General features: G+C 40.2%; 1 protein-coding gene and 1 long non-coding RNA gene across 3 annotated transcripts; both read left to right on the top strand.

The window, feature by feature from the left end:
• Positions 1–38,596: 38,596 nt before the first annotated feature.
• Positions 38,597–39,293, top strand: LOC124878571. The gene is made up of 2 exons (XR_007040824.1): positions 38,597–39,012; positions 39,089–39,293. It is a non-coding gene; the product is annotated as an uncharacterized LOC124878571 (long non-coding RNA).
• A 6,110-nt stretch (positions 39,294–45,403) lies between these two features.
• kremen1 (kringle containing transmembrane protein 1) lies at positions 45,404–137,491 on the top strand. Of its 2 annotated transcripts, none has more exons than XM_047382676.1 (9): positions 45,404–45,765; positions 76,365–76,527; positions 92,835–92,926; positions 123,767–123,891; positions 126,157–126,310; positions 127,838–128,170; positions 131,858–132,055; positions 132,618–132,702; positions 134,980–137,491. In XM_047382676.1, exons 1-9 carry the CDS (start codon positions 45,687–45,689, stop codon positions 135,137–135,139), a joined length of 1,389 nt encoding a protein of 462 aa, XP_047238632.1. In that variant the 5' UTR covers positions 45,404–45,686; the 3' UTR covers positions 135,140–137,491. The 2 variants fall into 2 exon arrangements, with proteins under 2 accessions (XP_047238632.1, XP_047238631.1); XM_047382675.1 differs by having other exon boundaries at positions 131,858–132,097.
• Positions 137,492–144,126: the final 6,635 nt, after the last annotated feature.

Genomic DNA, 144,126 nt, shown 5'->3' with positions numbered 1-144,126 from the left:
TCAAATGGTTTTGATCTTGCGTTGGACGTTTTGTATTTGCTATGCTTCCCCCATTTTGACTGCATCTTTGAGTGTTTCTGTATCACTTCTTTCATTCTGTGAGGGGTCCAGGCCTTATCATGCTGCTGAGCCTGTATATGCCTTCTCCTCTCACAAATCAAACTGTTGATTTGGCCCCTCCCGATGTAGCTTCCAACTACTAATGCAACACCTGGAATCACCTTCAGAGCTTGAACTTGCTCACCTGATGAAGTAATGGGGAAGAAACAGTCTAAATCTGTCCAATAAAAAAAAACATTTTTGTAAAATGTTTAACTAGATTTTTGCTCACATTTTAATCTACAATTAAACAATCTTGATTGTTTCTTTTTAACATGATTCTTACTTATCTTGATTAGGCTGGAACAACTTGGCTTCAAAGCAGACAGAATCCATTCTCAAATTCTCTTTATTACATCCCAAAGCAGATCTTCAGCAGCTGAAAGGGCTTGGATTGACTCCTCAAACTCTTAACTATTCTTGACATAAACACTCAGTATAACTTTATCACTCACGGGCCAGCTGCTTTTGTTCCCCGTTTTTAGGCATCGACATCAGAGGCTCGGCTACAGCCCTTGAGGCGCTGTAATCCGCCGAGCGACCAACGCCCGTTAGGGCCCGAGGTTCATTTTTCATTGGAGTCAGTTCTTTTTATAATAGAGCACGTCATTCTCCTAGGCCACAGAAAAGGCAGATACCTCACTTTACTACACCACAGAAGAGCACAGCAGAGGAAAACAGACCCAGCATGGCCAGTGCACCCTTACAGATGTGCTTTGTAGGCCTTGCCCAACACAGGAAGCCTTTAAAAAGCAAATCAATTACTGTGGAAACTGTGGGGGGGGGGACGAAACCCCATGGAAATCTTGTGAGAGGGCACGTTACCAAGGATTAAGATGCACAACGGAGCTCATACCAAATATAAATTCACTGCGGGCTCTTAGAAACTCATGTTTTCATAAACACAAGAACTCTGTGGAACGATTTCCTGATTTGGAGGGATTCAAATGCAAAATAGTAGAAGTCCCTGACAAAGATAAAGTGAGAGGAGAACATAAACAAAGAATAGTTGGTGTTTGCCTTTTGTTTGCCTCGAGGAGGAAATGTTTTCAACGTTCTGTTTCATCCAGAGAGAAGTTGTTTTAACGGTGATAATCCGTACACTTTCCACTCTGATTTCTCAACTGAAATGCTCAGATGAATGCCGACCATTTTCTGTATAAACTTTTTTTTCTCAAAGATAAACAGCTCCCATGAATAAAGATGCAGCCCTCCACTCTCCCCCATGCAAAGGAGAAGCTGTAATTTGTTGTGTTTCAGTTTCCCTTTTACATAAACTATGGCCATTTTCATATATAAAAGCTCATTCCTGCTGCAGCTACTTTGATTTCTTTTTGTCTTTCTGACTGAGATTGAAAAAGAACCCTGCAACAATTTTTATATCTAAGGTATGCAATTTTCTGACTTAGGGTCCTCGCCATCCACAATATTGTGCAGGCAAAGGCTACAGTCCTTCGAAGGTCAACATCTGCTGCATTTTGTTTTTACCTCAGATTTAAAATGAATAGACTGTATGCTTCAGAATGTATGCAGCAGAAATGTACATTTCCTTACAGTTGTATATTTTTATAACAGAAACATTTAAATAAACATTCTTCTGTTCATGTACCTTTGCTCATACGTTTTATCTGAGTTGAGTAATAAATTTATAGTCGGGGCCAAATGCTTTGGCAGTGACACAAATCTAGGAATATGCCCAATTTTGCAGCTTCCATTGCTTCGGCAACACCTCTGGATCAGATGGATATTAATACACTGCTCAAAAAATAAAGGGAACACTTAAACAACACAATATAACTCCAAGTAAATCAAACGACTGTGAAATCAAACTGTCCACTTAGGAAGCAACACTGATTGACAATCAATTTCACATGCTGTTGTGCAAATGGAATAGAGAACATGGGGAAATCTTTGGTGATTAGCAAAACACACTCAATAAAGGAGTGGTTCTGCAGGTGGGGACCACAGACCACTTCTCAGTACCTATGCTTTCTGGCTTATGTTTTGGTCACTTTTGAATGTTTGTGGTGCTTTCACACTCGTGGCAGCATGAGACGGACTCTACAACCCACACAAGTGGCTCAGGTAGTGCAGCTCATCCAGGATGGCACATCAATGTGAGCTGTGGCAAGAAGGTTTGCTGTGTCTGTCAGCGTAGTGTCCAGAGCCTGGGGGCGCTACCAGGAGACAGGCCAGTACAACAGGAGACGTGGAGGAGGTCATAGGAGGGAAACAACCCAGCAGCAGGACCGCTACCTCCGCCTTTGTGCAAGGAGGAACAGGAGGAGCACTGCCAGAGCCCTGCAAAATGACCTCCAGCAGGCCACAAATGTGCATGTGTCTGCACAAATGGTTAGAAACCGACTCCATGAAGATGGTATGAGGGCCCAACGTCCACAAATGGGGGTTGTGCTCACAGCCCAACAACGTGCAGGACGCTTGGCATTTGCCAGAGAACACCAGGATTGGCAAATTCACCACTGGCGCCCTGTGCTCTTCACAGATGAAAGCAGGTTCACACTGAGCACATGTGACAGACGTGACAGAGTCTGGAGACACCGTGGAGAGCGATCTGCTGCCTGCAAAGTCCTTCAGCATGACTGGTTTGGCAGTAGGTCAGTAATGGTGTGGGGTGGCATTTCTTTGGAGGGCGGCACGGCCAAAGAAATGTGCTCGCCAGAGGTAGCCTGACTGCCATTAGGTACCGAGATGAGATCCTCAGACCCCTTTTGAGACCATATTCTGGTCCTCCTAATACAGGACAATGCTAGACCTCATGTGGCTGGAGTGTGTCAGCAGTTCCTGCAAGATGGAGACATTGAAGCTATGGACTGGCCCGCCCGTTCCCCAGACCTGAATCCGATTGAGCACATCTGGGACATCATATCTCGCTCCATCCACCAACATCACGTTGCACCACAGACTGTCCAGGAGTTGGGAGTCCAGGTCTGGGAGGAGATCTCTCAGGAGACCATCCACCGTCTCATCAGGAGCACACCCAGGCGTTGTAGGGAGGTCATACAGACACGTGGAGGCCACACACAATACTGAGCCTCATTTTGACTTGTTTTAAGGACATTACATCAAAGTTGGATCAGCCTGTAGTGTATTTTTAACTTTAATTTTGTGTGTGACTCCAAATCCAGGCCTCCATTGGTTAATACATTTGATTTACATTGATGATTTTTGTGTGATTTTGTTGTCAGCACATTCAACTTTGTACAGAACAAAGTATTCAATGAGAATATTTCATTCATTCAGATCTAGGATGTGTTATTTGAGTGTTCCCTTTATTTTTTGAGCAGTGTATATTGCACTGGGCTACCATTAGCTTAAAAAGTCTACTTCTATCCATCCATCCATTGTCTACACATGCCTGGTCGCCAGGGGGTGGATGCACACAGGTTGACAGTCCTTCACAGTAAGATATCCTACATATAAAAACCCTTTTCTGTCCTGCTATAATATATGTAAACATGTGGAGTTTGTTACATTTTACTTGGAGTAAACATGTTTGTTTAAGTCTGGTTAGACTAAGTCTAGCAACAAACTCTCCAGGTTGGTCAGGCTTAAAACAGCATGAGTTTGTTGTACAGGAAGTAACGTCAGTGGCGGATCTGTGATGTTGTGGGCTAAAGGCCTTAGGAAACATTTAGGGCTGCACTGCATCTTGAACTCTTTCAATACAAGAACATTTTAAATGGATATCTCCTGCCAACTCATTGAAAATAGGTTAACGATCCTTAAGCAGGAATGTGATCCAAAACAATAGCCCTAATCAGCACAGAAATGGTTCACTAGACAGAAAATCATATCAGTCTCCAGACCTAAATTCAACAGAAAACCTGGGTGTTTTAGTGAATATAACATTCATTCATAAGAAACACACTGTTACGATTAAAAGACTGCTTTAAATTTAAATCTTCCAGGGATTTAAATTATTTTGGGCTTAACTGTAAGTGTTAAGGTAAATAAGAAAAGATACTATAAGAAAAGATCCAGGACTCAGGAAGTTCTAAAGAGGTTGTTCAAAAACGAATGTTCCCTCTCTCTGTATATTCAATGCATTATATAAAAGACGAAGAAGTAGTGACACCAGGAGTGCTAATAATCATGGTGCACATGAAAAAAGAAATGTATTGAAAACAGTCTCAACTAAATTTCTTCAATGCGAGATTAAACTACATTAATAAAATATTTATTTAAAGGCCTTTTCTTTACCAGTAGTGCCATGAACTGGGAATGCCACACTACCGATTAATGTCCGCATATTGATGTTAGCTTTGATTTCTGCCTTAGATTTAAAGTACATTTCTGACTCTGGAATAAAGTCTATACATGTGTATAATACAGTCTTCACTCTGTTCCTAAGTAAAGTATTTAATGGGACAAGCCGGTGCCAGACAATAAAACTCCCGCATCTGTTTGAGGGAGAACTTTTAGTCTCTGTCAAGATATCAAATATGTAAAGCTGAGCCAGTAATTCCCTGACTTTAAATTTATGATAGCACCTGTCTGTTATCACAGATCAAAATGTTTCAACATAAACTGTTCTAGCAAGCATGGGAATTCCCATCAAATCCAGCTCCAGAATCCCCCCAGATCATCAGCAACTTTGTTCTCGCCATTAAAGATAAAGCTCCACAATCCTCAGCAACCATTACTCTTAATGATCTGCTTAACCAGCAGCGTTACGCCACAGCAAAAAAGCAAGACGACAGACATCTTCAAAAGGTGCATACTCCTCCCCGCTTGGTTTGTGTTTTCAGCCATTTTTCTCCTTATCATCCTCTGTGCAACTTGTACGATGCACAGAGATGATAAAGGAAAATGGCCTCTGTGTACGTGCCGTTTTGTTCTTTGAACTATCCAGTCATGTTTGACTGTGTGTTGACATGCATACAGTCTGGTAGCAAGTGAGGAGCAGGACGTAGACACTGAATGTATACAGAGCACATGTTTTTTAAAATTAAAGCTTATCAGTTCAAACATGCCTGGACTCGCCTGTCTTATTTTGTTCTTTTGCAAATATTTGTGTCTTTATTGGGGCTATCTTCATCTATATTAACTAGATTATAGAATGATTTTTTTCCTTATTACTCCAGCTGATGTGGTGTTTTGATTTTATTGTGTTCAAGCGGATTATTCATGTTTGTTTATCCAGACGTTCTCCTTCTTTCGAGTCTCCTGTGCTCAGGTTTGTATCTAGTTTGCCCACATTCTCAGGCCCCAGCACAGATCTTGTTTACTCTGTAGACAAGTTTGCTTATGGTGTCTCTGATTTTTTCTTTTCCCACTGTTTCTGTGTGCGTGTTTCCCTCCTCGTGAACATGCGATTAATATCACAGCAGCGTTGTAGGTCTTTTTTATATTTTCCCCACCTCATTATGAATTCTTACTGCTGCGCTTCATTGTTTGCTCTCTGTTCCTCAGTGGATCAGAACGAGGTCAAATATCTCATATGTGTTCACACCTCTGCCCTTACTAAGCTTAATGAGAAAATCCAAACCTTGGAGCTTTATAAACTCTTTTAAAAACATTTTTGTAGTGACGTGCTCTTGATAACAAAGATGCTTCAAAAATCCCTTGTTGATCTCAACGGTCAGAGGAGAAAGGACAAACTGCTTCAAGATAATAGAGAGGCAAATGTAGCTCAAATAACCAAATAACCACTCGTTTCAGCCAAGGTATGTTTAATATCATTTCTGAGCACTCTATATGTCACACTTTGAAGCAGAGTGTCTACATCAGCAGAAGACCACACCATGTGCCACCCTTGTCAACTAAGATCAGAAAACTTAGGATAAACTTGTACAGGAGCAGAATACCAACTGAGTGTCAGAGAATGCGGGTTTGTGGTAGGACCAACATGCAGTGAAGGAGGCAGGAGCCAGAGGAGCAAAGGTAAGACGAGTGTTTAATTATTCTCTTAAGCAGACCAGGCAGGTAAACCGGAATCAGGTCGAACCAGATCCAGACCAGGACACGGGGTAATTAGACATGACTTTGGTAACAATGGCATAAACAACAGACAAGGATCCAGCAAGGAACAAAGGCACTTAAGGAACTTAAATACAGGCATAGCGTACAGGGAGGACCAATGAACAGAGGGACAGAGTAATCAAGGGAACTAAGAACAGTGTGGGTCAGACTGCAGGGAGAGATAGGGAGTGAAACCAATTAACAAGGCAGGACACAGAACTAAAAGTAAACTAAGGACCAGACCAGAAGAAATAAACAAAAACACAAACTCACTACACAGACACTGGCTGGATATGATACTGAACATTGTTTAAACACAGGGAGTTCCTGGGTTTTGTTGCTCACCATGTTCAGGCCTCTATAACCACATGGTACCTATCTTCTGACTTCCAGCAGGACCAATGGTCTCCACGGTCATCAGCTTAATCCAAGAGAGCACCATTGTGATGAGGTACAACATGAGATTCTCTACATGGATGGATCTGCAGGAAGTTTGAAATGCTATCATGTCAAGATGGATCAAAATGTCTGAAGACTGTTTATGACAGCTTGTTGAATCTGTGCCACAAGGAATTAAGACGAAAGGGGTTCCAGCAGTTGTACGTAATAATGTGGCTGATGACCATAAAATGACTTAAATTCAAAGTCAAAATTTTTCTTGCCCATGACAGATTCAGATGTAAAATTGTTTTCATTTAACTAAAAAGTTTGTGTTTGATAGGAAATAAGACAGGAATGTCTCAAAAGATGAAGTAGTATCTATTTAAGAAAATAATCTTATTTTATTTATATTTTATGAAACATTGCATGTCAAAAATGATTTATACTCTTCTCAATAATCAATTTAAAAAGCTTTATTGGCATTCACTCATTTGTTGACAAATTTATATTTAATGATAAGCTCCAAGTCTTTGAGGTTACGAGGCCTCCTTGCATCACCCTAATCTTTAGGTCTCCCAACAGATTCTAAGTTAAATTAAACTCAGGAGTCTGGCTGGACCACTCCAAAATGTTAATATTATATCCAGTCAGAAAAAAACATGTCAGTAAATTAAAAAGATTGCTGTAAACCTAAATCTGCCAGGGATATAAATAATTTTTGGCTAAACTTTATTAGACTAGTCTGCAACATTTGTGTAATCAAGTACCAAAGCCTTTTGATTCTCCATTTAATTTAAGTTACTTTATGTAACATGCAGGCCTTTCTTTGTGAATTTTGCTTGTCCTTTCTCTCTATGAGTATTAGATTTGGGTTGTCCTCTTACAAATGCATCTAAGGTAAGTTCAGGACTCTAAATTCCTTGTGCAAATGGATAGTTTACCAGATCACACATTATTAACGTAAAACACCTTCAACCCATATGCTTATTTGTTTGATGTTAGACACATTTGTGCCAAAGAGGCTTATTAAGTCAGTGCAAAACTAAGTTATTCAAAAGATGGACTGGAAATGATCAAACAGCAAACAAACTGCACGGCAAGAAAGTCTGTGTTGATAGAAACCAGGTGGATGGAACAGAAGTTTTCTGTTATATTAAACCAGAAATACATATACATTCTAAATTTGTCACACCACAGACAGATGTGCTCTTACCCACCCAGCCAAACCTAGATGACAATATAATTGAAAATAAATAAAACTACGTTCTAATATCATAATGAAATTATCATCAATCTCTGCTCCTAAAGCCTTGTGAAGACAGTGCTGACTGAGAGATCTAAGCCTGGTCTTAAAAAACTGCATAAATTCTTCTTACATGTGACAAGTTGCATAGGAACATTTTAATTTTTGGGTCCTTTTCCAGCAGCAATGTCTTGCAAAAGTATTCATAGTCCTTAAACTTTTCCACATTTTGTGATGTCATAATCACAAACTTTAATGTATTTTACCCACGGAAGGAGAAGTAAATATTGTTTTCAAATCCTTACACAGTAATAAATGAAAAGTGTGTTATAGTGTAAGCATTTCATCCCTAACCAGAATACAGTGCAGCTAATTGCCTTCAGATGATACATAGTAAGTATAATCAAAAGCAGCTTTGAGAAGTCCATTAGCAGTTTACTGAATGGACATATAGAAAACATATTGAACAAGATGCTATGGTTAGATGAGGCCAAAAGTTAACATTAAGTACTAAATTCTATGTCTGGTGGAAAACTAATATTCGTCATTACCGTTAAACCACCATCACCACAATAAAACATGATAATGGCAGCATCATGCTGTGGGGACACTTTTCTTTAGCAGTGGCAGGGAGGCTGGACAGAGTTAATGGGAAGATAGATGGTGCCAAGCACAGGGCAATCCTGGAAGAGAACCTGTAAAAGACAGCTAAAGACTTCGAGAATATTGCCATTCAGTAGGACAACAACATACAGCCAGAGAAACAACAGTTGCATTTAGACCAAAGTGCATTTATGTGTTTGAATAGTCCAGTAAAAGTCCAGGTCTAAGTCCATTCGAGGATATGTGAAAAGACTTTTGTTGTTTACAGATGCAAAATCTGAAAACGTTTGAGGGTATTTTGCAAGATACTCAACAGACAATTCTCTGAAAATTATTCTTAGAAATATAATAAAAATAAAAAATACAGAAAGCCAGAGTAACTATTGATCAAAACCACTTTAAAAGACTAGACATTCTGGTTCCTTAGAAGCTGAATATTAAAACTGGATCACTCGTACTCTGGATGATGCCAGCTGGTTACCATTTGAAAGATCTGTGACACAACACTTTGTTTCCCTAAACTCATGTCATGTCTTTTCTTATGGTCATGTTGGTAATGAAATCTTCCACTTCCCGTGTTTAATTTTGCTTTGATTTGCAAAGAATCCATCTTGCTTTTCTCATTATGTGTGAGAAGATTACACAGACCTCACAGTTTGTCCCATTCATTTTGTTTCCAATCACAGCTGAGACCTTTTAGGACGAGCCAAACATTAATACATTTTAGCGGTAACTGTTAGAATGATGGCTCTATGCATAATTTGGAACTCGTACCCATTTGTTCTTGTTTACTGTGGTTTTAAACTGGGTTCATGGATTATGGTTGCCGTAGATTTGTGACACCATAAAACTGTGTTCTTGTTTGCACTCTGCCACAGAGTGATTATTTGCTGACATTAAATGTGACGTCAAGGCTCTTGTAATCTTCTTTGTGTTGAAGTCTTGTAAACAATGTTGCCCTTCCAAGCCATGAGTTCTCAAAAGTGTTTTTCAAATCAGCAGTTTACATTACACGCATGGTGCATTGTGGTTCTCTCACTGCTTCCCTTCAATGGATGAAATGAAAGGAAATGCTGATCTCAGGATGTTTTCCTGGTTCTTCGGGTTTGACATAGAAGAAAAGAGGCACAGTGTAAAAACAAGCCTAGCATCACTGTAATGCAAAAACACTAAACCCTTGGAGTTGTTTGTGTTAAAAATCAGCGTTTGAATTGAGGTTGACTAAGCATAGCAACAACTTTCTGTTCCACTTTAAAGGTTCCATGATAACCCTGAACAGAGTACGCATCAGTTCCAAATGTAAAGAAACACTTGAAACTTTGATTTTTTTCTTCTCTTTAGTGTCAATCGGGTCAATGTTGTTGCCCAAGCAGATGTTTTAAATGCTTATTTATCGTCCTGTGACTCAGATGTGCTGTCGCCTTTAGACCACAACAAAGATCCATCACAGGATGATTCCCATAAGCTGCTGTAGTGGCTGTGGACGTCATGGCAGTAATCACTGGCACCCTTCTGGCTTTCATCTCCATCGTTGATGGATTCACCCAATCAAGATACATCCTGTGTTTTTTTATTATGTGTAGTAAACCGGTAACGACAGGTCAGTCATTCCTTCATGTTAACCAATCACAAATTTTAAATGTAAAGGCTGCTTTCCAAAATGATCTGATTCAGAGCCACAAAGTCACCAACATCATTCATTTTGTGTTTAAAGTCCAGGCACTGGCTTTGCAGCTGTTAGCAAAATGCCTAAAACCACAAATTACTGCTCTATATTTACTCTCACTCACTTAAAACTGTGCACATATATTTATATTATATTGTAGATATGTTTATACTGTTTAATTTGTATTGTATTGCACCGACTACGCCAAAACAAATTCCTTGTATGTCCAAAAACGTACTTGGCAATAAAGCTTTTCTGATTCTGATTCTGATTCTGATGAGAAACAAAATTCTAAGAAGTCATTAAAAATGATTACAAGTTAAAAATATTTTGTTCAAAAATAAACAACTCCTGATTTTTTCATAGTTATGTTCTAGGTAACCAAACTTCCTCTTAATATTACTTTTGACCAGGCAGTTATCCAGGTCACCTGAAGGTCTTTTAGGGTCAGGGGTAGATCAACAGTATCAGAAAGTAATGTGTTTATCAAAAAGAAGAAAATTCAGTAAAGACCTGACACAGGTCCTGAGATATATATATCCCTCAGGTATTCTACTCCTAACTAGTCCCTAAACAATTAACCTGTTAAGCCCTAAGGGGTTTTAGAGCAATTTTCGCCTGAAATTACATATCTTAAATAAATCAAGTATAGCTCCACAGTTATAATGCCTACATGCAAACCTTTGGTACTTGTGTAAAGGTAAGACATAAAATAATATTTTTCCAGTGGAACCACTATTGTAACTATTACTATGTCTGATTTAATTGTGATTAAACAAAGAAAAAAAAAAAAATTTCGAACCTCGCCAAAAGTTTTTTTCTAAATGAACATTGCAAAACAGTATGAAAATCCTTTGGAATCCTTAGGAGAACCCCCAGGTTGCATTCATCAACATCTTCACTATAAATGCAGCCAATTTGGACTGAATAAGCTGAATCATATGTAACAGGTATAAGAAATACTTAAATTATTGTAGTGAAATTCCTGATAAAATAGGTGTTATGGTTGTCCTGTGATGGGTGTTTTTTAGCACCCCGTACTGGTAGGCTATAAATGTGACAGGAAACCGGAAATTCTCCCACAGTCTGTTTAACTTCCTGCTGTGGTAAGTTATGCAGTCCAGTTCTCTTCAAGAAAAGTATTATAAAGTATACTAAAAAGTTAACCCGGGATTTATTGTAATATGTACAGTCATGTAGCAACATTGGACAAGTTTCACCATAGTATTTTTATTTTGTATGTGTTGCTTACGGTATACTAAATTCAGTGTTGCTTTTTATATAGATGTCCATGCCACTAGAGAAGCTAACCACATCATGTTTATGCTCTGAAGCACTCCTTTTCAGGTAATTATGTTTTACTAAATGTTCTGAGTTAAGTCAAGGATGTTCCCAAGTTCCCATATGGTATCAAACAATGATTGTTGGCCGCCATTTCATGACGAGACGTGACCTGCTGTATTTTCTGTGTACCACCAGAGGGCGCTGAAGAGCAGTTTAATAATTAATTTTGACTGCTGTCTGTATTTTATTATTTTCTAATTCCTTGTTTCATATATATAAAAACTATAAAAAGGATGTAATGGGTTAAAAACAGAGTTAAAAACAGATTGTATTAAATTCATTGTAAAACCATAATGTAAAAACCACTATACGATCACATGTTAAAAAAAAAAAGAATACTGTTAAAACCATTGTAAGAACGATCAGGAAATTCTACACAGTCTGTTTAACGTCCTGCTGTGATGTCCATGCCAGTAGAGGAGCTAACCACATCATGTTTGTGCTCTGAACCACTCATTTTCAGTAAAGTACCTCATCATCCAACCCATTGGTCTTTGAGAGTGTTTATGACGGGACGGGTACACAACTGTTACATTGGTGCCGTGACCCTGGACTTCAATCAAGCTCATCGAACCTGTGACCGTCTTGCCTGCCACATCGCTTCTTGAGGATGTTTGTTTGCAGTGTTTATGGGTTCAAGCTCAGAGCTGACATGGTATCATTACAGTGCAGTGTAGAAATATTTTTAGATAGTGTGTCTCAGTGACGCGGAGAACTTTTGTGTGCCATACCAGTGATATACCAGACGAGCTATTGATTTTTATTTTCCTTGGAGTTATGGATTTGGATATCTATACTTTTGTCAAAATGTTTGAAAAATGTCTACTCAAAGTAATCCCTCTTGGTTTAGCACACACATTGCTATTGGTAGAGGCAGGGGCATACTCACTCCCATTCCTTTTTCTGATAGTCCCATTCCGAGTGGTGTTATACCCTCACTGGATGAAATTCCTGGCACCAGGGTCCATAGTCCTGTTAACCATCATGCCAGCACACCTATGCCTTATGTCACGCCTACATCAAATCCTACTAATGACAGTTCTGTGTGTGTAGCTGCTCAGATGAGATCTGTTATCCAGGAAATAGGACATCAGTTGGCTGACAGCATCATGTCACGCATGCAGCCACACAACACGGTTGCTCCCAGTTCTACAGCCACACAAACTGTAGCGAGCACTGTGAGTCAGTCCGGTTGTGTGTCTGATGTTTCCCAGGTCCTGTTGTCATGCAGAGAAAGGTCAAAGAACCTCCATGTTTTGCAGGTAATAGTTCAGACCCAATTACAGTGCCTGACTGGGAAGATCAGACGAGAATGTTTATTAAGAAAAATAAAGTGAGGATTGAAGAACAGGCTGAGGAAATCCTTATGCATTTGAGGGAAAAGGCTAAGGATGTTGTTAGGTTTAGTATTAGAAATAGCAACACTGACATCGGTGCTCGCCTTGATATGATTTATGGTCTCCTTAGGAAACACCTCAGCTCTACTAAGTACTCTGCTGTCCCCTTAGCCTACTTTTACTCAACTTTGCCCAAAGACCAGGAAAACCCTTATGACTACTGGCTGAGACTGAACAGAGCAGCTGACCTCGCCTCTGACTGCCTGAGAGAGCAGGGCAAATCATTTGAAAACCCTGAGATGGAGGTGACTTGTATGTTTATTAGGAATTGTCCCTGTAAAGACCTGGCTCTCACTTTCAGATCCAAAACTATCGACAGGTGGTCAGTGTGTTAAATCCTGGAGGTGCTGAATGAGTACTATGCTGGGGCTGTAAAGAAACTTCCCCAGTGCAACCTGAGAAGACGGACATTACTGTGCACAAAGCAGAGGTGAGCTATACCCGGTCCCTACTCATAGCGGTCGGGAGCCCCCCCAGGCACATAGTCCACAGTATGTCTCCCTGGCAGAGGTTATGTCTATGACAGAGAAGGTTCTGCTAAGTGGAGCATCTGGCCAGTCGCAAGCGGGAAGGCAAGCTCCACCCAGGCGACCGGTAGACGGTACAGACAAAATCAACAATTTCAATCATACATTATTTGCAAAGGCAACGACCAGTGCTTTGTCGCATTGCCGAGAAAATAGGCTTTGTTTCAAGTGCCATGCTCCAAGTCATTCACGCCACAACTGTCCAACTAAAAGGGCTGCTCCAGGGCATCAGGAAAACTGACTGGAGTGCACACAGGGGAGGACAGTGCAGACGAACCCAATAAACCTCCCACTAGTGATGGGACACCAGCCATCCAAGATAATGCGTCCCTCTATGAGTTGTACAGTAATACATTAACCCCATCCAAGAGACTGATATTTCAGGGATACCAAAGAATAGCAGAAACTAACACCCTGTTCTATACGCCTGTGTCTATACAGAATGGCCCCACCTTCAAAGCACTGTTAGACAGTGGGTCGATGGCTTGTACAATGAGTGACTCCTCTGCTGAGTCCCTTTTACAACAGTGCTGTGATATGACAAGATATATGGCTGATGATTATGTCATTATAGGCTGTGGTGGACAATGTGTTTTCCCCAAAGACATGTATGACCTTGATGTCACGGTTTATGAATGCAGGATGATCATTCCAACAATGGTTGTTCCAGGCCAGACAGAACACATTATCCTTGGCAGCAATGCCATCAAACACATTCTGACCCAATTAAAGAGCACCAACAGCTACTGGAGATTAGTTTCCACACCCAATAGAGGCCAAACAGCTGACCACTGCCAATTCCTGTCACTGCTTTCGAACACAGAGCCATGGATGGGTGATTGTATTCCAGAAAAGGTGGGGACAGTGAAGGACAAGAGTTGTGTGACCCTGAAAACACAGAGTGAGCACCTTGTCTGGGGCATGTTACCCGAGTCAGCGGTGATGACAGCGGGCAGTACAGTGGTTGTTGAGCCAACATGGTCTACAGCAAAGCCGAAACAGATCCTTGTTGGACGAGTTATCACTCCTCTTTGGGGAGATCGATGGGTACCTGTTAGGATCATCAATCCTACAGACCAAGTTGTGGTTCTGAGAAGGAATGCCAAGATAGCGGATCTGTCTCCTTGTATTGCAGTTGAGGACCTGCCAAAAGCTGACAAGGTCGAGTGTAACATGCAGTGTGTACAGAGCGAAGTTATGCAGTCGAGGTCGGAGCAGGACATGATTTGTACGCTGGAAGCTCTGGGTCTGCAGGGCATTGACCTGAAGTCATGTGAAGTGTCGCAGCAGTAGACAAGCTCCTTCACATCATTGTGCAGTACGAGTCAATCTTCTTCGACAACAAGCCGTTCCATTTGTCCTACAGACACATACCACTGAGCCACTATGAGAAACTAATAACAACTCTGAACGAGATGGAAGAGAGAGGGATTATCCAGAAGTCAAACATTGAATATGCATCTGCGCTCGTCCTGGTATGGAAACCGAATGGAGACCTCAGAGTCTGCACTGACTTCAGATGGCTTAACACGAGAACTGTGAAGGATGCTTACCCACTGCCGCATCAGGCTGATGCTCTGGCTGCGCTCGGTGGTAACGCGTTCTTCTCCACAACCTGGACCTGACATCGGGTTTTTATAATGTCCCCTTGTACCCTGATGACAAGAAATATACGGCGTTCTCGTCACCCTTTGGACTTCATGAATATAATCGGCTCCCTCAAAGTCTGTGCAACAGCCCGGCTATGTTCATGAGGATGATGTCCATATTAGGTGACGAGAATTTCACAAGCTTGTTGTGCTACCTCGATGATCTGATGGTTTTTGCACCTACGGAGGAAATTGCACTCCGTCGCCTACAGATGGTTTTCTCTCGCCTTGAGGAACACAAACTTAAACTCGCACCCAAGAAATGCTTTCTCCTCAGATGGACTATGAAATTTCTTGGCCATGTCATCAGTGCTGATGGTATTTGGACAAACCCTGAGAAAGTGAGAGCCGTGAATGATGTCCAAGTCAATGACCTTATGGAGTCTGATGGGAAAACGCCTTGACCTAGTAAAATTAGATCACATCTGGGCATGGTAATGTACTACCAAAGTTTAATCGAGGCATGTTCTGCAAAGGCAAAACCGCTGTTTAGGCTCACAGCTGGTCTGGGGTCGCAAATCTGTCAAGAAGGGAGGCCAAGTGAGGCACCTGCCGATTGGACAGACGCTTGCCAGACTGCTTTTGAGACACTGAAACATGACCTCATGACAAGTGTTACTCTAGCCCACACGGACTTCAAGGCCCTGTTCATTCTGGCCGTTGACGCATCCTTTGATGGGATTGGAGCTGTCCTGTCACAGCTGCCGCCTGGTGAAAAAATAGCCAGAAAAGTAGCCATCGCCTTTGCGAGTAGAACCCTTTCACGCTCCCAGCTGAACTACCCTGCACATCGGCTTTCATTTCTCGCCTTGAAATGGGCAGTGTGTGACAAATTCAGCCATTGGTTAAGAGGGAGACACTTCACCATATGGGCTGACAATAATCCCTTGATGTACATTCTGACCAAACTCAGACTTCATGCATGTGGATAGTGGTGGGTGGCAAAGCTCGCTGCATACGACTTTGACTTAAAATACATCCCTGGCCAAAAGAACATTGTTGCCGATGCTTTGAGCCGTGAGCCATTCGTCCAGTCGTGTGTGAGTCATCGCCCTGTGAATGAGTGGTATACACTCATTCACAGTGGCATGAACAACAGACTTGTGCAGGATGTCTTCAGAGTGTCCAACAACTGTCAGTCGTGGATGATGGTGGTGAGACACCAAATGAGCCTGTTCGAGACACAGTTCCACCATGCACAAGGGGCTCAGTCGCAGCGGAGGAAATTGCTGCCACCCTCAATGCTCAATCCAGCTGCGGTGTGAGCCAAGAGATGGTAAGCGGTGTTGGGCCCAATCTTCCGGTAGACGCACACTAGTCCTCTGCACTCCCACAGAGCCAGCTTGTCAGTTGGCAGGAGGCTGACGAACCAGTAAGCAGAGCCATGTACATTGTACGGAGACGCAGGAGACCTACCAAGCGTGAAAGGGCTGTTGAGTCACAGAGCGTGATTGAGCTGCTGAAGCATTGGACCAGACTCACCATACAGAATGGCATGCTGTACAGGACAAGGAAAGATCCTTACAGGAACAAGAAGATCCTCCAGTTCATAGTGCCTGAGTCAATGAAGCATAAGGTCCTCCATGGTCTCCATGATGCGGTCATCAAGGCCAGCACCGTACCTTGTCTCTGGTGAGGCAAAGGTTCTTCAGGAGTGGCATGGGACGTGATGTTATAAACTATGTTAGGTCCTGTCAGGGCTGCATAGTAGGGAACACACCTGAGACCCACAGCTGTGCACCACTCAAGAACATAACCACTTCTGAGTCTATGGTTAGTCTGCATCGACTTTTGGATTGCTGAGCAGGGGAACAAGTCTGTGGATGTTCTAGTTGTGACCGATCATTTCTCCAAGATGGCACATACCTTCCCTTACAAAAATCAGACTGCCAAGGAGGTTGCTTGTTGTTCCTGGAATAGCTTCTTTCTCATTTATGGGTTTCCTCGCCTTATCCATTCAGACCAGAGGGGCAACTTTCGAGCAAGCTAATCAAGGAGCTTCTAGAGATGGCTGGGGTGCAGAATCCCATACAACCACTTATCACCCTATGGGAAATGGTGTCAAAGAGAAATTCAACAGGACTCTGGGAGATATGATCAGGTCCCTTTCCCCTCAGCCCAAAGCAAAATGGCCACAACTGCTGCAGCTGCTCACCTTCTGCAATAATTGCACGGAGCATGAGACGACAGGGTTTGCGCCATTCTATCTCGTCTTTGGAAGGATCCCTCGTCTACCCATCAACATCATGTTCCGGCATTCTCTCACCAATGATGTTGTTGTCAACTATTCAGACTTTGTTTCCCACCTGAAAAAAGATCTACATGAGGCTGGTCGGATTGTGCTGAAGAACAGTCTCAGGGAACAGACTCGCCATGCCAAGCTGTGCAACCGCAAGGTCAGGGGCTCACCTCTTGTTGTTGGAGTACTGATTGCCAACAGAGGTCTGCCAGGGAAACTCAAGGTTGCGGACAAGTGGGAGTCTATACTTTATGTGGTCATGTCAGTAAAGCCTGACATCAATGTCTACAGAGTAAAAGATACACTAACAGGTAGAGAGAAAGTCATCCACAGGAACCTGTGACTGTTAGCTTCTTGCCCTGTGAGAGAGGAGAGGACCTTGAATCTGTACGCTCCGACAGTGATGCTGCTGTGCATGGGAGAGTTATGATTTGATGATCATATATGATCATTTATGCCCTGATGTACCTGACGTGGTGGAGGACAGTGATGATACAGTGATACGGTCAATTGGCTGATGCAGACCGGCGATGACGGACTGCATTCAGAAGATGATGACTCACTTGATCGGGGATCTGGTGTTGCCCAGTCTGACCCTCTCACGGTCGTTACATCCAGTCATTACACCCAGTCAAACCAGTACGCTGATTCCTGTCCACAATATTGCCTGCTCAACAGTGGACACTGTGGAAGACGCACAGCACCACCAGGACATTTTGCCTCCAGGAATGGATGTGGCCCCTTCCAGCTTTGTCCGTCCAGACATGCCCCCTCCTGACGATGCCCTCACGGACTTAGCCCTCCAGCTAGCAGTCCGGTTCTCTTCAAGAAAAGTATTATAAAGTATACTAAAAAGTTAACCCGAGATTTATTGTAATATGCACAGTCATGTAGCAACATTGGACAAGTTTCACCATAGTATCTTTGTTTTGTATGTGTTGCTCACAGTATACTAAATTCAGTGTTGCTTTTTATATAGATGTCCACTAAATACTAAATGTTCTGAGTTAAGTCAAGGATGTTCCCAAGTTCCCATATGGTTTCACACAATGATTGTTGGCTGCCATTTCATGACGAGACGTGACCTGCTGTATTTTCTGTGTACCACCAGAGGGTGCTGAAGAGGAGTTTAATAATTCATTTTGACTGCTGTCTGTATTTTATTATTTTCTAATTCCTTGTTTCATATATATAAAAACTATAAAAAGGATGTAATGGGTTAAAAACAGAGTTAAAAACAGATTGTATTAAATTCATTGTAAAACCATAATGTAAAAACCACTATACAACCACATGTTAAAAAAAAAGAATACTGTTAAAACCATTGTAAGAACAATATGGAAATTCTACACAGTCTGTTTAACTTCCTGCTGTGATGTCCATGCAAGTAGAGGAGCTAACCACATCATGTTTGTGCTCTGAACCACTCATTTTTAGTAAAATACCTCATCATCCAACCCAATGGTCTTTGAGAGTGTTTATGATGGGACGGGTACACAACCGTTCCACATATATGTTCCACAAACGTTTTAGAGGACGAGGCGGAAATGGCAGTTAGGCAAAGGGTGCCAAACTATCACAAATGCATTTTTCACCTCATAAAAAGGAAATAAAAGAGAATCTGGTCAAATAAAAGGCTGATTTCCATAGTAGGAGTCATTCTGCATTTGTCATAGCCTTTGGTTAAGACATTTACCCTGTGTATAATCAAAAAGTACAGTTTCAAACATAACTGGAAGCTAATGGAGTAGCTCGCAAGCTAGCAGCTGGCGGACAGCAACGAACAGACAGTAATGTGCAAGCAAATTACATCACCAAAGAAGGTGCTAGATAGACAGGTTATGCCTTGTTAGAACGGTGAGTGTCTCTAGTTTGTTATGATATGAGACATGTGGGGGTGCTGCAAAGAGAAAGGTGCTTTTTGTACCGTTTTGTTTAGAGTCAGCAATGTCTGAGGGACCTTAAAATGTCATTGCCTGTGTTTAAGTTGCTGTAAAACTAAAAGGTATTTGTGCAAAACTCATTTGGCGAATTCTTTTGTGAAGATCAAAGCCTCCTCTTGCAATATATTTAAGAAAAAAAATTGGTGGAGTTTTACCTAGTTTTATAGACCACCAAAAAGGCGCATGGCCTAGCGGGCCCGCCGGCTGATTAAAAATTGGATCTTTGCAAACTTGTTGGAGAAACACTTGTTCATCGTTTCAGTTGTGGCAGGTTTTTATGTCTAGACACACTGAAATGGCATAAGAAAAGCAAACAAAAACTGTCAGGCACTGAACAGAAAATAAGTTTTAAAAAAGTGTCCAAAGTCCTAAACAAGCGTTGAAAGACCATCAGAAGGCCTTTAGACCTAATTTTCAATACCTTTGAACCGCATGTTTGCAGTGGCTTCTTTTGTTCCAGGAAAGATTTTCTTTGGCTCCATGCACTATGATAGAGGGGTTTTATGGATGGGTTTTGATAGAGTTAAGGATGAGCTTAGTGTTTATATCAATCACAAGCTCATTGTTCAGTACTCAACACTCCAGCTTAAATATCTCTCAGTTAGTCAGCTCTTCATCATATCCTCCTGATATTGTCACCAGCTTGTTTCATGTTGGTCCCCTCATGATTTACTGTTTTGGATTTCCCCTGGAATGTAGTTTTTGTAAGTTTTTGAATTTTCTTTTTTAAGAATGTTTATTTTCACCTGCCTGCCTCCTGCCTCCTCTCTGGATTTGCTCTTCACCTTTTCATGATATAATCGGTAATTTTCTCGTGAAAGTGCTTGGAGCCCCCTGGGGAAGACCTGCCTCACACTCTAAAAAGTGCTATGGTACAGCATTTTATAAGCAGAGACAGATTTTTAATTAGTGTAAGCTTAGCCAATGGGGGACTAAATCATCTGCATAAAATGGATTCATATGTTTTTTATGTTCTGCAACAATTATGAAGTTTTTGTAAAATAAGAAAATGCTGAATGTACATAATGTTCCTTATTGTTCAGAACAGGATTGTTGCTCCTGTAAATTAGATTTCCTATGTATAATTCAGTATTTCAATTGTGGAACATGAATTGTGTTAAAACAATTAAATACATTTAATAACAGTCCTGTTTTTGAAAAGGGGATTTTTCTGTATTTCTTCTTTAAATAAATGTTTAACAAACTAAATCAGTCACGTTGACAGGATTTTCTTAAATGGGGTTGATCACTTATGCAGGAACCAAGCTGTGGTTTATGAGAAATGGTTTAGCCTTTACATTTGGTTTTGGGTTTCTTATAAACTTTTGAGGCTTTGCTGTGTTTGCAATTTGTGGCTGATGGACAAGCTGAGAGTAACATGAACTGCTAGAGCTTAAAAGGAAGGCCACTCTGCTGTCTAAGGAGGAGACTGTACAAACAATTCAAATCTCAAATAACATCCAACTATCCTGGATGTCATTTTGAAGGAGTATCTTATTGTTAAATGTTGCCCCATCTCAACAGAGAGGTGAACCAGTAAATTACAGATAAAGTTTTAACCCTTAATCAACTTGGATTTGTTCACATGTGGTTCCTGTAGACCTTACAGAGACAGTTTGTTTTATCTCATAATTTTTCTGTATGTATTTAATCTGCACTGGTATGCAGAGGTACGAGGAATAGTTTTTGACTTGTTCTTACCCTTTATTTTCTCAACTGAAAGAATTTTACTGAAAAGTAGTCCACCAATAAAAACTAAATATCTTCTGTGAAAACATAACACAGACAAAATGGCATCGCTATGTTCCTGGACCTTACAAGGGTACTTTACTAGAATTTGCAAGGTACCTTCATGGAACGTAAACGCTATAGTCATAGGGATTTTAGAGTTTCAACATGTGGACTATAGAAGTACTTTCCTTGATCTTAGAGGAATTACACATATGTATCTTACACATACCTAGCAAGGGACTATACTGTAATTTAAAGGGCACTTTCATAGATCTTACCGTGTTGATTCCTGGAACTTGGAGATTGCTTTCCTAGAACCGACAAGATACTTTCCTGAAACTTAGTGTACTTTCTACAGTCTTAACAGCTTATTTTGCCTAAAGGTTACTTTAATCTCCAGAATTGTTCCCATAAACTTTCCGGTTGCTTTACTGGAACTTAAGGAATAATGTCCTCATACTTCCAATGTACGTTCCTGGAACCTACAGGTAGTTTTTCTGTAGCTTATATCGCAATTTCCTTGGACTTAAAAGTTGCTTTTCTCTGACATACAGGTTACTTTCACTTAACTTACAGGGTACTTTCCTTCAATTCAGTTTTCAATTCAGTTTATTTATATAGCGCCAATTCACAACACATGTCGTCTCAAGGCACTTCACAAAAGTCAGGTACATACATTCCAATTAATCCTAACAATTGAACAGTGCAGTCAGATTCAGTTATTTATTCAAATTGGATAAAATGTTTTTCTGTCTAAGGAAACCCAGCAGATTGCATCCAGTCAGTGACTTGCAGCATTCCCTCCTCCTGGATGAGCATGTAGAGACAGTGGACAGTCACTGGCGTTGACTTCGCAGCAATCCCTCATACTGAGCATGCATGTAGCGACAGCGGAGTGGAAAAACTTCCTTTTAACAGGAAGAAACCTCCAGCAGAACCAGGCTCAGTGTGAGCAGCCATCTGCCACGACCGACTGGAGAACAGAGCAGAGACACAAAAGAACAAAGAAGCACTGATCCAGTAGTACTTTCTATGGGAAGGAAAAGTAAATGTTAATGGATGTAGCTCCTTTAGTCGTTTCATCTAGAAAGAAAGAACAGATAAACTTTGAGCCAGTTTTCAAGGATAGAGTCTGAAAGAGAGCACATATAATTAGTTACAGTAAAAGCTCAGTCAATTGCCATGTCTAGGAGAGAGAAAGGGTTAATAAAAGACAGGACCATGTGGATCATCGGTAGAGGGTGAGCATTAAGTTGTTGCCAGCAGAAGCTTGGACGATGCCCCTCTCCAGAAAGGTGTCACAGGTAGACACAGAGTCAGGCCAGGTGTAGCTTCTAGGAAGAGAAAAGAGAGAACAAAGTTAAAAACTGAAATAACAGCAAATAATGCAAAATTGGAGAGTAGTTTGAGAATGTAGTGAAGAGGGTGAATGTGGTCATTATGTCCTCCAGGAGCCTAAACCTGTAGCAGCATAACTACAGAGACAGTTTCAGTTTCAGTTTATTTATTTATATGGTGCTTATTTACAACGTCATCTGAAGGCACCCCACAAAGGGTCCGGAACAGCGCGGGGCCGCCTGGGAGGCCAGGCCAAACCACCGAGTGCCAGAGCCCTGTCACCCCAGAACGGGCCACGTGTAGGGGCACTAAATAAAATAATAAACTGATAACATTTGTCCATCTAGAGCCCACTGATGGCCATTGTTATACTAAAAACCACAAGGATCGAGATACCTCTCTCTGTTAGACTGATTATAACCATTGGAAAAGAGAAGGGATCATACAGGTAGCAGAAATGGAGGGTGTGTTTGCACCTCAACCATAACTGAGCTGGTTTAAGCTAAACCTGACTCCCCCTTACTCCATCCAACAGGGAGGGAGGAAGGCGGAGGTAAAAAATAAGGAAGATAGCTCAGGATAACCTAAGCCACTCTAACTATAAGCTTTATCAAAAAGGAAAGTTTTAAGCCTAGCCTTAAAAGTAGACAGGGTGTCAGCCTCACAGACCAAGTTTCCTTGAACTTCCTAAGGTGCTATATTGAAATATACAGCTTGCTTTCAGGAACCAGTGCCATATTATGAGATAACCTATAACCTGGCATTTTCTCTGCACTTTTCAAGTTGCTTTGGGGACAAAGTGGACTTTGAAACAGGTACTTAGAGGTAAGTAACCTGTAGATTCCAGGAAAGTATTTTCTAAGTTCTATAAGATGTGTTGCACCTAAAAAACACATAAAACAAAAACATGTTTACAAATTCTGTTTACAACTAATTTTTTGTTGTAAACAGAATTTGTGTGTCATCTTTCCAATGTTTTTCTGGAGGACTGTCTTTTCGTTCCCAGATTTCCAGTTACCTTTCAGCATTTATTGCTCATAGACAGATTGTAAGAGTCTCTTCCTGAGGATCATAATAAACGTGTTCCAACCACCTCTCCTTCCTCTCTCCTTCTGCATCTGTTAAATGTTCCCCTTCTTTTTTTCATCCTTTCAAAATGATAAAGAGAAACAATGTTACAATAAACATTCCAGAGGGCGTCACCCACCCGGCAAATAATTAGAGACCCGGGAGGCTGAGTAAGAGAGATGACTGCAGTGTGTGTCAGTGCAAAGTGGTGGAGGAGGAGGGGGTCGTGCTGCTCCAGAAGCTGCTGCTTAAATGCAGGTGGCTGGGTGTATGTGTCAGCTATTATCTTGGCTTTGAACACAGGTAAGCTCAGGGGCCTGCACAGGTGTGTGTGTAGGGGCTGGGAGTTCAGAGATGATGGTGGTGGTTACGGTACGAAAAGGGCCACAGGCAGTGATTTGTCAAGGTGAGGAGCATTTGATGGAGCTTTGCTAGGGTCACAGAGTGACACAGTGGAGGTTATTGTGTTGGTTATGAAACCACTAATGATCTGCATCGTATAGACAATGATGTGGCCATTCAGGGAGTGCTGGGCCTTGCAACACATACTTCAAACAGCAAGCAGATGCTTTGGCTGAGTAATCACTTTGACTCACTGGGTTCCCCCAAAGGAGAGGACACAAGAACATCTGAGTCATTGTGTCTGCCAAGGTGTTTTGATTTTAATCAATGTAATGAGAAAAGTGATTGTTTTGGCAAGGAAGAAAGAAGATTCCAACAGCACAGAGGGACTCCGAATTGATATCAAAGACTGAGAGAAAATCTCAATCCTTCCTCTCTCACACATCTGCCAAAAAAGTGAGAAAAAACTTAAATGCTTTTGTCATAAGGGTGGAAAATCAGGTCCACTTTTTCACTAAGGTAGTCTCAAAAACATCATGTGTCACCACCTGAATACTGAGATTTGTACGCCAAGTTAAAAGGATAAAATACAGTGGTGCCACCAATGGGGGGCAGGGGACAGTGTCCACCACTGTATATTTACTGCCTTTAAACTGTCTGACTTGGCTCAAATGTTTCTGGTATCCACAACAAAGTTCTCACTAGTGTGTAGTCACAGGAGTGTGTAGTCACACACTCCTGTTCAACTCTGCCCACAATTTTTAATGGGACTGAGATCAGAGCTTTGTGATGGGCACTTATCAACTTGACTTTGTTGTTCTTAAGCCTCTTTGTAACTAATTTGGTGGTATGCATGGGGTCACTGTCCATTTGCAAAACCCAGTTGTGTCCTAGCTCTACCTTCCTGGATGATGTCTTGAGAGGTTGCTTAAATACTTCCATCTACTTTCCACATGATACCACCTAGTTTTTTGAAGTGCACCAATCCACAACATGAGGCTGCCATCCGTACTTCACACTTTGGATATTGGGTTTATGTTTACTAGATATCCCTTTTCTCTTCAAAATTTAAAAATGACCATTTTGGCCAAAGATGCCCACTTTAGTTGCACTAGACCACAGGACATGCCTCCAAGAATTATGGTCCTTAATCTTGAGTGCATTTTAAAATGATTACTGTTTTTTTATGCAGTTTTTCGCTAAATTGCTAAAAAAGAAAAAAAGCACATCAAACTAACCACTGCTCTTTATACATTTCCAAAAAGAAGTCCTTGTTGGACTTTTTTCTTTGGAAGCAAAGAAGTCCTAAGGTTATCTTTAACCTTAATGGAATTCTTTGGATAAAAGTGATCAGCTTGACCTCTGAGGACTGGCAGTCAGTGTAAGGTTGGTGTAAAACAGCTTCACTTTTATTGTGTGCCTTCCTTGGATTCTGTAGATTTTGCTGTCTAACAGTAGTGTTGCCAGCCTGCTAAAGTGAAAATCTTTGTCAAAAGTGATAGAAATTGGGGCATTCAATCTGGTTAGCTGATTCAGGGTCATTTTGTTTCTTGGTTAAAATAATATAAAGCTAGCTTTAAAACAGTTTGACACAGTTTAAGGAAAGATTATACATTTATTGGCATGTGAAAACTTATAACAAAAAGAACGAGTACACTTTTCTTCATTATAAGACCTATTTTTCTCTACCTCCTGTCCTAAATGACTTTCCCAAAATACATATGTCTCTATGTCCAAAATGGTTATATGTATAATCTTGCAGTCTAAAGAACGTACGAAAGAAATGGGATATGTTGGCTTTCTATTTAAATTCCAAGGTTTTGAGACTTAAAAAAGCATTGTTAATCTTTTTTGAATTTTTCCATCTTCAGTGTGATATTTATTCTGCACAATTCATCTAGAGGTAGATTTGTAGAAACTCAATGATTCAATTTCACAATTTACATCTTGCTGAATTCACACCTACCATCAGTCAAAGAGAATCCAATGAACATGAAATCCTAAAACATGCTAGGTTAAAGGCAGTCATCGATAACTGGAGAAATTATGAGACCACAATGACTAAAAACTACATGTTTTTCCAAAACTGATGATAGAAACATAAGACTGAAATGGGTCTGTCAGGAGGTCAATGTCAACACAGAAAGAGCCAGTGCAATATCCAACAAGTACTGGTTATTCTCTATTGAGACAACAGTCTCCTGTATTCTGTATATTTCCAGTCTAAAGTGAGGGTTACTTTCTTTTGGATGGAACTAGGTTTTTTTGTTGAGTTGGATTAAGTTAAAGATAGTCTAGTTCCAAATATGACTCAGATTGGACTCAAAACCTTTAGCTGTCTGTTAGAAAGCTGATAGACAGCTGAGTCCAAGTAGACAAGAGAATCGCTTTTTTTTTTTCTTTAATAAATCAAAGTTTTGTAATGGCCTAACCAAAGTTCAGACTTAAAGCCAACTGAAAATCTGTGGAAGGAGCTGAAAGAGATAGACTGGAGAGCTATAGACAAAAGATATGCTCACAGTCTGATAGATTTGAAATATTTTGGAAAGTCAAAGTGGGTAAATGTTGCCATGTCAAGATGTAGGGTGCTGATAGACTCCTACCAAAACTAAAGGCTGAAATTGAATTTAAGTTATTAGTTTAATAGTGTGCACAGTTATAAAACCAGACTGTTTTTAACTTCCGGCACAGAGATTATGTTTTCAGTTGAATTTGTTTGTCTTTCTTTGCATGTTTGTGTGTGTGTTTGTGTGCGTGCGTGTGTGTGTGTGTGTAAGTAAGTAAGTAAGTAAAATTTTATTTATATAGCACCTCTCAAGACACAGATCACAAAGTGCTTCAAAACACTAAAACAGATTACAATTGGAATAATATATTTATATATGTAAAATAAAAGAAGATCAGATAAAATCAAAAATAAACTAACCAAACGGAAGCCTAAAAAGATGAGTTTTTAGTTGTTTTTTCAAAAGACACCGCCGAATCCGCAGTCCTTATACAAAAGGGGATAGAGTTCCAGAGTCGGGGAGCTACTGTTGCAAAAGCTCTATCACCCTTAGTTTTCAGCCTTGTGTGATGTACAGCCAGTAGGACTTTATCGCATGACCACAGAGACCTGGGGGGAATGTACGGATACAAGAGTTCACTGATATAAATTGGGGCTTGACCGTGAAGACCTCTATAAGTCAGGACCAGAATCTTAAACTGAGCTCTGAAATTAATGGGGAGCCAGTGCAGCTGGATGAGTAACGGTGTGGAGTGGGAATACTTAGAATATTTTGTCAGAAGTCTAGCAGCAGCATTCTGAACAACCTGGAGACGTTCCAGGTAGTTTTTGCTAAGACGGGTAAATAAAGCATTAGAGTAATCCAAACGTGAGGAAATGAATGCATGGATAGCAATCTCAAGTTCAGAACGTGACACAATGGGACTTAACTTAGCAAGGTTCTGTAAATGATAAAAACAACAGTGAACCAAAGACGTGGGTATCTAAGGAGAAAGCAGAGTCAAAGGTTACACTAAGGTTCCTGATGGAAGATTTAGCAAATTTGCCAAGAGAACCAAGAGCTTCCATTATCCTGGGTATAAATCTGTCAGGGGCACAAACAAGGACTTCAGTTTTTTCATCATTAAGTTGGAGAAAGTTATCAGCCATCCAACTTTTGATAGATTCAAAACATACAATCAGCAACTAGCTGAATGTCGGCGGCATAACAGTGATAAGAAATGCCCTCAAAAGTGCTCAGGATATGCTGTAAAGGAAGCAAATACAATAAAAATAACAAGGGCCCTAGGACGGAACCTTGGGGGACACCACAAGAAAGGGAGGCTGGAGAGGACCTGTACCTAGAGGCAGCCACACAGAAGCATCGTTCAGATAGATATGAAGTGAACCACTCTAAAGCAGAACCAGATACACCACCCAATGTCTCAGCCTATCAAGCAAGATTTGATGCTCAACAGTATCGAAGGCAGAAGTAAGATCCAACATCAGCACAACAGAACACTCTCCTGCATCACTACGCAACAAGATATTGCTAGAAACTCTAACAAGAACTGTTTCTGTGGAATGAAACCTACGAAAACCAGACTGATATTTGCCAAGGATATTGTGTTTGTCCATGAAGGCTATCAGCTGCATAAATACAACCTTTTCCAGAATCTTAGATAAAAAGGGTAATTTTGAAATTGGTCTATAACTGTTGAAAATAGAAGGGTCAAGCTTGGGTTTCTTTAAAAGTGGGTGAATGACAGCATTCTTAAAATAAGTGGGTACTTGACCAGAGGCCAGTGAAGTGTTAATTATCGAAAGCACACAGGGACTGATATGGCGGAAAACATTTTTGAACAGAGAGGCAGGTAGAATATCAAGAGAGCAAGAAGATGCTTTTGTTGAGTCCACTAATTTTTCCAGCTCGATTAAAGAAATAGGAAAAAAACTTTCTATAACAACAGGCCGAGCTGGAGCAGGTACGGTCAGTGAAGAACCAGATGGGGAGATGTTAGATCTTATATTACTGATTTTATCTACCAGAAAATAAAGAAAATTATTACAATCCTCATATGAAGAAATTGGAACAACAGGTAGAGCAGGAGTAAGGATATCAGTAATTGTGTCAAATAACACCTTTGGATTCCCTCTACTCTTTATGACCAGGTTTGAGAAGTAAGCCGCCCTTGCATTTTTGACTGCATTATTAAAAGAAACTAAAATATCCTTTAAGTGAAGCAAATGAACGTGTAAATGAGTTTTCTTCCACAGACGCTGAACTTTACGACAGTCGCGCTTTAAACAGCGAATGCTGTCATTTACCCAGGGTGAAGGTTTTGAAGCAGGAGCTAATCTGGTTTTAACAGGACAAACTTCATCTAGAATGGAAAAACAATGATCATTAAAATGATTTGTTAAGTGAACAACATCATCACAGGGAGATAAGAATAAATTAAACCTGTCAGAGAATTTCTCTGCAGTAGAGGAGTTTAACATGCGAGAAATAACTACACGGCGGGCAGGGGACTGAGTGACATGATAAGACAAGTTAAACAGAATACAATGGTGATCAGAAATAAGAATGTCTTTCGAATAAATAGAATCAATATTTAAACCCAAAGTAAAAACAAGGTCAAGAGTGTATCCTTTAGCATGTGTAGGGCAGGACACATGCTGAGTAAAATTAAAAGAATCCATGACGCTGATAAAACTTCTGGCGAACCGGTCAGAGTCATCATCAATGTGAATATTAAAATCCCCAACTAAGACCAGCCTGGACAACTTTATGGTGGATGATAAGAAGTCACTAAGTTCCTTTAAAAACGTGTTACTCCGGGCAGGAGGACGGTACACCACAGCACAGTACAGAGGATCCTTGTGTGTGTGTGTGTGTGTGTGTTGGCAACTTTACAAGAAAAGTTACAGACAAATTCTTATGATTTTTTTTTTTTTTACCAGAAGCGTTTCTTAGGCCAAGGAAGTATCTATTAAGTTTTGGTGGTGACCCGGATCATGATCCAAAGTCTGCTAAGGCTCTGGTTCAAATGTGTCACAAACCACAACCGCTGCTAGTGCTTTTTGATTAGCCCATCAATGTGGAAGTTGTATTTAAATGCAAAGTTGATGGGACATATGGCTATAAAACTGCTACAGGATAAAGCAAGAATTTTGTAGCCACTGGTGGCCTTTAATGTTTTCAGTTTAAATTAAAAAATAAGCTGACAGGATATAGGGTGGAGAGAGGAGAAAAACATGGGGCAAAGGTCAGTGGGCTGGGACTCAGACTGTGACAACCACGTTGAGGAATAAGGCCTCTGTACATGGATTCACACTTACCTCCTGCACCACCAAAATAGAAAAAATTAACTAAAGATTATAGGAAATATTCATGATGAAGAAGGCCTGGAATAAAAAGCATAAGCTTTTTGTTATGCAGCTTGCATCATTTACTTTTAGTCATTAAGTTGTTAGTTTTTTTTGTTCTCTCTAATATCAAGAACAAATATCTGCAAGGACATGTAATTTTGCCTAAAAATTTAAGAAATGTAGCATTAAAATTCCAGGCTACACTCTTGCGTTTACCTGAGAGAGAACAATGACATGACATTTTCTTGGCTTCTGAATTTGTGAAGTCAAAGCTTCTGGGCTAACCTATAAGTCACATATGCAGAACCTCTCATTGGAAGGAGAATGTGAATGCTCGGGTACTTTATGAGACATCTATGTGGCGAGTTCTCCGCATGACCTCCAGCCTCAACCTTGTCAATCACAACAGGGGGACTCACGTATAGGATTTTACTGCACATACCCTGCAAAGGAATATCTGCATGTGAAAGAAATGTTGTATCTTATTCATTCACCTAAAGTAAAGCTGCCAAACTGTCAAAGTTGGAATGTTACATGTTGAAGTGCCAAGGTTTATATGGACAAAGAAAACAGAAAAGAAGAAAATTACGTTAACTTCGGCAGTCCTTAAGGAATGTGGCCAAGCAGCATGTACAGACAAGCACAAAGAGTGATTACACACACCCACACTCCCCCCCAACACACACACACACACACACACACACACACACACACACACACACACACACACACAAAAGAAAGAAACAGTCAAAGAAGATAAAGGAAGTCTATCATGCTGCACAGCATTTTTAAATGAACATGCTGTAGTTCATATTCAGTTTAGCACACAGATAGACCCATTTACACACACTCCATCACTCCCACAAATAGACAATACAGCAGCTCCATATTTAAGTACATTATTAAACTAAGAAAATAAGAGAGGTTAAAGAAGCATGCTTGTGATTATTTTCAAGGTTGTCTTTTGTCTAAGAAGTGTAAATTTTTGTCAACATGGATTACATTAATTTATTTAGGAAATCCCTTCGAATATAGGCACCAACGTCAGCTTCATCCAGTGTAAGAAAAATTACTTTCACGGATTTTTTCTTTCGTCTATATTATGGTTATGTTAAAGGACTATTCCTTTCAGTTTTCTGAGAGATGCAACCATATTTTTAGTTAAGATCTCCTGGTATTTTAAAGACTTTATGAGGTAATACACACAAACAAGGTTGTCATTCCTTGTGGATAAAAAGCAGGCCTACAGCATTATAGAGCCTTCTCTATACTTAACAGTGAACATGAGGTGCTTTTATACACATTCATCTTTTTTACATCGGACCCATCTCGACTATTTGTCACTAAAAAGCTCATTCTAAGACTAACCTAAGTCCAGGTTCCAGTAGCATTCTTCCCACTCCACACCTTTACATTTGTGATAGTAGGAAAAAGCATTTCTGCTAACTGACCTCCCAAACGACTCACTGCTGGCCTGTAGATCTAATCAACATCTAATAGAGACTCTGTGACCCCACGACGGTACTCTCCGCTCTATGTATGTATTAGACAATAAAAGACAAAAAACAGCAGGTAGGACATGTAGGACAATGACAAGGAGTGAAGGTGTCAAATGGGAATATCCACTGTAGGTTCTGAAAGGGCAGAATGCTAAACAGGAGTTTATGTACAAAGAACGGTGATTCCTTGGATAAGGATCAGGTGAGTTGGATTACAGTGATGTAGCACAGCTGTGACAGAAACAGTAAGCTGAGGTACTAAAAGAGAATAGGCCAATTCCTCCTAGATGGCAAGCAAAGCTTTTGCTGGCAGAACAAGGTCAGAGATGAACTCTCAGTGTCATGTCAACAACAGTGTCTTCAGTCGGAGGCTTCTTCAGATCTGCTGTAAGACGGAGCGCTACAGGAGATCCTTCCTGCCTACAGCCATCAGCATCTACAACGGCTCTTTGAAGAAACCTTCATAATGAGCTACAACATTTAATTTCCCTTTGGGATTAATAAAGTATTTTTGAATTGAACGCCTCATGAAAACTACAAAATTGAGACACGTGATGTCGCCCGGTACGGCGAAGCCGGGGTCCCACCCTGGAGCCAGGCCGGGGCTCGGGACTCGTCGGAGAGCGCCTGGTAGCTGGGTTGTTCTTCGCGGGACCCGGCCGGGCCAAGCCCGAACGAGAGACGCGAGACCATCCCCCAGTGGGCCCACCACCTGCAGGGGGAACCGTGAGGAACCGGTGCAAAGAGGATTGGGTGGTGGACGAAGGTGGAGATCCACAGATGCTTAGGCTGGCTCTAGGGACGTGGAATGTCACCTCGCTGGGGGGGAAGGAGCCTGAGCTTGTGCGGGAGGTCGAGAGATATCGACTAGAAATAGTCGGGCTCGCCTCCACGCACAGCGTGGGCTCTGAAACCGATCTCCTCGAGAGGGGCTGGACTCTCTTCTACTCTGGAGTGGCCCGCGGGGAGAGGCGGCGGGCTGGGGTGGGTTTGCTTGTCGCCCCCCAGCTCAGCCATCTAGTGTTGGGGTTTACCCCAGTGGATGAGAGGGTCGCTTCCCTGCGCCTTTGGGTTGGGGAGAGGTCTCTGACTATCATTTCAGCCTACGGGCCGAGTGGTAGTGCGGAGTACCCGGCCTTCTTGGCATCCCTGTCGGGGGTGCTGGATAGTGCCCCTCCTGGGGACTCCATTATACTGCTGGGGGACTTCAATGCCCACGTGGGACATGACAGTGACACCTGGAGAGGCGTGATCGGGAGGAATGGCCTCGCCTATCTGAATTCAAGCGGTGTTTTGTTATTGGAATTCTGTGCTAGTCACGGATTGTCCATAATGAACACCATGTACAAGCATAAGGGTGTCCATCAGTGCACTTGGCACCACGATACCCTAGGCAGGAGGTCAATGATCGACTTTGTTGTCGTATCATCAGACCTTCGGCCGCATGTTTTGGACACTCGGGTGAAGAGAGGGGCTGAGCTGTCCACTGATCACCACCTGGTGGTGAGTTGGATCCGCTGGAGGAGGAGAAAGCCGGACAGACTTGGCAGGCCCAAGCGCATAGTGAGGGTCTGCTGGGAACGTCTGGCAGAACCCTTGGCCAGGGATGTATTCAACTCTCACCTCTGGGAGAGCTTTGACCAGATTCCGAGGGATGTTGGAGACATAGAGTCCGAGTGTACCATGTTCTCCGCATCTATTGTCGATGCTGCTGCCCGTAGCTGCGGCCGTAAGGTCTGCAGTGCCTGTCGCGGCGGCAATCCCCGAACCCGGTGGTGGACACCGGCAGTAAGGGACGCTGTCAAGCTGAAGAAGGAGTCCTATCGGCTGTGGTTGGCTTGTGGGACTCCTGAGGCAGCTGACGGGTACCATGGGACCGAGCGTGCCGCGGCCCGGGCGGTGGCAGAGGCAAAAACCCGGACCTGGGAGGAGGAGTTTGGTGAGGCCATGGAGAAAGACTACCGGTTGGCCCCGAAGCGATTCTGGCAAATCGTCCGGCGCCTCAGGAGGGGGAAGCAGTGCTTCGCCAACACTGTTTACAGTGGGGGTGGGGAGCTGCTGACCTCGACTGGGGACATTATCGGCCGGTGGAAGGAATACTTCGAGAATCTCCTCAATCCTGCCATCACGCATTCCCTGGTGGAAACAGAGGCTGGGGACTCTGGGTTGGACTCTTTCATCACCCAGGCTGAAGTCACCGAGGTGGTTAAAAAGCTCCGCGATGGCAGGGCTTCGGGGTTGGATGAGATCCGCCCTGAGAACCTCAAGTCTTTGGATGTTGTGGGCTGTCATGGTTGACACGCCTCTTCAACATTGCGTGGCGGACGGGGACAGTGCCTTTGGATTGGCAGACTGGGGTGGTGGTCCCCCTACATAAGAAGGGTGACCGGAGGGTGTGTTCCAACTACAGGGGATCACACTCCTCAGCCTCCCTGGTAAGGCCTACGCCATGGTATTGGAGAGGAGAGTCCCCCCGATAGTTGAACCCCGGCTTCAGGAGGAGCAGTATGGTTTTCGTTCCGGCCGTGGAACACTGGACCAGCTCTATACCCTCTACAGGGTACTCGAGGGTTCATGGGAGTTTGCCCAACCAGTCCACATGTGTTTTGTGGACTTGGAGAAAGCATTCGACTGTGTCCCTCGTGATACCCTGTGGAGGGTGCTCCAGGAGTATGGAATCGGGGGCCCTTTACTAGGGGCCATCCGATCTATGTACAAGCAGAGCAGGAGTTTGGTTCGCATTGCCGGTACTAAGTCGGACCTGTTCCCGGTGCATGTTGGACTCCGGCAGGGCTGCCCTTTGTCACCGGTCCTGTTCATAACTTTTATGGACAGGATTTCTAGGTGCAGCCAAGGGCCAGAGGGGGTCTGGTTTGGGGACCAGAGGATTTCGTCTCTTCTTTTTGCAGATTACGTGGTCCTGCTGGCCCCCTCTAGCCTAGACCTACAGCACGCACTATGAAGCCGCTGGGATGAAGATCAGCTCCTCCAAGTCCGAGGCCATGGTTCTTGACCGGAAAAGGGTGGCTTGTCCTCTACAGGTTGGAGGGGAGTTCCTGCCTCAAGTGGAGGAGTTTAAGTATCTCGGGGTCTTGTTCACGAGTGAGGGAAGAATGGAGCGGGAGATCGACAGACGGATCGGTGCGGCTGCCACAGTAATGGGGGCGCTGTGCCGGTCCGTTGTGGTGAAGAGAGAGCTATTCTCTGAGCTACAGGGAGCCAGTGTAAGGACTTTAGAACTGGGGTGATGTGCTCCACTTTCTTAGTTCTAGTGAGGACGCGGGCAGCAGCGTTCTGGATCAACTGCAGCTGTCTGATCGACTTTTTAGGCAGACCTGTGAAGACACCATTGCAGTAATCAATTCTACTAAAGATGAATGCATGAATTAGTTTTTCAAGGTCCTGCTGAGACATTAGTCCATTAATCCTGGATATGTTCTTTAGGTGATAGAAGGCCGACCTTGTTACTGTCTTTATGTGCCTCTGAAGGTTCAGGTCTGAGTCCAACACTACACCCAGGTTTCAAGCCTGACCGGTGGTTTCTAGCTGTATTAACTGAAGCCGTGTGCTAACTTTTAAACACTCTTCCTTTGGTCCAAAGATTATTACTTCAGTTTTGTTTTGATTCAGCTGAAGAAAATTTTGGCACATCCATGCATTGATTTCTTCTAAGCATTTACCCGGCGCTTGAATGGGTTCATAGTCACCTGGTGACATTGTAACGTATAGCTGTGTGTCGTCTGCATAGTTATGATAACTTACATTGTTGTTTATTAAAATTTGAGTTAAGGGGAGCATGTAGATATTGAATAGGAGGGGCCTTAAGATGGATTCTTGGGGAACGTCATGTAATTTTTGTGGTTTCTGATGTAAAATTATCTACTGACACAAAAAAGTACCTGTCCTTCAAGTAGGATTTAAACCAATTGACTGCTGTACCACAAAGGCCGACCCAGATTTCCAGGCGCTCTAACAAAATGGAGTGATCAACAGTGTCGAATGCTGCAGTTGGGTCCAATAATACCACCACTGTGGTTCTTCCACAGTCTGCATTTATACTGATGTCATTGAACACCTTGACAAGAGCAATCTCTTTACTGTGGTGAGCATGGAAGCCTGACTGGAAGACATTGAAGCGGTTGGTCATTGTTTGGAAGTTGTTTAACTGTTGAAACACAGCTTTTTCAATAATCTTGCTGATGAAGGGGGGGTTTGATACAGGCCTGTAGTTCTGTAGTAGCAGCTTGTCCAAGTTGCTCTTTTTCAATAGAGGTTTGATAATTGCTGTTTTAAGGGCCTGGGGGAAAACAACTGACAAAAGGGACGGGTTTATTATTTGTGTTAAATCAGATGTCATTATGGGCAAAGTTTTCTTAAGGAAAGCTGTGGGTAAAACATCAAGACAGCAGGAAGAAGAGCTTAGTTGGTGTACGATTTCTTCTAAGTTTTTGTAGTTTATGTGGTGAAATTCGGAAATTTTGTCAAAATCTGTTCTAGTTGGAGACAACTTTGGTACTGGAGTTGATGTGGATGTGCTGACTGCCCCTCTGATCTTTTGGGTTTTTTCAGTAAAGAATTTAGCAAATTCACTGCAGGCCCTGGTAGAGTGGAGTTCAGATGCTACAGTTACAGGAGGGTTTGTTAGCCTGTCAACCGTGGCAAATAATGCATGAGCATTGTTGATGATCTCAGAAAAGAAAGATTCCCTTGCATTTTTCAGTTGTAGGTTATATCTGTATAGTCACTCTTTATAGATAATATAGTAAACCTGGAGTCCAGTCTTTCGCCACCTGCGTTCAGCTTTTTGACACTCCTTTTTTTCACCTCTGACTGGTGGAGCACTTCTCCACGGAGACATTTTCTTCCCAGAAACAACTTTCACTTGTGAAAAGATTACCTTCATTATCATTCCGTCCCCTCAATTACCTATTGTATAAGGGGCTACCTGGTTGAGAGAACACAATCCACAGATAGATTGGCAAAATAATACTATTATGGTGTGGTCTAAGACTTGTTCTGCCTCCTGTCTGTTTTCTGCCTGTTCCCCTCCTGACCCAGTCAGTTCTATCGAGGAGAACTACCCAGATCTGGTTAAGGTTCCATCTGAATACCATGATCTCAAGGAGGTGTTCAATAAGTCTCGGGCTTCTAAGCTTCCCCCTCATCAGCCCTATGTTTGTGCTATTGATCTCCTCCAAGGCACATCGCCCCCTAGGGGGCGCCTTTACTCCCTGTCAGTTCCTGAAAATCTTGTTATTAGGACTTATGTGGAGGACTCCTTAAAGGCTGGCATCATCCGTCCTTCTTCATCCCCTGCCGGAGGTAGATTCTTAGACCATGCATTGATTACCGTGGTCTTAACGACATTACGGTCAAGAACCGTTACCCACTCCTGCCAATGAACTCTGCCTTCGACCTGATTCAGGGAGCCAATATTTTACCAACCTTGATCTCCTTGACGCTTATCATCTTGTCTGAATCAGAGAAAGGGACGAGTGGAAGACACCCCCACTGGACATTATGAGTATCTGGTTTTGCCGTTTGGACTGACCAATGCCCTAGCTGTTTTTCAGGCATTGGTCAATGATGTCCTCAGAGACATGGTGGGACATTTCGTATATGTCTACCTCGATGGCATTCTGATCTTTTCACAAAGCCTAGAGTCCCACAAACTCCATGTCCGTTCTGTCCTTCTCCGCCTAATCCAAAATCACTTATTTGTCAAGGCTGAGAAATGCGAATCCACACCACTTCAACCCCCTTTCTGGGCTTTTTTATCTCTCCTTACCAGGTCACTATGGATCCTACTAAGACCCCAGCAGTGTCCGATTGGCCCACACCATCTGACCGCACGCAGCTCCACAGGTTTCTGGGCTTTGCCAACTTCTACCGTCGGTCTATCTGAAATTATAGTCAGGTGGCATCTCCCCTTTATTCACTCACCTCATCTAAAGTGCGTTTTGTGTGAAATGATCAGGCTGAGAAAGATTCACTAGATTAAAGTCTTTGTTCATTTCTGCTCCTGTTCGTCGCACCCCTGACCCAGAGAAGTAGTTCATCGTGGAGGTCGACACCTCTAACACCAGGGTAAGCGCTATTCTCATCTATTGATGGTTGTGTGCACCCTTGTGCTTTCTTTTCTAAGACTCTCTACGGCCAAACAAAACTATGATGTTGGAGATCGAGGACTTCTCACAGTTAAGCCTGCCTTGGTGGAGTGGAGACACTGGCTAGAGGGAGCTATTGAGCAATTCATTGTGTGGACCGATCATGAAAACTCTGAGTACCGTAAATCTGCTAAAAGACTCAACCCCCCACAAGCCAGGTGGGCACTATTTTTTGGACATTTTAACTTCTCCTTGTCTTACAGACCCAGGACCAAGAATGTTAAGCCTGATGCACTCTCCAGAATTTATGAGAGATCTAACTCCAAGACCAGTAGTGTGTAGGAATTTATTCTTCCAGAGGCAGTAAGACTCTCCATCATCATGTTGGACCTTGAGAGAGAGATCAGGGATGCCACCCAGAATCTTCCTCCCCAAGACTTGTGCCCAGGAGATCACTTGTTCATGCCGGACCACCTTGTCCAGAAGGTATTGTTGTTCTGCCATAAATCACGGTGTTTTTGTCACCCTGGGATCAATAAAACCTTACAGGTGGTCCAGTCTCAGTTTTGGTGGCGTACCCTGACCAGGGATGTTAAAGAGTTCATCTCGTCCTGTCAACAGTGCAACAAAGCCAAGTCTTCTAGACGTCCACCCTCGGGGTTGCTGTAACCTCTACCCATTCCGTCACGCCCTTGGTCTCATCTCGCAATGGCCTTTGTCACAGGTTTGCCCACATCTAATGATCATATTGTCATCCTCACTGGTTTTGACAGGTTATCTAAGATGTTCCATCTGGTCCCTCTGCAGAAGTTCCCCTCAGCTAAGGAAATGGGAGAGATTTTGGCACATGAAGTGTTCTGTCTCTATGACATTCCCACTGACATTGTCTCCGACAGAGGCCCTCAGTTTGTCTCCTGTTATTGCAAGGAGTTCTGCTCAATGTTGGGTGTAACTGTCAGTCTGTGTTCTGGTTTTCACCCCAGTCTGATGGACAGTTTGAGAGGGCTAACCAAGAGGTTGAGACCAAGCTGCGTGTCCTTTGTGACGCCGATCACACTAGATGATCACACAACTTAATGTTGGTGGAGCACACCATCAACTTCCTTCTGTCTTGCACCACTGGTCTGTCCCCCTTCTACATTATCCATGGATTTTACCCACCAGTGTTCACCTGTCAAGAAAAAGGAGCTAAGGTTCCGTCTGCTCATGCTGCTGCCATGAGATGCCAATGCATTTGGGGAATGGCCAGAAGAACCATGACTGCCATGTCGGAGGTGCAGGCCAGAGCGGCCAATCGCCGGTGCGCTCCTGCTCCAACGTACCAAGTTGGACAGAAGGTCCAAAGATGTCCGCCTGAGAGTGGAGAGCAAGTGGTGAACCTGATGGCAGTCTGCTGTCAGGAGCCGGACTGTCATGATTCTGCACCGTTTGTCTGCATTAGTTCTGTCTGCCTGCTCTGTGCTGCAGCAATTAGGAGGATTCCTTTCACCTGCTCCTTCCCATCCAGCTCCCTAATTATACCTCACTTGCTCCACCTGTTCTCCTCCCTATAAGCAGTTCTTTGACAAACACAGTGCCATATTTTCGAAAGCCTTTTGTGAGTAGTTGTCCAGCATTCCTTCCTTGTTTGCCTGCCTGATCTTGATCTCGTCTTTCCCTGATATGCCTTGGCCACGTCAGATACCTAATTGGTTTCAGCTTTCTGGACAACAATGTTTCTGCCTCCGGACCAACTCGCCCTGGCTAACCCCTGGATCTGTCAGCCTGAATCTTCCTCCCCTTCATTTCTGTTCCCTGGACCATGATTCAAGCTTCTCCCTGTTGCCCATATCTGCTCGCACGGCTCTGACCCAGTTTCTGTCCCCTGACCACCGCAACCAGCTCAGTCACTGGGTTTCTAAACCCAAGCACCCGTGGGACGCTTCCGTACTTTTGCCCCATCAAAACTCTGAGGAGCCAAAGATCAGCTTCCTGGTTCCCTTACGGATTCTGAGAAGGTTAGTGGCTTTTCCTCTGAGATTAACAATATTCTCAGTTCTCTGCTCAGCCACTAACCCATCTGTCTGCCTTAAGAGGTTCCTGAGTCTGCCGCTGGGGGTTTCCTGCCTGACGACATCCAGAGCTTATGATAAACTTTTTGAATCTTACCTGTTGTGTCCAGTTGAAATTTCAGGTTCTCAGAGTGACTCATTACACTCAGGGGTATCTGAGTTTATGATGTTTTTAACCACTGTCAATGTAAATTTGCAAAAGTAAAACACACTGGAGATCATCCGTACAGCCTCGGATTTTCTTATTTATGTCATTTTGTTTTTAACTCTAAACCCGAAAAGCTCTGTTATGTTTTTATCAGCTACATGATAGACATGGGTGTCCACTGCTCCTGCTGGTGGATCTGACTTGGCCATCTTGACCATGGACTGTCTGATGCACATTGGACATGGTGTGCAAGCATGCCCACTTGACGATGAAATCTGACGGGGGGGCACAGAATTTGCTGGAACAAGAAAAATAAGAAACACAGTAACACAGAATCAGTAACTGAACGCAGACAAAACTAAACTTAACGTCTTACAGAACATGACATTTCCAGTTGCTTTGAACTTTATAATTTATCTGGTCTGGCTGTATCTAACTTATTCCCACAACCCATGATGCTACATGTTGAGTGAATTTGTTCTGGAACTTTGAGGCAGGCAGTCTTAAATGCAAAAAAAAACTGTCTCTCAGTTATGACCCCTGCAGGTCTCCTTGTGGTTGGTGTAAGAATTTACCTTTGTTCTGCAGCTCTCTGATCAGTGTTATATGGAACACCTGGGGACTTGGTGAATTCCTCAGTTATTTAAAGCTTGACTAACCTGTCTCTGCTCTCCTCCAAAAGTATGCAGTCTTACTTTTTGTTTCCACATTACACTTACACATACAGTACAGACCAAAGGTTTGGACACACCTCATTCAAAGAGTTGTCTCAATTTTCATGACTATGAATATTGTAGCTTCACACTGAAGGAATCAAAACTATGAATTAACACATGTGGAATTATATACTGAACAAAAAAGTGTGAAACAACTGAAAATATGTCTTATATTCTAGGTTCTTCAAAATAGCCACTTTTTGCTTTGATTACTGCTACGCACACTCTTGGCATTCTGTTGATAAGCTTCAAGAGGTAGTCACCTGAAATGGTTTTCCAACAGTCTTGAAGGAGTTCCCAGAGATCCTTAGCACTTGTTGGCCCTTTTGCCTTCACTCCAAACCATCTCGATTGGGTTCAGGTCCGGTGACTGTGGAGGCCAGGTCATCTGGCGCAGCACCAAATCACTCTCCTTCTTGGTCAAATAGTCCTTACACAGCCTGGAGGTGTGTTTGGGGTCATTGTCCTGTTGAAAAATAAATGATGGTCCAACTAAACGCAAACCGGATGGAATAGCATGCCGCTGCAAGATGCTGTGGTAGCCATGCTGGTTCAGTATGCCTTCAATTTTGAATACATCCTCAACAGTGTCACCAGCAAAGCACCCCCACACCATCACACCTCCTCCACCATGCTTCACGGTGGGAACCAGACATGTAGAGTCCATCTGTCCACCTCTTCTGCACTACACAAAGACACATTGGTTGGAACCAAAGATCTCAAACTTGGACTCATCAGACCAAAGCACATATTTCCACTTGTCTTATGTCCATTTCTTGTGTTCTTTAGCCCAAACAAGTCTCTTCTGCTTGTTGCCTGTCCTCAGCAGTGGTTTCCTAGCAGCTATTTTACCATGAAGGCCTGATTCACACAGTCTCCTCTTAACAGTTGTTCTAGAGATGTGTCTGCTGCTAGAATTCTGTGTGGCATTGACCTGTTCTCTAATCTGAGTTGCTGTTTACCTGTGGTTTCTGAGGCTGGTGACTCAGATTAACTTATTGTCCGCAGCAGAGGTGACTCTTGGTCTTCCTTTCCTGGGGCGGCCCTCATGTGAGCCAGTTTCTTTGTTGCACTTGATGGTTTTTGCGACTGCACTTGGGGACACTTTCAAAATTTTCCCAATTGTTCAGACTGACTGACCTTCATTTCGTAAAGTAATGATGGCCACTCGTTTTTCTTTACTTAGCTGCTATTTTCTTGCCATAATACAAATTCCAACAGTCTATTCAGTAGGACTTTCAGCTGTGTACTGTATCCACCTCCTGCACAACACAACTGATGGTCCTAACCCCATTTATAAGGCTTGAAATCCCACTTATTAAACCTGACAGGGCACACCTGTGAAGTGAAAACCATCTCAGGTGACTACCTCTTGAAGCTCATCAACAGAATGCCAAGAGTGTGCGGAGCAGTAATCAAAACAAAAGGCAGCTACGTTGAAGAACCTACAATATGAGACATATTTTCAGTTGTTTCACAGTATATAATTCCACATGTGTTAATTCATAGTTTTGATGCCTTCAGTGTGAAGCTACAATATTCATAGTCATGAAAATAAAGACAACTCTCTGAATGAAAAGGTGTGTCCAAACTTTTGGTCTGTACTGTACATTCACCACTGTTTTTAGGAACATTAATTTCTAGGTTAATTTAAATTGAACCTGTATACATGATGGTCTCTAAAGTTTTATACTTTAAAAATTACATCATCATTAAAACTGCACCATCATCTTTCATAGATTGCGGGGATGACCTGAAGAGATGGACTCTGATTTCATAAGCGGGTTCATAGCTACTTATTTCATAAGCTGGTTCATAGCTACTTTGTCAACACAGCTGGCGAAGATGGTGAAGAAAGGAGGTGCTATGCTTTCAAACAGCAGCATTAGGTGTCAGTAGCAGATGCTGGTCTTCAGCCTCAGACAGATCCTCCAGTCATCATGCAGAAGCTGAGTGTCCGCCATAGACCCCCAGAGACGCTGAGCGTCCGATGGGCGGGACAAAGCCCAGCATTTATCCAATGACTCGTTTCGCTGCAGCCGAGGCTGCCCCATAGACCCCCAGAGACACTGAGCATCCGATGGACGGGACAAAGCCCAGCATTTTTGCTTCGCTATTGAACTCATTGTCTAAAGTACTGGAGCTGTGGGAATGAGTGAGAGGAAAGTCGCGTCGTTACCAGTGATAAGAAGCTGATTCTGAACAAAAGTTGTGCGCGTTGTAGCGCATATTTAGTCAATGACATGTACACACAACAGTATATACTTGATCACTTTTTTTTTTTGACATTTTAGGGGAAGCTGAGCTTCCCTTGCAGTCTTAGAGCAATTGCCACTGTTAGGTGTGTATTTCACTATTTTTAAATGGTAATTTTATTTTGTAAGTTAAAAAAGTAGTCAAAAAGGGAAATACCAAGATTTCACTCACCAATGACGTATTCACAATCAGAACAGGACATGACTATGTCACTCATCATTTCTGTGGGCTTTTGGTTTACGACATGAAAAGAGCACATCTGCAGGGCTTTTAGTGGTTACCCAAAATTTTGATTCTTCAGCCAAATTTATCTGGAGTCCTCTTAAATAATAATCCATTGATCCCAAGAATATTCCTGTTTCATTTTGGGTGCAACTCACTGCATGCCATTAGGTACAAAACAAATTGCTTTGCTGCAACTGAAGCTATCATACCACAAGTTGCTCCACGGTCAAACCTACAGCAGGACTGCCAGGAATAAGATAAATCTTGAGCAAATTAAGAAAAACAAAATTAACTTGTACTGATTTCCTGACTTATTAAGATATGCAAACTTAAACGGCATGTTTTCTTGGCTTTCCCAGTTTGGCTAAAAGAAATGGGTGTTGGTATCAAATGTATAACCCAGTGACACATTGATTACTCCTTAAATGTTCCCAGATTCACTAATCAACTTAAAAAAGGTCAAGTGTAAAAGAATAATAACAAAATGCTTCAATTCCAGTTATTTAACAGAAGCTGATAGTGGATCCAATACATGGAACTAGTGATTTTAAATTATTTCTTAATAAAGGATTATTGTGCCACTGAATAGATTCACTTACTTAATAAACGTCAACTCTTTCAAAAAAAAAAAAAAAAAAGAAAAATGGTGTGAGAATATTAGTAAAACATATGGCAATGAAAATTACTTTAATTCTATGGTTTTACCACATTGATACTAGGGTTGTATAAATAAGTGTGATAGGATGTACATTCCTTTTCTTTTTCTTGATTGCCGATAGAATAAATAATGCATAACCTTTGTGACAAATAACTGTGGAGTTTTAGAAATGTTGGACATTTTGAGCATCATCATTGTAAACTGCCCAGTAAACATTGCCTCAATAAGTTCATTTTAAGAAACATAGTCTCTTTAAGACAGTCTTTCTGTTCAGCAACAGGACAGCTTCAGCAGCCATGGTACCTCAAGGCCATGCACTTACATTTCTCAAAAGGGCACACGTCAAGCTGGATTACTTTCCCATTGCGCCTCATTTCAACCAGCTTGGTTTTGGCAAAAATAAATGTTGGGCTCCTTTTATTTATTTATTTTTTCACCCTCTCCAGGATTGGTGACATCATTATCGAGTGTCTATTTTTAGGATAAGTGGCTGCTTTTGGCTTGGAAAAACTCATTCACCACGCTGCGTGGTTCTTGTGTGAAACACAAGAGGGTGCTGTTTCCCTCACACATCAGATTCCATGTGTGGGAAAAAAGTGCGGGAAAAAAGAGAAATCAACTACATAAAACAGACATGCGTGATAGAAAAGACATTTAGTTGGATTCTTACTTTTGTTATGTCAGAAAAATCATATATGACTAGTCAAAAGCTGCAACTGAAACTGAAACAGAAGCTTTTAATTCCACTAAACTGTACCAAGCATGATTGTCTTTGAAGATGTCCTCATCTGGTATTTTTCCTTCTGATCTGTTTTGCTGCTGCTCTGAAAGAATCATGTGCAAATTCTTTACATACATTTCCCTTATTGCTTTTCGTGTATTTTAAAAAGAGTTGCTTGGGTGCTTTAATGGACTGTCTGAGCAGTGACATTATTCTGTCACAGCAGGGGTTTCCAGACATAATGGACCTTGATTAGTTTGACACAAATGCCTGAGAGAGAAACATGTTTTTTTGTGGTTTGTTTTGTCATTCTTCGTAACAATAAGCTGTCATAATTTTGTTGCTTTGATTCTTTAGTACTGAGCCGACCGAAGGCTGTAGGGGCCCTTAACAGAGTACTACGTACATCTTTATATGAATTTATATACTCCATATAATGGTATGGTATGGCTGCTAGTGCCAGATGGACTCGGTCAGAATATTTCGGAAACTGTTAATCTACTGGATTTTCACACAAAACCATCTCTGTGGTTTACTGGAAATGGTATGAGAAACAGGAAAGTAACAACATACAAAGCCTGAAAGAAGATAGGATAGGGTACAGCAGTAGAAAACCATACTCGGTGCCTCTCCTGTCACCTAAGAAATTAACACATTTTGGGCCCTTTGGTACACGCTGAATATCTTTAAAAACCACAGCCACCCCTTTAGGACACCAATGTATCCATCTTCTTTCAGCTTGACAATGCACAATGTCGCACAGCTCAGATCATCTCGAACTGTCCTCTTGAACATGACATTGAGTCCACTCCAGTGTCCTCCACAGTGACCAGATCTCAGTCCAATGGATAACCTTTGACACGTGGTAAAACAGAGGATTTGGACCATGTATGTGCAGCAGATACATCTGCAGCCACTGCATGATGCTATCATGTTAATGTGGGCCAAAATGTTAGAGGCATGTTTCAGACACTTTAAAGCATTTCTGGCAGTATTAAATAGGGGTAAAGTTTATAACTAACAAGGTGTACCTAATATATTTGCTGGTGAGTGTACATGTACCATATCCATTATTTTAGTTGTTAATTATTTTGCAGCTAGATTATTCTATTAAGTGTTAAGATGGGGCATAAACACAGGTGGGCCATAAGTAAAATACTTTTTTTAATTAGTCAAAAAGTCTTTACAGTCTGACTGCAGCGATTCATGTTTGCCAATTTTAATATCATCGATCATAAGACATTGTACAAAACATATGTACATGAACTTGCTCGAGTGACAATTTCAGTACTCTTACAGAGCCCTATGCAGCTGCTTGTTGCTTATGCCTTGAGCCAGCTCTGGCTAGGTGCATCATATCTATGCATTCAACCTTACATCAGAAACCAAAAGAGGAAAACTATAATAACAGCTTTGACTTATTTATCTGATTTTAAAGTTTTACACGGATGTTAAGCTCATCATCGGCTTATTTTCGAATAAATATTCTTTAAATTTAGCTTTGCTTGAACCTGCAGCTTGTTGCACCAGCGCACCTCCTTCCCCAAACCCTGCACCTCCACCCTCTTTCCTCTCTCCACCCCCTACTCGTCCGCCTCCTATTTTCACTCCGCTGTCTTTTTAGCGCTGCAGGTTGAATCCATTGCCCTTATTTCCTGTCACATGGCATGGAAATAGGATCCTTGTTTTCTACTTACTACTCTCATCTCCGCGGTGTCAGTGTTCTAGTGTAGGTCAAGTAAATGCCGTGACGCCCAGACTCTTTATTTTGAAACGACTCTTGCCCAGACTCCTGCCAACCAGCCAGCCAGCGAGCCAAGCAACCGGACGCCAGCGTGCGCATCAGGCTGCACTTCACCTGAGAGGATCAGCCACTTCAGACTTTTTACTCAAACCATGGATTCCTGGAGCGCCACCTCTGCGCTTCTCCTAGCTGGCTTTATCACCTCGGCGGCTTTTCGTCATTTCGACAGCGGTAAGTGGAGCTGTCCCATTCTCCTTTTGGTCCAAATGAAAAGCGCCAAAGTTACGCTTCAAGCATCGAGCAAGCTGGTGTCTAAAAATGTTCCGAAAGGACATACATCGTAATGCGTAAAGATATGGCTTTAAATTGGATTAGAGCATGCAGCAGCTGGCTGTAACTTCATTTTATGCCTTGATACAATCCCTACCTAAATTGCACGACGTGTTTAGTGAAGATGTTTACAAGGTGAAGTCAAAGCACGAAGGAATATCAGCTGAGATAAAGTTGGTGGTTGAAAGTGACTGATCTGATGGGACGCTTCGCTGATCACTTGTCCCCAATCCGTATCCCATACGCCTCAGTCACCCCTATTAAAAATAGTTCCCATAACTCTGAAACATAGTGGATGTGTTTGTTAGATTGTATTTTAAGAAAAATATCAATTCCACCCAATAAAAGGCAACGATTTTGACATAAACCTTCATCTTTTACGCACACTTTCCTCCAACGTCATGCGCACCCGTGTTTACCTTCTTTGCTTGAACAGCAAGCAATCTGTTTAGCTTGTCTCATTTTCGTTTTTACCGACTGAAACAGAATATGTCTACTTTCCATAATGACACCGTCACAACCCGCACAGCGCTGCTGGTTTTTGTTAATCTCACTGAACCATCCAGACATCGGTCAGCCTCGGAGTGAACCTCAATCATCTGTTATTATCCATTTAATTCTCCACCGAGCTCAAATAAATACGCAGGAAAAGGGAAAAAAAACGAGAAAATGTTTGCGTCTTTGCGCAAAGCTTCAAAGTCCCCAGCCGGATCCTCCCGGAGCGCGTTGTGTTTTTAATGTGAATATCTAATAATGGTGACCGCATAAACCGCGCTCTTCTTTGCTGTAATTTTCGCCGCGTTTCATGTCAGAGCAGCAGATCCTTGTGCTTTCCTATTTAATTTTTTGGTCTCTTAATTATAGCCTTGGATTTCAAATTAGAGGGTCCACCATCTGGACCAGTGCGTAAGTGTTCCCATGTGTACCTATGTATTAACAAAGTATTTAAAGCAATGGTATTCCCCTCATAACACTAGGAAGGGGAGGAAAGATGAAAAAAAAGTTCATGTTTAGTTTAAGTCAGTTTTGCCACAGTGAATTTACAGTAAAACAATAATTCACTGGATGTGTAATAAATCAGTGTAAATGCAGGTGATGACTCATGAGGTATTATAGATAGAGTTAATATGTTCAGTCTGTGTAGATATTACGCCAATGTGGATGTAAACCTCATCACTTAAAGGACAAAACTCATCTGAAATACATTAAAGCCAGTGCTGCTCTATTTTACCTAAAGACCGTTGTTTTTCTCGTATGTCTACGACAAATAAGCAAAAAAGTCAAGCAGAATTAGTTAAATATGAATTGATTTTCTCTTTGAGGAACAAGACAAAAACAAGACAATTTATTACAAATACCCATGAAACTTCTTTGATCTTATTGACACCAAAAACTTAGAATCCTATTCAATTATTAGGAATTCTTCAGCAGGTGGCAATTTTTCTTTAACTCGTACACCGGAGACGTGGATCATCTTATCAGTGTTAGCCAGCTGCTGTTGCTTTTGTGAAAGTGCATCTAAAATGATTACGCTGGAGAGATTTCAGTGTCCCGGTAGACTGCAGAATTGCATCAAGCAGAAGTCTAATAAATGTTTTTTTACCACAGGAGAGAAACATCACTGAGTTTGTGCAGTGGCCACACACGCGGAGAAGTACACCGACATACACACATTCACAAGGCTTTATTTGAGACAGCATTATTGAAGCAGTGGGGCACTTAATCACTTTTTATACCACCTACAGGACCTTGAAAAGGTATTCCTACCTCTTGGACTGTTGTGGTTTTTTGGTCAAGTTGTAAGCACAAGCTTTATTTTATGGAGAGTTTATGTGCTAAACAAAAACAAAGTACCACATCATTTTAAGGTGGAAGGAAAAAAATGAACAGCATCATGAAGACCAAGGAACACAGCAGATAGGTCAGAGACAAAGTTGTGGAGACGATTAAAGTAGAGTTAATATATAAATTAATATCCCAACCTTTAAGCTTCTCGAGGAGCACTGTTTAAGTCATCATCTAATAATTCACTAAAGCACAGCTGCAAACCTACCGAGACATGACAATCCATCTAAACGGACAGGCCAGGTTAGAAGAACCAAGAGGTGTATGGTAACTCTGGATGAACTGCAGAGAACCACAGCTCAGGTAGAAAGAATCTTTTTTAAAGTACAAGTATTTGTTGTGCACTCCAAAATTTTGGCCTTTATGGAAGCGTAGCTAGAAGTAAAGAAAGAAAAGGAAGCTGATTCCTGCTCACAGTTTCCAAAAGCCATATAGGGGCACAGCAAACATGTGAAAGAAGGTGCTCTGGTCAGATGAGACTGAAAAATAAAATTTTGGCCGATAAGCAAAATGCTTTGTGTGGCAGAAAACTAATGTTGTACATCACCCTGAACAAATCATCCCCATAGTGACACATAGTGCTGCAGCATCATACTGTCGGGATGCATTTCTTTAGCAGGGACAGGGAGGCTGGTCAGAGTTGATGGTGAAGATGGATACTGATAAATACAGGGCAAAACCAGAAGAAAACATGTTAGAAACAAAAGACTTGAGACTTGAAACATACAGCCAGTGCTACAATGGAATGGTCTAGAACAAAGCATATTCATGTGTTGGAATGGCCCAGTCAAAGACCAGAAAAAAATCTTTAATTGAGACTCTGTGACAAGACTTGAACATTGATGTTCATAGACAATCTCAATCTGATTTGACCTATCTTGAAGTTTTTTTGCAAAGAAGAATGTTCAAAAATGTACTTCTCTAAATCTGCGAAGCTGAAAAATATGTCAAAGTAGCTGTAATTACAACAAAAGGTGTTCCTACAAAGCACTGACTGAGTGGTGTTGTCACAGCTATCAGATCTTTGTTTCAAACTTTGGTTCATTTTCCCATTTTCCATCTTGACAGCTATGCAGTAATTTGTCTTGGTCTATCAAGTGAAATCCTAATAACATTCTTATGGTTTTATTGTGACAAAATGTAAAAAAAATTGTAAGTGCTTGAATGCTTTTGCAAGGCACTGTATAACAACATAAAATAACCTGTAAAAGACATCTTATTCTCCTGATATATCATACTGACCTCTTCCTAGAGGCTTTATAAAAAAATCCCACGTGATCTCGCATCAGAACGGCCCTGCGGTTGCTTTCTTGGCAACTCCTTTTGGCCTTTCACACCAAATGTACGCACGAGTTGAAGCCGATTCCTGTCAGAGCTGTCCAAATAAGCCAAAATTGAGTTGCTCTCTAAGATGGTAATGATGCGGCTCATGATGTTGGTTGCCTGAACAAGCCCAAGCTGGTTAATCAGGAGAGATTTAATTTGCTCTTGATGTTTCCTCGTAACCATGACTAGTCTTGCTTGGGGTTAACATTCGAGGTCAGTGGTGAAACAGAGACAGTGTGGATGTTTGTGAGTCTTAGAGCATGAGAAAATATGCATGATCTTTCAGATACAGAAACTGTGGCAGTTTGTTTGATGAAGCAAATGCAAGGTGTTCCACTTTAATGTGCAGGGGTGTGGAAAATGTTGCCCTGTTTGTACATGCTGGCTATGGGAGTTCTTGAAAGTTTTGGTAAATAGACATCATGTGCTTTCTTGCTAACTGTTTGATGAAATGTTTCATATAAATTGCCAGTATAGCAAGAGTTAATTTAAAATCAGTCCTTTTGTGCGTCCAAGCTTTATATAGGCATTCTATCTGTCTTTGAAGCACTATTTTAGTTGTTTTAAATTAGTCTTTGATCCATTTAAACATTTTATACAAACACAGACTATTTCTTAGATTTGACACTTGAAATTGAAAGCAGATGTTACATTGATTCTGAAGGTCATGTGGCAGAAATGAAAGGCACAGCTGAGGTTCTTTTTCTGCTTTTTGAGCCCATGAATACAAGTATGCTTTCCAAAAGGAGCAACGTGGCCCATTTGTGTTCACTGAATCTTCAGCCTTTGAAAAGAAGATGTCAGCTTAGAGTTTGTTCAATTTGACCGGTTTCCTGGTACAGACCAGGTGTTAAAACATAATCCACAAATGTCCAACAGAGCTTTGGTAAGGCTAGTCCCAAAGCTTAATGTTAGCCTGCCTTATTCATTCCTAAACCAGTTTTGATGTATGTTTGGTATTATTGTCCAGTTGGATCATCCAACTGTGTTAACGTTTCAACCATTTGACTCAAACGGTCCACCTCAAATGGTTAGGAACTTGGATGGGATGTTCAGGAACAATCCAGAAATCAACAAGGCTCAAGAATAGCATAAACTGCAAAATGCTGGAACACCTGTGTCACTTTTCACAAAGTTGCAAGATTTCATCCACATGAATTGAGAGGGTCAAGCCAGAAGTTCCTGCTCTAAACTTGACACAATTGACTGGAATTTACAGCTGCCCACCTAGACAAGCCAAATTTCTACTGGAACAACGTCTTATGGTCACACGCAACAAACATTGCACACTGACAAGAATTATATTTGGAGAAGTCGAGAACATTGCACTAACTGTCAAGCATGGTGGTGGTAATATCATAATGTGGTGCTGTTATGCTACAAGTGCTTCCGGTACATTGTAGAAATTGTAGGGAATAATAAGAAGGAGGAATAACTCCAAATACAGGTCCTTCTCAAAATATTAGCATATTGTGATAAAGTTCATTATTTTCCATAATGTAATGATGAAAATTTAACATTCATATATTTTAGATTCATTGCACACTAACAGAAATATTTCAGGTCTTTTATTGTCTTAATACGGATGATTTTGGCATACAGCTCATGAAAACCCAAAATTCCTATCTCACAAAATTAGCATATCATTAAAAGGGTCTCTAAACGAGCTAGGAACCTAATCATCTGAATCAACGAGTTAACTCTAAACACCTGCAAAAGATTCCTGAGGCCTTTAAAACTCCCAGCCTGGTTCATCACTCAAAACCCCAATCATGGGTAAGACTGCCGACCTGACTGCTGTCCAGAAGGCCACTATTGACAACCTCAAGCAAGAGGGTAAGACACAGAAAAACATTTCTGAACGAATAGGCTGTTCCCAGAGTGCTCTATCAAGGCACCTCAGTGGGAAGTCTGTGGGAAGGAAAAAGTGTGGCAGAAAACGCTGTACAATGAGAAGAGGTGACCGGACCCTGAGGAAGATTGTGGAGAAGGGCCAATTCCAGACCTTGGGGGATCTGCGGAAGCAGTGGACTGAGTCTGGAGTAGAAACATCCAGAGCCACCGTGCACAGGCATGTGCAGGAAATGGGCTACAGGTGCCGCATTCCCCAGGTCAAGCCACTTTTGAACCAGAAACAGCGGCACTGGACTGTTGCTCAGTGGTCCAAAGTACTTTTTTCGGATGAAAGCAAATTCTGCATGTCATTCGGAAATCAAGGTGCCAGAGTCTGGAGGAAGACTGGGGAGAAGGAAATGCCAAAATTCCAGAAGTCCAGTGTCAAGTACCCACAGTCAGTAATGGTCTGGGGTGCCGTGTCAGCTGCTGGTGTTGGTCCACTGTGTTTTATCAAGGGCAGGGTCAATGCAGCCAGCTATCAGGAGATTTTGGAGCACTTCATGCTTCCATCTGCTGAAAAGCTTTATGGAGATGAAGATTTCATTTTTCAGCACGACCTGGCACCTGCTCACAGTGCCAAAACCACTGGTAAATGGTTTACTGACCATGGTATCACTGTGCTCAATTGGCCTGCCAACTCTCCTGACCTGAACCCCATAGAGAATCTGTGGGATGTTGTGAAGAGAACGTTGAGAGACTCAAGACCCAACACTCTGGATGAGCTAAAGGCCGCTATCGAAGCATCCTGGGCCTCCATAAGACCTCAGCAGTGCCACAGGCTGATTGCCTCCATGCCACGCCGCATTGAAGCAGTAATTTCTGCCAAAGGATTCCCGACCAAGTATTGACTGCATAACTGTACATGATTATTTGAAGGTTGACGTTTTTTGTATTAAAAACACTTTTCTTTTATTGGTCGGATGAAATATGCTAATTTTGTGAGATAGGAATTTTGGGTTTTCATGAGCTGTATGCCAAAATCATCTGTATTAAGACAATAAAAGACCTGAAATATTTCAGTTAGTGTGCAATGAATCTAAAATATATGAATGTTAAATTTTCACATTACATTATGGAAAATAATGAACTTTATCACAATATGCTAATATTTTGAGAAGGACCTGTATAGGACAAACAACTATGCACACACTCATTCACACCTAAGGGCATTTTAGATAGCTTTTCCCAAGTGCATAGAAAGCCTTGGTAGCTTCTGGTGCCTGTGATGCAAAAATTGATGCTGGTACTATAAAAAGTGATGTGAAGAACCTTAAACCTTTATTGTTTCAATATTTAATCACACTATGCTTCTAGCAATGTTTATAGCGAGAAATTATGCCTTGGTTATGCTAAAAAGTATCATGGTGGTGAGTGTTGTGCAAATTTTAAGATTTCCTTTATTTTCATTGGGAGAAAATATTTCAAAATGCTAATTTTCACTATACAAATTGCGTTCAGAGTGCTAATTGTGCTTTTACAAGACAAAAATGACACAATTGTCCTTATTTTTTATGCTTGTTGAAAACAATTGACAATGATAGCTATATACTTAAGGATACATGCAACTACACATTATAAGGATTTTTGTGAGAATTAAATTTTAATGCTTTTTAAAGGCATACCAATTAGAAATGTTATTTTCTTACATCTAGAAAGTCATGCTCCCTCATCCTCCCCACTGATATGAACACATCGAACCATGGGGTTAGGGCTAGGAATGAGACGAAGGTGTAAATAGGAATCGTTTACACACATACCAGCCACTTTATTAGACACACCTTGTTTGTATCTTGTTTGACTTTTTCCCTTCAGAACTACTTTAATTCTTCATTGCATTGATTCAACAAAGTATCATGAGCATTCCTCTGACATGTTGTTCATATTGACATGTAAGCATTATGCAGTTGCAGCAGATTTGCCAGCTTCACACACATGATGAAAAACTCCCATTCCATTGCAGCCCAAAGGTTCCCCTCTTAAAGATTAAAATCTATTGGCTGTGGAGGGTACTGGAGTATGCAGAACCTACTGTCATGTTCAAGAGAGCAGTCTGACATGATCTGAGCTTTGCAATATGGTGCATTATCCTGCTGGAGGTAGCCATGAGAAGATGGGTACCACTATATCCCCACTTGCATCCATTTCCATGGCTCCAGGTTGTTTATGCAATATTCTGGCCCTACTCTCTAAAGGTTGCTGCTAAAATTGGGATTAATCGGACCAGGTTGTTTTTTTGTGTCAATTGTTATGTCAGTTAATAGTTCTTAGCTGACAGCAGTGGTACCTGGTTTGTTTGTTTATTTAGATCACCTTTAGCTGCAGTTACCTGTAGCTACTAGCTACCTGGTGTAGCTTTCTACTGTTGGAGCTCATCTGCAGTCTGAGATAGTAACCCATATTTTAGGGACATTTTTACGGTGCTGGGTAAAAAAATCAGCTTTCCAGATAGACTTAGTCTGATATTGTAAAAAGGAATATATCAGAGAGTTCTTGCCAGATCTTTGAATTATAGTTTTTCTTTTTATAGAAATTGCTGAACTCCATGTAATTTTACCTGTATTTTGATTTGAAGTTTTGAGTGAAGTTCAAATGTCAAGCAGCTGTAACCGTCTGGAGTCTCTCTAAACCTTCAGTATTCCAGATTTCAAGAGGCCAGTGAAGTGTCAAAAGGTCTCACATTCTTCTTCCCGTCCTGCACCATTCACACACACACACACATAGAACAGCACACACTACTTTCTGCCTTTGACCAGGCCCATAACTCTCCCTCATATACCAGTTCAGCATTTCTTTTTTGACGTAATTCTTTTTCCCAACTAGTAAACGCAACCGATACAGTTCAGCTTATGGTCTGTCTCTGTCAACCTTTTTGACCCCAGAGACAGTGAGATCCTTGTTAGTGTGTGCATGAAGGACGGATAGTCTGACTCGTCTGTCTCAGAAGCATAATAACAGACCGTCTTCAGGCAGTGGAAGAAACACAAGCTTGTGTTGGCGGCGGTGATCGTGATGGAGCGTCCGTGTCAGAAGAGACAGCGAGTTTTTAAAGACTTTAACATAAGGGGTTTAGTGTGTGGGTAAGCCCTCTGAGCTCTGGATGTGGGGGTGTCAGTGGACATTCTGGGATGAAGATGCATTGGGTCTGGGTCTCAGATGTGGGTGCTGTGGTCCTCATTCTTTTCCGGTTTGTAGAGGGAGACGGAATCCTCTTCTCCTGGTGAGCTTCTGTGAACCAGACACTCATCCAGGCAAACTGCTCACATGAACAGGAGCCTTGCAGTGTTTGCGTGCTGAGCAGTACATCTCTAGCTGTGATGATTATTAATGTGTCTATGTGTTGAAACCAGATCAGTTTTAGACTTTCCTAGATATGTCTAAGACTTACATTTGTAGTTATGATTTAGGTAGCGGAATATTAAAAAAGTAGTAAAGGAAAAACAAATTGTGCACTAAAATAAATATTTATATCAGAACTAGATTTAAATTAGATTAATACCTATCACAACATTAAATTGTGCACCATTGTAGAGGACTGTTTGGATACAAAATTTGGTATAATATTATATTTCAAGTGCCATTTTACTCACTTAGTTTTCTACTTAAATACACTCACCAGCCACTTTATTAGGTAGTGTATTCAAACGATGTCAACACAACTAGTAAATCAGCCAATCACATGGCAGCAATTTGGTGCATTTGGGGGGTTTCTAGATGCCGTGAACATAGCTTGCCTAAGTTCAAACCTTAGTAGTTGGGTGGAAGAACATACGTTGTTGATGTCAGAAATGAGAGGAGAACAGGAATACTTCTTCGAGATTATCTGAAAAGCAACAGTCATTACAACTAAGCTATGCAGAATACCATCTGTAACCACACAACATGTCAAAACCTTAAAGCAGATGGGCCACAGCAGCAGAAGACTAGACCTGTTGCCACTCCTGTCAGCTAAGATCTGAGTTTTCTTGCCTACTATGTCCATCTTGTCATGACTATAGTGGGTCCATCTTTTGTTTCTGGCAAAAATATGGCAGGGGAAGTGGAAGAGTCTATTTCAGGTAGATGACAGCATCTCTGTATCTACAGCTAAACTGGGAACTGGATTGCTGCTTCTGCAGTAGCACCTGGCAACATGTTTATGTAGGCTTATTAGGCAATGACAGGAATTTCATTGTACCATCGGATATGCACTATACTGAGCCAATATTATTGTCCTAGTTTTATTTTGCAGGAGTAAATGGATCCTGAATTAATATAATTGCCAAATAGGTATCTTATGTGCTGCCCACTTAGGTCAAGCATGTGCGAGAACCAGTTAGGCTCTTTCTGTGGGTCCTAGATGGATGACCAATAAGAACTGTATACACAGGCTCAAAATGGGGAATATGTGAACATCTGTGGAGTCCACCTATACACAAATTTCCGTCCTCCATCAAATCCACATGGGGAATTAATACTGAACTTGTATAAAAGCCACAAACATTCCCTTCTTTTGAATCTATGCATTACCCACATTAAAGTACTTGCTAAGATGTGGTTGCCTAATAATTCCTATAAAATAAATTAAACTTAAGCATTTTGTCTAAATGCATATTTTTATTGATATATCTATGAACTGATAATTAGTAATTCACGACTTTTAATGCAAAAAACAGTGCAGGTTGGTCTTGTGCAAAACTATGGATGAACGTGTGACAAAGCACTTCATTCAAACGAAGTATAGCAAATTATCTGTGGTCCTGTGGGCCTGTTTCTGGCTAATCTGATGGCTTTTGCTCGAAAACTGAAAATGGGTCATCATTGTGTTTTGCAGCAGGATAAGGATCCTAAACATATGGCCAAAACAACACAGAAATGATTATGAGAAGCAAAATCAACCTTCTATAGCTTCTAAATCCTACAAAAAACCTCTAGCATGAACTAAAGAAAGCGTAACAGAATAACGAGGACTCTCAAAGAGGAATGATCTGAGATGAGCTCCAACCGTGCCAAGACAAAATGCTGTCCTGGTAGTAAAAGGGATGCCGGTAATTTTGCAAAACAATATTTCTTAAAGTCTTTTTTCTTAAAGACCTTTTCCAAATTGAATAAATGTACTCAAACTAAAGATTGCATTTTTCGAAAGTGTTCAGTATGTGATCTTCCTACTACAATAAAAGATTAATTCTAATGATCAGTCAAACCTATTTTTGAGTGTAAACCTCTGTTCCAGAGGACCAGGTGCTGAAAATAAGATTTGGTTGTAGTTTGTGGTAAAAATTTATCTTTTTTATTATTAGGGTTTTGTAGCTGCTGATGCGAAATCTTCGTCTTTTTTCCCTGTGAATAACATGCAGCATGTGATGTTTATTATCCCTCCCAGGTTTGGTCTGAGTCCATATTTCTGAACATCACACTAGAACTATTTGGATGGAAGGATTGCACTCTTATTAGGACAAAGCCCAACTTCTCCAGCTGTAGCCGAGACTTTGCAAGTTCCTTGTCTTTTATTCAAGGGCACGCAAAAGTGTCTGCATTAATCAGAGGGCAGAACGATCTTCTCGGCACACATGGTTGCTTTTGCTGTCCTTTTTCTGTCATCACTCAGTGGGATGATGAGTGCTCTGACAAATGGACTAATCTCCCTAAAACTTTTACAACACTCTCTGAAGGCTCCTTTTAAAGTCCTGGAGGTTAACACGCAGATCCAGTCAGCACATCCTGGTTGTTTTTACAGCAAACTCAGTATGTCTCTTCTTTGTGTCGCATCCGTACATAATGAGTCGCAAACTAGCCCATATGGAGCCCCCATAAATCTTCAGTGGAATGTCCCGAGAAGTTGACTTCAGTGAGACAACAAAGGGCACTAACAAAACCAGATGACACACGAGGGCTTTATCTGAAGTTAGGATTGTTAAGTGAATTCCAAAATGCTAAATAGTTGCCTGTTCCTTTGTGAAGTCACAGTTACATCATTGTAGGCAGGTAACTTAACCCTTGAATAAACTTTGGATAATTCAGAGATTGCAGGAAGTGTTGACATGGAAAAATTCAGATGCAGTTGGAGTGGTAGTTCGGGCAAAGCTGTCATTTCATTTGCTGAGCATGTTTTCTAAATCTCGAAGTAAAAAGATTAACATCTTTACAGCCCATCCTCTGAGCATCAGCACATACATTCCATGTGTAAATCTTTAAAACTGAAACAAGAGACTCCCTAAAGCTCCATAGTGATGACAGATGGAAAGACAGACAAATTTACACTCAGTGAGGAATTACTCATCCAGATTAGAAAGGCTAAAACAGGAGCAAACAAAGAGGATTATTTTTTCTTTTTACACCTTTTAACACTCTTAACACCCAGCAGGCCTTGACTTGTGGAGACAGCCCAAAGTTCTGAAGAATTCCCTCATTTTTATTTTGTCTTAACCCTAAGTTGAATCTGGCTCATGCTTGGGTGTTCAAGAACAGAGGGAAAAACCCTTCATGGTTTGAACTGTGTGCTTCTGTGTCATACATCTGCACATTTACTTCCTGTTGACCTCTGGGTGTTGCCCCGTCAAGGGTCAGGTTGTGGGCAACGCCCTGGGTTTCCCATGCCAAGGGACTGGACCGCCCTACAAAAAAAAGAAAAAACCACCAACCGCTAAAACACCGAAACAAACCTAGTTATTTTAAACACAATCATGCTCATTATGGTGCCACTGTGATTCTCATCCTGTCGTGTTCAAAGGCTTACGTTCCTTTGATTGAAGTACCTCTCTCTCTGTGCTTCCCCTCTCTTGGTTCTTTATTTGAACTTCCGCTGAGGGCAGCCCCTCATTTTTCTGTGCAAATCACCACCTGTTCAGGCGGTTGATTGGGCGAACCAGAATGCAAAGCAGTAAGGCCAGTTCCAGCCTTAGGATTTATGACTATGATGGTCGTGCATGGGTGTCCTCTATGCCTTCTTACCCGTCTTACAATTTTTTTAGTTTTTAGTCACCAATTTGAATAATTCTTTTTCAAAGGTAGAATGATAAGACAAACTGCATTGGATCTACAAGTGTAAATTTATTTTAGATGTTCTGTAATTCTCACAGAGTCACAATTATACAGGGATGCTCAAATTTATAAATACATCTTTATTAATTGGATAAAGATAAGTTAGACTTTTTTGATCTCACAATGGAGAAATTAACTGAAACCCTTAGGAAATTGCACCTCAACCACATACTTGTCATAGCCACCAGTAAATGTCTGCCTGAACCCTGGATGGATATTTGACCCCTTTGTTGGCATGAAACGTAATTTGAAATAGTTGGTTTTCTTGCACTGACCCAGCACAGTGCACAGTCCACACGTTTTCAACAGGGGTTATTTAAGGGGTGCTGGTAGGAGATAGAGGGAGTTTAATGGCTTCAAAAGATGCAGAAGATGAGACAAAGAGGGTTAAAAATGATCTTAAAAGTTGGGTTCAACCGATTTAAATGAGCTATATCAATTCTGCCAAGATCAGTCACATATTCAGCCACAATTATGCAAAATAGATGCTTGCTAAGAAATAAGCATAATTAAAGGTGTATGTATTTAGTTGAGCTCTGTTATATAATTTTGACCTTGCGTTGATCAGAGAAAATTCATGACAAATGTAAACTTGTCTGAATTCTTGTTCACCAAGTCCACCAAGAAAAGAACCATCTAAATGAATCATGACAACCCCAAAACTAATATGACACTGATGGCGATGATGTGTACCTAAACGTCTGACCATTGGTGAACATAACAAGGCATGACAAATGTGATGGCCTGGAACAGTACCGAGGGTCCCAGTAGAAAGTGTTTAACTTTGGTTCCTGATCCACAGAGGCGGTCCAGTCCAGACAGCCTGGAATTAAACTGTCAAACTGCTGCAGGCTGTACACAACTGTCAGGCTTGAAAGAGATAAACAATGCTGAGGTGGGAGAATACAATTCATGTGGTTAGAATGGTGGTTTGTGAGGTTTTTGCTGCTCTAAAGGTCAGACAGTTTTGAATCAATTGCTTTTTACATCTTGTGCTTTTTACAACTCTCTACAATCGAAGTATCTAGACTGCTTTCTCCTCTTCTGTTGCTTCTCTTTTTTCTATTTGGTTACTAATATGCATAAGTTGTGTTTCTATGGCCTCTTCGTGCACACTGGCATTTGCATGAGGAGACCTACTCCACTCCAGTCGCTGCCAAATGACATTCTCTTCCTCAGCTTCGCTGGTGCTCCCTGCAGCGGTCCATCAGCTGAAAATGCACTCCAGGGCGAGAGGGTAAATCAAATAGTCGGAGAGCTGAAATGAAGTAGCATAAAGTCTAATCTTCCTCCCTGGATGCTATTAACTCTAAAACAAATGCTTGTTTTCATTATCAGAACTCAATTTAAATCCCAGACAATGGAATTTTAAGCAAAGTTTGCGGCCCCAGGAGAGGAAGCAGCTCACGCATGAAAACATTGCACAAAAAATAGCTTTCTGTACAACAAAAAGAAGCATTAGTACTCCATAAAATGCTTAAAGATTGATGTATGGTTTTATTGCAACTAAAACCGAGCAACAAACAATTAGAAGTTGGTTGGATTTGTTTTAGATTCAGGCTCTGAATCATCCCAGCATCTTTAATTTTCTTTCTGATCACATTACTGATAAAGTTTTTGATGCCGTGAGGTCAGTGAGTGGTTGAGTGAGAGTCTTCAATAAAGAGAAAGTTATAAAGCAACAACGAATATTTGTGGTGTCACTTTCAGTTTGGACTTTTCAGGATCAATACCAAGATAATTAAACCTCCCAAACCATCAGGAGGCCCCCAAGACTGTTTAAATTAATTAAGTAATTAAGTTTGTTGATCAAAACTGAATTTCAGAAATTGAAGTGTACCTGTATTTTTTTTATATTCAAACAAAGGACAAATGTTACATTTGTAAACATATAATTTTTATTCTAAGGGTGTAGCAAGCAATTTACAACGTGGAAGTGAAAAGTGTCTCACAAACAGGCATCTAGTTGTTGACAGAGTTTTACTTCATCTGGTAAAATAAGTTATTATGAGCCCTGGATAAGGAGTGATTAAAGCCTCACACCCCATATCTCTTACTTGGAATAAAGACACCTAGTTATTTAGCTTCTCTATTGTTTTGACTGATCCTACTAGAGAACACATTTTATTTGGGTCTTCTTTTGAAGTAAGACAGGAAGTAGTTCTTGAGATGATGTCTGATTCTGTTGATAGAGTCAAAAAGTATAGCATAATCATCTGGCAATACCTCAGTTGATATTCACAAAAAGTGCTCACAGGCTGATGTTTTCTCCGAAGGAAAACTGAGGAACAAATAATTAGAAGTTGGTTTGATGTGTTTAGGTTTAGGCCAAGAATCATCCTGGCATCCTATTCCTCTTTCTGATCAAGTTATTGATACAGCCTTTGAAAGTACTAAAAACATTCCCAATAAGGATGACGTTTCAATGCAACCATGCATTTTTCTGCTGTCACTCTCAGTTTGGACTGTTGATGATAAAAACCAAGAACATAACAAGAGGATATTGAATTGCTACTGTGTGAGACATGACTCGTTTAATGAACTTTGCTTTCCTTTCATGCAACTGTTTTGGTTGGGCAGGAGCCCACCGAAACTGCATCAGAGAAAGGCAAACACTTTAAATAAATGGATAGTAATTCTGCTATTTGGCTCCAGGGCCTGGTTTGCATCCAGCTGCAACAGCCTTTGGCTGAAGATTCAAACCGTCGCATTTTCTGCTTGTCGAAACATCCGCAGATGGGGCTGAGCAAGTGGACACGGCAAAATGGACAGAGCAAACATTTGGACAAGTGAAGGAGGCAGACCTGGTAAAGTGGACAGCAAACAGTGGAACAAAGCCAGCAGTGGACAGAGCCAAGAGGCCGTGACAGGGGAAGGCTTGGTGGATCAGAGAACACAGAAAAAATTTTCCTGTGGTTTTTCCTTCAAGAATATGCAAATAAACATCCATTAACTCAAGCTGTGATGCTTTGTCGATAGTAAAATGAGGTTAAAGAGTGCACAGGAACATTTCAGTCGGTTGTTTCCAGAAACAGCCAATGTCCCTGAAGCCGTGGAACCTGTCATATCCTATTGCAACACAAGGCACTTTGAAAGAGGCCTTAAGTCAAAAGGGATGTAACCCAAGTCGTAAAGGGGCCCTGATTTAGTTGTCTGTCCTGTGTCTTAGGTGAATGCAGCTTTCAGAGGTGAACACAAAATGGGTTGTTTCTGCCACTGTGTACTTGGCACCAGCCCATGGTCCACGCCAACCCGAATGTTGGTCACACTCGGCCGATGCCATGAAACAGAATCTACCAGCCCTGAATGGATCCCCCCTTGTAATAGATCCCCTTCTTAGGGAGGCCAGTTAGATGCCCCCTGTCTTTTAGCACAACCATCTGGTTCCCAGTTCTGTCGCTCTTCCCATAGCCGCACAAACCACAGTGGAAAAACAATCCCTTCCCAGTCAGGTTCGGGAACCAGAGACAGGGCTCTTAAGAAGGGGTCTTCTGTTGAACACTGGTTCCCTCTTCAGCAGCTTATTGTTCTGTTAGGAATGTGTTTGCAGAAGAGCTCTCAGTTGCGGTTTATCTGACAACCTTTTGTTGTTTTATACATTAGTAGTGGTGCTTTGACCATGTCAGGGAGTATGGGTTACGTAAGAAAAAAATAGAACATGTTTGGGAAAAACTAACAAACATTAGCCAAGAAAAAGTGACTGATGTGCAGTAGATTTTTGTCATAATGTATCTGAGCTTAAAGAGGAGAAAATCAATGTAAACATGCCAAAGAGTGAAAGGAAATGGGCCAGTGCATCCATCTATAGTTTACAACAATAGACAAAACAAACCCACTGGGGCCTTTCTCCCCCTCGTGTTTACCACTCTCTCCAAACAAGCATGCTGTAGAGTCATTGAACGCAGATGCGTGCATGTTTGCGCTCCACACATGGAGTCTGTTTATCCATCATTGCAAACAAGAAGTAAAAGTTGCCGAAACCTCCGGATTTCATACACATTAGGACCGTTTTTGTGTTGATGTTCGCCACTCCTGTGCAGACCCCCGGATTCAGTGTATCGACAGTGATTCACGGAGCATAAATGACTTCCAGTGTTTTTGTTATGTTAAAACACAACATGCTGCTTAAGCCTCAATTGGGTGCTTGATCAGCTTAGGCCCAATCTCCTGTGAGCAAAGGAGAGCAGTTGTTGAAATAAGGATTTAAAGCTGTTTTATTGTTAAATTGTCAGTTTAACACTACCTAACTCTACCTTCTTGGAGTAACCTTATTATGTTTCCCAGGATTTAACCATCCCATATGGGATAAAACTACATTCATACCTGCTAAACTTAAAATTGCTAACCTTAATTCTACCTTTATTTACTGCTCAGTTCAGACCTGGCATTTACACGTGTCCTGCTCATTCTGTTATAAGCAGACAGCTTTGTGCACGACTGTTCACACCTTTTTAAATTTCATTTTCAAACTATAAATCATGTTCCCTACAATTGACAGTTATGTTTTACTTTCTGTTGGTCTATTACATAAAATCCCAATAAAATATATGGATGTTTGCAGTTGTAAAGTGAAAATGTTCAAGGGGTATGTTTATTCTTGAAGCTGTTCATTGTTCTCAGTGTTTGCAGATGACAGCAAACAGACAGCTTATTCAAAGTAACAATCCTTGTGCCCTAATTTATGAAATATTCATCTGTGCTTATAATAAGCTGTTGCTTCTGTTGAAAAACTACAACGGAAATCACCTCTTCAACCTCTTTGGTAATCTCCACAAGTTTCTCATTTGCTGCTACTGATTTTCTTGTTTTCCAAATTAAATTTTGGTGTCATGTTTAACTGCTGGCATGAAAAATCTCTGCAACAGGAAATGACTGATTAAACCGGAATGTAGCAAAATTTAAAAAAGCAGCCAATAACTCAAAGCAAAAGATGAAGAAAAAGGCAAAATGATAGGGTAGTGCGGTTTAGTTGGAGAATGCTAATTTTTTTCAAAGCCAAAAGGGAAAAAACTGATGATATCCTTAAAATGTTCTGCGCTGCTTTGAAGAGGATGCTGGTTCTCTAATCGAATGTTATGCTTTTGCTATGGTTCACTATAAGAAAAGATAAGCCATCGATTTTAATAACTGTCTGTTAAAGTAAACAGAAAAGTTGACTGCTTTTTGATAGTGCCGCATTGTGGGACTTTTGGACTGTTTATTTTCATTTCATTTTAGCATTAACAGGCATGCTCACATCCATCCTGCCCCTCAGAACCTGAACTCCTTGTATTCCTCATCTACCCTACACCCTGTAATCACACAGGCAGGCTGGTAGGTGGGAGCGTGGGTTTCGTTGTGAGGCTGAGATGAGGAGAGGTCTGTAGGGTTTCACACAAAACTCCCCACTGCAACAGCACTCACAGAACTATACCTCAAACTAAGCCATGTATAATTTACATTCCTCAGATACCAGCGAACCTGAACACAAACAGGATGATAAAAAACAGGTGTGTTTGATGGCAAATCCTTCTCTTGATCATTAAGTTTTCTGTCCGGCGCAGCGTATCTGACTGTGGTGTTAGCTTCAGCCTCAACATGAGGAGCAAAGGGCATAAATTATACGATGTAACATCTCTGCAACCATGTCGGAAGAGTCAGACCCATCCCAAGGGAACTAAGTGAACTAAGCCACTCCTTATGACCTCAGGAACCAACCAGCAGGGGTCCCCCAAGAGGGCCTGCTTTTCAAATATAATATTGATATAAAAATGTTATTATTATTATTTTTTTACTTAGCTTAAATTTGAATTTAAAACCTTTTAAAGTAAGATTTAAAGCAATGACAAATGCAATAGCTATAAACATACAAAGGACAGTCTTTGTTGCTTGATAGTTGGTAGCATTTGTTTATAGGTCATGTGCAACATGATCTCATGGTCTTAAGATGCCGTAATATTTCTCGTCAAGGTGACATCTGTCTCTTGAAGCACTAATTGCATGTGACCTTGTATGGTGTAATATGTGTATCCATTTAATAATAATAATACTAGCCCCGTTATAAAGTATGTGATTACATAAACACTGAAAATCTTCCACTACTATGAAATGTTGTCCACCTGGCAGAAAATACAAACAATACCAGATGGACAGATTCAACTCGAATGATCTGTAGGTGATTCAGGTAATTATTGTCATGCGAACACTGAATCTGATGCTAATAATGCTAAAGTTAGCATATGATTCATAGTTTCCAATCCATGTTAAAGTAGAGGGCCCTTTTTAATGTCTTCTATGGAATATGGACTACATTTGATCATGTGGAGTTCAAAATTTAAAACCTCAGACTGGTTAAAGTCAAAGTAATTATTCAAAATTTATTTTTTTATATATTTTTTGCCCTCTGTTTATAAACTTTGTTTATAAACAAAACAAAAAATCTGAAATTCTTAGTTTTACCATATTCAGAGTTCAGATCTTTTCGTCGATATCTCATCAATTTATCATCACATCCACATTTAATGTTTTTATCGTTATGAGTTTAGACACTTCTGCTACTTATGGCTTAGCAGGGGTGACATATTTGCCGACTTTAACGATTTGTTAATGAATCTTGATCCATGATGTCTTGTAACTGCATCCAGTTAAAGTTACACTGTACACAGGACTCGTCAGCCAGCCCAAATGAGGCAGAAAAATAGTTGTATCTCCTTAAATTATTTGCATCTGTCACCTCCTGAATCACATTATTCTCTAATGAGGATGATTGAATAAATAACTCTATGTGACTGATGTAATTTCAGGCAAATTGCATTCTGATGTGTAGGTAATTTGAGTAATTGATTGTTGTTAACTATAAAACAAGTTGTATTAAATGTGGAATCTGCAAATGATCTGAAAGAGATATTAGTGATGGCAGGGGGCCACCCTGAATCAAATTCTGCTTAATGCCCCATACAACTTTGGACCGGCTCTGGTTGGAAGTTTATGAAATTATAGAGCAAACAGTGCTAGCTGCACTGTTTACATGAGGGAGCCACAAACTGATTACTGCTTTTAACAAACCGGCATGTTGTGAGGAGAGGGGTTAGGGAGCTGACATACATATGCACTCAAACATGTGAGCTCGCACACTCACACATTTTCAGTGGGCGATGTCTACAGTGCGACGATGAGTGGGTGAGAATGGCATCACGGCGGCGACACTGGCCTTACCAGCAGGGAAACAAAGGAAGCCAGTGTGCATGTGTCCGTGACCTTCCTTCCCTCCACATTAGATCCGTCTTAAAATACTGCGGCTTGTACGCTGGTGAAAATTATTCCCTTTCATTCTTGCTGTGGGTGCGTTTGTAGGGAATTGTGGGGGTTTAACGGGAAAAGAAGGAATGAGCTGGAATGATGTGGGTAGGAGTGAATATTAATGCATGTTTTGTCCCTGCTTGTGTTTATCTAAGAATCTGACATCGCAAGCTGACTGAGAGATCATTTTACCATCCACTTACAGGCAAAACAAAAGAAAGAAGAGTAACCTTTAAACACCCTCATCTGAGGCGTACAAGGCCATTAGCAGGAGTCAACCATAAGGACTTGTATCACGAGTCATAGATTGTGCGGTTGTCAAAAGACGTCTGCATTGAGGAACCCATATGGGTATGTGTTATTTTCCCTGCAGAAGACATGCATTAGTAGGACATGTTTTTGCTCTCATAGGCACTGCTTCAGTTGCTTGTTTCCCGGTGAAGGGCCCCAGCACACAGCTGCACCGCAGAGCTCCTCTGGAATGAGATCTGTGCCTTGAAGCTCAGACCCCTGGCGTTGGGGTCTGAGTTGTTGTTAATTTTACAACTCTGGGCTTCCTTACCCCTGTCGATAATATAGGGGGAAATGTGAAATAAAGTGTTCACTTCAGTGGAGCTGTGCACAAGAGAGAGAAAATTAGAGCTTGGGTTAATAATCTGTGGTATCATAAAAGCAGTCTTTGTCCCACCCTGACTCCCTCTGTCTTTCTATCTCACTGTTTTCTTTTCTGTTCCATCCCGCTTAATTTGGCTCCCCCTTCAATCATTCTGTCTTTCACAATCTGCACTGTTCTCTAACTGGCAGTTGGGTTTATGATGGATGGATCCCAGACGCTCAGATCAGGGCACCTTGAAAACCTCTGAGCCGAAAGGCCTCAGGTCTTCCCACCTGTTTTTCTTTTGCCTCATCTTGGGATGTGAAAATTAACCAGTTAATGGCAACTAACGGTGGAAGTATATTGGTAGAGCCATCGTGGTTAGGGACCCCTGCCGGAACGTTTCTGATAGGTGGCCAGGTGGGGGCCATTGATAATATAAACCAAAATCAATAACATAATTTCTAGTTTTCCTATTGCTTGTCATATACAGGTCCTTCTCAAAATATTAGCATATTGTGATAAAGTTCATTATTTTCCATAATGTCATGATGAAAATGTAACATTCATATATTTTAGATTCATTGCACACTAACTGAAATATTTCAGGTCTTTTATTGTCTTAATACGGATGATTTTGGCATACAGCTCATGAAAACCCAAAATTCCTATCTCACAAAATTAGCATATCATTAAAAGGGTATCTAAACGAGCTATGAACCTAATCATCTGAATCAACGAGTTAACTCTAAACACCTGCAAAAGATTCCTGAGGCCTTTAAAACTCCCAGCCTGGTTCATCACTCAAAACCCCAATCATGGGTAAGACTGCCGACCTGACTGCTGTCCAGAAGGCCACTATTGACACCCTCAAGCAAGAGGGTAAGACACAGAAAGAAATTTCTGAACAAATAGGCTGTTCCCAGAGTGCTGTATCAAGACACCTCAGTGGGAAGTCTGTGGGAAGGAAAAAGTGTGGCAGAAAACGCTGCACAACGAGAAGAGGTGACCGGACCCTGAGGAAGATTGTGGAGAAGGGCCGATTCCAGACCTTGGGGGACCTGCGGAAGCAGTGGTCTGAGTCTGGAGTAGAAACATCCAGAGCCACCGTGCACAGGCGTGTGCAGGAAATGGGCTACAGGTGCCGCATTCCCCAGGTCAAGCCACTTTTGAACCAGAAACAGCGGCAGAAGCGCCTGACCTGGGCTACAGAGAAGCAGCACTGGACTGTTGTTCAGTCGTCCAAAGTACTTTTTTCAGATGAAAGCAAATTCTGCATGTCATTCGGAAATCAAGGTGCCAGAGTCTGGAGGAAGACTGGGGAGAAGGAAATGCCAAAATGCCAGAAGTCCAGTGTCAAGTACCCACAGTCAGTGATGGTCTGGGGTGCCGTGTCAGCTGCTGGTGTTGGTCCACTGTGTTCTATCAAGGGCAGGGTCGATGCAGCTAGCTATCAGGAGATTTTGGAGCACTTCATGCTTCCATCTGCTGAAAAGCTTTATGGAGATGAAGATTTCCTTTTTCAGCACGACCTGGCACCTGCTCACAGTGCCAAAACCACTGGTAAATGGTTTACTGACCATGGTATCACTGTGCTCAATTGGCCTGCCAACTCTCCTGACCTGAACCCCATAGAGAATCTGTGGGATATTGTGAAGAGAACGTGGAGAGACTCAAGACCCAACACTCTGGATGAGCTAAAGGCCGCTATCGAAGCATCCTGGGCCTCCATAAGACCTCAGCAGTGCCACAGGCTGATTGCCTTCATGCCACGCCGCATTGAAGCAGTCATTTCTGCCAAAGGATTCCCGACCAAGTATTGAGTGCAAAACTGTACATGATTATTTGAAGGTTGACGTTTTTTGTATTAAAAACACTTTTCTTTTATTGGTCGGATGAAATATGCTAATTTTGTGAGATAGGAATTTTGGGTTTTCATGAGCTGTATGCCACAATCATCCGTATAAAGACAATAAAAGACCTGAAATATTTCTGTTAGTGTGCAATGAATCTAAAATATATGAATGTTAAATTTTCATCATGACATTATGGAAAATAATGAACTTTATCACAATATGCTAATATTTTGAGAAGGACCTGTATAGTGGGGTGGGAGGCATGGTAAGGAATAAGTTGGGTTATTTAAAAATGCTGCCCTAAGAACAATAGAAAAACTTTACCTAAGCATGCATAAATAAACATAGCAAGCATTTACTCACCTGTTTTATATACTATTAAATAAATAAAAAAATATTATGTATTGTCTGAGTGTAGCCTTTATTTAGCCCTTGCTTGGTGCTCCCATTGGCTGTTGTTAGATGAGGTGCTGGATTAAATATCAATGCCTCTGTCGTTTAAAACTGATCAATTCAACACAAAAACAAAAGTTAATTTTATGAATGAATTCCAACTGTGACCATAGGGACAGTATGATAGAAAATCTTATTTCCCTGGAGATCGTAACCTTTTTATACTTCATTATATCTTGAAAGTAATAACCGGTCTGTGCCTAAATTACATCATTTTTCCCTTCTGTGAATATCTGAAACCCCACAAACCAAATTTGAAATGTGAATTTATTTATTTAATGTTAATACTCTAGAAAATTAATTTCTCTGTTTACTGTTTACTGTTTACAGGCACAGTCTGTAGCTTTGGCAGATTTTTTACAGTGCAAAAACGCTCATTCTGCTGTAATAATGAAACAAGGTGTTGTTATAATTTGGCCCATTGCTGCATCCTAATTTACTGTTTTACATTGGATCATCTCTACATTTTGTATTGGCTACACGAAAGAATTAAACAACCTTACTCTTACCGTCCCAGCTTTTCTTTGGCTGCACAGGTCTTTGTTTGCTCTGATTGTCAGAGCTAGTTTAGAGCAGGTTCAGTGGCATCCGTTACGGGAGATTTATCTTTGTGTTTATTCAACTCTGCTCTTTGCCATCTGCATATATGTGCAAGAGAAGTAAATAAGCCCTTTTTGCATTTCTCTATTTATTGAATTTCTACATAAAGAAACAGGAACAACAAAAACATTAAGTCAGAAGATAAGAAATTGCTGATGCTTTGATGTTTGTGAGCATGACCTCTTTTTTGGCTTGTGCTAAGTTTTACTTAAGAAGATGCCACAAATAGATAAAGGGAGACATCACTTCATCCACCCTTATGTCAGGTTGGTCATTGCCTAATGTCAACATTCTGCCTGCAGATTTTTCCCTGAAGCATGTCAGCAAGTCTTCTGACGCATTTTGTGTCCTTTGTCAGAACCTGCAATCCATCAGTTTATAACTGAATTGCTGCCAAGCAAAACCTTAAATTGTCCCACCTCGTCACAGAGCCTGCACAAAACCCTGTTCTGTGTTCTGTCTGATAGCGTTTCAGCAACGACAGGAAATCCTGTTTTATTTATTTTATAAAATCTTTTCAGACCCAACTGTGGGGTAAGTAAAAATTATGAAAATAAATTATTTTATGCTTTCTATTTCGACTAAATGCATCTTCAAACAGAGTGGACTTTGGCTGTGGTTTCAACCCACCTTCAGCTCCAGGAGATTAAACTCTTTCCATTACCGAGCTAAATAATAGGGGCCGTGCAAAAACGAGATGGGGCCGCGTTTTATAGGTGCTACCCTGCAACTTTGGCAGGGAGTCGTGTGGGTTTGTGGCAACTGCGGCGGTGAACTCACAGGGTGGTGCAGCAGAGGGTTTTCTGCAGGAAGAATTGTGGTGTTGGAGGCTAATTTTGGAACTCAGTGAAGTCTCAGTTTATCTTGGGTGACAACTTATATGACAAAAGAAGAAAATGAAAAGAGCTGACATTTAGGTAATGAGAAGCCTCTATCAACTTTTTGTCTTTATACTTTCATGAACGTCTTGCAAGAGGATGCTTTTATAAAACATCTTTAAAGAGCATGGGAGAAGATGTGGTCCCTTATCTGCAGAATTCCTCCCTCTTCTCTCCGAAGCAATGTCCAACTTCATTAAATATGCCCCGCTGAACATGCGACTGTCTGTGAAACCTAGATAATAAATGTAAAGCCATATTTCTGCTGTCCTCTGAGGTCTGATGTGGTTTTGGTATGGAAACAGATACTGCTGGTGGGAAAAGGGGAACCAGACTTGTGCTGCAGCCAGCTCTGCCAACCATCCCCCCGCCCCTCTTAAAGGAACTCTGTAACCTGCTTACATCTGGCCCGGTTTGGCCTGTCCCTGGCCTCTGTTCTTACTTTGCTGACATTAATGAGTACCACAACAGTAATAGCTACCAGTGCACCGCAGAAAGGAAGCAGATTATTGTGTATGAGTAATCTGCCTCTTCTGTCAACTGTGTTTGTGGACTTTGGAATGTCTTCAAAACCCTGTGGGTGCTCCGTTTACTGTCACTGCCTGTACAAATGTGTTTTTGTCCGTGCTTATGCTCATTTTGTGTAATTTTATTAGAGTGGAAATATCGCTCGTGCACAGAGCCTGTTTTGCTGTCCCTATAGCCCATGGCATATAATATAGATGGAAGGGAGCTCTTTATGTCAGCCCTTTGTGAGAGAGGCAGCAGTTGTGTGTAATTATTGCTACTTTTCATTCCCTGTAGCTAACACAACAGAAAAGCGCCCTGGCGCTTATCTGACCTGACGTGTTTAACAGAAACAATTTGTTTGTTAACTTGTTTATTTTTTTTTTAGATCTCATGAACTGAAGCCAAGCCCCTTTTTCTTTCCATCTCATCCATTTTTTTTGTTTGGAGAATAATTTTGAATTTCCAATGTGGAAGTCATTAGCCACAAATCCAAGCAAATATAATAACAGGGCGATTAGCTGTCTTCCAGCAATCCTCTGCATGTTTTTCTCGTTTTTCTCATTGCTAGGGCGGTGCTAGTTTGTGAGTGCTGGGCTCGGTCAAGGGCGAGTCCTCCTCTACCCCTTCCAGGATTTTTTTTCTATTTGTAGATCTGTGTGTATTTTATTGGAGGATTTTATTCCCCCATTTTTCTCCCCCCATGCGGTGGAGGTACTGTTTCCCATCATGACCTCCAATGAAACCACATAAAAGCCGAGACCCATGTGACGAGCACAACAGTTGCTTGGTGACAAGGGAAAGGGGAGCGATGAGGGGCCCAGGGCATGTTCGCAGGAGAGTTTGTCTAAAGTGGTGAACGTCCAATCAGCGGATGATCTCTTCATTTCCTCCAGTACGAAGATAAATCGCTCGTATCCACTCCGCTCCAAGGTAAAGTGGAGCTTTTCTCTTTAGTTTGATAGATGTGCGGCTATCCGCAGGGATTTTAAATAGTCTATTCATCTTTATGATGACCTCACTTATCTCTTAGTCCTTCCAGAGCTGCCACTTCCCATTCCTACCACAAGCAACCACACATTTTTTTTAACAGTGGCAAAAATGCTGCCATATTTACCGTCTAATCCGGGAAGCCCAGTTTGGCCGCAGCACGGTGAGGAATTGCCAGCTGCAACCCCTTCCAGACCATGTGTAGACGAGCCATGCTTTTTTCTGGAGCTCATAAGGAGTGTTTCCTGAAGGAGGAGTTGAGACAGGGGGCATTTAAAATGTCAGTCATCTCATTCTTATGGATACATTGGGTTGAGCAGCCAAGATTAGTAATTTCAGTACCTGCTCTTTTTGAAGAGAAGGTATTTGAAGGACATGAGCTCATTTGGATGCAACAGGCTGCCCGTTTCCTTGCGGCATCGTCTTTGACTTGGGTAGTCATGATTGCTTTCAGGGAGTAGCTACTTATTATTGTGCTTGTGCCAGTGCCAAAAACTTAGTAGGAGTGTTTCCTACTTTTTTCACTTTGCTATCCTGGCTGCCATGGTCCAGTACAAAATGTAAATATAGTGAAAAATCCTCATACTTTGCAAAGGTTATCATATCCTTTGACCCAAAAATGTTACTGCATTTAATGTAGAAATGATGTGACAGGCCAACATTGTAGTACATAACTGTGTGCAGTACATAACTGAATGATAAATGCTTATGTACCTTTTTTTATTCATTTGAAGTCAGGCCCCTTCACTCTGAGTCCCCTAAATAAAATCCCCAGTAACAATCGGTGGTGTACTCTGAGTTTAAATCCAGATCTGTGAAGGCCTAAGAGGTTTGTTAGAGAACATTACTGAACAAACAGCATGAAGACCAAGCAACATAGTAAGCAGTTCAGGGAGAACTTGTATTTAAAGCAGAATTAGGTAAAAAAACAACAACTTAGCATTAACCTGTTAACAGCTTTGAAAGACTTGACAATGGGGCAAAGTTTCACCTTTCAGTGGGGCAACAACCCTAACTATACAGCAAGAGCTACTATGGAATGGTTTCGATCAAAGCATATTCATGTCTTAAAAGGGCCCAGTCAAAGCCCAGACCTAAAATCTGATTGAGACTTGATAACTGATTTTCCTAGACCTCCCCATCTAATCAGACCGAGCTATGTTGCAAAGAAGAATGGGCTGCAACGTTTGTCTGTAGCTGTGAAAAGTTGGTAGACATACTCCATAAGGGAGATGTAGTTGCAGCAAAAGGTCAACTTGGAATAAGGATGCATAACACAAAGTTCTGATTTTGTATTGTAAAATATTTTGAAGACAATGTATCCTTTTTCATTCCAAGTATGCACAACTCTGTGTTGGGCTACCATAAAATCCCCATTAATTACACTGCAGTGTGTGACTGTAACATGTCAAAATGAGAAAAGGTTCAAGAGATATGTATAGTTTCACAAGGCACTTTAACTCACATCTTCTGACACTGCTGTACCATTTTACTGTATATAATGCAACCTGTTTTCAGTTACCGTCAAAGCTGAACTGATCATATTACATTTATTGCCTATCTTGATGTCACAACACGGTTTTATCTTCATAATCTTCTATATATATGTGTTCAGTTCCATCTGCTTACAGGTGCATCTATTCAGACATGAGAAGTCTCCTTTATTAATATGCCTTGTATATCCTCTGGCGTGGGCTCAATAAAAACCACCATCCCTCTTACATGTCCTTTATGACAGGATTTTAAGGGTGTGACCTTAGTAGCTTCTTCGTTAAGCTCTTTTTGGAACATTATGGAGTCATTTTCTACGTCAGCATATCTCAGGTGGATTTATGATCTGATATAGGATATCCTTGCATGCCAAGGCAGCATTAATTTGCACAGAGAGAGATAGGAGACATTTACAAACAAAAGAGTGGCATCATAATTGCAGAAACTTGACACCCCAGAGCTCCTCCACCGCCACTGAACGCCTGTCAGCCAGACGATGGATGGCTGATAAACTCTGCTGAGCAACGTGGCCGAAACAACCTTAATTAAAAGCAACTCTAGCTGTCACACTGAGCACAGTCGGGGCCTCTGATTCGCTATGAAATAAAGTGTTGGTAGTACTTCAGTGATGTGTGCAAGAAGCTGGAATCCATGTTTGGGTGCAAACGAACTGCTATAAATAATACACAGCATGCAGAGAAAATACATGGACGCTAGAAACATTTATGTAGTTTAAAAGATGTAGTTTTACATGTAATCACATCTTTGAGATACTACAAAGGAACTGATCAATAAGGTTGTTTATCGCTCCAAACAGATTTATGAAACTGTTACAGTTGTTTTTATTTCATTTATTTCCTGGTGGTTCCTGTTTTAGGTAAAGCCCCGGTTTTGCTTTGTTTGTAGTTTCATGCCTTTTTTTTTAGTTTGCATAACCTTTTCCTTGGTCCGTCTGTTTTAATTTACCTGTTTTCCGTTGTTTATAGAGGGACTGACCTTACTGAACTGTCTGTTATCAGTTAAATATCCCAATAGTTATTTCAGCACCTGTCCTTCCTTCACACTGTGCCAAAACCTCATTGGCAGTTTCCCTTTTTTCCATAGCAGTCCTGTTTTGTTTTATTACTTTGTGCAGTTTGACATTCAGGCACAGTGATATCAAAGTGTTTGCCCCCTTACACAATTCCTTATCTTTTTTTCCACATATGAATGTTTCAGATCATCAAAAAATGAAATCACACAAAGATAAGGTAAGTAAATACAAAAAGCAGGTTTTTAATGATGAAGTAGATCAAAGATTTGGGGACAGTAGCAAACCAAAGTAACAACCAGTATCCACAGATGGAGAAAACACATAAAGTGCATCAACAACATATCAAGGACTAAGAACCCAAAAGAACATCCAAATCAGAAACATCTTGATCAATTTTATTCCTTAATGAATGACAGTTCTTTTTGTATTTTCTGTATTTCCTCAAATTATGTGTGACACAGTGTGACAAAAAAGTGAAAACTAAAGAAAATTGTAAATACTGTGTTGCACAGTATGTTTAATGTACTGTATTTCAGGTTTTTTCAGGTTTATTTTCTTCCTCTTTAGTCTTTGTTTTAGTTTGTTCGTGGCTCTGATAAATTAATTTCTTCTTTACCCGTTTGCAGAGAAGTGTCTTCAGAAGAATTACTTTCTTTACTACACGTAAAAAAACAAAGTTAGAACGTCTGAATGAACATTGAAACAGACCACAAAGTTTGTAGTAAAGCTTCTCAGGTGTGAGGTTTCCCCAAACAAAAATGTTTGTCTCAGCACTGAGAGGTGAAATGTGGAGGCTTCAGAGGAGATAAACGTTGAAGGAGAACAGACGATAAGACACAAGAGAGGACGTTTTGAAACCTTAGATTTGAAAGAGAATGATAAAGAGCGATGGATCACAGCTGGCTCACCAAGGGGAATAATGATTGTCATATTGCAATGCATTAGCTCATACTCGGTCCAAGCAGCTTGACTTGATAAAAAGAGGCCAGTTCTTGGGTAACCACAAACATAGCAACAAGACCCCATGGAGACAAGCCAGGCAAGCAAGTGTTCTTCTTTCATTTTTAATGTTTGATGTACAGACACTGAGGTTAATTGGTATAATAATAGTACCAAGAACAGCATGCCTCTTTGATTCAATCAGTAATAGCAAGCATATTCAGCACGTTTTCATTAATACAGCCTTCTGAATCAATTTTACTCTGTGTTTTCATTCATTTCTGTTTACAGCTGTGACAAAGTCTTTATTGTTGACAAGATCGGTGCTCATGCATGGAAATGCATAATCAGAGAAACTTTGATCCCCCCTTTTTTAAGCCATAGGACTAATGGGAAAGAAATTAGATTTTTGTGATTTTGAACATGGTTGTTGGTCCCAGTTGGACTGCTCTGCTTGTTTCAGAAGCTGCTGATTTACTGGCATATTCAAACACAATTACTTCTCAGGTTTACAGAAAAGGGTCAAGAAAACAGAAAACTATCCAGTGAGCAGAGGTTGAGTGGACAAAAATACCTTTCTGATGACAGAGGTTAAAGAGAACTACTTGTTGCAACCAAGGTTATGCATCTCTGAGGACACTGGACCTTAAAGCAGACGGGCTACAGCAGCAAAAGACCACACTGCATGTTTCTTGAACATAACAATGAAAAAGGCTGTTCTGAAGGCAAAAAGGGGTCCAAAACAGTACTTGCAAAGTGTGCCTACCTAACATTATCTGCACACAGATAACACATGGCTTTACGTTTTACTTTACCAAATGATTCCTTAGTCTATCAGTGTTTATTTATGCATTCTCCTGTTGCAAATTACAAAAAAAAAAAAAATAAACATTTCAACGCATCTCTCAGTTGTGAAGAATGTATATTTTCTGTGATTAGTTATGATTATTTTACTGTAGAGGCCAAATGCTAAATAGGCTGGTTGTGTGTAGTCTGTGATTACCAACTAAATTTCAAAACTCTGATTTCTGCTGAGAAATTTTGGGACATATTGGAAACTTTGGTACATACCCTGATATTTTCCCATTTTAAACCTAACTGTCTACCCAACTAAGTCCTTTGTACCTTACCTTCTTATTGTTGGTTTTTTAGGCGTCCGACGTCTCTGTCAGCCATGACAGTTAACAGGACATACAGCCCAACTAATCATAACATTTTCATGTTTTCACTAGTGTTTACTAGTGTTTCATGTTTTCACTAGTGTCATCAAAGAGGAGTTCAGTTTAACGTTTTCGAGTTTTAAGAGCTGTAAGTGGAGCCCCGTGGGCTCACGCAGCGAGCGTTGATAGCTCATCAACCTTCCATCAGGCTTTGTTTATTTGAATTCCTGTTTTTCAGCGAAGAAAACCCTTCCACCAATCATTGATTTTCTTTGGAAATCCACATATGGATGTTATATACTTCTTAACTCAAGGCATATTTGTTCTTGCCGTATAGGTCTGCGGCCTTCTCCCCATTTCATTGTATGTTAGTATTAATTGAAACAGTCCATGTATTGGTTTTGCCCTCATACTTTTAGCTAGTTTAAAAGTATTGGGTCTGTGCACTAATAAGATCCTTTACAATCATCCCAGACACATTAAAATGTTTTAAAAGCATAGTTGTCATCTTACAGAATCCAGATATACCCAATAAAGATGGTCACATATGTGTATTCTCTAATGCAAGGCATTTGATTGTGATATTATTTTATTTCTTGTTTTTCTTTTCATTGCTAAATTTCTTTTCTCTTTTAGAGTGTTATACTGCCAACGGAGAGGACTACAGGGGTTTCCAGAACCAAACCAGCCTGAATGGAGGTAAACCCTGCCTGTTCTGGAATGAGACTTTCCAGCACCCTTACAACACCCTCAAATATCCCAACGGAGAAGGAGGTCTGGGACGCCACAACTACTGCAGGTTAGTTAGGAAATATCACTCATGGTGTAACTCGTGGACACCGTGATCTCCACCGTTATGATCATCACAGCTAAATTGCACACAGACAGAGGAATATTTTAAATTTGTATTTGTACAATCTCTCTTTGTGTCCTCTATGATGCTCTCTTTTCATCAGCTTTCTCCATGGGTTTTCTATAGGATTTAGCTCTGATGGCTAAGATGACCATGGAAGAAGGTTGATTTTGTCCCTAATGAACCATTTGTGTAAAAATGTGACCACATGTTTTAGTTCACTATCCTAAAGATCATGACATCATGCACACTAATAGGCCCACAACATTACAAATTCTCCACCAGATGCTTTCCTAGATTTTCATCCTGTTTCACACTGAACCCACCTGCAGGAGTTGTTGCCAAACGTTCAGTCTTGGTCTTATCTGACAAAAGCACACAATTCAAGTTTAAAGGGGTGACTGTAATAATACTTTGGATTGTATTGATCTCACAATGTAGAAATTATCATCATTTATCATCTGCATTTAACCCATCCCTTAGGGAGCAGTGGGCTTCCATTGTGCAGCACCCAGGGAGAATTCAGGGGCCAATTGTCTTGCTCCGAGAACCAGAGTGGCTGGCTGTGGGATTTGAACCAGAGTACTTGTGGCCTCTCCAGGACACAAATGCCCTGCTCTCTAACCACTAGGCCACCACTCCTCCTACCACTTGAGCCACAGGTGGTAGGAGTTTGTCCTGTAAGCGGTGGGCTGCTGGTTTGAACCCCTGCTCTCTCAGTCGCTGTCTCCTTGGGCAAGAGACTTCACCCGCCTTGCCTGCTGCTGGTGGTCAGAGGGTCTGGTGGCGCCGATTGTATGGTTGCACTAATACACTATCAGTGTGTGAATGTGTGTATGAATGGGTGGATGACTGATTTGAATGTAAAGCGCTTTGGGTTCCTCAGATTAGATAAGTGCTAGACAAGTGCAGAATATTTACCATTCAAAGATCCAGCAGAGTTTACCAATTCTGTTGTTTATGTTGTCGATGGTAGGGCAGAAAAAGTGTTTTTCTTGCATGCCTCCTAAACAACCTGTTAACATCTAGACAATGTCTAATGGTCAATATGGAGACTTGGTGACCCTAAGATGGCACTCTTTCCCGCTATGCTAAAAGTAAGCTTATATAAACTCATATGTCCTCTTCCTCACTGTGTATTGTGACGAGATGTACAGGTCCTTCTCAAAATATTAGCATATTGTGATAAAGTTCATTATTTTCCATAATGTCATGATAAAAATTTAACATTCATATATTTTAGATTCATTGCACACTAACTGAAATATTTCAGGTCTTTTATTGTCTTAATACGGATGATTTTGGCATACAGCTCATAAAAACCCAAAATTCCTATCTCACAAAATTAGCATATCATTAAAAGGGTCTCTAAACGAGCTATGAACCTAATCATCTGAATCAATGAGTTAACTCTAAATACCTGCAAAAGATTCCTGAGGCCTTTAAAACTCCCAGCCTGGTTCATCACTCAAAACCCCAATCATGGGTAAGACTGCCGACCTGACTGCTGTCCAGAAGGCCACTATTGACACCCTCAAGCAAGAGGGTAAGACACAGAAAGAAATTTCTGAACGAATAGGCTGTTCCCAGAGTGCTGTATCAAGGCACCTCAGTGGGAAGTCTGTGGGAAGGAAAAAGTGTGGCAGAAAACGCTGCACAACGAGAAGAGGTGACCGGACCCTGAGGAAAATTGTGGAGAAGGGCCGATTCCAGACTTTGGGGGACCTGCGGAAGCAGTGGACTGAGTCTGGAGTAGAAACATCCAGAGCCACTGTGCACAGGCGTGTGCAGGAAATTGGCTACAGGTGCCACATTCCCCAGGTCAAGCCACTTTTGAACCAGAAACAGCGGCAGAAGCGCCTGACCTGGGCTACAGAGAAGCAGCACTGGACTGTTGCTCAGTGGTCCATAGTACTTTTTTCGGATGAAAGCAAATTCTGCATGTCATTCGGAAATCAAGGTGCCAGAGTCTGGAGGAAGACTGGGGAGAAGGAAATGCCAAAATGCCAGAAGTCCAGTGTCAAGTACCCACAGCCAGTGATGGTCTGGAGTGCCGTGTCAGCTGCTGGTGTTGGTCCACTGTGTTTTATCAAGGCCAGGGTCAATGCAGCTAGCTATCAGGATATTTTGGAGCACTTCATGCTTCCATCTGCTGAAAAGCTTTATGGAGATGAAAATTTCATTTTTCAGCACGACCTGGCACCTGCTCACAGTGCCAAAACCACTGGTAAATGGTTTACTGACCATGGTATCACTGTGCTCAATTGGCCTGCCAACTCTCCTGACCTGAACCCCATAGAGAATCTGTGGGATATTGTGAAGAGAACGTTGAGAGACTCAAGACCCAACACTCTGGATGAGCTAAAGGCCGCTATCGAAGCATCCTGGGCCTCCATAAGACCTCAGCAGTGCCACAGGCTGATTGCCTCCATGCCACGCCGCATTGAAGCAGTCATTTCTGCAAAAGGATTCCCGACCAAGTATTGGGTGCATAACTGTACATGATTATTTGAAGGTTGACATTTTTTGTATTAAAAACACTTTTCTTTTATTGGTTGGATGAAATATGCTAATTTTGTGAGATAGGAATTTTGGGTTTTCATGAGCTGTATGCCAAAATCATCCGTATTAAGACAATAAAAGACCTGAAATACTTCAGTTAGTGTGCAATGAATCTAAAATATATGAATGTTAAATTTTAATCATGACATTATGGAAAATAATTAACTTTATCACAATATGCTAATATTTTGAGAAGGACCTGTACGTGGGTCCTTATCCAGCCTTGTTTGTCAGTGTTTCAGTTTTTTTTTGTTTTTTTTTAAAGATTTTTTTGGCATGAGTTGCCTTTGTTGACAGTTACCACACAGAAGATGGGTAGAGATAGAAGGGGAAAGTCATGCAACAAAGATGTCAAGGTTGGGAATTGAACCCACGATGGCTGTGTCAAGGGCTCTGGCTTCTGTATATGGGGCACCTGCCATACCTCTACACCGCTCAACACCCCCCAAGTTCTTTGTAATACTTTAATTATTGCCTTTTCTGTAGATATGGGCAAGCTTAGGTATAAGGAAATTAACTATTTTCTTGCCGCCGTTACCAGACTTATGAAAAGCAAAATACATTTGCATGTTCATTTGCATGTTCTCCTTTCTTTGCCATTTTTTAAGAGAAGATAACGGTTGTTGTGTCAAGTTATGTTTATAACGAGGAAGTCATTTATTATTAATTAAACTTTCCTCTGCACCATAAATTCAGTTGCACATTTTTATAAAATCTTTTATAATTTATGTTTTAGTGCATGTTAGTAAATAAATATGCCACTGGTAAAAAAAAAAAGAACAATTATTGAGCAACGTGGCCGTTTTTACTCACTAAATATGTACATTTACTCAAATTAATAATTGGACTTTTCTATTTATATATATATATATATATATATATATATATATATATATATATATATATATATATAAATAGAAAAGTCCAATTATTAATTTGGACTATATATCTCGTCTGATCTCGGAAGCTAAGCAGGGTCGGGCCTGGTTAGTACTTGGATGGGAGACCGCCTGGGAATACCAGGTGCTGTAAGCTTACGGCTGCACGGTGGCGCAGTTGGTAGCACTGTTGCCTTGCAGCAAGAAGGTCCTGGGTTCAATTCCCAGCCTGGGGTCTTTCTGCATGGAGTTTGCATGTTCTCCCCGTGCATGTGTGGGTTCTCACTGGGTACTCTGGCTTCCTCCCACAGTCCAAAGACATGCCTGTTAGGTTAATTGGTAACTCTAAATTTCCCTTAGGTGTATGAAAGAGTGTGTGCATGGTTGTATGTGTGTTGCCCTGCAATGGACTGGCAACCTGTCCAGGGTGTACCCTGCCTCTTGCCCATAGACTGCTGGAGATAGGCACCAGCTCCCCTGTGACCCACCATGGAATAAGTGGTAGAAAATGACTCACTGACTATATATTGTAAGGCTTTTTACACATCTATACCAGGAGTGCCACTAAGTGTTGTGGTCAAATTAGGGATCATGCAAACATTTTAACATTTTAGGGCCTTGATTGGATGCAGGCTTTACTGATTGTTTGGCAATACTAAATGACAAATACATTCTCCAAAATATGAAAGTAAATCAAGAGTGCATCTCTGAAGCCCAATAGTATGTCTGCAGATTCTGTGTTTTCTGAAACCTTGATGCATAGTAGTGCAAACATTTTGTCTCAAGAAATGAAACAGTTATGCAGAAAATGAATCCCACATTAGAAGCCGTCTGAAAACTACATGTAAAACATGTTTCGCCATTGCACGTTTTTTTTTCTCTTTTTGTCTCTGAGATTTTATTAATCTGTTCCCGGCCTCTTCAAGTCCATGTCAGGAATCCATAAAAAGAATGTATGCCATGCGTTAATTAAGATTAAAATTTAGATTTAGCAGTTAGCAAAGGGAACAGAAACTGGAAACAGATAGGGAAAATATTAGCTTTCCTACATTCAAAGGTAACAAAACCTTTTCTGTTGCACCAAAAATACCAACATATTAGCATGTACATTTAACATTAAATATTGAACAGATGTTTTGATAGCACCTGTACTTTACTGAAGGCCCTATATAACTGCAGATTAAACCGAAGCTAACTTTTTTCTTTTCTTTGACATGAACAAACATGCTCTTTGTTTACTTTTTTGCTCCTTTTTTCTTTTTTTCAATATATTTCGCTTCCCTTCTGCATTTCTTTCTTCCTCCTTTTTCCGTCATCTCCATGTTTTTTATTTTGTTTTTTTGTTCAAGATAATTGTGAATTATTTCAAAGATCTGCCTTCTAAGACATCCTGATGCTCTGATCAATGGCGTGTGCAGCCCTTGATTTTCTGAATAATTTAGAGCCTGAATTTGTCGTCCTTTAAATTGTTTTTTGGTTCACAAAAGGCCTGCACAGATATTTTGCTTTTGAATATATTAAAGACAGTGTTTAGCCTCCACTGTCACAAGCATGCAAACACCGAGCAGAGTTTGTGTAAGCAAATCTCCTTCCTCCGTCCCTGCAGTGTGAAGGGATGCGGTGGCTATGGGTGACCAGAAAGCCATTTCGGGTTATCGGTCACACTCCCAATAGCAGCTGTCAGCACTACAAGCATAAACGTCAAAGTCGTAAGCCTCCTGGGGGTTGAAACGGGTCACGCCATTTTTTGAGCCATCTAAAAGGAACTGAGACGTCCAGAACAGTGGCCTGACCCTGATTGCCAGGCTGTTGGAAACACACCAACCCTCCCCCTTCCTTTTCAGTCCAAACCTTCCAGAACAGTTCTGGCTGTAGACTCACTATGCAGCAGTGCTTTGAAGTTGAGTGAGGCAGATTTGTTTATACTTGGACAGGATGGGATTATGGAAGATTTATTAGTTGGATTTCAGCTGAGTATGGTAAGGTATGCATTCCTTGCCCATTAGGATCTTGTGATGTCCAACGATCGGTTCAGAAAGTACATTTTCTTTGTTTGGATTTGACTGCTGTCTTGGTCTCTTGTGCAGTCAGCAGCTTTGGCAGCTTACTGATAGCTCACATTTTGCCAACCCTAACTCCCAAAAACCGTCTGTTCCTCAGGATTGAAGCTGCAGCTACTCTCAGATCTTTCTTGCAGAACCAAAGCAGACACTTCATTTTAAGTAAGATGAGGGTTGGCTAGTGTGGCATGTCTGCACAAAGCCAAGTATTTGTCCATTCCTTTATCCACATATATGCATTGCTTGATAAAGAGAGTGCTAGCCCACTTCACAGAAAGATGTATTGTATTGGATTTGATTGATCACAGAAAGCTTGCCCATGACTTGGACTCTCCCAGTCATGTCTTGTACCTTGTCATCCAATTTAGATTGCAAATTACGTGATTTACATGGGGTTTCGACTGCCATTCAAATCAGTTCATATTTCTTTAAACACCTGCGACCTTCGAAGTCTTTCATATCTTTCAACCTGATTTGTGTCTCTTCCTGACCCGAGGCTTAGGTTTTTCTTGATCTCCACAATAGATGGGAGTCCGCAAACCAAAGAAGACAGGTAGTAAAAGGAGAGCACGATGGAGGGAAAGCTTTAGCTTGTTTCGCTCTAGGGTTAGTTGAAACTTAGATAATGAGAGCGGAGGTAAAACATGGCACAGATGGACAGTTCAGGATTTATTGCTGAAAATACAACAAAGAGATTTTCAGGGCAAATTTGTAATTTCCATTTTTTTTTAAAGTTTTGTCATTCCAAAAGCAATTTCAGTCAGTTCCAAATTTGCTTTAAGATGTTCTGTGCCATGAAAAAGTGTTTGCTCCCTTATAGATTGATTACATTTGTCACAGTTAAATGTTTTAGATGAAAAATATTTATATTTATGTTTGCAACATCTGTATGCTGTTGTTCTGTACTCTATTGAATGTTCATCAGAGAAACAGCCTGGGGGAAGAAACTGTCTCTGTGGCGGCTGGTTTTAGTAAACAGTGCTCTGTAACGGCGGCCTGAAGGTAAAACACGGCGGCCTGAAGGTAAAATAAAGTTTTCTCATTCATTATGGGAAAAAGCTATCCAAATCAATCTGGCCCTGCATGAAAAACTAAACACTCTTTGTGATAACTGATGAGTCTTACATGGCTTTGAGGAATTTTGGCCTCTTTTCTTTGCATATCAAAAAGAAAGATCTGATGTTTGAGTTTCCACCTGGACGGACTTCGGTCAACCTAGAAATCAGCAAATTTTTTGTCATCAACCGATTTCTTAGTACATCTTTGGTCATTATGAGTCCCACAGCTTTAAGCTTGTATCAGAAGCCTGGAAATGCTGGTGAGAGTTGCTGAAGAATGAACCTCGACATCTATGACATTTTATCTCTACAGGCTGCAGTAAAATACCCCAGTGAAAACAGAGAATTACTGGTTAGAGGGGAAATGTCACAATATTTTTCCATAAAGAAAGGAACAGAAACCCAGAAAAAAAGGTCAACCTGAGACATATCAAGGTTTATTTAATTGTGAATATATAATTACTAAACTTTGATATAGTTGGGTGAAGTTCTCCTTTTAAATCCTGAAAAAGATAAATGACTGTTTTTTAGTCTGTAATCACTTATTTGACCTTTTTGTCACATTTTATGGCATTCATAAAAGCATCCCACAAATCAAATGTCTGATTTATGGTTCTTTTATTATTCAGTCCAATCTCCAGTGCCTACAGCCTGATATTGGTCTCTGCTCCTGGTGCATTAGTTCGAGCATGTGAAACGCATGATGGTTCAGTAGGAGGCTGAATAGCTTTATCTGCCATTCCATTTGACCGCTATTTATATGCAGGTGTGTGTAGTGCAGAATTTATGAGTGTTCACTGTGGCTTCTAATGCTTTTTCCTTACATGGATTAGATAATGGAAATGCCAGAGTGAATAGTGTTCCCCAAGTTGATTGTAAGTGAGCGTGAAGGATGTGAGGCTCAAGTCTGAGGGTAGGCAGCTATTTCTATACACTATATTGCCAAACGTATTAGGTCACAACATCATATCAATGAATTCCAGTGTTACAATCACTTCCATGGCTGCAGGTGTATAAAGTTTGGTGTAAAGAGACCTGACTGGCCGGCAGAGTCCTGATTCAACCTTCTAGAAGACCTTTTGATTAATTAGAGCTGAGGCTGCAATCATGGTTTTCTCATCTGACTATGAACACACTTCTAAACCTTATGGGAGATGTTTAAAGAATAGTTAAAGTTGCTATTGCTGGCAATGGTGGGTCCATCAACAGATTGGACCTAATAGATTAAGAACAGGGTGTCATCAAACTTCATGCACATTTAAAAGTAGATATAGCAGATTTCTTTATACAAAATATAATTAAGTTAATTAACTTTAGATCCAGCCACATTGAGTACATTCCAACATGGCTAATTTCATTGCAATCTAGTTCAGTACAATTATTTGAAAAAAACAGCAAAGTTAGATTCAGCTTCTGTTATTCAGTATGTTAAAGAGGAATTGCTGTTTTGCTGCCTTTGTTACATAAATGTTGAAATTAATCAAATAAAAGTGAAGTTGATCAAGGAAATTTAAAGGCAAATCTTTTATTTTTGTTCTTCCTAGAAACTAGACTTTAAGCGGACATATTGCACCTTCAGCTGGGCAACAACCAGATTCCAACAGTACAAAGGAAAAGTGAAAGATGGATAACTGGCTAACAATCAGTCCTTACCCAAATCCCTGTTGACAGTCATGGAAAGAGCTGCAGTCAGTTTTTACAGAATTGAATCTTTCAAAATGGAAACAGGTCCAGCACACAATTGTGTAACAGTTGCAGAAACTATCTGCTGACAAATAAGAGAGCCTTCCCTTAGACATGTTTAGTGTTAGAGATCAAATGTTCATATGTCTTGTGACCTATTTATTTTTTTGTTTTTTAATCACATTTAAAAGATGCATGAAAATTTTTTGACAGCTTTACATAGTTTGAATTGTTAATAACTTTCATTTCCACTTTTTAGTTTTGACATTGTATATATAATGTGATATATTTCATTTAACATGTAATACTGGTAAACTGACTGGAGTTTCAAATTACAGCCGACATTTTAATTGTTTAAATTTGTGTTTCGGCTTGTATTTTTTTGTAAAATGCACTGAATATTTACAGCTTATTTTTACGTTTTGCATTTTGGTTTTCAGTTCTTTTTCATATATGTCCCTTGGGACCAATCCACCCCCAGTGACTTTTGTTGGGTCTACTTTCTGCTAAACGTCAGCAGAAAATGATAATGCAGTAACAGTGACTGGTTTAATTGCTGTTGTCATTTGTGTATTCTATGATTTATTTATTTAAATTATGTTTATAAATAAACTGCAAGGGACACACAAGTAAATAATAAAAAATATAAAAGGTTTTGGGAATAAAAAACTACATTTTTTATTATTTCAGTTTATGTGTCATCTCAAGTAGAAATCAGAAATCAGTTTTATCCAAATTCAGTTAGGATCAATCTAATTCATTCCAGTACAATCCAATCATACAGTCAGATTCAGTTACAATTACATACAGTTCAGTTTATTCCAAATTATATTGCAATTTAATCAAATTCTTTATTGCCATCGGTAAAAAAACAAAACAATTTAGGTAAACTGAGGTGATTGCATTGAGTCAATGACTTTGCAGCAATCCCTTGTTCTGAGCAAGCATGTGGTGAGAGTGTAGAGGAATAACTTTCTTTAACTTTCTTTAAACAGGAAGAAACCTCCAGCAAGATTCAGCTTAGTATGAGTGGCCGTATTCAATGACTGACAAGGGGTTAAGAGGACAGAAGGTGACACAGAGGAGAGGGGAAGTTATTGGTCTGTCAATGTGTAGATCCAGGAGAGAGACACGGTCAAACACAGATGACCTGGACAAGGAGTACTTTCTATGGAAAAAAGCTTACAGCAGCTGGATATTTACAGATGGTCTTCCCTTGAAGAAATTGTGATGTTTTTGATGGCCGGCTAAACTTTCCCCTGCTGTCTACATATTTCACAGAACAATGCTATTCCTTTTTTTCTAGTTAATATGATCAGATATCCGATTAGTCAAGGGCAGTAACTCATAGCATTCTAGTTTAGCATGCCTTCATGTTGCAGAAATACACACTAGTCAGCCAAGAAGTCCTTACCGTCTATGCATTTCTTCCACATGCACAGCATCACAGAGCAGTTTGCATGCTAAATCATCCAAGTCAATTAAAGAGTCTTCTCTCGTGCAGTAAATTACCAGACTCTGATCTGCTTTTGACCTCAAATCTCTACCCAGACAAGCCTCTCATCACCACGTTGCAATCAGCATTTCTCCTCCTACCAGTCCTACAAAATGAGGGAGGTTGAGCTTTCATCTTGTTTTTCCATGTCTGCTAGTTAAACTATACAAAAGTCAACCTAGAATCTCACTAAATGTGTGTTCTGTGAAAAAAGGTTTTGCATGTTCTGACCAGTCTTTCCAAAATAGTATGATGTTAAAGATTTTTCTGGATTTTTATATCTTAACTTCACGGCGCCAGGCGTTTTTAAAACTGATCATAAATTTTTGGGTGAAGGAAAACATGTGAGCTAAGAACAGCTGTTTTTCCGGCTGTGCTCTGACGGACACCGCTCCTGCTTTCAAGTGCTCAGCTAGGGAGAGTCTGTGAGGCACTGTGGCTATAATCGGCTGTGTTCCAAATGTGTGGCTCACTCTGAGCAAAAATGACTCAATCAACGTAATTGTGCCAATTAAGAGTCCAAACAAATTCAGTGCTCTTCCTCTGGGTATTGGAGTGTTTCGAAAAGCTCTGCTGATCAGAACCATACAGGACACTGACATACGGGAAAGGAAATGTTACTACCCCCAAAATTCCCGAAAAACCCACATCACTCACACTGGGACACACACACAACATTGGGGGTGATATTTATCAATATCTTCTAGGATAACATCTTTCTCTTTGCTGCAGGGTAAAATGGACAAATTTCCATCCGTCAAAGTCTACTTTTATCTTCTAATCCAACATTGTTGACAGTTTACCTTCTGTTCGGCCTCACAAAACAAACACACAAATAACACACTCTGGGGAAGATGCACAAAGCTATTAGCGAGTGCTAAATGTTAGCATATATGAGTTTGCATGTGCTTCTAATTCTAAAATTAGACAAAAGCAGATCTACACCAAAAATAACTCTCCCAAGCAAACAGCATCTCTCTCAGCTGAAGTAGTTTTCCACACTCCAATGAGATGTGCATGCATTTAAGGGAAAGCCCACCCATATTTTTGTATATTCACTTAAATGACCGCCAGAGCAAATTATTCCTCTTTCATCAAAACTGAAACTTTGGATGTTATGCAAAATGTTTTGACAAACAAGAGGGCTGAGTAAAGATGGTGGTAAAAATGGTGCAACAGAAAAAAAACAGAAAAAAGTGACATGATTCACTGCTGGCATTGCCAAATAACAGGTCAGAAAATTGATCCTGTCTTCTAGTAAGGTCTGTCTAATGTTTTCTGCAAATAATTTTGGATTGAAGTAAATTGTCTAAACTGTGTTTAAAATAATTTAGTCACTTTTTTATTGTTCAGTTTATAAACCGTATGATTGTGAAACTTTCCATAAGACTCCTTATGTACTGAGTGTGTTAAAATCATAAAACTTTGTATAGAGGGTAGGGTTGTCAAAATACTTTTTGCTATACTAAACAAATTATTATTCAAAAATACAAATTTGCATCACAATCAATAAAAAATGACCCATTCACATTTACCCAAACTTTTTCAGCTGCAGCGCTGCTATAGCACTCAGCCCTCTCCCCTCCCTGCAGCTGCTCACCTGACCAAAACAATGAGCTGCTGCTAGATGTTTTAAACTCTGCTAACATTGGCGGGTACATCCAGGAAAATACTGTGAACTTATAGCCGACAGGACAAATACATAGCGTTCCAAGGTACTTCCCCTATGAGCCAGAGTGACAGGAAAAAAGTTAATGCCGAGCAACGCTACGTGCTAGTAGTGCTAGTGATACCACACTTATGTTTGAGAGCGACTTAAAAAGGTTAATAAAGCTCTTGTATCTGCAAAACAGTGAAGTAGGAAACTTTTTGGATGGCATTAGCTAATGCTTTCTGTGTAAATATTAGCTTCACCGACAGGGACAGCCCAATGATGGTGTTTTGTCGGTCTGAGCTCCCCGGTAAAGATGCGCTTCCCAGGTGTGTAGTTCCAAACGATCGCGACCATCCTTTCTAATCACGCAATGCTGCATTCTACTGCAGTGCGAATTAACGTAGGAAAATGTTAATTAGCTAATGGCTCAGTCGGCTACTAAATAGTAAAGCAATGAAACAAACCAGTGCACCCCCCTCCATTACTCCCTGTTGTAAAGGCATGGGAGGCTAATGTGGCTAATAATCACACAGGTTATTGTGGAGATACACTGAAGCTGACAATTAGTGCAGAAACAAGTAGGAACCCATAGCAACCTAACCTCCTGCTGTTGTTGATCACTAAAGAAAATATATTACAAAATTACCAGAAAGACAGAAATTGTACAGGGCAGCTGCTGAAAACATTTGCATGGACCAGATCCTTGTTTACACCGTAAATATATGTTTTGTATGTTCCAGATCCATGTTTGTTTTGAAACACAGTTTATTTTAATATAGAATGATCCTTTACTGGTCCTTCAGTAGTAAAGTTTATTTGTATGTACTAAACATTGACAGGCAAATGGAAACACACAATGGCACACAAAAGATAAGCAATAATGACAAAATCAAAATCATTGCACGCCTAAACCAAGGGTACATACTTCTATAAAGATTATTAACACTAAGTGCCATCTTGTCTACTGTTTTGTTAAACAGGAAAGTGAAACTTTTTTCTAAAGAAGGGCTGAATTGTTCCACACTTATTGGTTTTGCCCTAATTAAGGTAAACATTTATCACATTGTAATTAATTATATGTTTTGCTCTTAACCAGAAAGAACCCTTTTCCTTTATAAAAGATTGCTGTGGTACTGAAAATGGTATAGAGTATGGATTATTTTTCTTAGTATTGCTATCGAGTTTGAAATGTTGCAGTGCAGTGACAATCCTAAAATGAGATCCATCTCTACTACACATATTGACATGGTTGAGGCTGTTGCTTTATAAACATCATATCAACTTCAATCCTGTATTGAATCCTTCAGTTCTATAAAAAAATGTTATGTGTAAACATTTTAAATTTTAAACCCTCTCTTTTTTGAAAGAATATAAATTGATTTACATAAAAAAGTATATTCCTCTGGTGGAACACAATAAATATTTTCAACCCCGGGGAATGAAAACAAAATTAAAAAGAGAAATCAAATAACAACAGTAGTGTTCGTTAAAAGATGCATTTTTATTGGGGTTTAGTAACAAAAGAAGAAATACAAAATGATATATTGTTCTATTTGTTTAAAATACATATAAGCGACTCAAATAAAAATAAATAATGAAAAAAATTAAAGTTCATCCTAAATCTCACATCCTGGCCAAATTTACTCCCATCTGCTTCAAGAGAACAAAAGTTATCAAAAGTAAAAACCAGGAAAAAGGTCTAGAGACCCAGGATTTTTTTAATAAATGAACATCAATCAAAAAGAAAGGTCCCATCTGCTGGAATTGCTTGGTCTTTTACTTTAGCATGTATTCAATGGAATCTGCTTCATTAATCCAGGGCAGAAATACAGCAAGTAGGGGAAAACAGCCAAAACAGTCTTTCTTGTGACAAGTGTAGACTTCTCTCAGCCAGTTAACTGGCAGGGTGCAACAATAGGTGGGGAAGGGGCACCTGCTGCATTATTCCATGCTCCATACAGGTGGAAAAATCTCATCTAATTTCAGCACCATTAATTAAAATTAAACTAATTACACCATAACTGTTTTAACTTGACCATGTCTTGGTACCACAAACCGGCCCACACCTCTTACAGCTGCAGAATGGTTGCGTGATGAATCTAGGAAAAGGCTTAGGGTTAAAGAACCCGCTAAATTAATCACACATAAAAGATGCTGGTGAATCACACATGATGTGGGTGGTCTGCTGAGTATTTTTCTTTTTTAAATTAAATTTCTAATTTATGTCTGCCTTCAAAGTGATTAAGAAACCACATTAAACTGCACAATTGGCTTTTAACACATTCTTTAGATTCATATTTCAGAACTGATCATACACTGTTGACAGGTGTCAAAGAGCGAGGAGGAAAGCGATATAAAGAAAAGGTTTGGAACACAGTGACTTTTTATTATTGTTTGCCCCAGTTTTTGCTATTTAAAGCAGCCTCGAGCCAAACAAACAGGTCTCCTCTTCCCATCTGGGCGGAGCAACAATAGATCTAAGCTCATGATATGATGGAAACTTGTGAACCTTAAAGAAGAAGAGGCTGGGAGACAAGCTACTGCCGAGAGACTTCAAGGGAGTAGCAATGGTTAAATTTTGAGAGCAAATTGTCTTGCAAAACAACAGTGTTGTTCATTCGAAGCATGAAAAGGAGAAGACACTTCGGATATTGTTTTTTTTTTCAGAAAAGAAAAGAAATGTGAACGCCCTTCACAACTTTGCACACTAAAAAAGGAAACAGGATAGGGCAGCACTGTAGGGCTTTTTAAAAATGCTACAATGAGCTGGTGTTATGAGAAAAAAGGTTTGTGGCATTCATAGTCAGGGCTAAAAAAGTCACTTTAGAAGGCTGTTTTGAGACAAGCAGTGTACTTTTACAGTTCACAGTTAATCCTAAAAAGGAGCTTAAGGAGCTGAAACAGCATTAAGATGAGCTTCCAGTATGGCTGCATTTACTGTATTTCCCAACAATTCCAAAGTTGCTCTAAGGGCCCTGGTTTTCAGAGCTGAATGATTACCCTGGAGATGTTGAGCATTCCATCCCATGCTGCTCCTCGTGGCTTTTGTAAGTGAAACTGAAAAGGAAAAGCACCAAGGGGCCTTTCTGGGTTATTATGATGGGTTAAAAGTGCCTTGATGAGCTTCAAAAGAGGTTCGGACCCAGACAAAAGCTTGGCCCCATCACCCCTTACTGTTTTTTTGAGTCTGTGTATGTCTGGCCTGGCCCAGAACAAAGAGCATTCCCCCTGACCTCCAAAAGACTGTTTGGTCTGGGCTTGACTGGCATGCATGGCTAAGCCTCCCAACGTTAAAGAAAAGAGGCTGAACAGACAAGTGCAAATGGTTGCTACCCATGGTGATTGACGCATGTGAAATAATCTCCCTTGGAAACTTTGTTAAGTATTCAGCTCTAAGTAGAGATTTGTCTTTATAAAGATTTTGTTTGGAAACAAGTTATACCTCCAATAATCTGTTCCTCCTGTTTTTTTTTTTTTCGTTCTCTCTGTTTTGACCCCAATAATTTCTTAGACCTACACGAATACATATTCACCTATGGATAAGGATGCATCACACATTACACGAGATACACATGATACCCTTCTGTTATCACCAAATTAGTCAATTACATGCTACTGCATGAAAATGCATCTCACTAAAAATACAGCTGTTATCTTATGGCCTCAAAGGTTTCAAAGAGAACATTCATTAACATACAGCTTCATGGGGACCAAGCAACACAGCAGACAGATCTAGGATAATTTTTTATCCTAGATCAAAAGGACATGAATGTGGAAAGAGCATGTCCTTCAACCTAAACAGACCAACTGGGCAAGGACAGTAATAATCAGAGCAGCAAAAAATCCTATGGAAACCCTGGAGGAGCAGTAGAGATCCTCGGCTCAGGTGGGAAGATTTGTTAATAATCAGATCTTGCGTTTTTTGAAAAGGAAAGCCATTGTTGAAAGAAAGCTATAGGATGCCATGCTTAAAGTTTGCCTCAAGCCATGTAGGTGACACAACAAACAAGAGGAAGAAGTTGCTCTGGTCACTACAGAAAACCCCTACCGTGAACCATGGTGGTGGTAGCATCATGGTGTGATGCTGCAACATTGTCAGGGAAACCAGGGAGAGTTGATGGGTAGATGGTTAGATGCTACATGCAAACCTGTTACAGGCGGCTAGAAACTCAACACTGTGGTGGAGGGTCTGTTTTGAGTAGGACAGCAACAATAAACATAAAGCCAGAGCTACAATGAAATAGTTTGGATCAAAACAAAATTATGTGTTAGAATGGCCCAGTCAAAGTCATTACCTAAATCCAAATGAAAGTCTGTGACAAGACTTAAAAATTCAATTCAGTTTACTTATATAGCGCCAATTCACAACACATGTCGTCTCAAGGCACTTCACAAAGTCAGGTACATACATTCCAATTAATCCTAACCATTGAACAGTGGAGTCAGATTCAGTTATTTATTCAAATTGGATATCTAAGGAAACCCAGCAGATTGCATCGAGTCAGAGACTTGTAGCTTTCACTCCTCCCGGATGAGCATGTAGAGACAGTGGACAGTCACTGGCGTTGACTTTGCAGCAATCCCTCATACTGAGCATAGGAGCACAGGTAGAAACCTCCAGCAGAACCAGGCTCAGTGTGAGCGGCCATCTGCCACGACCGACTGGGGATTTGATAGAACAGAGCAGAAACACAAAAAGAACAAAGAAGCACTTCGGTGGAAAAGGAATGTTAAAACTTGAGTTCATTACCTGTTTTATATTCATGCCCAGTAATTTATAAAGAGAAGAGAAGAAGAGCTCTAAACGTGTCTATTTTTGGTTAACAGCTTATTTGTGTTTTTTTTACCCCTATGTGGCTGCAGGAATCCTGATGGGGACGTCCAGCCGTGGTGCTACATTGCTGATCATGAAGACGTGACGTACTGGAAATACTGTGACATTCCTACTTGCCAGAGTAAGAGGCTGCCACTTCTTTCTCATCTCTCTCATCTGTCCTTGGGGACATACTGTGGGCATGCAGGCCAGCCGTTTTTTTTTCTATCTCTGACCTCATCTTCTCACCTACCATGAATAGCTTCGTGGTCTGCAATGGTTTTATACAGCTATTATCATCGAAAAAATGTCTATAATTGCCTCCCATCGCCCCTCCTGCTGCCATGTCTGGGCGTGTTTTTAATTAAATGCAAACTGTCAGTTACTGCTTGTGTTTTTATGTGTCCTAAATGGTTGAACAGAGTACAATTGGCCCTTCTTTACTGGTTTCTAAAGACTATGGATGGAAGACAGGACATCTTTAACAACTAAAAGTCCATTTGCCATTTGTTTAAAAACACAAGATTGCAATTACGTGGATGACCCAGAATCCACATCAACAAGTGTATATCTGCACTGATATGTTTTGCCTTTGGCTTGGTGGCTTGTTTTGACATGCTTCCTGTTGCCTGCCAGTTTGTGGATGCGCTTGTGTGTTTTGTTCGCATAGATGGGTGTGAGACTTCTCTGCCGAGTAAATCTCAGATTAATATGTGTGATGGACTCCTTGTACTTGGAGAATTTGTGGCTCTGTCCGTTTAAGCACTTTTGGCACAAACACACACCGAGCAGGTTGTCTTTGATATCTTTCGTTTCATTCTGTTTACCGTTTTTAATAACTCCCTCTGAAACAAAATGACTTGGATGGATCATCTTAATGTGCTTTACATGCCAAAGATCCACATTCTTTCATGGTAGGTTTCAATGATTTTCTGCAAGTTTTTCACATTTTCTAATTCTTGCTTTTTATTGAATGTTGTTCTGTAGTTAAAATCCATTTCCTAGAACAGTGCAGTGAAAAGGGATTTTGTTTTTGCTTTTTGGTCACAGAAATGTTTTTGATGATGAAAAAATAATCAAGGATAACCGGATAAATTGCAAAAAGATGTTTTTAAAATAATTATATAATTTATTTATGAAAAAAACCTAACCAGCCATTTGCTGAAAAAAAAACCCAATCAGAGCAGTAATCAAGACAAAACTGTAAAAAAAATATAAACATTTTGCATTTAACATGAACACCCTTCTTTGTAAATATGCTCTATCCAGAACTCCTCAAGTGGCAGAGTTGTAGCTTGACCTAGTTCAAATTCTATAAAAACAAAAAACAAATCACCTATTAAGCACCTTTGGCTATCCCATCTTTATTTGGTTAATTGGAAAAATAGCCAACAGATTAATTTATTAGCAAAAATAATCATTAGTTGCAGCCCTAAATAGATGGGAAACAAATGTATTGGCATTTATTTATTGGCATCAATTTGCAAAAGGTTACAAAGCCATTTCCAAGGGTTTGGGAATCCAGCACAACTCTGTAAAATTGTCCACAAATGGAGAAAACAAAGAGTGGTGAATAAGACATTAGTGACTCATCCAGGAGGTCTCTAAGAACCCAGAACATCTCAAGCTCTGCAGGCCTCACTTGCCTCAGTCAAGTTCAGAGTTCATGATTGTATAATAAGAAATAGAATGATCCAAAATGGCTTCCATGAGAGAGTTCCAATGTAAAAACCACTGCCCATCTCACATTTGGGAAAAAAAAAACATGTTGATTATCCAGAAGACTTTAATATTTTTATATATTCTTCAGCTAAAAAAAACTAAAGTGGAGCTTTTGGAAAGAGTCCATCCCATTACAACTAGCATAAAACTAACACAGCTTTTCAAAAAAAAAAAAATCATATTGATAGTTAAACATGGTTGTGGTTGTGTGTTGGTCTGGGGTTGCTTAGCTGCATTAGGACCTGTGGGTTTTTCCTTACTTGATGGAACTATGGATTCTACTCTTTACCAGAAAGTCCTGAAGAAGAATATCCAGTCAACAGTTTGAGATTTTAAGCTCAAGAACACTTGGGTTATGCAGTTAGACAATGATAACACACCAGCAAGTGCAACCCTCAATAATAAAAAAAAACGTATGTTTTGGAGTGGCCTAGTAAAAGTCCAGACTTATATTCCGTTAATGCTACAAAACTGTTAATGTGGCTGAATAAATTCAATTCTGACAAGAACAGTGGGCCAAAAGTCCTACCACAGTAAAGTAAAAGATACTTAAAGGCAGTTCTTGTCCACCAATGTTGGCATTACCATTTATTCTTTTTAGAGGGCAATTAATTTTCCCCATAGGGTCAGGTTGGTTTGGAATGGTTTTTTTTAACCTTTTCATTTAAAAACTGGTTTCAAAAGGTAATTTTCCCTTGATATAAACGTTTGTTTGATGATCTGACCCATGTAAGTGACTAGAAAGTAGAAATCTGCAAGGACGCAAATACTTTGTCTTGGTATTGTGTATATTGACATAAAAGTCCCAAACTGGTAGGATCAGGTCAGTGTTCTTGCATTTGTTTTTAGATAAAACAACTTGATAATGAAAAAGCAAAGCATAACTCTTCACTTCATCTAAAGTAAATATTTCTCTTTTCCTCCCGTCATATACTACATTCTATCTTATTTTTATGTAATCAGTCTCTACTTCTCGGCATTTGTTATCCCTGAGTTTACATTTTCCTTTTCCATCTTTTCATCTTCTTCCCATCCATTAGTAATTTTTCTATTAAGCTTTACATTAATTGATATTTTGCATGCAGTTGTTGAATTATGGAGGGGTGTGTGGTGTTTCGTCATAGCAAGTAGCTTCTGAGATTATTTTTGCAAAGTGCTTAATTTTACATCTAGTCAGTTTTATCTATACTGCACATTTTATATGGCAATTGTGAACTAAATATGCACACAGATGGATACAAATTAACAGATGTATAAATATATAAATACCCCTGTACATACAAACTATAAACATGTAATAAACAATTGAGCATTTTCATGAGCATTTCAACATCACAGACAGGATCCTGAGCATTTAAAGCAATAGTAATAAAATGTATTTTTCAAATCAGGTATTGGGTGCCTTGGCTCTTTCGTCTCAGTTGCATTCATAATCAGAGTTCATTAATGTTTGCTTTACTATTTCTGCAAAGCATGCATTATAGTTTTTTAGTCAGCCAAACAAAAGCATGAACATTTATTTTAAACTCACTGATATAGAGGAAGCACTAATCTTTTTGTTCTCTGCTGTCAAAACACACACTAGTTAATTTTACTGACAACTCAAATACATGCAAGTGAATGCAAGAAGTAACCGTATTGTCCTCATCTCGTATCGGCTGAAATTTCCTCAAGCCCTCCTGTGTTACTCTAAAGGAATAAGGTGGCTGTAACTGAGAGATTGCACAAAGCTCCCTCTCTGCAACTGCAACTAAATTACAAAATGTCAGGAATGTATAAGACTAATAAAATGCTAAAGACAGTCTAATAGCACTGGCAAAACTAAAACCAAGAAAGAGGACCATAGATCACAGAGGACAAACAAAACATAACCACATTAATAAGAAAAAATCAAAAAAATTAAATGACAGAAAGACATTGTTAAAATAATTTGTTCACTATGAGGCTATTTGGTGATCTATTTTTCATGAATTTAATTAATGGAAAACTCATTTATTTATTCATTCATCTTCCATACCGCTTATTCCATTGGGGGTCACGGGGAAGCTGGTGCCTATCTCCAGCAGTCAACGGGCGAGAGGCGGGGTACACCCTGGACAGGTCGCCAGTCCATCACAACACAGAGACATATAGGACAAACAACTATGCACACACTCATTCACACCTAAGGGCATTTTAGAGAGACGAATTAACCTATCAGTTCTAATATCATAAGACCATTTAAGGTCAATACAATTTTTAAAAGTAATTTTGTTAAACACAAAAGTGTCATGACTGAATCACGCCATTAAAATAAAAATGGGCCCCTTCCCTGTTTAGTCACTCATAAATTACAACAGAAGTAAGCTCATATAGACCATGCTGTGTTTGAAGTAGACTGATGAACAGTGGTATAAGCTGACTGACACCACTAAGACTAGACTCTTCGTTGTGATTGGTATCAGTGGGTCTGAAAAATGTCTCTCAGCCCCTTCAGCTATCCAACTATTATCCTGTCTGAGCAGCATATGTGACTAATGTCTGCTGTTTGAATGGCTCAGGACCCATTTGAACCATCTAACAGTGCCTGTTGGCTAAATGGCCTCTGTGTGTCTGCAGGAGGAATTAGTCTAGGGTACATTTTGAGTCATTATGTGTACAGGAGCATATGTGTTTTCTACTGGCATTTGAGTGGCTTTTTTCACAAGACTGCTCATTTAGATTAGCGTGTCAAAGATAGCAAATCTTATACAGTATCTCACAAAAGTGAGTACACTCCTTACATTTTTGTAAATATTTTATTATATCTTTTCATGGGACAACACTAAAGATATGACACTTGTATAACAGCCTGTAAACCGGTGTAAATTAGCGGTCCCCTAGAAATAACTAAACACACAGCCATTAATGTTTTAATGACCATGTTTTAATAGCAACAAAAGTGAAGTATCCAAATTGTGCCCAAGTGCCAGTATTTTGTATGGCCATGATTAGTTTCCAGCGCTGCCTTAACTGTCTTGGGCATGGAGCTCACTAGAGCTTCACTGGTTGCCACTGGAATCCTCTTCCACTCCTCCATGATGACATCACATAGCTGGTGGATATTAGAGACCTGGTGTTCCTCCTCCTTCTGTGTGATGATGCCCCACAGACACTTAATAAGGCTTAGATCTGGAGACTTGCTTTGCCAGTCCAGCATCTTTACCTTAGTTTCTTTAGCAAGGCAGTGGTTGTCTTTGTCGTCATGTTGGAATACTGCCCGGCAGCCCAGTTTCCGAAAGGAAGGCATCATGTACTTCTTCAGTATGTCAAAGTACATATGGCCATTCATGGTTCCCTCAGTGAAATGTAGCTCCCGACACCTGGCATCACTCATGCAACCCCAAACCATGACACCCCCCCTACCATGCTTCACTGTAGGCAAGACACACTCATCTTTGTACTCTTCACCTGGTTGTCATCACACATGCTTGACACCATCTGAACCAAATAGGTTCATCTTGGTCTCTTGAGGCCACAGGACATGGTTCATTCATTTCCCTAGTCTGCTTGTCTTCAGCAAACTGTTTGCGCACTTTCTTGGGCATCATCTTTAGAAGTGGCTTCCTTCTGAGACAACAGCCGTGCAGACCAATTTGATGCAGTGTGCGTGGCTCATTGTCCGAGCATTGACGGGCTGACTCCCGACTCCTTTAATTTCTGCAGCAATGCTGGCAGCACTTATACATCTATTTCAAAAGACAACCTTTAGATATGACACTGAGCTTGTGCACTCAACTTCTTTGCTCGACCATGGCGAGACCTGTTCTGAATAGAACCTGTCCTGTTAAACCCTTGTATGGTCTTGGCAACCATGCTGCAGTTCAGTTTCAGAGTGTTGGCAATCCTCTTATAGCATAGGCCATCTTTATGTAGAGCAACAATTTTTATTTCAGCTCCTCAGATAGTTCTTTGCCATGAGGTGCCATGTTGAACTTCCTGTAACCAACATGAGAGAGTATGAGAGAGATAACACCAGGCTTGGCACACCTTCTCCCTATTCACACCTGAGATATTGTAACACCAACGAGTCACAAGACAGTGGGGAGGGAAAATGGCTAATTGGGCACAATTTGAACATTTTCACCTAGTAGTGTACTCACTTTTTTGTTGCTAGTGGTTTCGACATTAATGGCTGTGCGTTATTTTTTACAAATTCGGAAAGAGTTTTCATTCATTTGTTTACTGACAGACCAAAATACACGGTTCACAGCTGAATCTACAGGTCCTTCTCAAAAAATTAGCATATTGTGATGAAGTTCATTATTTTCCATAATGTCATGATGAAAATTTAACATTCATATATTTTAGATTCATTGCACACTAACTGAAATATTTCAGGTCTTTTATTGTCTTAATACGGATGATTTTGGCATACAGCTCATGAAAACCCAAAATTCCTATCTCACAAAATTAGCATATTTCATCCGACCAATAAAAGAAAAGTGTTTTTAATACAAAAAACGTCAACCTTCAAATAATCATGTACAGTTATGCACTCAATACTTGGTCGGGAATCCTTTTGCAGAAATGACTGCTTCAATGCGGCGTGGCATGGAGGCAATCAGCCTGTGGCACTGCTGAGGTCTTATGGAGGCCCAGGATGCTTCGATAGCGGCCTTTAGCTCATCCAGAGTGTTGGGTCTTGAGTCTGTCAACGTTCTCTTCACAATATCCCACAGATTCTCTATGGGGTTCAGGTCAGGAGAGTTGGCAGGTCAATTGAGCACAGTGATACCATGGTCAGTAAACCATTTACCAGTGGTTTTGGCACTGTGAGCAGGTGCCAGGTCGTGCTGAAAAATGAAATCTTCATCTCCATAAAGCTTTTCAGCAGATGGAAGCATGAAGTGCTCCAAAATCTCCTGATAGCTGGCTGCATTGACCCTGCCCTTGACAAAACACAGTGGACCAACACCAGCAGCTGACACGGCACCCCAGACCATCACTGACTGTGGGTACTTGACACTGGACTTCTGGCATTTTGGCATTTCCTTCTCCCCAGTCTTCCTCCAGACTCTGGCACCTTGATTTCCGAATGACATGCAGAATTTGCTTTCATCCGAAAAAAGTACTTTGGACCACTGAGCAACAGTCCAGTGCTTGCTGCTTCTCTGTAGCCCAGGTCAGGCACTTCTGCCACTGTTTCTGGTTCAAAAATGGCTTGACCTGGGGAATGCGGCACCTGTAGCCCATTTCCTGCACACGCCTGTGCACGGTGGCTCTGGATGTTTCTACTCAACACTCAGTCCACTGCTTCCGCAGGTCCCCCAAGGTCTGGAATCGGCCCTTCTCCACAATCTTCCTCAGGGTCCGGTCACCTCTTCTCGTTGTGCAGCGTTTTCTGCCACACTTTTTCCTTCCCACAGACTTCCCACTGAGGTGCCTTGATACAGCACTCTGGGAACAGCCTATTCGTACAGAAATTTCTTTCTGTGTCTTACCCTGTTGCTTGAGGGTGTCAATAGTGGCCTTCTGGACAGCAGTGAGGTCGGCAGTCTTACCCATGATTGGGGTTTTGAGTGATGAACCAGGCTGGGAGTTTTAAAGGCCTCAGGAATCTTTTGCAGGTGTTTAGAGTTAACTCGTTGATTCAGATGATTAGGTTCATTGCTCGTTTAGAGACCCTTTTAATGATATGCTAATTTTGTGAGACAGGAATTTTGGGTTTTCATGAGCTGTATGCCACAATCATCTGTATTAAGACAATAAAAGACCTGAAATATTTCAGTTAGTGTGCAATGAATCTAAAATATATGAATGTTAAATTTTCATCATGACATTATGGAAGATAATGAACTTTATCACAATATGCTAATTTTTTGAGAAGGACCTGTATTTTGTTAGGGATGCAGATCTCCAAACTTTCTCCAAAGCATACATCCCAAGCAGTTTAGTTCTTATTTCTTTCTTTAAACACATGTCGCACACAAACTACGTATAAACACATGGGGCGCAGACAGAAAATCTAAGGTTGATTGGTTTGAATTAGTCCTCAGTTATATTTTGTACCTACTTTTATTGCTGAAAATTAAATTTTAATATTGTCATAAAAAAGTGTATTTATGAGGCGAAAAAAAAACATTTTTAATAAGAAGGACATTTTTCCTCAGTCATATTACACTAGCAGATTTCAAGATAAAACAAGATGTAATTTAATATAATGTGTCATATAAACATCAAACTAAACTGGCTGTGTACTCACAACAATGTGCCTTTGGGATATAATGAAGGGCATAGTTAAAAGAAAATAAATCAACTGGCATAAGATTTAGCAATGCAATCTGTTGCACCAACATTCACAATTTTTTGGCATCGTAGGGCCTGTGTTAATCCATGGCTAATTGATTAGACTGAATAACAAATGTAAGAAGTAGAAAAGTGTGTATTAGGTCTAAATGAGAGCAAGCATTTCCCTTTTAGGTCAAATTAAACTCACTTTGAGTCTAGAAATACAGTCATGGGAACAGCTGAGTATATCCCATGATTCATAGCTTATAAAACCACCTTTACCAGTAATACATAGAAATAGTCTTTCAAATTATTCTGCAAGGATTTTGGCCACTCTTCCTTGTGGAATTGCTTCAGTTCATTATGTTTTTTTGGGCTTTTGTTTGTGCACAACTCTTTTATGGTTTCACCACAGCCTGTCAAACAGATTGAGTTCTGAACTTTGAATGGGCCATTGCAACACCTTGATTCTTTTCTCTTTCCAAAAGTTTGTTTTAGATTTGCTGGTGCAATCAGGATCATTGTTTTGTTGATGACCTAATTTGGGCAGGGATTCAGCTGTCAGACAGATGGCCTTACGTTTTACTCTAGAATACTTGGTTTAACAGATGAGTTCAGGGTCAACACAATAACCACAAATTGGCAAGGTCCTCTGGCTGCAAATCAAGCCCAAATTAATCACTACCATGCTTGAGGGTTTTTATAAAGTGTTTGTGTTGATATACTGTGTTTGGTTTTCTCCAAACATGGGACTGTGCGTCATGGTCAAACATCTCTGTTTTGGTTTCAGCTGTTCAAAGGACATTGTTCCCGGAGTCTTGTGGTTCATTCAGATGCAACTTTCAAATTCAAGTTGTATTGAAATACTATTTTTAGAGAGAAGAGACTTTCTCTTGGCTACTAGTTCAAATAAGATATATACTGTATAAGTCCTTTTCCAAATTGTACAGTCATGAGCTTCAACATTGACATTCTAACAGAGGTCAAGAATGCTGAGCATTGCAAATTGTGAGTGTAAATTTATTGGAACATTACCTCCTAAAAAAAATAGTAGCTGTATTGGTTTTTTGTTGTTTGAAAAATGGCTTATAACCCTTCGCGGATCAAATAGCTCTAGCAATTGCTATTGTCTTTCCTTCTTGGTATTGTGTTTTCACACCTGCTCCAGACCAGAAGACTGCTGCTTTTATAGTGGTGGTTACACTTGCTGATGATCAATAACTCTGTATTGAAATTCATAGACATATTTTCAACCCCAAATCTCTATTTTAAGTGACACTTGGACAGTTTTGTTTCAGATAATTCTACAGTTTGCTGATGATTCTGCAGTGCAGTACTCTCAAGCATGTCGCCATGTCTTATGAAATGTGTTTACTTTGTAATGAGTGAAAGCTTTGCCCATATCAAATGGTGTATGACATGATATACCATTTTCAATCTGGGCTCTTTAAGTAAGAACATGAGCTGAGGTTTTCTGTGAGCGGTGCATCCAGTGTCTCGTTCAGCAGGGATGGTTTCTCCCTGTAGGGAGCTTTTAGACATGACTGCTTTGTCTCTTCTTTTGTGAAACTACAATCGCCACGTGGTGCCTCACCTTCTGGCATTGCTTGTTCTCAATCTGTTTAATTTAAAAGCTTTGGGTGCCAAGTGAGAGAACTCCTATGATCTCTCAGTGTCAATGTTCTCTGCCTGCGACTGGCAAGTACACCCAGAAAAAAACCTTGTTGGATGCCAGAGAAAATGGCAACAATGTTCTTTGTTTTCATCTTGTCTGGCTTTTGTTTTGTCTCTGCCTTCGTTTTGTCTAAGTTTTTTTCTAATGTTTAATGTTGTGTGGTTGGATCATCGCCAATTGCTGAAGCACCTGCACTGTCTGCCAACAGATCATTTTCTATCCAGCTGATATCTCTGTCACTGAGGGTCACCCCACCCTTTTGACACTGAGAGTAAATTAAGGGAAAAGTCACTTGTAGCCAGAGGCACACAGGAGCCTATTAACACAGGTGTTTCATTCTGAAACTAGACCGAAATGTAAAACTGCTACTGTCCTTGTTGAACTTCCGTTTTAAGTGTTCAAGTCTGATTTCAGCAAGCCTTCTGTTGTCAGGTAAGTGTGGCCTTATTTTGAATGGTAGAGGCATCTCAAGGTGACCTTGTTCAGTTTTCCTTATTCCTTCCTTAAGCATGTCCAAAAAAATGAGATCCTCTTGTGAGACCATTTTGTCACTTACTTTAGTATCCTTAAAATCTGACTCTAGCATATTAATCACATCCATGGGAGTCACAGGAGGCAATTCCTTTACTGTGACTCTATGACACAAACTTGATTCTGTTACACTGAAAGGTGGTGTTGAGCCTCCAACGACACTCCACCCTAGATCTGTGAGGATTGCATATGGCTCATAATCTCGTCCTAGTACCACTTGTCTTGGTGCTAAAGTTCTGGGACAGTTAAATCCAATGAGCAGTCCTACATCACAGCTCAGGAGAGGTGGTATCTCATCAGCAATTTCCATCAAGTGGGGCCATTGTTTTGCTGTGTCACTGGTGGGTATATTGTCACAGTTAACTACAATAGCTTCATTGAGCAAATGCTGTGTCTCTGTGCTGTTCCGGTTTGCCCACATTTAATTGGGGATATTTATTTATATCAGTTACAGCCCAAACAAATTGCTTGGCCTTCTTAAAGAGCTGTTAGAGTTATGCCGATTGCACTGAAAAAATACCATTAGCTGAAAGCTGGTGATATTTTTATTGTATGAAAATGAAATCGGTACAACAGTGACCCGCTGTGCTGCTTGATTTATAAAAAAATTGGTTGAGAAATGTTAAATACATTCTCTGTTTCAATGAGGTCTGCCTGATACTCAAGTCACTTTACAAAGTCAATTTAATCTAATCATTTCAATTCCAAGTCTAGTCCATATATTCCAATTGATCCTAGTTATGAAACAATGAAGTCAAATTCAGTTTATTATTCACACTGGTTAATTCAATTCAATTCAATTCAAAGATACTTTATTGATCCCCGAGGGGAAATTAGAATTCCAGTACAACCCATCCAAACATACATCATGACACAAGACAAGGGGGGACGGGTCACCAAGGCTTTGCTGCCCACTCACAGGCGCTGCCCTTGTTAGATGAGAAAAGAGGCCACATTAGGTAAGTAGAGGAAAAAAATCATATTTCACACTTTATCCTTAGCAGGATACAGTTTGAGATTGTAAAAAACCTCAGCACAAAGAAGCAACAAGTTTACAAAACAACATCATGCCGGGAACGGTGAAGGTGGTGTGAGGGGGTGCATATGTTTATCTTGAGCATGTGTGTGTGTGCAAGTGAGTGTGTGCAAGTAAGTCCATGAAGCGCTGTCACAGAGGCCATTGTCCTTGATGGTTCGTTGGAATGTTCATCAACTGGCCACAAAGTTCTGAGCAGGTCCACAGATGTTCTCAGGGAAGGGAGGGGGCAGAGGGAGCAGAGCGTCATGTTTACATAACTTCCAGGAGAAGTTGAAGATAGCCAGCCATCAAGGCCGTGCAGGGGAGCCAGATTCAGAAAAACAATAATTATTTGGGTTAGGCTGACTCTTAATTTTCCGTCAGCCTTGAGAGTCTCGCTGGTGCTTCACAAAGACGAATCCAAACAGCCAAATTCCTGGTCTTTCTGCCAGATCCGAGCGAACAACTTTCTCCAAGATTTATCCCATTTCTCCCCTGAGTCCAGGAACCGCAACCTGCCTGTGATCCTAAGGATCACATCCAGTCTGCGATTCAGCTCACGTAACATCTCAGTCTGAGTGTTGATCGCCCTGAAGATCCCATCATACATGCCAGGCAGCCTTACAATGGCCAGAACAGCTGCTGACACTCCGAATTTCTCGATATGCCAGGTAACCACTGACTCCAAAAAGCAGAAATCCTGATATCAAACATCCAATTATATACAAAAGGTTGTCTATCTGAAAACCCAGCAGATTTTATGGAGTTAATGACTTGCAGTTTACTCGACGGTCAGGTGCTGTTTTTAGATACAAAACTACAGATTCCAAACATTACGATTGTGGAATGTTTTAACAAATGCTAAACATGCTGGGATTATTGAAAACAAACCGAAAATACACACTCTACAGAACAATGGTGTATGAAAAAAAAAAAACTAGAAATTAAAGAAAAATCCAAAAAAGCACAGACAGAATATCTAAGGCTGATTAGATTTGAATTGGTTCTCAGTTATATTTTTTACCTACTTTTATTGCTGAAAATGTCATTGCAATATTGTCATAAAAAGTGTATTTATGAGGTGAAAAACAACATTTGTAATGAGAAGGACCTGATGATTTGGCTCATCCACAAAACAGGACATGTCCAGACTGCAACGAACAATCAGGTGTGCAGCTGACCTTCCCTCTACTTATGACTTATACAGGTCTAGGGTTAGGAAAAGGGCAACTAAAATCTCTGCAGACCCCACACACCCTGCACACAAACAGTTTACACTTTTACCTTTAGGTTGGCACTACAGAGCACTGTCTACTAAAACCAGCCACCACAGAGACAGTTTCCTCCCCCAGGCTTTTTGTCTGATGTACACTAGACAGTAAGAGTTTTAGAATAACACCATGCATACTTTGACTGATCTCACATTATATTCTATTGTAAAGCTTAGACCACAGTAATTTATTTGTATGGTGTAGGGCCTCCTTTTGTGGCCAATACAGCGTCAATTCGTCTTGGGAATGACATATACAATCCCTGCACAGTGGTCAGAGGGATTTTAAGCCATTCTTCTTGCAGGATAGTGGCCAGGTCACTACGTGATACTGGTGGAGGAAAACGTTTCCTGACTCGCTCCTCCAAAACACCAAGTGGCTCAATAATATTTAGATCTGGTGACTGTGCAGGACATGGGAGATGTTCAACTTCACTTTCATGTTCATCAAATCAATCTTTCACCAGTCTTGCTGTGTGTATTGGTGCACTGTCATCCTGATACACAGCACCGCCTTCAGGATACAATGTTTGAACCATTGGATGCACATGGTCCTCAAGAATGGTTCGGTAGTTCTTGGTAGTGACGCGCCCATCTAGCACAAGTATTGGGCCAAGGGAATGCCATGATATGGCAGCCCAAACCATCACTGATCCACCCCCATGCTTCACTCTGGGCATGCAACAGTATGGGTGGTACGCGTCTTTGGGGCTTCTCCACACCGTAACTCTCCCGGATGTGGGGAAAACAGTAAAGGTGGACTCATCAGAGAACAATACATGTTTCACATTGTCCACAGCCCAAGATTTGCGCTCCTTGCACCATTGAAACCGACGTTTGGCATTGGCATGAGTGACCAAAGGTTTGGCTATAGCAGCCCGGCCGTGTATATTGACCGTGTGGAGCTTCCAACGGACAGTTCTGGTGGAAACAGGAGAGTTGAGGTGCACATTTAATTCTACCGTGATTTGGGCAGCCGTGGTTTTATGTTTTTTGGATACAATCCGGGTTAGCACCCAAACATCCCTTTCAGACAGCTTCCTTTCGCGTCCACAGTTAATCCTGTTGGATATGGTTCATCCTTCTTGGTGGTATGCTGACATTACCCTGGATACGTGGCTCTTGATACATCACAAAGACTTGCTGTCTTGGTCACAGATGCGCCAGCAAGACGTGCATCAACAATTTGTCCTCTTTTGAACTCTGGTATGTCACCCATAATGTTGTGTGCATTTCAATATTTTGAGCAAAACTGTGCTCTTACCCAGCTAATTGAACCTTCACACTTTGCTCTTACTGGTGCAATGTGCAATAAATGAAGACTGACTACCAGGCTGGTCCAATTTAGCCATGAAACCTCCCACACTAAAATGACAGGTGTTTCATTTTCATTGTCCAACCCCTGTATACATATACAGTGCAGACCAAAAGTTTGGACACACCTTCTCATTCAAAGAGTTGTCTTTATTGTCATGACTATGAATATTGTAGCTTCACACTGAAGGCATCACAACTATGAAATAACACATGTGGAATTATATACTGAACAAAAAAGTGTGAAACAACTGAAAATATGTTTTATATTCTAGGTTCTTCAAAGTAGCCATCTTTTGCTTTGATTACTGTTATGCACACTCTTGGCATTCTGTTGATGATCTTCAAGAGGTAGTCACCTGAAATGGTTTTCACTTCACAGGTGTGCCCTGTCAGGTTTAATAAGTGGGATTTCAAGCCTTATAAATGGGGTTGGGACCATCAGTTTGTTATGATTTTGGCACGTCTGCTCTACCCTGTCTCCCTGGCTGCTATCAGCAGATTAGATGCACCTGGTGGCTGCTGCTGTGCAGTGCAATCTGTGGAATGCCAAGCACCTGTGTCTTCCCTGATATATACTGACTCTGACAAGCAGACAGATTTTTGAAAGCCATCGTGTGAGTAGACATCCAGCGTTCCTTCCTGTCTGATCATTGTTCATGACCTTGCCTTGTCTCTTGGATTTTTGCCTCTCTGCCTGCTCCCTGTCGGACTGTTTGGATTTTGGTTTTTGACCCTGTTTCCTGCATCTGGTTTATGCCTCTGCCTGCCCCTTGCCTGACGTATCTTGTTCCAATCATTGACCCTGTTTCTGTCCTTGGATTATTGAGCCAGCCTAGCCCTCGGATTATTCAGCCTGGAGTCACTTCTTACCTGTGCTGTGGAGATCACCGCCTGCCGCCCACTGAGGTTTCCCCTCTGGGTTTCAAGTTCCACTCAAGACAAAAGCAGGTTAGTGGCTTTTCTGATCCGTGCAAAATCTGGAGAGACTACAAGTCACTAATCCCTCTTTTCTGTGGCTGAATAAACCTTTTAAACTTTCAGTACTGTGTCTGGCTGAATCTTGGGTCTGCCTTTTTCTGATTCATAGCACAGTTGTGTTGTGCAGGAGGTGGATACAGTACACAGCTGATAGTCCTATTGAATAGATTGTTAGAATTTGTATTATGGCAAGAAAAAAGCAGCTAAGTAAAGAAAAATGAGTGGCCATCATTACTTTAAGAAATGAAGGTCAGTCAGTCCGAACAATTGGGAAAACTTTGAAAGTGTCCCCAAGTGCAGTCGCAAAAACCATAAATCGCTACAAAGAAACTAGCTCACATGAGGACCGCCCCAGGACGATAAGTTCATCCAAGTCACCAGCCTCAGAAATCGCAGGTTAACAGCAGCTCATATCAGAGAACAGGTCAATGCCACACAGAGTTCTAGCACCAGACACATCTCTAGAACAACTGTTAAGAGGAGGCTGTGTGAATCAGGCCTTCATGGTAAATAGCTGCTAGGAAACCACTGCTGAGGACAGACAACAAGTAGAAGAGACTTGTTTGGGCTAAAGAACATAAGGAATGGACATTAGACCAGTGGAAATCTGTGCTTTGGTCAGATGAGTCCAAGTATGAGATCTTTGTTTCCAACCAACGTGTCTTTGTGCGGTGCGGAAGAGGTGAATGGATGGACTCTACATGCCTGGTTCCCATCGTGAAGCATGGAGGAGGAGGTGTGATGGTGTGGGGGTGCTTTGCTGGTGACACTGTTGGGGATTTATTCAAAATTGACGGCATACTGAACCAGCATGGCTACCACAGCATCTTGCAGCGGCATGCTATTCCATCCGGTTTGCATTTAGTTGGACCATCATTTATTTTTCAACAGGACAATGACCCCAAACACACCTCCAGTCTGTGTATGGGCTATTTGACCAAGAAGGAGAGTGATGGGGTGCTGCGCCAGATGACCGGGCCTCCACAGTCACCGGACCTGAACCCAATCGAGATGGTTTGGGGTGAGCTGGACTGCAGAGTGAAGGCAAAAGGGCCAACAAGTGCTAAGCATCTCTGGGAACTCCTTCAAGACTGTTGGAAAACCATTTCAGGTGACTACCTCTTGAAGCTCATCAACAGAATGCCAAGAGTGTGCAGAGCAGTAATCAAAACAAAAGGTGGCTCCTGTGAAGAACCTAGTATGTATGACATATTTTCAATTGTTTCACAAGCAATCGTTTGTAGATAATATCATGCACAACTCTACTGCATGCCTCTGACTTTGTGCAGTGATGTTCTGAAATGCTTGTTTTTGTGACAGTTTGATGATGTCTTTTCCCTGAAGCATTCCAAACTGGAAAGACATTCTCTTTTGATGGGGCTTCTCTTCGCTGACATGCATTAACAATATGCCTTAACTGAATTTGACTGACAGAGTGAAATTGTCAGGGTGAAGTCCTCCAGCATTTGCTAAGACAAAGTAGCTTTGATCTGCACATTGGGAATTCATCTGTCAACAGCAAATAACCAGGAAAAACTTGTTATGCCACAGTGCCTTTTCTTATCTACAGGGATGTGCAGCAGCTGTAAATTATCTAATGTGTCGAACAAAAAAGTGTTTTTACAAGTAAAAAGGCACTGGAAGACAGACTGGATGATACTCCATTGTAAAGAGAATCATAAATGGTAATTCCTGTAATAATAAACCCTGTGTAAACTCCCAGAGTGCCAATTTCTAACACACAACTTTAATTATATACATCTTAAAGTGTGTGACGCCGTGTCTGTTTGCTTTTTTTTTGTATCATACATTGTTAATGTGGCTGATATTACCTGCCAATGTAGGTAATGAGTCTTATTATCAAAATGCCACAGCTCCCACCTGTTTTGTGTTATTTTAAGATGCGTCTTTGTTATCGAGCTGTCAGAGAGTTTGCATCTGAACATTTAACTACCAGGAAGCTACTCTGTGAGAAGCTTCTGCTTTTGTCTTTATAAACAATCAAAAGGAAAGGCTGATTAACCATCTGTCATCGTGTAACAAAAGACTCAACGCCAGAAACGTCACATCCATCTGGCAAGGCAGCCACACCTTGAACATATTAAAACAAAGTAATGTGTTAGGGCGGGGTTTTTTCAGAAAAGTATGCAGTGATGAGTGTTGCTTAATTAAGATGGATTTATGATGCCACCACATGGCCTTTTGAAATTGAGTTGACACCTGAGTAACATGTGAAGAACTCATGATTGCCACCAGGTGTTCTATACATGTACATGCAGGCAATTTTTTTCTGTGTCCACCAAAGGTTTCACAAGACCAAGACTTTTGTTTAACTTTCTGACTCCACCTGCAGTAAATGTCCATCTTTTCTGAGAAAGTACAAGCTGATAAATTTTGGGGAAATTGAAACAAGGTTTGTGGTACAGGTGCTGTTTCTTGTGAGTGAAAAGATTAAAGATTAAATAGCCCTTGAAGAGAGACTGTAAAAAGAATGACTTACTGTTAAGCATGGGTTTCTTTGTTTATTTTCTGACTTCAATTGATCTATAAGTCAATCAGAAAACTGTAACTGTTCTAGATTGCTGCAGCCAGTGTCCTCACTAAAAGTAAGAAAGTAGAGCGCATCACCCCAACTCTGAAGTCCTTACACTGGCTCCCTACCTCAGAGAATATACTTTAAAATATTTCTGTTAGTTTAGAAATCACCACTTATGTCTTTTGGTTCAAGTCTACTCTGCATCCCCAGAATCTGAACCAAACATAGAGATGCAGCATTCACTTCTTATGCACCACCAATCTGGAACAAACTTTCAAAAATCTGTAAAAATGCTGAAACCCTGAGTTCTTTTAAATCAGGATTAAAAACCCAATTATTTATTGCCTATTTAAACTATTAACTTAAACATAATTAATTTCAGTCTGTAGTCCAAGTTTTCTTTACTTTCTTTTATTATGCCAATGCAGTTTACTTTTTTTATATTTCTTTTTGATAAGTTTTCATCATGTAAATCTCTTTGAATTGTTTTGTTGCTTAAATGTGATATACAAATAAACTTGCATGTCATATAAGTTAATTTATATATAAACAATAATTTCCCCGGGTTTCTATATGGAGTTTGTATGTTGTCCCGGTGAATGTGTGGGTTTTCTCTGGGTACTCTGGTTTCTTCCTGCACTGCAACATCATGTTTGTTATGGGTAACTGGAAACTCTAAAGGGGAACTCACATTAAGAGCACCGCTGTGTCCCATCAATTGATGCAAATCAGTTTAACCCCTTGTGAACTATTGCTACAAATTTGCCTCAAATCTTTGCAAATTATATTAATTTCAAGAAGTATTGAAATGTATATCTATTTTTATGCTATATTCAAACAAACAATCTGCTTAATTTTACATCTGCTTGATAGCAAGAAGTTTGTCTTATCAGAAGTGTCAACACATCTGAATAGAACAGCTTGAAAAAGGATGTCTGGACCTTTGTGACTGAGAGTAGTGGCTGCCAGTGTGGGCTGCCTATGCTGCTGTCACACTATTGCGCATCTGGCTTTCGTTTCCGTGCTGTTAGAAGACATAATGCTATAGGAAAGAAAACTCTGCATCCCCTTATAACGCATTTTCCACTGTAGTATACACAATTTGATCACTATATAAACCAACCTGCCACCATTTTTCTTGGACTTGTGGAAAAATTCCAACCCTTGAGCTCACATGTGCATGCAATACTGCACATATGAACTTCTCCAACAGTCAACACTGACCAAATAATAGCATTACAGATTCTCATGCTACGCTTTGAAGGCAGTTCAATCATTTGGGGTTCCAGGATACTTATGGCCAGTCTTGTGGTCTAAATAAACTTCACTAGCAGGGCAAATGGCCAGGGCGGTATTAGAAGGAGGGGGTATGAGTACCAATTAAATAAATAAATCAAAAGAAAAATAAGAAAATAAATAAAGGGCACCTTTTAACACTAGAACTCCCAGGGCCATCAATTTCACGGTTTTGAAAGTTTGACATGCCATAACTCTGGTTTATTAAAACTCTTATCTTCCTGGCATCCTGACTTTTTCTAAACCTGTGTCTTGTGTATTACTATGTCTATTTAAAAAAATAAAAAAGTAAATAAAAGATCTAAGTATTTCTAACACTAACTACCACAGCCTCTATTTTGACTGCCCTATTATCTACACTGATATTTTTTTTTTTTCCCGTGGCTGAGTATACACGTGAACACAGTCTGAGAATGAGATTGTTGGCATCCTACAAATGGCTTCTAGAAGGATATTTTCTGCTCAAGAGGCATTGGAAATGCTTCAAAAATTAGATGCTCGTGATTCTGGGCTCGAGAAGGATTCTGACGGCTCTTGGTCAGCATTCAGTTCCAGTGACAGCGGGTCAGAGAATGAGCCTCCCCCGACTAAAAAACACGAGGGAGGTTGTGGCGCATTATTTCATGGTAGTAAAAGACTAGCCTATGTAACGATTTTATCATTTTAGGCTATAGTTTACAGATTAGTAAACTAATAATATATAAACTATAGCAACAGTGCCACAATCAGCGCAGGTTCAGAGACAGGGAGATGAGCCAGGTGCCCAGTGCCTAGCTATAAACCCAGCAAACCAGCTCACTGGCAGGAGAGAAACTACAACTCAAGGTACTGATAATGGAAAAAGAAATAAACAATAAGTTAGGTCATAGATATAGTAGCCCAGTAACAACAATCTATTCTGCGCTTTACGGCGTTTTCATCGCAAGACGAGCGCACACCTGGGAAGGAGGAGGAGATAGGAAAGGATGGCACTGTGTGGACAGTGGTAGGGGAGGAAGAAAGTAGAGGGAGGTGTTAGAGCCAGAACGCGTTGACAGAGCGCCAGATCCAAGATGCCCAGACCGCGTTCCTCTGCTAGGTGGATACTGAAATGCTCATCCACGTTCAGGGCTGCAGTGTGGCTGAGGCCCGCAGAGTTTTAGGAGATGATTCCTCCTCAGACATGAGTGTGGATGACCTGAAGGCATTTTTAGCACTAGTTTATGTCCGCGAAGTGAAAGGGGGGCGTAACATGGAGCTGTCCATTAGATTAGTAAAACTTTTTTTTTTTAATGTACGCACTACTCTGTATTATTTTTCAGTACTACTTATAAATAATAATAAAACATAATAGGTTTTGATCAAATACTATTATTAATTCTTGTCAAAACCATAATTTTATAGCGTGCAAGAAAACCTGCAGCATTTTGACTGCATGTAATGCGATGACGTCATCACCTCCCTCGCATCCAGAATGCTCGCCGTCAAATTGACAGGCTTGGGAGTTCTAGTAGTGTTAGAATTCTGGGAGTCCTAGTGTTAATTTATCTGATGGGCCATGAATGAGTTCTGTATAGCACTTTTTGCATGTTTAGTCTGTGGTTGGTACCCCCCCACCCCCCCACCCCCCTCAGTTTGGTAGGCACACCCTGCTTATTGATGACATTAGAGAGACCAGGTTCATTGACTAGCTGCACAGCATTTTCCTCAACCCAACATCTGAAATGATTTCCTGGGCTTAATTGGTTTTCAAGAGGCATAGCTGTTTGGTGGTTTTAAGATGTGACTGGACTTGATGTTTCTCAAAATATCCTTAATTTCCACACATATAGACCTGCTTACCTTGTTCCTTTTTCAGTACCCTAGCATACACGACAAGATATGAAACAGTGTGACATCAGAATAAGTAGAAAATAATTAGCTTATATTTTTTGTCAGTCCTACACTTTCATTTTTACAGAAGTGTCAAATGAAGGATTTTTTTTTAAATCTTTTGATATGACTTTATGTCTGTGACTGTCTTGTTGCATCCAAATACCAAACTGTTGCGTAATACATACAAGCGTTCACATATCTGAGAAACAAAACTATGCGATGGGAATCAGCTTGCAGGGAAACAGTTTTATTGAAGCAAAATGAATAGCTAATTGCCTTGAGAAGAAAAAAAAACGGAATAAAAAGAAGACGTTGTTGAAACAAAGTCGCTTAAGTAGTTTGGAAATCAAGCCCAGACTGAAGTTCAGTTTGAGCCCTGCCTTGTGGCGGTTGTGGTTGACCTTGTGATGCTTTTAGGTTTCTGTGATTACATAATTTATCTCATTCTTTATTGTTTTTAGAGAATACTTTCCCTAGGTGGTCTAATGCCAGCTTTCATCACAACCAGCGCTTTTTGCCTGCAACCTCAAGCAGGTTCAGGCACCACTATGAAGAGGGTTTGTGCTTGAATTCATTTGTTGCTCCAGATACAACAGTGTTAGATATCTAGACACTGAGACAGAGAACCCCTTGGTACACTGAGCTAATTTTGTTTTGTAGCTTGTTAAAATGTTTTTATTAATAAAGTATATTTGATATTATAATTTTTTTAATTTATTATATTCCCCAAATATTTATACTCCCATACTGGTGTTAATGTTTGCCCAGCAACTGTAATAATTTGATCTGGCTCTATACATGCACACTTTGAAAAGAATATACAGAATGTTTTACTGACATTAAGATGTAAACTTCAATTTTTTAGCCAATGACAAACTGATACCATTACTGATGTCAGCTTCTCTGCAGCCTGTTGCTTGGTTTTTCCATGTATGCAAATTACTGTGTTGTCTGCATATAACTTGCATGCGGCATCAGGAGGACATGCATCTGGCAAGTCATTTATCTACAGACTAAATAACAAGGGGCCCAAGGTTGAGCTTTGGGGCACACCTATATTATCATTATAGGCTACATCAAAGATTTTATCTATTTGCACACATTGTTTTTGGTTTGATAATTAATGATTAAATCAACTGAATAACTTTTGGTGTAAAAAAGGATTTTGATCATTTAACCATAAAGGTATCATGATTAACTGTATCAAAAGCTTTTCTTAAGTGAAGGTACACAGCTCTGATTACTTCCCCTTTGTTTAATTGAACCTTGATATTTTCAATCAAGTTATTTTCTGTCTCAGTTGAATGATGTTTTCTAAATCCAAACTGCATGGGGTGCAAAGTGAATGGAGTGGAATTCAGATGTAGTATAATTTGTTCAGAAATAATTTTTTTCTATGACTTTTGATACAGTTGGAAGAATACTAATGGGTCTATAATTGCTTATCTCCCTTTCTTCACCTGATTTAAAGACTGGTGTGATTACTGCTGTTTTCCATGCTGTAGGAAATACTCCTTTATTGATTGAACAATTTATAATTTTACAGATGGATGGAATTAGAGCATTTTTATTTGTTTTCAGAAACACAGTGCCCATACTAAAGATATATTTTGCCTTTGATGATTTTAAACTTGAAATTACTGTTTCTATTTTAGAGCATGACGCTTAATGTCTGTTAATGTTTCTAGGGCATTTGTAATCATGGTGGGTCCTTTTTTTATCTGTTTAAAATTATATTTGCCTAATATTCTATTTAGCTCCTTCCTTTTATCTTTATTGTTTCAATTTAGTAATCTCCCATTAATATTATTTCATTGTTCATGACACCGTGTCAGAGTAATACATTTAATTTATCGTAGAAGTTGCATTTTGCATTTGGAGGTCTATATATCCCGATCAGAGTGAAAGACATCAGTTCTGCGAGAATTATTTTTATGCCAATACATTGCATGTCATTTTCACTTAAACATGTTATTTGTTCACATTTTATATTCTCTGTGAGATAAAATAGCACACCTCCTCCACAGCCCTGTGGTCTATCTCTCCTTAAGACATGAATAGAGGAATTCTAATGTAGCCATTTCTCTGACAAACATAAAAAGTCTAAGTTTGATTGATACGGGAGATGTTGCAACTGGTCAGTTTTTGGAATTACGCATCTAATGTTCAGATGTCCACCTAATAGGCTAATTGGTTTAGCTTGAGTGTCCCAGAGAAACTGGGCATGATTTACAGTTCTGACCATTTTAAAACGGCGGTTTAAAAAGTACGTTGGACTGAGGTCAGTCATGCTCTGCAAATTGTTTTTTTTGGCCTAAGAGCTTTATTTTTCTCCACTCATATTAGTAATGGGGATAAAAACAAAATCATGACTTTTTAAGGGACAAAGATGGCTTTATTAGAGGAAACTTCAGCAAAACAGAAAACCCCAAGAGGCTTGTCATGTGGCTCCCCCTTGGAGGAAGAATTAAGAAACCAGTGCTAATTGTAAATGAACTCTTATCATGAGGATGTCAACTGTAATGTTTGCAGCCTTTTAAAATCCGATTTACTTTTCCAAATATTTCAAAAGCAGAGAAAACTTCTACACAAACAACCAGGACGACATAACAGAGATTTCCACCCTCATCTGGTTCATGGTCCTGTTAAATTAGCCAGGACCATTAGGGAATTAAAGGTATTGATTATGAGGGGAACAGGTTTGGTAGAATGTTTGCTAATGAGAACAAGCAGACTGACATTGTTTTGTGCTGGAAGGGAGGAGGAGAATGACAGCAGGTCCAACGATTAATGGTCAAAAGCACATCAACATTGCTTTATTTAAATAAAATTAATGCAAATTTTCATGGAAAGTTTACAAAAGGTGCTATTTTATCTCTTGAGTATGTGTGTGGTCCCTTTTTTTCATTTTGCAAATATTTGACTTAACTTACTTAAATCGTTTAGTCAATGCTGACTGCATAAGTATACAAGCATTGCTTTTTTGCAGAGAGGTACTTGGAGTCAAAGAAAGACATTTCATTTGAAATATTTAGTTTGGATAAAAAGCCTGGTGTTGTATAAGCTAAAATGAATCAACCACAGGAAAACCACTGTCAGCTATAATGATACATTTTTTGGTTACATACAATGTTTATATTTAAGACATTGACAATTACATATTAAGAATCAGAACGACCATTTCCTCAAAATATTTGAGGAAATATTTCTTGTCAGCAGCCGGGCTGCTGAATTTAAACTACCGACTGCTTAGATGGAGAGGGAATAATAATCTTAAGAACATAACAGGATTTTTAGAAAAGATGCTTCTGTCAATTATTTGATGTTTTTGGGTTTCAAACATTAGTAAAATGTTCTGTAAAGTTGCTTTCTGCTGTAAAAAGAGCTGTCAATTAAGCGACTTAGTCACTATATTTAGCAAGTATTCAGACCCCCTGCTTTGGAAGACTTTTGGAGACCCTGATGTGAAAGCATTTGTAGTTCTTACCCTTCTCGACAAGCAGCAAGAGCGACCTTTTACCCCTCCCTCATCTCTATGGACTTATATTTGGTCCAGTCCTCACACAGCAGTGCTTCCCACCTTCTGTCACAACTGGACTCCTCTTTATCCTGACTGTAATCAGAATCAGAAAAGCTTTAGTGCCAAGTACGTTTTTGGACATACAAGGAATTTGGTTTGGCGTAGTCGGTGCAATACAGTACAAATTAAACAGTATAAACATATCTACAATATAATATAAATATATGTGCACAGTTTTAAGTGAGTGAGAGTAAATATAGAGCAAATGAAGCCCACGTAGTTTTGTTATTCAGTTGCCATAATATTACTCCTGAAACTCCTTGTTACTCCTCTGTTGAATTTTGTTGAACTGAACTTTCACTGCTTTGGGTGTTGGGGTTAAAGTTTAATTAAACAACTTTTGGTCTGTCAAGTATTGTAGTATCTTGTGAATACCAGACCAATATGGGGGTGGTATTAGAACGATAGATGAAAGAGTGATTCAAGCACTGACATTCTCAAAACATCAAACTCTACACAAAGATGGAAAAAATTCACAACATCTTCTTTCCAAAATGCATGAATTTATTAACAAAAACATTTCAATTTCAAATTAAAGTATTTCAATTAACAAACTCTTTACAATTCAACTAATTTCCATGCAGTTGTTGGTAACTAGGAGATGGTTATAAATTTAGTGATAAGGAAAAAAAAGAGATTTTGTATTGCCTTTTTAAATATTGGAATAAATTAATGCTTCTGGACATACATTCAAACCTGAATAGCCCAGTAAATCTTTTGTAATGCTCATTAGAAATAATCTGTCACCTGACCTAACAAGTGTTTCCTCTAAATATACCGCAAATTAGGCTCCAATAAAATAATGACCATATTTGTCTACTGTTCTTTAAAGTCATATTATTGACTAAACCTATGTTGCTTTTACTGAGCCTGGTTAAGAAATTTCAGATGTTTGTGTTGTTTTTATAAAAAAGGACTCCATTTTTTATTTTTTATTTTTTTACCACTGTTGTCATCTTAAGCTCCTTAGTGGTACCACTGCATCAGAAATGGATTTTTTTATGTAATTTTTCATTCTCAGTGATGTAATAATTAGGAGCTTTTAATCTGCAATGTGACTTCCATTCCAGCATTTGAAGTAAAGTTTATTTACATCAATTTGAAAACGTGTAATGAGAAAGTAAGAGACTCTGACATTACCGTCTGGTGCCCAGATAACCAGTAAAACCTGTCACTGCAGACGAATGGGACTTTAGTCTCTTGGAAACTCTGTAATGATGAATGATGTGCTTATCTTTCACCTAAGGTGGCCACAAAGTATCTTCTCATCTTTTCGTCTCCAAATCTCTCCAGTATCAAGTCTCCTGGCTCTCCTCGGGACATGGCCTGTTTGGTTTGTCAGCAGAGGTGGCGATGCAGTGCGGTGGCCATTTTTCATGTCTTTCCTGCATTGTTTGGGCTTAGAGAAGACACTAATTATTCATTTAAAGCCCAGCTTCTTCTCCCTTCCCTCTAATTAGATGGTTAGTCACTATCCCAAGGCCCCAAGCGGGGACATTGATTGGCTCTGTCTCAGTCTTGTTCTAACAGTCTCCACCCCACACACAAACAAAGACAAATAACTTGCAGAGTATGACTTATAAATGCAGTACCTGTGTAATACACAGCAAAGGCTCTGATTCAAACAGCGAAATGTACTTTGGTAAATCTGTATGTTAGATTTAATTCATTTTCTCAGTGTGCCCAATAATAAACCAGTTTACTTTAAATTGCAAACCTGTTCCATTTAGAAGCTGGAGAATTTATGATACCCGTGGAAAAACAAAGCAGCTGAAACACAGCAGCAACTCTCAGTTCTTGACAAACAATACAGAGTTTCCAGAAACTCCTGGGGGGGTTTTGTGGCATATTTTTCCATTTTTCCTTATGTTCTCGTGGGCTGCGGTGCAGTAGACAACAGTAATCACAGGCATGATGAAATGCAGCAGCTGTATTTGTTTACATATTGAGTATACTGTACTACAAAAGCGGTAATAACTGAGGCCAAAGCACAACAAGAAATGAGACAAAGCAGGGAAAAAGGCAAAGAAACACAAAGCAAAGGTGTTTGTGCATCAGCTTTAAATACAACCTGCTGGTGGTGGATTAATGAGCTGCTAGAAGACTTCCCATGATCTTACCATACCTTTGATTGCAATGATCCTTTAAGCACTTGATGAATGAGCTTTTAAAATCCTGGGTAAACTCCTTCAACCTCACTTGTTTAACCGCCGTGCTCTAACGGGGAGGCACTAATGACTTTTGGATTGGATGTTAATGAAGCAGTGATGCAACTAAAATGATTATTTTATTTTCTATTTTTCACACTGGTTCTTTTTATCTTTATGTCAGTTTGCGTTCTTTTCATTCTGAAGTCAAACAATAACTGAATGACAATCTGTTAAACTACACCTCTTTCTATGATAAGACTTTTGAAGGGAAAAACTGCTATAAATGAAAATAATTTAAGGTGTTTTGCTTGGCAAAGCTGCCAGAACATAAAGCATGTGAACCAACACACAAAGAAGTAGTCTTCTGCATGCCTACATTTATTTTCGCTGGAGGTTACGTCGCTGGCAGTCTTAGCGATTGCGAAATCTTCAGGTGTTGCACTTCTCTTAAGCCTGAGCTGCTCCCCTGCTGGTATGTTTCCCAGAAACTGCTCAGGACCATTTGTCTGCATTAGGAGTACATCATCGTGGTTTGTGGTGAGAATTTACAGCATCATAATACTTGTTAACCTGGCTGGTAACTCTCAACTGTTCTGTTAGACGCAAATATTGTGTAGGCAGAAAGAAGCAAATTCTTTTAAGACACTGCTATAAACATATTTTCCCCATTTATCTGGACGGACATGGAGGAGTTTAAAAAATCCTTTAAGTTGCAATAACAATAGGACACTTAACTTTCGTCACTGTGTCAATGGGCTCATGAATACAAAGAGATACTGTTTCCAAGTAATTATTCAAGTTATTTCAAATAAAAGAAATAAGAACATTTATTGATAATCAGTCAGTACTGGGACACAATATAATACAAATTAAAATAACAAATATAAATCCTGCACAACTCAAATCTTCACATATTTGAAACTGTATTTTGGAAATATGTAAAATAATACCACTCATTTGGATTGAATGGAATCACAGCTGTTGAAACACCTACAAGGATATTAATCCAAGTTCTAGATATATTCAAATGATTATTTTGTCTGTTAGATTTTTACAGCCTGGGGAAATATTAATTAAAGTTTGTTACAGTTATATGTCATTTTGTTTTAAAGTACTGTACAATATCATAACAAAGTATTTAAATGTTTTTTGCATACCTGGGTGTAAACATTCAATTTTCAAGTAAATAAATCATAAATCATACACATAAAACATAATAGTTTGTTCTAATTATTCTTTAGAGTGGAAAAAATCATACCCCTAAACAACATTAAAGCCTTTCTTTTTAGAGTTGTTGACATGTAGGTTTATATTTTCTCCCGAAGGATTTATCGCATTTAATAAAGCACAAGAAAGACAATTCCAAGTAATCAAGTTGCTAGAAATAGGGAAAAATACTGATGTTTACAAACCAATCACTGCTTGTCTTTGTAGTTTTCTTGCCTGAAACAAATTGTGATCTTAACTTTGAACTGAATTCCCTGAAACACTCCATTGACCTAATATTTGACCTCGTATTCCCTGTGTTTCCTCATCTAGAACACTGTTAGGAGGATAAAAGAAAAGGCCAATACTAAGTCAATTTAAAATAATTAGAGAGAGGCGACCTTTAAATGTGTCTTTGGGGTTTTCTTTCTTTCCTCTCAACCCTCCAGCTGTCGTAGGAATTTCGGATTTAGTTCCCATAATAACATGTTTGCCGCCTCAGATCATCAACCTGCTTGCATGAACCCGCTGCCAAAGCCTGCTGCATACGTTTGATGTTCTCCATCTCATTCCTGTGTGTTTTGTTCTTCTCTCCACCTCTCTTGTGTGTTTTGGGTTGGCGTTCTCCTGTTCCCTGACAGAGGAACGCATGAGCTGCTGTTAGGCTTACTGTGTTGCTTTGCAGGAAGGTAAACAAACCAAGCTGTGAGAGTGAGAGTTCAACTGAGCCTCCTTCCTGCTGCAACCTCCAAAGGTTTTCATAGGTCTGGATTGGAGCGCCTTGTGTTTCTTCCATTTCTCCCCCTCTGGCTTATTAAAGCCTAAATTCCACCAGCAGCTTTGAAGTGTGCATTTTTGTGTTTTTTCAATGTGGATATTTGTGCTTGTTGAGTCTGCAGCACAGATGTTTGCGATAATTGTTTACTTCAGGAGTTTTCAGGCCCCAAACATTCAGGGCAATTGTAAGGATAAAAACGTAGGTAGGTTGCAAAACGTCTTCTCTGTCTAAAGATCTGTATAAAATCCAAAGCTGCTCCAGGGTGATACGATCCCACCTGCTGCTCAACAGCAAGAAGTGAGATGAGACGAGGACAAAGAACGATACACTGACTGCAGTGTGAAATCTTTTTGTCAAAGCAATGTGAAAAAAGACTATTTCTGCTTTTATTCTGAGCTGCTGAGCACTGCAGTAGCAGTTTTTCTCCCTTTGCTTTTCATAAAGCATTACTGAAGTGTTACGTGCCTTGCTTGGAGGAAGGTTGCTGGTTTCTAACCAGGTGTTTATCTCTCCTCTCTTCTTTGCTCCCGGGTTGCACACTCCTCAGGCAACTTCTTCCCTCTGCTTTTTGTATGAAAACACAGAAAGCCTTAAACGTTCTCATCACTGTCAATTTTGCTTTAAACCTGCCATATAATCCAGGTCCTTACTTTACCAGTGTGTTCCTGTGTGTCCCAGTAAATGACCCAAACAACCATATTTATCCTGCGGCTTGGCTGGGGCTGAAAATAAAATACTGCTCATGATTTATTGCTTGTGCGACAAAGTTAGACAACTTTGTCTTCAGCTGCTGAGTCATTTGTTAAACACAGTGTAGTGGAAGACCAAATAACGGTCACTTTACGGTCAACAATTGTGAATGTGTCTGTTTCGTGCCATTTCTCCTTCCCGTCTGGTGGAATCCAAGCTTTTGTGCTCCGTTCCTTCATAAACAGAAAGAATTTGCAGAATCTCGCTGGGCATGCAAACCGGTTTTTGTGCCAGCTGAAAAGTTGACATTGGCATCATCACCCAGACTCTGTGACTGTGTGTGTGGCCCTTATCAAGATTACTCTAGTTCGATGCAAGATATTTTTACTGCAGCATGGTTGTAAATATTTAATCGGAATTGCATGCAAATCAATGGTCTGTCCACGTTCGTGTTGTTTGCACGTTATCAGTACATTCCAAAACAGATCCAGGACAGCAGAGTGAAAATGTTTCTCACTGGTGGCTCTGTTTGTCAGTTTGATGCCTGCGGCGGAGAATCTCAGTTCTGGGACAGTGGCGGCATGCAGCATCAGGGGAGAAACTGCCTTGCAGTCTCTCGACTTGTCAAACTTTGCATCAAGAGACCAAGATGTTATTGTACCACAGAAAATGTTCCTGTGTTTGATATCCAACTTATGATCAAATAAATCCCTTGATATGTAACAGGAATGTATCTCATGGTTTTCAGTTTTGCATACCAACTGTGTCTTAAAGCATGATTGACAGGCTTTACATGTGTCTGGTCCATCTTTTTTTAATGAAGTCTTCTGCGCACCGTAGCCGGATGATGCTCCTCCTAAGGATTTATTTTTTTTCTTGTTTAACATAAAAATAGCCTTCAATTTGTGAATTCATTCCTGTTTGTCAAATTCGCAGCACTTCACTATACTGCAATGAAACACAAGACAGCCAATTTAAATGAAAAACACATCATAAATGGGACATGGACTGCCAAGGTCTTTATTGGCTCTTTCTAGGCTATTGTACTGAATTTAGAGGCTTTGGAGTGTGTAATCACTGTTAGATTTAAAGAGATTGTGTTTGAAATGGGACTGCATTTGATGAATACAGTGGATTAAGGGAGGCAGATAGATCCAGCTACAGAACTGTGATCCAAAAAAAGTATCATTTTCCATTTTGTTTCTGTTTGGTCAGTTATGATGGATGGATGGATGGATGGTTGAATGGATATTTTAGAAAATAAGAAAGAGAATAATGTGTGGAAATACAACTATCCATACGTCTCTGTATCGTTCCAGACACTCTCTTATCTCTTATTCTCTTTATCCAGAATGCTTACAATAACAAGCGCAAACAGTTCACCTGCACTTCTGATGGTTTAAACTGTATATACAGTACATTAAATCAGCCATACATGCACACATATTTTTGTGAACATAGTGTGTAAGTGTACAAAATTCTGAGATTGTTGAACCACATAGTTGTCTGGTCTTTGCATAATCTTACTGGTTTTTGGACTTGCAATGGAAACATGGTAAGAACAAGGTGGGGCCCTCCTCCTTGTTGACTCTTGCATATTGGTAATATATAAAAAAAGAAATGGCCTGAAAGCATTTTCCATGTGTCAGAATTATTTTAAGTTTGAATTGCATCAAATTGCATCAGATCATCAGATCTAACAGCTTTAGACCAATCCATAAATATAACGTTTGCGATATTTTAAAGTCTTTTATGTTTTAATGGCAGTTTTGTCCAAAAACCCTGATTTTGAAGGCAAAAAATAAATACTAAGGTGAAATATTTTAGGGTGTGGTGTATTTCTACATTAAAGAGGTATTTCAGAACGTGATAATAAAAACTTTGATGACCTTGACTAAACTGTAAAGATTGTAACATTCGCTATCTGGTTGTTTTTCCTGAACTAGATCCTAAAGTGTGACCTTTTTAAAAAGAAAACCTTAAATTTTATAAGATCCACTTAGAATATTAAATATTTAGTCTCATCTGTTAAATCCCTGACCTTGCACATAATATATTAAATAAATCTAAATTACATAAAAATAATCCCAATTGTCTAACGTCCTTTTTACACTTCCCTTATCTCTCAACAGTGCCTGGGAATTTGGGCTGCTTCAAAGACACCGGTCATCCACCAACCCTTCCCGGCGCCCACGAGATCTCCAACAAACTCACGATTCAGACCTGCATCAACTTCTGTCGGAGTCAGAAATACACGGTGAGATTTACAATGAAGTCATTCATGTTGAATAAAAGGAAAACATGTTACTTAAAGGACAAAAAAACTCAAGGGAACCCAGATCCTTTTTTTCATATTGCACTTAAATCAGACTTATGGTCGGTTTTACTGTCATTTGAATGTCCTTCTTATACAGTCATCAGACAAACTGCTTTAAATCAGGCAGTAGATGACAATTAATTAGGCCTGACAGTGGGACAATATGGCTATTAGTCCACTGGGCACCTCCTCTGCAATGCTTTTTTTCATTTTTCCATTACGCCGCAGACTGTGCCAGGTGTTGATTTTCTGTCCCAGCAGATCCACCTCTTTCCGTCCACAATGACAGACATAGACGGGTGGGTTTAATCTCTTAGTTGTGCACATGTTGCAGGAATGAGTGAAGGATTGATGGTGTCTGGATAGTTTCTTTATAGCCACTGTCCTTGATGAAACATGAGTGCTTAATAATCTGGATTCCAGTTGACTATTTGACTAAGAGCATGACTGATGAGTGAGGCAGAGGTCTGTCTCTCCCTGGCTCCACTCAAAGTTTTCGTGTCACTGTTGATGCAACCAAAAGGACATCATTTTACAGCTTGTGTGGCGAGCAGAGGCCAAATGAATTCCTGTTCTATGACACAAAAAAATGGAGAGTGGGAAATGTTGCCTCTACCTTCAATTCACCAAATTCATTTCAGCCCAGAAATTGGAACAATGGTGTCCTTTTTGAATGAAAGACAATGATTCTTTTGAGAAAAAGTGTCTAGAGTCGGAGAGGACGTTATGAGTGAAGTTTTTAGTTTTTTTACTTTCCTGTTCCAGCTCTATAAGGAGCTAAATATCAACAACTTGTTTAAACAATAAAATAATATTTATGTATGAATTACTTTCTTTACATCATACACATACTGTGTATAATGAGCAAAAGTTCCTTTTCCCATTTTGTCGTGTTACAACCACAAAACTTCATATATTTTCAGTGGGAAGTGTTTGATAGGTCAATACAAGAACCACATGCATGTAAAGAGGAAGGAAAATGATTCATGCTTGTCCAGACAGGCTCTGCGCTGGTGGTGTGGGGGGTTAAGCACATGACCCATATACAGTGAACTTTAGTCCTTGACGTGGCTGTCCTGGGTTTGAGTCCCGGGCCTGGGGACATTTGCCCCATGTCTTCCCCTCTCTGTCTGTCCCCATTTTCTGGCTATCTACTGTCATAAAATACTGGGGGAAAAAAGGACACAAGTGCCACAAACAAATCTTGAAAGAAAAGGGTTGTGCCTTCATATTCAGACCTTCTGTATCATAACTGTGTAGAACCACATTTTGATGCAATTAAAGCTTCAGATCAGGGGTTTGCCTAGCTATATAGAGATTAACATTTCTGTCCATTATTCTTCAAAAGCAGCTCACGCTCAGTTAGATTTGATGAGGAGTATTGCTGTACAGTATTACAAAATGACACAGTGATGATTTTAATTGGTAATATTGCAATGACAGTATCAGTGCATATTTTTCTTATTACTGCTTTCAACACATGACTTTTAGCATCTTAGACACAGTAATGTGTGTCAGGTGTGGATATTAAATGCATCAAAATTCCATCTTTTGCATCCCCTGCCAGGTTTTCTGCCAAGATTGCCCTGAATTTAGCTCCATCCATCTTCCCAATAACATCCAGCTTCCCTTCCCACAGCATGATGCTTTCAGCACCATGTTTTTAACAGTGGAGATAGTGTGCAGAGAGATGTACACATTTAGTTTTCCACCACTTTTTCCATGTAGGTCAGAAAGTTTAACTTTTGGTCTCATTTTGCCAGAGCACCGTCTAGTGCAACATGGCTTGTTGCAAACTTTGATTGGGACTTCTTTTAACAATGGCTTTGATCCTACCCCTCTTCAAGAAGGCCAGATTTGTTTTGTGTAAACGTTTGGTTAGTTTCTTTTTTACAGGTGTACACTACTCTATTATTCCATTGCATAAAATCATAAAGTCAAGTAAATTAAAAATAAGGCTACTTGTAATCAAGCAAAGCAATAAGCGAATGTGTGATTTTATATTTAAAGGACTACAAGAAGTCAACAGTTTGAAGTATTTGTAGGTATAATTTTAGCATTTTTTCCAATAGCTCAGAATATCTTAATGTGTATTTTCTCAGTCAGCAGGCTGAGTCCCTAAGGGGTTTGTCTCCTTGTTTGTCATGCCAAATTGATTTCAAATTGAAATTGACTGGAGTTTGTTCCAAACTTTGTGTTTCGCAGCTTGCTGGTATGGAATCAGGATATGCCTGCTTCTGTGGCAACGAAGCAGATCTGCAAGACCATGTCGAGTCGTCCAACATGGAGTGTAACCACGTTTGCTTCGGCGATCACACTCAGCCCTGCGGAGGAGACGGCTGGATCATAGTCTTTGACAGTAAGTGCTGAGCTTTCCGTGTCTGATTTTTCTCATGCATGTGTGTGCTGCACTTTGGTTCTAGCCATTTATAGTAAGCACTGCATACTGTACATTACGCATCAATTTCTGTGAGCCTTAAAAATATCATCCAGTGCCTGCTTGGAACTATAAGGTCTATAAAGAAATTTTAATTCACGTGTCACAGTTGCAGTGTACTGGAAATATTCATATTTATTTTATTTATTCTTTATTCTTTTTAATCTTATACAGAATAAATAGTTTTCTTTAATTGTGTTTGGCTGCACTGTCAATAATTGCAAATGTTGTTGTTTTATAATTACATAAAAGAACGGTGGTATGTGGTTCTCACAGTATGAGAGCAACAACTAGTTCTACTACTGCTAAAATAACAATGCTATTTAATTAGATGTTTTCTATAACAATTATTTGTTGTTATATACAGTGGCTTGTAAAAGTTTTCATACCCCTTAAGCCTTTCCACATATTGTCACATTACAACCACAAACAAATATATTTTATTGGAATTTTATGTGTGTACACTTACACACCACACTTTTCAGTTTCTTTTTTGTAAAAAAATAAAATGAAATATTGTATAATTTTTTTCCACTTCACAATTGTTTGCAACTTGGTGTTGGTCTTTCCTATTTGTGAATGCCCCAGTACAGATGGCCCTGAAACAGCCCCATAGCATGATGCAACCACCGCCATGTGGAACAGTTGGTGCATGATTTTTGAAGGGTTACCTTGACTCCTCCAAACAAAATTCCTTACAGTGTGTACAAATGGATCAGTCTTTATCTCTGATAATAAAACGTTTCTCAATAAGACATTTGGCTTTTATGTGTGGACTCCTGCACATTTCAATTGACCTTAAAGGTTTCCAATTCATTGCAGGCCTGAGTCTGACTGGTTCCAGAGTTATTCCAAACCAATTTCCTTTCATATGACAATTGTAATTTGGATAAATCTAAAATTCTCTTTCTAAGATTTTCTCCAATGTCCTTAAACTTTTCCATTGTTTAGAGTATTGATTCCAATTGTTGCAGTCAAACAAATAATTTTTTTGCTGGCAAAAACAAACATGATCACAATTAACACAATAAACTGATTTTCTCCACAAAGTGGAGATAATCTATTAATATAAGCCTCAAAATTAACTCAGTTGTTCGTCCACTCAAAAAACAAATCCCTAAAAGCCTGCAATTATCAAGAAATTGATCCCTGTGAGGTGTGAGTGGGAACTTCTGCTTGCAGCTTTAGCTACCAGCTGAAATAGCATCTTATTTCTCAAAAAGCATGAGCAAATTTATGTGATGATAAAAAAAAAAATTTTAATTGACCATTTAAATTAATCATCTGTGCAAGCCTAGATAAAAGTCTTGTACATCACATTAACTCCATTAACTCTAAAAGTCCATGTTGTATTGCCTTCTCAGTATCTGTAATTAACTTATTTTAGAATGTCACCAACTTTAGAAAGGTATACATCTTTGACTATGTTTCGTCTCCTCTTGCCTTTAGTCCGAATTGGCGCCTGTGGTGGAAACTACACGTACCCAACTGGAGTGATCTACTCCCCTGACTTTCCTGATAAATATGCAGCCAGTCGGGTTTGCTACTGGACCATTCAGGTCCCCGGTTCCTCCGCCATCCTCTTCAACTTTACCTTCTTCGACATCTCCGACCAGACCGACATGGTGGAGCTTCTAGACGGCTACACCAGGGAGGTGGTTGCCCGCTTTGACTGGCGCAGTCCGCCACGGGAGCTGGTGAACATCACGGGGGACTTTGTTATACTGTACTTCTTCTCAGATCGCACTAATCAGGCCCATGGCTTTGCTCTTTTGTACCAAGGTAAGCTGAGTGGACAACAATGCTGAACTACTGCGTCCTCTAAGCCTAGTTTCCTGTGTGTGTTGGTTTGATAGAGTTTTGCCCAACAGTGTTAGTTCAGTTAGCTCCTGTTTGGATTGGTGAGGTACAGAGCCTTGCAAAAGTATTCATACGCCTCAAACATTTTCACATTTTGTCACATTACAGACAAACGTTGTGGCTATAACGTGTGTAATATTGTGTATAATAATGAGTTTTGATGCAATAGATCTACACAAAGTATTTCATAACTGTGAGGTGGAAGGAAACCAATAAATGGTTTTTAAAAACAAACATTCTGAAAAGTCTGTGAAGGTCTGAGAGGTTTGTTTGTGAACATTACTGAACAAACATCATCGTGAACACCAAGGAACATAGCAGATAGGTCAGAGATGAAGTTGTAGAGAAGTGTGAAGACAGGTTAGTTTACAAAACAATATTCCCACCTTTGAACAGTCATGGAGCACTATGCTGTCCATCCTACAAGGATGGAAAGACTGTGATATATCTAACCAAAAACCTAAGAAATAGGTTTAAATGAAAGTCCGGACAAGGAGAACATTAATCAGAGTAGCAACAAAAAGACCAATGGTAACTCTGGAGGAACTACAGAGATTAACAGCTCATATGGGAGAATCTGTCAATGGGGACATCTATTAGTCATTCACTTTAAAAATCTGGTGTTTTTGGAAGAGGGGCATTAAGAAAACTATTACTGAAGTAAAGCCATAATTAGTCCCTTTTTACGTTTTCCACAAGCCATGTAGTGGACATACCAAACATAGGAAAGGAAGGTGTTCAGGTCAGTTGAGAACAGCAATAAAGGTTTTGGCCAACATGCAAAACACAGCATGGAGAAAAACTAACATTGCATCACTCTAAACACACCATCCCATTGGTGAAAACAATATGACAGTAGTATTCTGTGGAGAGAGGTTTTTTTTTCAGTACAAACAGAGAAAGAAGTAATCGGTTTTAGAATAGCCCAGTCAAAGTTCAGACCTAAATCAAATTGAGAATCTGTGAAAAGACTTGAAAGTTGCTGTATAAAGATCTGTCCATCCAACCTGACTGAACTTGTGCTGCACTCCCCAGTTTCTAGATTTAATTTGTAAAAATGTTAAAAAGCATGTTTTTTTTCTTTTACATTTAGCAGTTATGTACTACCTTGATCTGGTCTAAGACATAAACTTGCAATATATTGATCTTTGTAGTTGGAAAATGACACAAGGTTAAAATGTTCAAGTAGCATGAAACCTTTTGCAAGCCACAGTGGATTCTCTTTTCACAGCTGCAGATGATCATCCGTATCTACATAGATTTGTTTTTCAAGGATTCACTCTGTTATCAAGTTGCAGCAGGCTGCTTTGCTTTTCCAGAGTTTGCTCCCTGCCAAACTGCAAAGCACATATGTTGGACACCTATCTACAAAGTACTGTCAGTATGCCTTCTTATAGTCTAATACTACCATGGAGCACAGCTGGGAAAACTGTGACGAATTTAAAACCATCGCTCCATGTGGTTCTACCCCAGACTACCCTGCTGTGTTTTATACAATGCTCTCTCTTTAAAATCCCCAAACTGATTTAATACATTAATTTCTGAAGGGTCGAGTAAATCGCACAAAGATATAAATCAGTGTAGGTGTCACTTAATCTTACAGGCTGACACAGGGAGAGGCAGTCTGTTCCTGCTATTCCCTCTCTGCCGCCATTTATATGCCTGTCATTTTTCTGGCTCGGTGGAGTTACACTAAAACAATATCAGGAGGTCAGAATCTCCTGACCTCTTCAGAGGTGTGGTTCTTGTTTTCTTTGATGCTTCGTGTAGCCAAGAAATGGAGACACGACAAAGAAAAGGTCACCGCAAAAAAATGTACAATTTGTTTTTAAGACAGAAAGAAAACTTTACATCAAAACAGTAGGCGCACAGAACAAAGGGCCAAGCCGAGAGAGAAGAAAGATTTCCGAGTCTGATTATCACCACTAAATTCTTTCTGTATCTCTCCATGGTGGCAGGCTGGGAGGCTGAGCTGTAATTTCAGGGTAAACTCTCTCAGATGAGGATGGTGGTGCATTTCAGCTGTGACTAGGTTTGAAGCATGCCATTTGCCTGCAAATGGGAAACATGTGGGACGTTCCAGGAACATCACTGTCAGCAGGTCGAGCGATTATGCGAAATGTAGGAAAAAAATCCCACGCTGTTTTCAAATCCGACCACCATTCATGGCAGACTGAAATGGGCCTGGAAGGAGTAGTCTTTAATTGTGGTTCTGGGCCTTTGATTAAGACTATTTGGTAAGCTGTTCACTTCATGAGAGTAACTTATGAACTTGTGTTAATAGAACCTTATCAACAAGCAACCAGTCTGGGGTATATTTCTGTGCAATAGAAATAGTTAAATGTACATATGCATAATAAACACTTAATAAATATATATGGAAAATTCTATTTTAAAGGTTTTCTACCCTATCCAGGGTGTACCCTGCCTCTCGCTCATACACTGCTGGAGATAGGCACCAGCTCCCTGCGACCCACTATGGAATAAGCGGTAGAAAATGACTGACTGACTGACTGAGGCTTTCTACAAAAATAACTACATAAAATTTAAAACAATATAACATGTGGTATTAAAAAGCAGAAAATGTAATAGTTCTCATAGTTGGATGAAAAAAGTCTAATTAAATTTTAACCAGTGATGAATGAATGAGGTGCATTGCCTAATTATAGTGCTGGAATGGGTCCGCCAGAATAAATCATCTTCTTTTCAAATTAAAGGAGGCAAAACAATAAATATCTGTAGCCAAAAGCCACTTTGATGCCCATCTGGCTGTTTGACCTGCAGTGTTTCTAGTTCACATGCATTTCTGTAGGAAGTATAATATATAGTATAAATCTATGTATTATATTGCCTCTTGATCCAGTTATGTACACATTATTGTTTCCCTTTAAAGGCAACTTTAAAATACTAAACATGGTTAAAAAGGAAATCAGTGGCTTACACTGAAGTTTCTGATTTTGAACCAATTAAATGTCTTTCTTTTTCTAACCTGTTTCTATCCTGTCTATCCCAGTAGATAGGTGCAGTAAGAAGTTTACATACACTCATTGTGTTTATCATGGGATATTAAGTTCTGGCTTTTAGTGATTTATTTGAATTGTTATTTTTAACAGTCTGTAAAAATAACAGAAAAAAAACTAGGTGCACAAAAATTATATTTACAGCCTCCAGTATGGTTTTCCATATGTCTGCATTTATTTGAAATCATTTCCCTTACCAAGCTTATCTGTCATAGCTTTGGTTGGATATTCGACCTGTCTTCTTGGCTGAATAAGTGGAGTTGTTAATTTAATTGATTTCCTGGCATAGAACCAGCTTTTAGAAAGTGCCCAGGTTTGGACAGTGGCTTAAAGCTGCAATAGGAAACTTTTTAACGATGTATTTTTTACATGGTAGCATTAAGTATTCACCTTTGTTGTACACTTTAATATCATACTCCAGGTCATCAATTAATTGTGGAATTAGTTCATTACCAAGAAGAGTTCTTAACACCAGAGAAAATCATTTAATGATATCAATAAACTTAAATAAAATGTAATTTAAAATTGCTGGTAAATGGCTTTCAAAATTCTACATCTAAACAGAATTTCCACATTCTTGTCTGTGTAGCGCTCAGAGGGCAGGACACCAGAACCACAGTTCTCAGAGGCTCCGATGAGGATGAAAGCGACGACGCCTCCAGCACATTGGGACCACACCTGTCCAGCGGCATCACAGAGAGATCCAACAGCACCACCAACGAACGTACCTCACACATCCTCTACGTGATCACGTCCAGCCCCAGCAAACGAGAACACAACATGCCAGGTCAGTGGGCTGGACGCAGCGAGACCACCGGCCACAGCGCTAGTATGTTAACATCCATGATACTTTCATCTAAGCATGACCTCCTTACTATGAAACTATTCAGACCACCTTTTTCTTTTGAAATGCTTCTACATATTCAGACTTAGTATGACTCCATGTAAAAGTAAACACCTTAAGTGCTTTTTCTACCTGACAATCACGCAGAAATGAATTAACTTTCAATCTGCCTGATGACCACAACAAGACGTCTTGTCAAAGCAGTGCAAGATGGCCTGACGCATCCTGTGCTTTCCCGATTACTACAAACATTCCTCTCCCAGTGTCCCACATGCTTTGTCTAATCCAACTACCTCGTGTTTTCTTCAGCCAGAGGAGAACAGATGTGCGCTGATAATGTGTCACCATTTCTTGACAATTCCCTGGCTAAACACTGCAAACAGGTGTGCCAGCAGTGCTCGAATAGCTCTTCGCTTGCTAATCTTTCCAGCATGCTTGGGTTTGTTTTCGTTACTGTGACAGGATGTTTGATGTCTTGTTACTGAGTTGCTCCCTTTTTCTGCAGTGTGGACCATCTACGCTCTGGCTGCTCTCCTCATACTGACGGTGGTGGCCATGGTGGCCAAGCTGCTGCTTCATGTCACAGTCAAGTAAGTATGAGGATATTAGAACCGAGAGCCTCCATGCGACAAATGTTAAACCTTTCATCTGTGGTATTGCACAGCATTCCTGATATGACATTTACAGATTTCAAATCTCAGAGTGTAAAAAGTTATATTTGTAAAAAAAACGAGTTGCAGAAATAAATTAAGCATTCTGTGGAATCAAATCTCACAAGTGGTTTCTGTTTACCACAATTACGTCTTTAATATTAAAATCCTACCAGTGGAAAAATTCAGATGTAGAAGCGACACAGTGTATAAGAATAAATCAGTTCTTTTAAACATTAGGAACAATCTGAGAACAGCAGTTTAGAGAAATGTTTGATGAACAGGGAATTCAACTATTTTATATAAATTAGAAACAGCAGGAGCTTAAAAAAAGCTGTGTTTGAATAAAGTTAGAGAGAAGAAGCCAGTATGTTTACATGCAATATTACCAATCTGTCACTACCTTTCACAAACGAAAAGATTTTAGTAGGCCATAGTGACAGTATAATTAGTAGCTAACAATAATGTGAATCCTAGATCACATCGTTGTAATTGGACAGGTATAAACACATTTTAATCCCTCCCTATCAGCAAATTCAAAAAGTGATCTAAATCACTGCCGCATCTTACAGGTCCTTCTCAAAAAATTAGCATATTGTGATGAAGTTCATTATTTTCCATAATGTCATGATGAAAATGTAACATTCATATATTTTAGATTCATTGCACACTAACTGAAATATTTCAGGTCTTTTATTGTCTTAATACGGATGATTGTGGCATACAGCTCATGAAAACCCAAAATTCCTATCTCACAAAATTAGCATATTTCATCCGACCAATAAAAGAAAAGTGTTTTTAATACAAAAAACGTCAACCTTCAAATAATCATGTACAGTTATGCACTCAATACTTGGTCGGGAATCCTTTTGCAGAAATGACTGCTTCAATGCGGCGTGGCATGGAGGCAATCAGCCTGTGGCACTGCTGAGGTCTTATGGAGGCCCAGGATGCTTCGATAGCGGCCTTTAGCTCATCCAGAGTGTTGGGTCTTGAGTCTGTCAACGTTCTCTTCACAATATCCCACAGATTCTCTATGGGGTTCAGGTCAGGAGAGTTGGCAGGTCAATTGAGCACAGTGATACCATGGTCAGTAAACCATTTACCAGTGGTTTTGGCACTGTGAGCAGGTGCCAGGTCGTGCTGAAAAATGAAATCTTCATCTCCATAAACATAGTTTTCCCCTTACAAGTTTTCTATTGCTTATTGCTTTTCCGACATTTCCGATGATTTATTCCTTTGGTGTAAACAATGTGAGGAGAAATTAAAATATGGTCCTAGACTTTGACTTGCTAATGACAATGAGTTTGGTACATGATTTGCAGATTCCCAATTTAAAGGGCTGTTTCATTGTTTTAGGAATGTGGGCGGCATTTTTTCATCTCTTCCTCAAAATGTTGAATATTTACTAGACAAATCTGATGTGAATAATGATACATGGAACAGAGGTTCTTAAAAACGCAGTTTGACTACAAATTATTTAAATAAATTGACCGTCATTGCTTTATAATCTGCAACGCTTAAATTGGACACAAACAGAACAAATCTGCAAGGTGGGAAATGCTTTTTCACAGCATATGTCAGTAAAATATATCATTCAACTTTTTCTATTGTTCATGTTTTCTTATCAATGAAGTCATTATTTTACTCTGTTGTTACTGCTGTTAATGTAGATTTTTGATAATAAAATTACCAGTGGTGGAAGATCCAGTCTGAGGGATGTAGAAAACAGAATAACTAATTCAGATAGCCTACAATACATTCAGTGGGTTTGTCTGAAGGTAAAATAAAGTTTCTTATTCTTTTTTTGTTTGTTTTTTATATTTTTACCTATGCATGAATCTGCATGCTTACACTTTGCCTTTGCTGCTGGTGCACCTGAATTTTCCAACTGAGGGACAATAAATAATATTTCGATTGTATTCTATATATTGAAATTCTTATCAAAATATTATTTAGATTTTATTATTTTATTTTTTTGTCTAATTTTATGGTAATTTTAAAACGAGTTTAAGCAAAGTTTTAAAGGTAATTTTGCAGTTTTACCAGCAGATGGCTCTAAATATTGGAGAAAGATTAAACTGTCCAAAATGCACGTTAGTAATAGGTACTTCAGTGGCCTTATTAAAATCATCTTCATTGTCTTTTTTCTCAAAGTTTTGTTTTCTTTTTTTGCTCTTTGTCTTTGTCTCATCTCCCTCTTACTTTGTCCTCCAGAGCCCCGAACATCCCAACAGTCAGTGGCTCAGACAGCTGCAGCCAGAGCACGGTGTCCTCTGAGCCATGGATCATCCTCTACCGGCCCTCCACCATCTCCCTCTTCAAGAAGAAGCTAAAGAACCATCATGGGGACCTTAGCCCTTTGGTGGGGCACTAGTGCTGCTCTTCGCCTTTATTGCCATCCACAAATACTCTGTTTAAAGGCCGTCGGATGACAGGGCCCTTAGACATCAAAATTCAATGAGGCGCTTCACTAATAAGCAAACGACTGAGTGACTAATTACAACTGACTCAGTAACTGCAGCCAAATGGCCATTTGGCCAAAAGAAAGGCAAGGCACTCTCATTCCTCTCAGCACCAAAGAAAGAGGGTCACACAGGGATATAAGGGACCACAGTGACAGAGAGGAGAGCTAAAGGACTGGATGGAAGATCTGCAGCTGTAACAAACACACAAGGATACTTTTAACATGCAGGAGGCCATTTTCATCCATCGCAGCCGTCTTTATCATTCAGCATACCTCTTAAATCCCTCCAGACTGCAGCTTCATCAGTAAAAATTCACAGCCGTGTAAAGAGCGACGGCAGAAAACCCATGCAGTCAAAGCTTAACAGTTTTTACATAAACTCATAACTGCCTCATACAAAAGAACATTTGCTGTTGAAAGTCACCATCCTTTCCCTCCAAAGAGTTGTATATGTTTGTCCTTTTTGTTCTGTTTGCAAATGCTAATATTTCTTTTTTTTCTCTTTGATGTGTTTTACAAGATAACTTGGATTTTTTAAGAGAGGGAACCAATAGTACTTTGAGGTATCACAGCACTTTGTCTGCAAATTTCAAACAACGGAGTGAAAGAGAGAAGGTGAGAGAAGAAGTATCCTCGGACATGTCAGGGGAAGGTTTGGGATTGGTGTTTGCTAACAAACTGCCATTTAGGGAGATTTAGGAAGGGGGCTTTTGTTCCGCTTGCGGTGTGGGTGGGAGTCTGTCTGGTTTGATGGTGTTCAAGTGCCTTAAGGATCTCCTCTTCCCCTGCGTCAGTTTCTACACATCTGCTTTTGTCTTTATATCGACCGGGATCCCTCACAAATGTCAGAACCGATGCAGATCCTTGGAGTGAGATTCCCAAAACAGGATTTCTATCTCAAAAAAATGCCAGATCTAGCATGTGGAGGAAGTAGATCTGCGGCCATCAGGAAAGCAACTCTTCATAAAAGCCAGACAAGGTTTAATTTGTGTGCTCTTACTTGTAGTCTTGGACATTTACTGAACATATTGTTCACATTAACTCTCAGTCTTTTGATTGCAGGAGATGGGGGGTGAATATTATTGTATATTCTGTAATCCATTGTGGGAACAGAGATGTTTATGACTGCTCTTTGATTTCATTGTCTCAACAAACCATTCGACAGACCCATCTGCATTTATTTTAAGCCTTCTCATTAAGCAACTCAAAAGTTGAATGCTTAGGCAGCATTAAAGTGTCTTGAAAATCAACACTTCGGTTTTCGGACTTGTCACACAGATTTCAGGCCCAAAAGGTTGAATGCAAACGATACACCCAGAAAGTGCTCAGCAGTGCTACCCGCAAGCCGACATCGAGTTTGCAGTTGTGACATTTTAACTACTTGCGAAAGGTCTTCTGCATAGCAGTTGGCCTTTCTTGTGTGGGGTTGGACGCTTGAGGTGCTTTCTTCAAATCTTCCCTCACTCAATGCACTTAATTTTGCTCGTACTTACAAAACAAAACAGTACTTAACCTGGTTGCATTTAGCTTTGGGTGAAAATGACCTAAAATGACTTGATCAGCAACCTTAGCACTTGAAGCAAAGAAGATAATCATGCAGGATCTGAATCAATTAAAAATAATAATGCATCTTTATCTCCCATTAGAAGCTAGTAAAAAAAGAGAGATGTGACTCAGTGCTATATTCTGCTCATCTGTTCAGCTGTAACTCATGTTAATTATTGCAGGACGCAAGCAGATACCCCTGGGTCTGCGATGTTCAGAGCAGACCATGCGTGGAGAGGAGTAGGAGCGAAAGAGGGACGGGGAAATTAATGCGCTTTCAAATCAAACACAAGCTAACCAAATGTGACAGTCAGTATCTAACAAGGGTATATTTGTTTGACTAGCCTGGTGAATTATGCAAACGCCAGTCTTCTGTCCTGTCCTCCAGTCGGTCGGAAAATTCCACGCTATGTTTCTTCTGGAGAAGTCAAAATGCCCCCCCCCACCCCACCCCTCAAATTGTTGTGAATGTCCTGAAGTGCTCGATGACATGAAAACAATACCAGAGGCCCTGTGGGAAACGATCACAAGGGGCCAATACTTTGTTTTCATCTAATTGTAAATAGCAAAATACAGTAAAATGTTAATTTATACATTAAATTATTGTTATTTTGTATGTGAATGGGATATAATCTATCTTTTGTATAAGTGAAGTATCTTTGTAGTTTTATTTAATGTGTCCTGGTTGCAAATAAACACTGTATGCATGTTTCTCAAGGCTGAGTTGTGTTTGTTTTTCTTTTTTTTTTTTGCTACATTCTGATGATAAAACTGGATTTATATCATCACTGAGCTCAACATTACAGTCACTGAGAAGCATATGGGACACAAATGACACAAATATCAGATCAAGCAAATCCCATTCTCCCGGAATCCATTTAAAGCCTTTTGTGCAAAAAAAGCCAAACTGCAAATCTGTTTTCCTTTAATAGATCAAGGCTTCATTGCTTGCACGTTTTGGGTATCTGCTCCACCTTCTCTAGCTTTTTCTTTCCATGAAGCTGAATTCATATGAAATATATGCAATGGCTCACAGATTGTTAAAAGTTGTTCACACACATACTACATGGAGGATTTGGAGAACCATGTGAAACCTTTTGGTTTCCCTCTGGGATGAGGTCAAGCACGCAACCTGCATGTTTTGGAGGGAGCAGCAGGAGTCCAGCTTTACAACATGAGCACCAAAAAAAAAGAAAAAACATACAGGAGGATTTGGAATAATCTGGAAGTCTTTGAATGCATTTAGAAAGAATTTCTTAATTCATTAAAGGTGTCCCTATGATCCTCGTCATCTTTGCTTGCTTTTAACCAATTTAGAGGATTAAGTTTGTTTTTGAAGAACATCTGCCGGTTGCAGGCTATTTATTGGCATACTTCATGCTCTTCTGCAAGAAACCCAAACAGTCTGTCCAGTGGCAGAATTGTTAGTACCGCTACCAATTCAAGGTCTAGGTCAGCTTTATTTATACAGCACTTTAAAACCATGATTTTGCACCAAAGTGATTTATGAGCCAAACACTTGATGTTGCTGTTGCTGCTCTACTGCTGCCTTACCTCTCAAATTTCCTCCATCTGAGGAGTCCAGGGCCTTACAGCTTTGGTTCGCAGAACTCTTTTTTTATTCTCAGTTTCAATAGTAGGAACTGAGATGGGGGTAAAAAAAGGATTTCCTGAATGGTGCTGCTTTTGTCTGGAACAAACTGGAACAAAAAGACCTGAAACGTTATGTCTTAATCCCATTGGAAAGTGCTGAATGACTCAGAGTTAGACACATCTGTTTGAAGATGTTTTACCTGATTTTCAAAACTGAATTTCATGTACGTCAGTTTGAATTTATGTGTTTAAATGTATGTTTATATGTCTGTAATTTGTTTTTGTTTTTATTTTGTGCCGCTGTCTTGGCCAGGGCACTCTTTAAAAGAGAATTTGAATCTCGATGCTTTTCCTGGTTAAATAAAGGTAAAAAAAACAAAAATTAAAAAAACAACTAAATTAAGCACTACAGAAAAACATCAAGATTCAGTCATTAATGTAGAAAACAATTAAATAAAAACATATTTAAGGGAATGATTCAAACTACTCACATTTAATCCAATGGAAAAATGTGTCTTAACCTTTAATTAGTTTGGAAATCAATATAATCTGACACGGAGGCCAGTTTCTTTCAGCCACTCCGCCCAGCTGGATAAGGACCCATATTTATCTTGCAGCCAAACACAGGGATGAGGATGAAGGGAGGTAAAACATCTCCAAAGCTCACTGTTCGAGAACTGCAGCAAAAAGTTGCATCTTTGAGTCACCAAGTCTCCATAACAACCATTAGATGGTTCCCTCATGCCAAATAGATGTTTAGGGGGCAATCCAGGGAATGTATTTTCTGTCATCATGAACGTAAACGTGGAGTTAAATAAAGTTTGCTGGGACTTTAAAGAGAATACAGATGCATCTCAATAAATTTTTATATTATTGAAACATTCATTTATTTCAGTAACTCAATTCACTAAGTGAGCCACATTATAAAGATTAATTACACACAGACATGTTTTCAAGCCTTTTTTTCTGTTAATCATGATAATTTTTTGCTTACAGCTAAGGAAAACACGACATTTAAGATTAGAATATTACATCAGACCGATAAAAAAAAGCATTTTTAACTCGACCAACGAGCCTGATCGGAATTCCAATTAACCGAGATGTACCTTTAGTGTGCTATGGTCAGATGAGACTAATTTTCCATTCAATTAGTTTCAGAACTTGGGGCTCTGAGCTTGGAATGACGTAACACCCAAGTTGAGTCAGACTACTGTGGGATTTGCTGTTTTTTTTTAAATATATATTCCTCTCCATTTCATGTGTTATAACACAAAGCTGATTGATTGGCATACAAACGCTCAGAAATGCTTATAAAAGGTTTATCCTAGCAACTTTTACAACATTATGGTTGCACCGCAGGGGGCATTCTTCTTGTTTTTCCGACTGGGAACTCTGAATATCCAATGTCAGAGAACAAGGGAGTCCATTTGGAATAAAACAAAAGATAAACAAGCACAAAAGCAACTCATCACCACTGTTAAGTATGGTGGAGGATCTGTGATGCAGTGGGTCTGTTCTCTTCTAAGGGCTCTGTGAGCCTTCCAAGAGTGCATGAAATTTTGAATAAAAATCTGACACTACCACATAAACTGAACAAAGATCATTGTCGGGTCCAAAGGGTTGTGATCCAATGATCCTAGACATATAGCTAAATTAGCAAGGAAATGGTTTCAGCAAACACAAAATAAACCTTCTTTCATAACTGTCTCAGTCCCCAGACCTAAATCCTATTGGAAACTTGAGTTGAAGAGAAGAGAACATAGGAGAGCATCACACAAGGGATTTAAGATTTCATGGTAGGTTTTCCTATTTTTTCCTGTTTTCAAGTAAATATTTTTTTGGTCAAGTTAAATCTTCCCTCTCAAAACATGATTCCACATGCACATGCCTCTGATTAATATTACATAAAGCATAAGGCAGCTGAACAGAGTACATCTGTTTGTATTGTATTGTTTCCTGTTTTTCCCCTTTTAGATTGCATGTTTTCAAAATTTTTTCTCACAAAGGTGTTGTATTCCATACGTCCGCAGCAAATTTCTGTATAGATTATATCAGTGGTGAAAATGCACAGTAACTAATGCACTAGGTTTATTGAAACTTCTGCAAATGGTCATTGTTATCATCACTATTTGCCACAGCTTTGCCATCAACATTAAGATCCATCATGGCTTGGAGATCATTGGAGTCATACCTTGTTTGAAACAGTAAAGATTGAGCGACTTACAGCTCTGAGGCAACTCAAAGCTTCAAAGTCTATGTCAAAAGTCATTAAAAGAGTATTGAAGCTCAAGTCAACAAACTGGTCATTACATGAAGAATGTTTTGCCATATATGCAAAACATCTGCAGAAATGGCCAACAGTTGGAAAGAAATCCTCTTACTCCCTCTAATGGTGGCAGAATATATGAACTATCTTTGTAACTAGGCTTTACAATAAGACAGTTGTGTCCATTCGTTGCTAAAACAGCCAGAATCTAAGCCGACTGCAGCCTTTGATTTAGAAATTTTAAGCGGAGCTTTCTCATCTCTCCTCTGTGTCCTTGTAAAAAAAAACAGAGCCTGCAAATCCCCTGTGGTCAGCCTTCCCAAAGCCGGGGGAAAGACTCTGCTGTAAGTGGATCCCTCTGAATCCAAGTCGATAAGTAATTTAGGGAACAATGAGACAAAAGGAGGCAGTGTCTGATTACTGCAGGGATGGGAAAGTGAGAAGAAAAGGAGACAAAAGCTGCCCCTTTCTGCACTCAGAGAACTGAAGTCAGGCAGATTTACAGGAGTTCCTCTTCTCTGATGGATCAGTAAAATATTTTGCAAAAACAAAAAAATTACAACAAATAGCAACTTGCCTATTTCAGTCTGCTTCACTTTTCAACATGTTCTGTGACCTTGTTACAATTAAGGCAGTCATGTTTTCCGTGGTTTGTGAGTACATGCATTGGCCTGTTAAATACTTGAGATTGTCTTTCTTTTATAATAGCTTCATTCTGCAAGAAGTGTTCAAAGTACATCAGATTATATATTTGCCTTGCCTTCAGGGTACACATTTGGTGCTACAAATACTTAATAATCATTTGGAGAAAATGTTACATTTTTACTTATTCATGCTTCTCAAAGATGCAGCTCACTATTAATAAACCTTTTGAAAATAAACTCTTAGATTTTCTGCTTGAGCGGGAATCAAATTATCCATCATTCTTATGTCTTCTGGATAATATTTTCTATCTCCTTTATTATTGTAATAAAACAAAACAGTGGTTTTCTGTTACACTGTTGGTCAGAAAAAATATTTTCTTTCATTTGGTATAACATCACTAGTCAGTTACTGAGGCAGAAGCAGAAAAAGTGTAACATATTTGGCCAAATGGATGCAGGCTAATACTCTTGGGGTTTTGCAATTAAACTGACCCTCAAAGACCCTCAAGGCACCTTGGGGGAACAACCGTGTACTTTCTGCTTATTTTGTTTTTTTGATTATCAATATCTCAGTCAGCTTAAAGGTCAGTTCTATGAAACTTAACCAGGATTTACTACTTATTTTAATTTTTTTAATTTCTTTATCCTTTTGATTGAAGAATAAGAGCTATGCATTTTGCATACTCTTTTTACCTTCAGTACTGATATGGTCCTATTGGCTCCCATTATAACCACATATTTTTGATACACTGTAATCCTGGCATTTTCTAATACCTTTCCCATGAGCACCAAAATAATCTAAATCTCAGCCTTCAAAATATAGGGAAAACTAGTTTTAGGTGTTATTAACTCCCTTAAATTACCTCAAGCATCATCGCTTCTTCACATATAGTTTCAGTGGGGGACATGGTTCTCTTACCTTTTGAAATCCATGGCAAAAAAAAATATTTAACAAGACAAAAATGGTCTTGGTGTGTTGGGAATGATATAAAGGACTGGTGTGAATGTGGTTTAGAAAATATAACTTCACAAACTTGTAGGTTTGTACTTCACAAACCTGTAGGCTTGTGAAGGAACCACAGCCACAACTTTCCAGAAAACAGAGATACATTATCTCCGCTATTTTGAAGGTCCTGCGTGGAACCAGTGTACCAAATGTGGAGCACATGCATGCAAAAAGCACATTACTATAATATCCACGTGCCTGTATGACCTCCCTACAATGCTTGGGCATGCTCCTGATGAGACGGAGGATGGTCTCCTGCGGGATCTCCTCCCAGACCTGGACTAAAGCATCCTCCAACTCCTGGACAGTCTGTGGTGCAACGTGACGTTGGTGGATGGAGCGAGACATGATGTCCCAGATGTGATCAATCAGATTCAGGTCTGGGGAATGGGCGGGACAGTCCATAGCTTCAATGTCTTCATCTTGCAGGAACTGCTGACACACTCCAGCCACATGAGGTCTAGCATTGTCCTGCATTAGGAGGAACCCAGGGCCAACCGCACCAGAATATGGTCTCACAAGGGGTCTGAGGATCTCATCTCGGTACCTAATGGCAGTCAGTCAGAGTCTCCAGACTCTGTCACGTCTGTCACATGTGCTCAGTGTGAGCCTGCTTTCATCTGTGAAGACCACAGGGCACTAGTGGCGAATTTGCCAATTCTGGTGTTCTCTGGCAAATGCCAAGCGTCCTGCAGTGTCCTGCCAGGGGTGTTGGGCTGTGAGCACAACCCCCATTTGTGGACGTTGGGCTCTCATACCATCCTCATGGAGTCGGTTTCTAACCGTTTGTGCAGACACATGCACATTTGTGGCCTGCTGGAGGTCATTTTGCAGGGCTCTGGCAGTGCTCCTCCTCTTCCTCCTTGCACAAAGGCGGAGGTAGTGGTCCTGCTGCTGGGTTGATGCCCTCCTACAACCTCCTCCACGTCTCCTGCTGTACTGGCTTGTCTCCTGGTAGCGCCTCCAGGCTCTGGACACTACGCTGACAGACACAGCAAACCTTCTTGCCAAAGCTCGCATTGATGTGCCATCCTGGATGAGCTGCACTACCTGAGCCACTTGTGTGGGTTGTAGAGTCCGTCTCATGCTGCCACGAATGTGAAAGCACCAACATTCAAAAGTGACCAAAACATCAACCAGAAAGCATTGGTACTGAGAAGTGGTCTGTGGTCCCCACCTGCAGAACCACTCCTTCATTGAGTGTCTTGCTAATCACCAAAGATTTCCCCCTGTTGTCTTTTCCATTTGTACAACAACATGTGAAATTTATGTCAATCAGTGTTGCTTCCTAAGTGGACAGTTTGATTTCACAGAAGTTTGATTTACGTGGAGTTATATTAGGTTGTTTAAGTGTTCCCATTATTTTTTGAACAGTGTATTATACTTAAGAATAGACCTGAAGTAGTTGAAAAAATTTGATGCACGATTGATTTTTAAACCATGACTTGGGTCAAAGCTTTTGGAGTATAAATTTTGGACAGTTTGCTGGAATTTTGACCCATTCCTCTTGACAGAACCTTTGTAACTCAGTCAGATTTTTGTTGTTTTGCTCACCCACACCTTTTGCACACAAATTTTCTATGGCACTGAGATCAGGGCTTGAATTTGAAGTAACTTGTTGAAAACTTTCCAAAATGGTTTAAACCATTTATGATGAATTAAACATAGTCCACCATGAATTATTTAATTTTGCAGCTGTCGAAAAAGTACAAAATGTGCATACGTTTTTCCAAGTCAGCTTAAACTTTCAATATCTGGCAGTTACTTAATATTACAGTGAGGTTTTAACTGGGCAATAGCAGTTCAAAAGGCAAAACAAAACACACTGTGCTGACGGATGGTA

Source organism: Girardinichthys multiradiatus, chromosome 12 (genome assembly GCF_021462225.1).
Source record: "Girardinichthys multiradiatus isolate DD_20200921_A chromosome 12, DD_fGirMul_XY1, whole genome shotgun sequence".
Taxonomy (NCBI): Eukaryota; Metazoa; Chordata; class Actinopteri; order Cyprinodontiformes; family Goodeidae; genus Girardinichthys; species Girardinichthys multiradiatus.
The sequence above is the reverse complement of the archived record's forward strand: the minus strand, read 5'-3'. Positions and strand labels throughout refer to the sequence as shown.

Excerpts from the sequence above, each read along its gene's own strand:
- kremen1 (XM_047382675.1), top strand. The coding sequence starts at position 45,687 with ATGGATTCCTGGAGCGCCACCTCTGCGCTTCTCCTAGCTGGCTTTATC. Across the intron at positions 76,528-92,834 it reads GGACGCCACAACTACTGCAG|GAATCCTGATGGGGACGTCC; the intron begins GTTAGTTAGGAA and ends ATGTGGCTGCAG. Across the intron at positions 92,927-123,766 it reads TGACATTCCTACTTGCCAGA|TGCCTGGGAATTTGGGCTGC; the intron begins GTAAGAGGCTGC and ends ATCTCTCAACAG.